Below are 127,661 nucleotides of genomic sequence, written 5' to 3'. Positions count from 1 at the left end.
CTCTGCTCCCACTGAAGTCTTAAAGTAAAGCTCCTGTTCACTACATTTTGGCATTCATTTTGGGGTACTATACTAGAATAGTAGTAGCATTTATTAAAACTATAAAAATGACATGAAAAGCTGACATGATGGAGGAGTGAAATAGGAAGGAACACAATACTCTTTAAACTATCCCCTTTAAACTTAGATATTACATTCTAAAGATGCCATCAGTGCAGATAAAAATGAATCACACCGAGAATTGTGAATCACAACCCCAGTAAAGCGACTGCACTGTAATTAGGTTTTCTTCCTCTTGGCAGACTCACTAAATAACTGTTGAAAGAAACACTAGTGGAATCGAGTGTGCAGGTGTTCAGAGTCCATGCTATCGCAGCACCATAGCTATCCTGACACCATGCAGCAGGATCTGGAGGTCACATAAATAAGTGATATCCACTATGAAATGCAGGTTTTGGTGTGAAATCAGACATTTGTTTGTGGAACTAGCAACAGTTTAAGAGGCCACTGACCCTGAAGCTCTCTCCTACCTATCTTAGCTGAGATATGATAACAGATCATTAGAGCAGTCCTACTGCATTTCAGTGCAAAGTGAACCATGTTTTTTTAGTAGCGCCTCTCAGTCTTTCTAGTACTCTTCAGTGAGAAGTATCCAGCTATTGCATAAGAAAATATTCATTGTGTATATTTACTGTAGCATCAAGAAAGTTAATGTAGATTTTTAGGTTGTATGTAGTGACTTCCAGACATAAGCTGGAAATGAAGGAAGTCAAGAATAGTAATAGATAAAAAATCTACTTAGAAACGGAAATGTGTGTTACATCGTATAATTAGTAGCTAGTTTACATCCAAAGTTGAAGTTTTACACAAATAAGTGGTCAATGTACTGGAAAGAAATCTTAGCTAATTGACCTGAGTTCAGAGACTACTTTTCAAAGGTTTCAGAGGATCTGCAAAGAGGAGCCTCAGCCTAATCACAGGTTCAGTGCCAGAGAAGGGCATCTCAGCACAGAAGCCTTCTTTTATTATCTTATCACCTAATATAAAATCATCTGAATCTATGTAAGATAAACAGGTGTTATATGTATTAAATTACCTTAATCTATATAAAGAAGGTAACTGCAGCCATTATGTTATTCTAAAAATAGTAAACAAGCACATCTCAAACAAGTTGGCTTTCTTAACTCTGGGTGTGAAAAGCCCCAAACCATTATTTACTTTTGAATCTTTTCATTTCCCATGTTTTCTTGCCATCTTTATTTCCTCCTGTCGTGGCTAAAGTAAGAGCTTTTCATCAACATTTTACCAAACTGTTTTCCATATTGTTATCTTAAGCTATTTCTAATGTTAGAAATATATGCATACACAGATGCATCAGAAAATCAATAGAAACTGTCCTGCAACATATAGTTAAAAGCATTTAAACAAAACAGAATATAAGCACAAAACTAGCCAGCTGATCTTCACTGACAGATGGGGTTTCACAAAAACGTTATTTGGAAGGCTGTAACAAAGCCGGTTGATCTGAAATTGAGACCACGTGATCCTTCTTGGGCAGAATTTGCATCCTGCATTCATTCCCCAGGAGATGAACAATGTAGAGCTCTATTAATCATAATAAGGATTGCAATAAATCATAACAAGGATTCTGTCCCAGCGAAGGAATGAAGCAAACTCTGAATCCAGGGCTGAATGCGGAGACAAGTTAATTCATCAGTGAATTGTCAACAAAGAATGTTCCTTAATCTTAATTACTGATAGACCACCATGTCAGAGCCCTGAAACATGTCTGGGTGTTAATACAAAGAGCAAACAAGGTGTCAGGACAGAGTGATGTTCTAATTTCACATCCTGAGGTGATGCTGGCTGTGCACTGGCATGCTTATTGGTTCTCGGACACATTTAGCTCTCAAACAGCTACCCCTTTATGGGCTAGGCTGCCTCAGCTCTGCCTTATCGGCCAACAGCAAAATCCTTCTCTGTCTTCCAGGGAGGACACCTACACATCTCAGGCTGCTAAGGAAATGATATTTTCCAATATTCCTTTGAGAGCAAAGAGGGAGTGCATGAAGCTTCTTGCATCTAGACAAGGTGGTCTGCCCAATTTTGCGAATAGGCACCTGGTGGGGGGTTCAGGTGAATGTAACTGACTGTGATGCTTATTGTTATATGTGAAACAATTGTCTAGATTCCTTTTGTAATAAAGGGGAGAGGAATAGGTGGTTGTAAGATGAAATGCATCTTATCCTCAGATGGATGAACAAAAGAATCATGTCTTAAAAGCACTTATTTCTCTCCATTGATGATAAAAAGCATATGGGTAACTCACATGCAGATATCTGCAGAGATAAACTTCTAAAGTTAAGTGAGATGAACCTCACTTCTGGTTTCTTGAAGACTTTTTGCCTTTGGAAGCAAATACTGGATAGCGTGCTTATGGTTTCAATAGGAAACCACACTACATAGAGCAGTGCTCTCAGAAAAGACAGAGAAATGCAGAGAAATGTCTCTATCTTTCTATTCTTTGCTCTTGGGAAGGTAAGACAATCATTTTTTTCCCTCTCAAGTTCTTCTTAACACCTAATAGAAGTCAAATTCATATATATGCAGATTCTAGTACTTATTATCTAAGTCTGTATTCTTTATGTGACCAAAGTGATACTGGCAGAGTGGGCCTTAAAACTTCTGTAGCTTTGTCTATGTAAAACAGACACTTTTCTGTAGTCCCCAGATATCTATTCCTTACCTATTTTTATCTCCAGTGCATTAAGAAGGTCACTGAAGTATGATGATCTGGAGGCATTTAATCATCGACCAACCTGATATTGCATTTCGGGGTAGTTTTTGTTCAGGTGAGAGTCTCCTTGCTATGTGACTGCTAAATAAATTTTTGCAATATGTAATAAGTTTGTAACATATATTTTTATCTCAAGAGCAAAATCCATGAGTGTTAAGTGCCCAAACTGTCACTGACACCACCTAGCACTAGTTTCTGATCAGACATGCTTTTTTTCCTAAAAGAATTAATGAGTCTAAAACTTCTGTGCTTTCTCCTCAAGATCTTCATCTTAACTAAATGCCTTCTTCATCAGTGAATTGTCAATGTCATTTATTTCTTTGTCTAAATAGTATACCAGAAACTTCTTTATCATTTTGGACTTTTATCTTCAAACATGTTCAAGAGATCTGGGTTGGCTTATCAATTTTTACCATCTACACTTGCCTTTTTGGATATTAAGGGCTGGAAGTTCATATAAAGCAATTATTGTACTTCTTTTAACTTGGGCATTTTTATTTGTACTTCGTACTGTTTTTCTTTCAAACTTTTTTCCTCATAACTGCATTTTTTATTTTTCTGAAGACTGTGACTTGTTCCTTTTTAAGGTGACCTACAAAGAATCTTTTTTAATTGGACTTCTTATACTTTGTCTCTTTCTGGTGTACGAAGATATTCTTTCTTTTTGTTTGTTTATTCACAGCAATTATTTTGTCTTGGCTATTTCAGGAATGTCAGTGCTGGCCTTTTCTGATTTTTCTGGATGCTACTTTGAATTTTTCCAAGGACAGTTATTTTTAGCTCTTACATTGCAGCTGATTGGGTATGGGTGCTGAAAGTTTAATCTCTTATCTCCACAAAGTATAATTACTTGTACCCACCAACCTTGAAACTAGCCCACATTTATATAAATTTTTCAGTGAGAGCAAAATTTGCTAGCTACCTTGTATCTTCCAGAAATGTTCTCCAGACTACTAGCTTCATTAGATATATATCATGACTAAAACTCAGACAGATTTTTTTATCCATATGCATGTGCGTAACATATTCATAAAGTAAAATCTTGCAAAATTCCATTTCCTATTCCATAAAGATGCATGCTATATCTAATTTCTTTAAAAACTTCTCAGATGAGATTTCGCTAACACAGTGTAGTGGTCTAGCTTGCAGTCTCTTATCATAACATTAGTGTTTAAAACTGGTCAAATGAATCATATCTTAAACACCTATTTCTCTTCATTGACTATAAAGAAGACTTCTAGTTCTGTTTGCAATCTGCTTTGTTAGATCAGATGAATCCCACCTCTTGTCTCCATCCTCAGTTTTCCCTTCCTCTATATGTTCTCCTTACCCTATCTAGGTAAGGATGAATGGTTTAAATCGGATCATACAATATGTAATGTACCCCACGGATATTGGCCTCTGCACTGTTAGACATGTCATTCAGCTTGCATATAACCTTGAAAATTTGATGCACAGTTTAGCCAACATAAGTAGATGATATACAGCCTATGCTACAGGGATCCTATAAAATATGTGGCCAGATCATGACTTCTGCCTGCCCTCGGGGAACGAACGCAGCCTGACCTGTGATACACCCGTGTCACCACAATGAAACATTGCCTAAAGGAAAAGATTGCTGCTCCTCGTGTGTCTGATGCTTATGTTTTCCAGAGCTGACTTTACACCCAGTTTTTTGGTGACTATTTGGGCATTTAGGTTAAACAGTTCTTCTCACTCCCCCACCACATTTCTCATCCCTCTCCTCTGTTTTATTACACTGAATAATAAGCTTCTCTAGTCTCCTCTTAGCACAGAGACTCTGTTTCTCTGATCTTTCTTGCAAATGTTCCCTAGACCTTTTCAGTTTCAGTTTCTCTCCCTTGGTGATTCATGACCCAGGACAGTATTCTAGATAAAGCCTTACATGGATTTTCTGCAGTGACATTAATAAGAAATACTGCTGAAATGATATTAATACATAACTAATGCTTAACTTTTCAACAGGAAAGTGGGCATCACTGGTTAAATGTCTAGGACTGCGCCACCCAATGAAATGTCTTGTTCTCCTCAAACCTTGCTCCGTGTTGCCATTTACTGGAATAAATAGCAGTCCTGTGTTAAAATGAAGGAAGCTATGGCTCTAATGCCAGTGAAAAGACGTAGCTGTTGGCTTGTGTCCTCGACTGCTGTGGTAGACAAGCTCATTGACAGAGATAAATGTAAGCTGGCAGTGCTACTGGATCCATATTTTAAGCAAAATTGAAACCTAGCTTCTACGAAGTGCTGATGTGGCTATCTGGAAGGATAAAACATGAAGTGCAGGATCCATCCTCCCCTACTTGCTTTGCTCTATGCTCCACAGGTTGGTATTTCACATCCCAGGAGAAAGAGCTACCTAATGTAGAAGCTAAGCAAATCTTCTGAGTGGAAAAAATAGAGTGGACTAAAACCAACCAAAGTCAAAAGCTCTGTAAAGGACAGTGAGCTTAGGGCGAAAAAGCTGTTTTGAGTTCGAGTCTGACTTGAGACACGGGTTGGGCAATAAACAGCATCAGTCAAACACAATTTCTTAAGGCAATCTAGCTCTTTAGAGTAAATGGAGATAAATAGGAATTTTCAGCATATGATTCATTGGACCTGTTTTAATTTTTCACTTAGACATGAGATTAGTAGTGCTCTAGAAGTGTCTGCCTTTCCACCCATGGTGAAAGGAGTCCGGGGTAATTAGCTTATGTGTGGACATCCATACTGTAGATGTTTCATGCCAATTCGGTTGCTTAAATATGTCTAGCGCTACCTGGGATGCTCTAGGATACCCTGTCTGGCCTACAGTTACAGACCCAGAGGGCTGCATGTTTCCTCTATAGCCTATGTAATACCCGCCAGCCCATGCTAATGTCTTAAATGCTCTAAAGCATCTCATATATCACTAGGCACTTATGTGGTGGGAAATGACTTGATTCCCTAATACACTAGACACTAACTGTAAACTGTTATATTTCAATGTCTTTATCTCAGATCAAATCCCACCACTATACTTGGTCAGGCAAACTTTACCTGTTACTGATGATATTTTGGAGACTGCTGCTTCGGAAGATACAGATATGCTCTGTAAGTCCAAAACAGTGTCATGACCTATAGCTCCTTGCTTGCATGGCCCTAATTGAAAGGAACATATTATTTGTTTATATGTAGGATAATAAATAATATTTATGGCCAAGACTGTGCCTATTTTAATCCTGTCTGTTCTGAGAACAGGTTGATTAGGCAGAATATGATTCATTTTCTAAAATAATTCATTTCTGTTCTGTCGTAGAAAGACATTCATCCATACATCAGGAAGATTTTTAGGGTTTGTCCTACATTTCCAGAAAATCCTGTCTGATCCCAAATAACCATTTGATTGCTAAGTGATGAGAGTTTGTAGATACCATCACCTTCAGTCATGTTTCTGGGTGTTCAGCTATTCTAAAAATTACGCACATGTTGTCTGATGAAGAAAATCCTACTTTATTCCTGTATATGAAATGAAATATCAAGGTAGTCCATATAGGCCAGGCACTATTTCCTATATTTTATCCCTATGCCCATAATATTCATTGAAGGTTTTGCTATATTTCACATATGCCAGGTGTTGCTTATAAATTATGCTTGTAAAATGCTTATAAAAATGCTAATGCTGATATCAAATGCTTTGAATGTGGTAAACATAGGCCACTATTAAACATCACCTATAGGAAAGCCCAACTGAAAAGGTCTGAGGAAGGACGTTGACTGAAGCTTTACATTGAATCAGAGAAGGTGGAGATGTAGGGCTAATGCAGTTGTGGTTCTTCACTATTTTCCAAAGCCAGGATCCCTTTGTGTTGCCTGTTAGGCGATTCTTCAGTATTATGTATTACCTTTAGCTGTATTCAATTTGCTCCCATTCGACCAGTGTCTGACAACAGCAAAAATGTGTTCCCTTAACAGCTTAGCCATTACGGTATCTTCTTGTATTGTCTGCTAGCTGCAGCGTGCTCTATTGCATTGCATGAAAAATAGAGTCTGTCTCTTCTGTGATTAGATAGAGAGGGAAGATGGGTGTTGTATTTTGTCAGAATTTACAGCAGCTGATAGGGGTAAACGAATAAAATATTCTAAGTTAGTGTTTACCTTGTTTTTCCCTTTACTGAATATGGAGCTTGCTTCATACTCTTTTCAGTTATATAATAGACTTAGCCAAATGCACATTTTTCTTTTTTTCTAATCTTGCTTCATCATATTTAGTGAATACTGGAACTTATGACAGTGAATCTAAACCTTACAGCAGAAAGCTCCTTTCTGCATGGGCTGGCAAGGGGAAGGATTTTTCCTGCACTCCCTGCAATGGGTCATTTAAATAAAGGAGGTACAACTGATGACTAGTGTTGACTCTTAAAATAGTTTAAAAGATCATCACTGTCTGAATACTCTATTCTCTGCTGATCTATTTGTGTGCATGAAAGTGGAGAAGTTCTGTAATGGGAGAAATATAAAGCTAAAAAACAGTTGTGAAGGTATTTTTTCCCCAGAGATTTAGCCTTAAATCAATGCATCGGCTTCCTGTTTCTGAGAAAGCTTTGGACCTCTTTCACATGAAAACTGCCAAAGGAAAAGCACCATAGGAAAAAAATGTAAGTCAAATGTTCCTGCTGTCTATTACTAGCTCTGCAAGGCACCAGCCCAATGGAAAAATAACATGGCCTACATTTCCAAAGGAAACTGGTAGTTTGGGTAGCCCTAAATGTCAAAGCAGCTGAGTATCCAAAAATGCAGCTGAATTCTCTTACAATCATTCTCGACACCTCACCATCAAGTCATAAGTGTCTTCCTTTGAAAATGACACCCTTTTTTTCCAAGCCTGCAAAATAGATACTGCTTTGGAAACGTAGGAACTTTGCTGACTTTCAGGAGGGAAAAGATTCCAGTCATGTAATGCAACCGCCCCCCCAAAAAACAGAAAAAAAACAAAAAGCAAAAAACTGAATTCTTCTATAAATGAACCATTAGCTGTCTCCCATGTCTGATTAAGATGTCAGCCTGTCTCTAGTCTGACTTATGTCTCAGTTCAAACCCAACATTACTAAAACAACATTCTTAATCTCCAGTCCTCCCTGTACTTGCGTTCTTCTCTCCTTTTCAATCATTCTGAAAAATAACATCTTCCATGTCAATCAGGATTATCATTGGGCATGATATTTCACCAGGCTTTTCTCTCTAAGACATCACGTCAAGCTGTTTCTAAATCTTGCAGACACTCCCTGAATAAGATGCAGTCTTTCTCATCCATCCGTGCAGTTAAAATGCATCCAGGCTTTGAACATCTGATGCCTCAAGCTTTGATAAACATAGTTTTGATTCATCGTTGTCTATTCAGAATTTGTCTGGAAAGGTCATTTTCCTACTGCATTGTTTTAACAGTATAATCTATTTCTGTGTATATCTTTAGCCACGTTGTGTCTTTTGTGTTGTTGAAGACAAATAAGGGATTTCTCTTGTTTTTCTTGGTCTTAGCTCTCCCTAACTTACCTATCGTCTCTCGCTTAATAGTGAGAGATTGACTTTCCTGCCTCTGCTTGACACATAATACTAACTTGCATTTTTATGTTTTTCCCTTAGTTTGTCCCTAATCCATGGGAGGAGCTCCCCATAAATGACCTTTAGTTACATGTTAGTCTGAGTGTGAATAAAAGTCCAGAAAACCAATGTGATACAAGTCAATGAGTTTACGGCTTAGTACCAGGAAGACTGTGACCAGCCAGTGGCATAGATTATACTACCAAATTCTGGCCTGGTATGTGCCACAGTGTCTGAAAATCTAGAACATTTTAGGACATGATCTCAGACAAATACTTTTTCACCTCGTATATGGCATTGAGTTTAATAGAATGACCCACTCTCTATTTGTTTATGTCAAAAGCAAAAGTAAAAAAAAACCCTAGGGTAACAGGCCTGCAGACTATTCTTTCTTTACAAGTGTTCATGTGGCAGTTTTTAAAGCAGACTCATTAAAAAATCAGAATACACAAGCTGTTGGTCTGATACACAAAGAAAAGTGATATTCAATAATTCTTATATGGACAGTTGTGGTACAAGGCTATTGAAAAAGCCCAGCTGATCCTTTAACATAATTGTGTTTACAATCTAACACTATAAAGATTATCTGCTAATGAGCATAGAAGCTAAAATAATATACCTAAATAGCAGCATCTGCCAATAATTTGCAAGGTCATGTCAGTTTTCTCCTTTAAATTCTTTTTAACTCTCTTCTTTGCTGTGATGTCTATAAAAACTTGATAACATTTGGATTAGTGGGATGCTGCAAACCACTGCCTATTATATCATCTGTTTTTATGACTGTCTTTTTTACTCCCTTATTAGAAATTACCTTTTTTAAAACTTTCAAAAAAGGAATTTTTTCTTCTGTATTTGTACAGTAGCTGTATTGACTACAATAAGAATTAAAAAACGACAGTTGTATATAAACCCAATTACTCAAGCCATTTCCAGGAGTGAACAGCTTTAAAAAAATACTAAAAAAACAGCTAGCTCAGTTCTACTTCTAACATCACAGTAATCTTGTGAGAGTCATCCCCATCATTATTGAAGATAATGACCTTCAAATAAAGGCAAATCTGAAAAAATTTGGAGTCATCCATCTCTGTAAAACTTCAAGGCACACATTTTTAGTTGGATGAGTGTTTACCTCTCATCTTTACTGTACTGATCATTTACTGTTTTATTCCAGCTTGGTTACTCTACAAAATGAAGCTAATGCCATCTAATAATGGTTGGCATAGAATGCTGTGCTGCCTGGACATGTTTACAGGAATTTTACATAAATGAATAAGTAAAGTAATGGTGGCTGTCAGTGCAATATTTATCATTACGTGCTGAATTGCGAGTGTGTGGTTTAGAGGACATAACTTACTAGCGATGAGAATCTGCACAGGTTGCTCTAGGAAATGTCATCTTTTGTGATTTTAGCTTCAGCTGCATCCTAGTGGCTGGCTGTATTAGCTGTAATTTGCTTGTCCTTAAAATAGAAAGAAATTGGGAAAAAAACAACGTCTGCAACCTCATTGCTCTTCAATATTGTGTGATTATGACCCTGAGCTAAAACCGCCCTGGCACGCACCAAGTGAGGATGGTGCCTCTCTGGAGCCCTCCCCTGAGAGAGGTGCAGAAGGACCCTGGTGTCCCTTTGAGCCTCTGTCACATCTGCCAGTGCCATGCAGATGTCTCCGATGCTCTGGGGCATCTCTAATGGTACTATAAACGGACATGTGGGCTGTTGTGTTCAGCTTCTGGGTCAGACCTGTCCGTAGACGCTCATATTTAGGTGTGCTTCTAGACTGGGACATCATACTAGAAGTTCGGACTGTGTTAACAGGCATGAATGACAGGCAGATAGTGGAGACAGTGGAGCGAGTATTCCCTGAAAATGAACCAGCTCCTCCTAGGACACAGGGGATGATCTGGACATGCCTTGATGACTTTTGCATCTAGTTGACTAGACTAAACTAACAGCCTAACTGTTAGACATATAACATTTGGGGAAATGATTCCTGGCTGAAATGAAATAATTGGGAAATGGAACTCATTATTTTTACCTAATAAAATCTGGCTGCCAACACAGAGACAACAGATAGAAGCAGGGGTCATCAGCACTGACAGTGCAAGACCCTATCAGCTGAGCTACAGAAATAGCTCCTAAGTGTCAGTGCGGGGCAGTTTTAATAGCCTGGTGGCTGTGTATAAGGAATATGTTTGCACGTGCTGAAGCCCAACATAGTACATGTGGATTCACTACATATTGTTGAATTTCCCAGGTACTTGCAAATGCCCATGAAGTGGGAATGGGCTTGAAAAGGGATCTTTACATAACTTTAAAAGTCATTCCTGACGGGGCGAGAAGATGAAAAATCAACCTTAAAAGAACTTATTACTGAATCTACATATGTATAATTTGAGTAAGAGAGTGAAACCAACCCTCCAGGTTGTACACCCAGCAAGGGATGACAGAAATTGGTATCTGAACCAAACCCAACCTTTACTAGCAAAGTAAAATGCACTTCAGAGGAAAAATTACTGTCTAAAGTGTAGCCAAATATCCTTTTTTGTTTGTTTGTTTTCAGTCTCCTTGTTTAGTGCTTCATAACTAGAATAAGAAAGGCAGCACCTACCCAGAGTACATGCTTTAAGGACAGGATTCATTTTACTGAACTTCTGCTATCCAGCAGTTAGCCATATAGTTTAAGGTGGTGGTCTCAACTTCTGCAAACAGCTTACCCCCAAGGAAGGATTTATTAAACTCCTAACAGCAACTGAGCTAGAGCTAAACAAAAACCTGCAGCTCCATCTCAATGTACTAAGCTTGAGTTAACGAGTGAAAAACAACGGTGGACTCATGTTAATAGGATTTCCTTCTGTATATTTACAAACAGCGTGGCCTGGCATGTATATGATCCCAATCTTATGGCAGAAGGAAGCTCCTCTGCTGAGTTATCTTTCCAGTTCCCAGCATTCTGTACAGCACCACTGCATTGGAGCCTTATTGCTGAGGCTGAAATTGGCTTAATTAGCAGAATGGATTTGAAGCGAGAAGTGGGGGCATACTTGACATTTTTTAAGTCTTTTTACTAATTAACTCTGAGTTGCCAACCACAGGGACAACAGTCATAGATTCTCAGGCAAAGTCGAGAGAATATTCTGTTGACGCTTGTCCCAAGTTATACCCTATCTCGAGTTACTTCTAAGTTTAGTTCAGGTAGTTAATAAAACAGAGTGGAGTTTTAAAACTTTATTTGAACAGCTTGCTTTGATGAATGAGACTACTACTTCTACCTGCGTAAACTGGAACCGTTCAGGCTGTAGGTCAGTAACACACCAGGTACTGAGATGTTCTCAGCTGGCCTGTGCAATGATACTTACACCTGCTGAGGACTTGTCCCTTTGAACACAACCACAGCCTCTGTTGTCTAGGAGAACTGTAATGACTTGGACTTGGTGAGGCTTTAGTAGACGCTTCCCTGGAAGCAACAGATTTCGCATTGTTGCTTCTTATCTGTGAAGAAGATGGTCACATTTATTAACTTCTGAGCTATTAGGTTTTCAGTTTCAGTTCAGACAAGAAGTGCGCCTGGAGCAGGAGGCAGATTTGTCACAATTCTCAGAGAGAAGAAGAGATGCTGATAACGACAGATTTGTAGGCAGGATCTCTGTAATTTTCCTTGCATGCAAAATGATCAGTTCTGAGTTACTTTGTTTAGCTGAGACATCACATTCAACATGCAAAGCCGATGTTTGATTGCACAGTTTATCACACCCCTGAGTTTAAATCAGGAGTAACACTCCCCTGTGCTTATCATGGCCACTGTGCTGCATATAAAACCTATGTAGGGCCCTCCTCCATGATGTAAAAGAAATCCACGTAAACATGAGCAATCAAGGCGGCAGGCTCAGCTGTGCTACAGCTGTTCGTTAGCTCAAAGCTTATACTCTTTCTTGTATAGACAAGTAATTAATAAGATCTTGTTATGTATCTAGTTAAATACAAAGTGTCTTCACCAGCCTTTCTACTGACCTACCTATGTACCTCCCATATGTTTTATTCTTGAAGGGGCAGCTCTTTTGTGGTCGGCTGTAATTTGCACAGGGTCTACAGCATGCACAACCGTGTACAGCAGTTCTTTTCCACAGTGATTGTATTTTGGTTATGTTTTCCCTCCAGATAACACAGAAAACAGCCTCTTTGAGATGCTCTGAGCACTGTTTGTCCATGGAGAAGTGTAATAATCTCTCCACTTTCCCAATGATCTTTCCGACAGCGGCATTCCTTGTAAACACCTGGATGTTCCACATTATGCAGAGTGCTCTCTGTAAACGGCTGGGATAAATTAGGAGACTCAACTGCTGGAGGAGTAACCTAATCAACATAAAAGGTCACTTTCAAAAGCTTGAACATTACTTCCCAATTAGACCTATGTATGAGAAGAAAGGCAAGAGATTAAATACTGATGATTTTGTTCATTGGCTAGTGATTTTTTTTTCAGGGACACAGTTCCAGTTCCTCTGCAGGCTTCCATGTACAAGACGTATTCGTCCACTGTATATTTTTCTTCCCTTAAGCCAGTAAAATAAACCTCAAAGAAATTTTGAAAAAAGTACCCTGCAGCGGAGACAAACTCAGAGGTGGGTTTCTACATTATTCACATTGTGGGTTGAAATTGCAAAGATAATTGGTTACATTCTGTTTCCAATTACTCCTATTTCTATTCCACTGATATCATTAGGGAATACATAGATGCTGCAGAACAGAATTAAGTTTACAGCTTTTCAAGGTGGAAGGTGATCTGCACTTTCACGTGGCAGTAGGCTGTTGGATAGGAAAGGTTTCTGAATGGGGGGCAGTAAGCAGGATTTAGAGGCAGATTGGTGCACCAAAAATGCCTGAATGTGAGCACAGTGAAAGGCATTTGGTGCAAGGATGTTGGACCACACTGGCAGCAAGTGTCTGCATTCCAGCACAAGGACATTTTCTTTTCCTTACTTCCACAGTAACGTGGCTTTTTTTCCTCTTCTGCTTATAAAAAGTGGTATGACCAAGTATTTCAGTGACCAGAAGAGACTTTCAGGTTGTTTCTTTCCTAATACCTATTTCCGGGCAATGGCAATCATCTATCCAGTGCAGTCTTAGACCTGTTGCTCATCGCTTTTCTATTCTTTTGCCTATTACCTCCAATTCCTGCCTGCTCTCAGCATCATTCATTTGTTCCAAAGAAGAACAGGGTGATAGTTTTCAGTGAATTGTAGACTCCTTGAGCAATGGCTCCAGAACTGTTTGAAAGTCAGGTACTATTTGGAGAACAGCTTTTGACTAAAAACTTTGACATTTTTTTTTAAATTAATTTTTTGTTTTCAAACTGAAGCATATGAAAAAATCAAAATGAAGTTTCTACTCCAACTGGTCACATGAAATGATCTTAAGGAAATGAAATGAAAAAAATGTTGTAAATGTTTTACTTCAGATCTACTTGAACTGAAAATATAGCTTAGTCACAGGCCAATAGCTGAACTGAAAATTCTTTGTTTGCAAGCTCTCATTCTTTGCTAAGACTCTTCATATTTGTTGATTGCTAGGTTTTCTTGCCATAATAACTTCCTCATTGTGCAATTAATTTTACAGCAGAATTCATTTGCACAGTTATTGCTTTGCATTACTCAATAATTAATTCTCTGTGAACTGGTTCATGTTTTTTGTATATTCCCCATATTATTCCTGAATTGTATTCCCTTTGTTAAGGTCACTGCAACAGTCCTCTTCCCAGCCCATTCTTATCTGTCCCTTCCTCATCTCTCTTTTTTTGTGATGTGGTTCTTAGCCCTCCAGCACCCTCCAGTTCTCACTCTTAACAAAGCAAAGACAATTTGTGTTCCTTAGGTCACAGCCAAATGGATCCAGCTGAAAGACACAGAAGAATGGATGGATGAGGCAGGCATGAGCCTTATTGGAGAATGGTTCAAGCTAATACCTGGCTGTCTCTGGGCTTCTTGACAATGGCAGAGTGGCTCCCAGGGAAAGCAGGATGGGCTGAAAATAAGGGTTTGGGAGGTCTGAGGTTAGCGGCTGGGAGGACTTTAGGAGACCTTATGAGATTCCAAAGACTAGGAGTGAGTTAAGGGACTTCAAAGGGCACTTCAAGGTGTCCAGGAGGAGAAAGATGGGATGAGACCACTTAGTGGGCAGAGGAGGGCAATTAGAGGACAATTAGAGGACAATCGGTGGAAGGAAGTCGTTTGTTTTTGTTTATTGCATAGGTGAAGGAGAGGGAAGAAGGAGGGATGGGACCAGATGGAAACTGCTCCTACTGCCAGCAGGAAATGACAACTGTTGCCCCCCCCCCGTAGAGGCTGTGCCCTCATTTCTTCTTCCACTACATCTGCTACATGCCCCCAAACCTCTTCCCTCAGTGGAAGAGCTGAAGCTGAAGAAGAGTAAGAAAATGAGAACCACCGAGTTCAGCAGCTCTGTTCAAACAGCCAAGCCCCTTTTTAATTCCCAGGAGAGGCAAAGTATATATTTTGCCATCCTGTGCCACTAACTACTCTGCGTAAGCCTGGGTAAATGACTGTGAAAAGATAAACTGTGAAATCTCCTTGCTATGGAGGCTTCAGAATAGAGCAAGCTTGGCATGCTCTCACTTCTCCTAGGATGTTCAGCAAATATCCTTTGTTTTCCTGAATCAGAATACTCAAGTCTTTGCCTCATTGTGGTTTTGCTTAAAATTTTGATATTCACAAAGCTTGCATTTGTTTCACAGGATTGTTTGTTTCTCAAGAACAGAATTAAATCTCCTCAATATCTGTTTCTTACCTTCACAAAAAGCAATTATCTACATTGTTACATTGTTTATTAGTTGGTTTTCCTCCATTTGTAATGCTCGATCAATCAAATCAATGGTTGGGCAACAGTTCTGTTTGTTTATTTCTGTGCAACACATTGTACTGATCACTGCTAATAAGCAAATGGCTGCTTTGGTACAAACAAGATTTTTGGAAGTTTTTGCTTTTTGGCTTTGCAAAATTGGATGAACCTCTATACTTGCTTTGGACAGGAGTTGTGCCACAGTTACTTAGAGTAGACTTTTTATACTCCTTAGATGGTTACAGCTAGGTGAGATAGATCCTCCCCATGGTCTTCTACAAGAATTTCTTTAGTGAATTCTCATGTTTACAGGTCTGTAAATTTGCTTTTTGCAAATATTTTCTGTTTCCCCTTCAAACCCAGTTTTTCCATGAAAATTTCCGCCATAAAGTTTGTTTGCTACAACATTCATCTAAATGATATGAATAAAAAAAACCAAAGAGTGATATTAGTTGATTCCTTTGTTCTGTTCAAAGGCCATGATCTGAAGATTCCTGATGACTTTATTTGCCTTTGGATTGAGTTCTGATTGCAAAGCTTGTTTTTTCAGGCATATTTCTGAAGCGGAAGACTGTGTTCGAATCATCAGCTAAGAAGAGATCTGTGTTCCAGGGGAAGACAGTCAGAGATCAATTAAAAGATGATGTCCAGATTCTTTAAGCTTATGGAGAGTTTTTGGGTTAGAGTAGAACTCACATCTTAATATGTCAGGGCTCATCTACCTTAAATAGTCCCTAATATTCCAAATATTAGGTTCCGAGTTGCTCATCTGAAATATTCCCAATAACCGTCATTAGAAAAGTAATATACTCTTTAGGAATTAATCCAAATATTACTGAAATTACTAAGGATTTTAGGTTGAATGCATTGGATCAGAGATGCACGTGATTAATCTGCAATCTAGTCAGCTTGAAATGTGGATACAGTGAGCTCAGGTCTGCCTGTAAAAGATGCTGCAGCATCTTACACATTGTCCTCCATTAGCCCTGCCTCTTATCAACAGGCAGAGGTCAAGCATTTCTACTGCAAACATTTCTACTGCAAACATTCAGCCTCATCCTTTGAATGGCTCTGGAAGGACAGCCTCCTGTCAGTCACAGAGCACCACGAAAGATCTAATCCTTGGCCCTATCAGAGGCACAAAACCTTTGTCACTGAGCTTGCTTAAGCAGGCATCCTGATCAGTGCATTAGGAAGACTCATGATGCTCAGAAAGTCTGTCCTCGCTTATCCGTCATTAAAATAAGGTTTAATATTAACCTTATTTGAATGCATTAGCATACTTATGTTACCATTATTCTTTAATATTTTATCATGATAACACATAGGATGGCTATAAAGGGTGATTGAGTCTCTGTTAGATGGAATTTGCTTGTACAAATACACTCATGCAGGACTCAAGCTTTCTGTCATCCCTGTGAGCATTGGCTATTGTCAATGACATTAAAAAAAAAAGAGTAAAGACAGAGGGCTAGTGGCACATGATTCCTTGCTATGAAAACAGAAATGAAATTTACAGTTCAGGAAAGTTGTGGGGTTTTTTTGTTTTGTTTTTTTTTTTTTTTTTAAGGAAGAAGGTAATGGAAGTTTCACATTTAGAAGTGAAGTGACAATTTCAACTTGAAAATATTACAAGTTACCTAGTAATTTCTTTTGAATTTTCATCTTAGTGCAGAACAAATCCAAATGTGGAAATCTCAGTATTTCCCTCAGGATGGAACCTCATAATTGTAATTTGGTCAAACCACAGGCTCCAAATATGCTATGAACAATTGCTTATTACAAAGACAATGTCCTCTATCAAAGGAAAGGAAAGCTTTTGCATATGGCTAAAGGTCTTACCTCAGGCTCAACAAACTCCATCAGATTTCCAGTTCTCCAGCAGTTCTTGCTTCTTGGTCCTGCAGGGACCTATATTTCTGGTCCACAGTCTCAGCCTATATCCCTGATGAAGGTATCTCCCATTAGCCTACATTATTCTATGTAAGCCAGTAATGGGGTAAATTCCAACCATTAAATTTAGACTTGGCATGCAGTTTTCCAGATATCTCCTAACCATGACGGTTAAAGATGTATATACTGTGCTTTCTTGGCTGTTTCAGAAAGGTATTGCAATGGAGATCAAAACTACAGAACTATTGCACTTGAGAAACTTGTAAATTCTTCAGGTTTAAACTAAGATGTGCAGAGTTTATATGCTCAGCCATCTTTGTCAGCAGAGCTATTAACTTCTGCAATTGCAGCTCCAAAGTTTATTTGCTCCTAAGAAGAAAGGAACCTGTATAGATACCTATTTCTGGAAAGAAGTTTTTTCCTGTAGGGGAAACTCCTAATTTCATCAGGAATACTGAAGCCATGTAAGCTCTTCAAGAGAAATCAATTTTCAACAAAGAATAAAAAATGGATTCCTGTGATAGTCTGTATTAACAGTGATGAAATTTGAATTGTATGTTGATTTTAACACAACCACATATTCCAAAGGAAAAAAAAAATGTTTCCAGTCAAATAATGTTGATCAGCTTTGCTATTAACTACAAAAGTCTATCTTCCTTTTAACTTTTGGATGCCATTCAGATTGCATTGTTCATACTTCTTACCGTTTGAATGCTCTGAATCTGGGAAGAATAGCTAAAGCCTCCAAGAATATCAAAAGATATGGCTTCTTCAGTACTTAAAAAATCCACCTATTTACATGTCACTTTAATTACTTTTCATTTTAATAGCTAGCTTTTTAAGGAAAATTTTTAGAGGATGCAAAGTAACTTTTTGTTCCTTTTGTCAAGACAGGTTTTAGGCAGTGATGTTCTCTTCCTTCAATTGTCTCTCTCCTGTGCTTACCTCTACAAGACAACCTCATATAATTTGTTACAATTATTCTCACCAGTTAGGAATGAAAACTTATCATGGTTTACATTTTTGATTTAAATATCCACATAATTTTGCATCTGATGCTTTTCGACATGTATCGATCTGTAAGTCCCAATGTTAATGCCGTGCTTTCACACCAGAAAGATTTAGAAGAAAGCAGAGATTGGTGGCCTAAAGCTAGGTTGTTTTCTTCCACGCCCTCCTGTACCAGTTGTGTTTTGCACTATGTATTAGGCTCTTTTAATGCACATAATCTTTAATGTCACTGGAAAGTTAAGGAGGATGAAAAGGGAATGTGTTTCAGTGTTGGATGGCAGCCAAAGTTTTGGCAGGTCTGAATCAAGAAAGCTGGAGCAAACTTTTCAGAAATCTCTTTTCTAGATGGATGTTTACAAAAGAAAAAAAAATCATTTTGGATTGCCTCAGGATATTCAAAAATACCACAACTTTCAGAAGTTAATCCTGTCTCCACTGAAATCCATGGCAAAACTCCCACTTTGTTTCAATGTAAACTTTCTAATCAGGGAGGCTTTTGGCTGATGGAATTAATTGCAGATGATCTGTTAATGTGGACAAAGAACAATCAATTAAATGATGAGGGATGGCATAATGTTCTGCAGCCCAATGAAGAAAAAATTCTTAGTCTGATAAAGAAGAAATATCAAGTCAGGCTGAAGGAGTTCTCTGTACAGAGCAGAATTTGCCTCACCCAACCTTAATTCTTTAAAAATCAGGCCTCTACTCTAAGCTCGTCATATCGGCTGGGCTTCAGTTCCAGGTTCAAACATCTAAACGTAGGCATCTGCATGTAGGTGGCTCCATGCAAGTGTCTAAATTGCCATTATGCTCAGTGGAAACCTGGTCGGCGCTGTCAAGCAACCTTCAAAGCGATTCAGTTCATGCTACACTAGATGACATAATGCCATTCCCAGTCACTGGGAGGAAAGTGGTACCACTGGAGGGAAGTTCATCCCATCGACTTTGAGACAAGACAGATCATGCTCCCTGGCGGGTCATTCATCTCTCCACTGACCAGAGAGCCCAGACAAATAAACTGAAATTAGATTCTTGGCTTCTTCATGCAAAATCAAAATATCTTGACACATGAAGGCTTTTCTAAAAGTTCATGGCAGGCTAACGCATCAATCGAATTGATTCCTAATTGTCACAAATGTACTACTTCTCTCCAGTTGTTTCTTGGCAGGTAGAAGATGGTGCTGGGATAACTGCCCAGAGTATAACTTCTGGCTGGAATAAATAATGTGAGAAAATTACTGTCACTGAAATTTTGAGGTCATTAAGATGCTTGAGTTTTCTGTGAAGGAAACATACATGAACATGTGTGATGTCATTGAGCACCATAGCCACGTAGCATTATACTTTTTTTCCAGGAAATGTGGCTTAATCCTGTTCTCATGTTTGCTAATACCAAAGTTTTGAGCATTTTTCTCCCTTGGTATGGGATTTCTTTTGTGTGACATCTGACACCTAAGAATGACTACTTAGTGTGCTTGAGAAGAGAAGCTGGCTGAAAATAGAAGTAACACTGTCTTAAAAATAGGAAAACTATTAAAAATAGGACACTACAGCTTGAGACAGGAATGGTTTTATAAGTAATAGCTATTTGTAAAGCCTTACAAATAAAGCCTTAAAAAGGCAACTCCATGAGTCTGACATTCACAGACTCTTCAATCTCACATGCAGGAAATGAGGGATGTGGTGTAGAAATAGAGTCTATCTGTACATAAAGAACAGATCCTGAGATAAGGAAATAAGCGCACCTTGTCATTTAAAAACCTCATATGATATTTGATATCCCAGGAAGAACTATGCATATTATTCACAACTAGACAAAACTACAAAGGCCTTAGTGCCAACCTGTTCATTTCTTGAGCTGAAGACAGGCAATTCTAAGGTCGTCAAAGAAAAACAGAGGTACTAGAACTAGAAATGATGGGGGCAAGTATGCCAGGGTTACCACCTTAGCAAGTAGGAAGTGACATGAAACTCTAAGGAGAAGAGGCTGTCAAGGTGTCAAACTGAGACCTATAGCCTCTTTACCATGGCTGCATGTCATACACTAGAAATTTAGTCCCTCAGCAGGTAAAGAAGCTTTCCCAATAAAACAAAAAGAATATTGCCTCTGCTTGTAGTGAACATCAATAATCCTAATGGCAGGGATTATGTTCTGGCTGAAGGCTCACCAGGCTGTCTACATATGGATTATGAAGGGTAACAGGAGCAGGAAAGTTAGGCTTCAGGTAAAGCAAAAATACAAGTTGTCAAACTAGAGCGGGAACAGTTTTGCTCAGCTAGATGTCAGAGTGGAATAGGAAGTAGGACTCACTCTAGAGGAACGATGGTGCATTTCATAAAGGAGATTAAGACACATGATTGTAATGCTGCTACAGATTCTCAGCACTGTAAGATTTTGCTTGGCTCTCTAGCTGGGTGATTTAGTTTGTGCATTTTATTGTCTGCAAAAGCCTGTGGTCACCGCTTGTCATGGATTTGTTTTGTTATGATGCCCTACAGTTGATGTGGGAAATCAGTAGTCAGGCTAACACAGTAACACAGAATGGTTCTTATGCACTGGTGGATAGAGGAGCTCCTCTGAAACAATACATGTTTGGGATATTGATAAACTGTTTTTTCTTTCAGGAAGCACGTATTTCTTGATGCATTAGCATGCTGCAAATGGTAGCTTCTCATTGGATTCACAGTTTAGTATGTGGATTTGAAAGATTTTTTTTTTTTTTTTGGCATTGTAAACAATGCAAATACAATGGCAAAATGAACATCATCTTCATTTTGCATTGGGCTAGTTTGGTCAGCAACGGCATGTTATCTTTATTGCACTGATATGCTTAATTATAGGAGACACCCAACTTTCAATTCTGATTGACTCCCTGGCCAATCTTAAAATCTTTTATCTTCATGCAGAAGTAAATTGAGGCAAATTAACTATGGTTTTTTTGATTACATCCTTTTTTAAAAGGATTCTTCATTCCTGGGCACATGCTGAAGGTGATGATCCTGCATAAGATGAATGATACTAGAACAGTGACATTAAGTCACAGAGCCAACTAATACGTTCTTGTGCTTTGTTTGCAAGAATTATTAGCGTCCCCAGGGATGCGGTGATTCTGAAGTGACAGAAGTTTGTCCCAAACTGTTCATGGCACAGTGATGCAGTGTAGCAAGCCTTGCTGCTGTGCAAGGAAGGAAATGGAAGTCTTCTCTCTATCCAGCTGCCAGGACTTTCCCCATCAGCACCCATTCTTCATTACAAGGCTCATCTGAGCGTTGATGAAATAACATCACATGTGTGTTTAATGGCCTGCCCTGCCTCGCTTTGAGCCTTCAGCAGCATAAGGCTGAAAACACCCACAGAACTGTAAATTCAGTACCAGAATTTGCTAAAGAGATAATGTCAGTGCAATACAATGCAATGACAGGATAATGGTTTCCTAACACAATACACTGCCAAAAAGAAGCCAAGCAGTTTATAGATCATAAATGTCAAGATGGAGGTAATGTTTATTTTCAGAGCAACTCAAGTCTATTCTCCTGTCAGACCCTCCTGTTTCAATTTCTTTATTTCCATTTTACTAAATGAATAAGGAACAGTGAGTGATGAAATATCTCCCAGGCCAATCAGAAGCCAGTTCAGCCCAATGGCACTAGCAATGCATTAGCTCACTTCTACATACGTCTTTATTGAGAAGCTGCCTGGCTCTGAACGGCTGATACAACAGGCTAAAGACAAACAGAAATCCCACTGCCTCTTCCAGGAGCTCTTTACCTGCCAGCAAAAAATTTTTCAGTGCTGTTAAACTGTCATCATTTCATGGAAGAGGGAAACGTGTGAAGGAACAAGGAGAAAACCCTTCCCCCCATATTACATCACTGGCGTCTGTATCAGCTTGGCAGAGATGAGCATTAAATGGGTGTTTGGAGCTGGTTTGGAGGGTTATGACCAGAGCCAAATAGACATATATTGATGTGTGTACAATGGCCACTAGTTACTAGAAGGGGATGACAGGTATCTTCATTTATGTCCAGATTTCTAGTAGGTGTGGGTTGAATAAATCCAATACCAGCTCTTATCCTCACATGTATTTCCTCAGATGAGCATTTTGCAGCATTCACTCATCTTTCATTATTATTGTTGTTATTAGGCAGTAAGTAAATGTTGTATGGAATTGAGTGGAAAGAATAATTTCTGCTTGATGGATGGCACAGCCTGGAAGCGAAAGAAATCTTATATATTGCTGCATAAAAAAGGGAGGGCAGAAGGAGATGGTTGTGCTTTTTATTTTTTGCTGCATTTCACAAATAAAATTCAGAGGTCCTGTAGCGGGTGAGATATCATGAAAAGGCCACAATGAAGTGGGTTTTGAGAATGGATCTAAAGGAAAGCAAACAGGAATATCTGGAATGCGTTAAAAAATATGTTTCCAAGGTAAAATACACTGAGAAGGAGACACTGTCATGCAAGTAGAGTGCTATGGAGACATTTGGCCTCAAAAATATTATTTATTTCATGTGCAGCTTTCCATTCACCAACTAAGTGAAGTCAAATGGCCTCCAGAAAAAGCAGCACAATAAAAGAAACTTTTGGCAGCTTTTCTATGAAGGAATGCCAAGGGCACGATGTTACCCCTCAGACTTCCTGCTGGTCCTCCAGTGCCTGCTTTCTTGAGGCTGCTCCACTTTCTCTCAGACAAGTGGCATTGCACTAACGTTTTTACTGTCCTTTCTTTATGACTGAAAGAAAAGCATCCAAGATAAAAAGCCTACACAGAGGAGCGCTCATCTGGAGATGAGTCCTGATCTTCTCTGGACAGCAGACTGGGATTTAAGTCATGTACTGCCTAGGAATGGCTGGATATCCAATGATCAACATGTGAAAAATGTGTTTTGGGGGGAAGATTGATGTGGGGACCAAGGAAAAGCGTCGGCTTGTTGTGATGAAGCTTTGCCAGGAGTATTTTGTGATTGATACATGCAGTACATCGTGTTTGCTGCAAATTGTAATAGTATCTGTTCACAGAGCTGTGTTACATCAACACAGAAGGGGGACAGACTTGCTGAAACATTCCCCAACTTCTGGTCAAAGGGAAACTTTCATGCCCATCCTGACTGGGATTTTCATCCTTACTGCAGTGAGTGGTTTATCTGGTAGAGTGCCTGGGTTATTGGTGGGTGCTGACAACACAGGTAATGCCTATATTCCCTAAGAGTGAGTTCATCTGACCTGACTTCAGCCATCTGAAGGTCAGGCATCTTGTCTGAACTAGCTGTCCAAGCTCCACCAACAGCCCCAGACATGTCCAAGAGCAATTCCATCCCATATTAGCAAAAGGTCTATAAAAAGTCTGAGATGGATCTCCTCATGAAAATTTATTTTAATTGATTATTAAGGGACCTACCTAACTGGATGACACTAGACACATAATTTTTAAATAGCCAATGTGAGGTGAGTGGTATCCCATGCTAAATGAATTTAATGACTTTATACTACATATTATTTCAATGTTGCAATATAAAATACACTGTATATTGAAATCATAGGCAGAATGAATGGATGATTAAATGTTAAAAAACAATTATTTTAGATAAATTGATTTTTAAATTATGTTTTTATTTCAATAATAAATGTCTTTAATATTTAATATGAAATTACGAAAACCTCTGTTAAGCTACTCTGAACAGACTAGAACTTATATATTGAGATATGTAGTTACTGAAATTTATATAAATCATGTAAACTTAAACAATTTCAAGCAGTGCAGAGTTCTTACCAGAGTTATAAAAATGTGAAACTGTTTAACCTGTGAAATGCACTAAACAAGCAACAAGAAATAGGGTTTGTTGAAGAGCTAAACTGATGCTGATGTGGGCAAGCTCTGTCTCAGTGCAGAGTATCTCCTTCTTATTCCACTGTAGAGCTAGCTTGTTTAGGTGCTCTATCTAGTTTGCTCAAAGTTAAGAAATCAATTGGCAATCAAAGAAAGGGGAAAATTCTTTATTCCAACCAGAAAGGATGAGATCTACTATGTTAAAATCTTGGGGGATGTGAGGTTCAGAAGCAATCAGTTCAATCTGTTTGTACAGATAATGGTTTAAGTTCATACAGAATGCAAAATGTTATTAAAAGCTATTCTGGCTCATTGGCTCATTCTAGTATATTTAAGATAATTTTGTTTAACTAATAAAAAGTTATTTTTAAAATGCTTGGTTTCTGTACTTTGGTTGAATTCTGATATCCATGTGAAAGATATTTGGCACATATTATAAGGGGGGAAAATTTAATAAACTGTAGTAAATACAAAATTTGTCATTCACACTTTTTGGACAAAACAGAAATGAAAACAAATCTCAATGTAGTTTATTTTGGGTTATTCTGTGTATTTGCTTAAATAAATGCATACAGATAGAGAATATCCAATATCTGCAAAAGTGTATCCCAGATTTTACCAGTCACTGAAGATGATCAGAACAACATGTATATTATAAATGGGGTTTTCTTTCTTTCCCCGCTTTGGGGGAGAACTACCATCTAGGTTTTCATTTTCGTATGCTGTATTTTATGTTTTCCTGAGGAGACTGAGATTGAAGAAATGTTCTGCCTGATGGCTTCTGAGTTTTGCACCCATATTCCTCCATTCAGAAGAACTTCAAGAGAGGTACTGCTAGGAAACTCACAGCGGGCTCATAAAACCCTTCAGAAATGGAGATTGCACCACTTCTTGGGGCAGTCAGTTCTAGCGTTGTTCATGTTGGAAAACTTTGGTGCAGTATCTAACCATAATCTTCTTGTGGAAGTTTATTACATAGAATTGCTTTCACCAAGGACATGCAGAACACATTTGTTCTTCCTTCTTTTATAGATAATTTGCACATATTTGAAAACCATTATCATGTCTCCTTCATTCTTTGCCTTTGCATATGTATACTGCAAGGAATATTTGCCTAGGGGGAATAATACTGTCTCAGGAGGGAAGTAAACATACAGAGCATGAAGAATGGAGAAACTTGTAGCAGGAAGATTTAGAGTTAGGGAGAAATCTCCTAAGTATCTGGAGAAGGGAAGTGGGAGGAACAGAAACAGAAGGGAAGGGAAGTGATATTCTCAGAGTATCACATCATATTCGTAATGTTGGTCCTAATATGCGAAGCGCTTCAGGATCTTGGCATAGTGTTCCTAAAAGACAATGTAATTTTCTTCTTCTAGCAAGATGGAACAATTCACAGCACAGACAGGCCAACCAGGTCAGCTTATAGCAGAGCTGCTGTGCAATTTGCTAACTCCAATTCTACTACAGGCTCCCTAGCCGCAGGACAGTAACTGGAATCAGCTCAGCAAAGGTTAAAGAGGCAACTAAAGGGTTTCATAGCTACTGACATTTCAGTGGGGCAACTTGATTTCACAGGAAGCAGAACCAGATATATTTAAACAGAGATAAATTTGCTTTTGAAAACTTTTATTTATCTTTAATTGCAATTTAATTAAAAGCCATTGATACCAAATGATGAGGTTTCTGCTCTGGTGGTTACTCAGGCGATCATTTTCATGCTGATGATGACAGAATCTTGAAGTCAAACCCAATAATTAAATTCAGCAAAGAACATCAGAGGAAAAATATTGACTGAAGCATCAATTCATATTTTTCCAGGAACTACAATATCTCACGCACTGCAGTGGAATCTGCTTGTAGTGAAGTCAATCCAATGCATATCTTGGGTAATCACTGTGGCAGAAGTGGGTGCTGATTCCTGAACCTTCCTATTATACAGACTTGATTTGCAAGGGAGAGAGGAAGAAGGTGCTATTGCAATGCTAGAGGTTTCTGCAGCTTCAGGAGAATAAGGACACAGTAATGCTTTGTGTCCTTTTTGGGATTCAAAAAGGGAGATGGTGACATTGCCTGAAGATAGACACCCAGCTTAGTGGTCCTTTCACGGTTTCTTCTGTATGAGTCAGGAAAACAGTCCTTCAAGAAACAATTCAGAGGTGGAACCCTTTTTTGGCCAACAGGTAGAAATTAAACCTCAGAGCAGACCAGCTGTTATAAAACAGCACTAAGGATCTTTCATATGGCATCATGGCCTTGAGTTGTGTCCTCAAAATTAAAACTCCAAGTCTGGACTGCCCTCTACGCTGGCCAAGTCAAAAGTATTTCTGGTTCATCTCTTTGTGTCTTAAACAGCACTGGGATTAATCCATATCAGGATTTAAATCATCATGTAAGTAGAAGGGATACATGACATGTCTTAGTAACATGTTCCATATGATGTTTCTCCATCTTGAGAACTGCCTGAATTCATGTTAAAACATATTCAGATTGTGATGCAGTACGCCACCCATCTTCAAAAATACTTATTAATCCAGATGTCCTCTATTCTGTCTTTAGTCAGTTATTAACTTTATCTGAGTATATACATGTGCATTTATCCTAGGTAAATTACATGCATTTCTTCCAGTCTGTTTTGACTTCTACCCTATTCTCCAGTCCTTTCAGTTTAGTGCCATTTGCAAATCATATTTGCTCATATTCACTGTTTGATCAACCAAGGCATAACCGAAAACATTCAATAATACCTGACCAAAGAGAGGGACCTGAGAAATCTGTCACAATAGCCCATTTGGAAAGTGAATGAATCATATTTACTCTCAGGGGGTCATTTTCTAGCCAATTTTTTACCCACCTTACTATAGTTTTATCAGGAAAATTCACAGAATGAGACAACTTTCATGCCCAAGAGTGTCTAGACATGCATATTCCAAAAGAACAGAATCCAGGAGATGTTCCAAATGGTGGGAAAACTGTTTATGTGTGTCAGTAATAAAAAAAGATGAAGGAGATGTCCTGGAAAAGTGAGCATAACATCAATAATAGAGTTGATAAAGGGAAAAAAAGGCAAAATTAGTACAAGATTAATAAAGAATAAAGAATTAATAGGGACTATAATTAATTAATGCTAGTCAACAAAATTTTATAGAAAATACATCTCATAAAATGAATTCAATTTAAATCTTTGATGATATTCCAAAACTGGTTAATTAAGGTGACATCACAGATGTAATATATTTAGACTTCCGTATGGTGTTTGACTTTTTGCTGCATAACATTTTGATTAAAAAATTAGCTTCACACAATATCAATAAGGCACATGTTAAGGAGATTAAGAACAAGATAAGTCGCAAACCTGAAAAAGGTTTTTGTCCTACCCGTTATACGGCTGACAACGAGGAGGCATGGGAAGGAGTACTGCCAGGGCTTAGCGAGTGAACAATTCTACATGAGCAGTGATGTGTCAGAAAAAAGGCTGTGACCTTGTAAAGAGGAGACTATCAAATAGGGGCAGGGAGGTGAGTCTTTGTTGAAGGACACACTTCCCCCCTCACTGCCACCCCAATGCTTACATGTGATTTTCCTGATGCACCTTGTCCTTAGGAAGGATCCAGTTTGTCCGGCTTGACTGAATAAATAACACCATTTTGGCTTCTATTGAAGCAGTCAAAGCAAGTACCTAAGTTCCCATGCAATCAATGATGACAGATGCCTGGAAGACCTCTAAAGGCCTTTGTCTAATTTAGGTGATTAAGCTCAGGCAGGCAAGGTCGCTCCTCAGAGGCCTCCAGAGGGTCCTGCCTATCTCCTCTGACCACAGAGGGAATTTCAGCTCCTCATCTGGGAGGATTGTTTTATCAGGAATCTGACACGGAGTCAGGCAAACTGGACTGCACTCCATGTGGAGTCGCTTGACCTGCATAAAATATATTTTCTCTACTGACAGGGGATCTGTGTTGCTCATTCATAGGTATTGGCTAAGCAGCCTTTGTTGTTATTAAAACCACTAAATGAGTCCTATGAAACAAAATCCAGATCCCACACATGAAAATCACCTTTACTATATACAGTGCATATACTGTATCAAAAGTTATGAGCATTCAGAAATTGCCATTAAGAGCAACAAATGCCTTGAATTAAATTCAGGTTTTGTGAGGAGTTTGGGCCCTGAAGACCAAATTTCCAGCTAGTGTAATTGGGCATAGAATCACTGATTTACTTGTTTTATGGAGAAGTAATAAGTAACGGTCTCTCCTTTTTCTAACCATATGCTTTTCTTTTCTCTTTACCCATTTCTGAGTTCCAGTCATTCATAATCCACTCTTCTATTTTTCTGTTTTATAGCTATCCCACAGGAGTAATGTGAAACATAATCAATCAGTATTTGTAAAGCACTCTGAGACTATCAGGTGGAAGGAAGTGTATAAATGCAAATTGTTACGATTGCTGTTACGCTATTGCCAAGGGACTTCCAGACAGAATCAGGCCCTGGTATATTCGGAGATACACAGATCTAGTCACTCTTTCTGAAAGCAGCCAGAAGGTGAAATTTAAGGAAGCAATAGGAAAACAGAAGTGTAATGAAATATAGGAAAGGCTGGTTCAGGGATTGTGTTACCAGTTTAAGACTGAATCCTTTGCTCTGCCATAGATTTTAGCCCAGTTTTGCTTCCGCCACTGACTAAGGTACCTACAGATGTAGGTAATTACCCTGGGTTTTCTATATTGGTCTACATTGTTTGTACTGGGAAAAGACTGGTGCTTTCAAAAGATCATTCAGGTCACTTAAGACTTCAAGAGCCCTCCAGAGATGCCCCCCTCTTCTAATTCACTAGGAGGGAAACCTGTGGTCTCCATGTGCCTTGCTTAGGCACTGCAATTAGGTGAGTCAAGTAACATGGGAAGACACCAGGCCTAGCTGTGTGGTGTTTTATGCTTTGAATTTAAAGTAAACATATTTTGTTCTGATTTAATTCAAGGCAGTTACCTCGAATCCTAGTCTCCTGGGATCCTGATCACGCTAGGTTTATCTGTGGCCAATGAAGAGAGAGATCTTGCAAGGGTAGTTTAATCACCCCATCCATCTGGTGGGCCTACACTTACCTTTAGATGATTCAGTTAAGCAAATAAAATTGGGGACATGAATCTGAACCTTATTTATTTGTAAAATGGAAATAGATAAGACCTTCTCACCTGGTAAGGGTGGTAGTGAAGATATATTTTTTATGCGGTTCTTAGATATTGCAGGACTTCTTGTGTGTATGCTGAAAGGCTTGCAGTATTCATAATAGTGTTAGTATGTCATCTCTTGGTAAAGTTCTTTGACAATTCTTATAGTAAGACTCTGTCTTCAGCTGCTCCAAGCTTTGTTATACTTTAGTCATTTGGACTGAAATTTTCCGTGACAGATATTTGTTCCAGGCAGAATCTTCTCAGAAAATTTGTGTCAAAATGTTTTCAGAGAACTTCTGCATCACTCAGTGCTTGTAAAAAACAGTGCCCAACTAATGAGCAAGTGCCCAAACTTTTTTTTTTTATTTCTTACTGCTCATTAAATATTGCTAAGCCTCTCACACTGCATACTTCTCAAATGCTTTTTAAGGGCCAGAGTGATTAACTTTCCCAGGAGTATTAATGTCCAAAGGAGACAATGATATTGTGAATAATAAGAAGGTAGTTTCAGAAGATCCTCTGAGATTAGAGATGAGGTCGTCTCCACTTTACGGGGAACCCAACACATGTAAGGAAAGGTCTAAAACATCCGCTAGTGGTAGCATCCCTGTAGCTCACCTGAGTTGGCAGCAAAAGTACAGAAAGTAATTGCATGCAGACAGCATGTCTGCACTGAGCCCTTGGAGCCGGGAGGATGGAGTGAGGATACAAATATGGGGAGACGTAGGGGCAACAGGGGTGGCTGGTCATAGGAAGAGCCTTAGTTCATCCCTTGTCTTAGCTCCTATGTCACGCTTTCTGTAAGGCTATTATACCACAGTATAGCACGTTGGAGGTGGAAGGTGGATGTAATTCAACTTATTTTAGAAGTTCATAATGTAGTACTGCATCTTTCTGGGTTCCTTTTATACTCAATGTATCTGATGCATTTTTTATGGTGCAATTCATGTGAGCTTTATTAGACATCCGCTGTAGAAAAAATAGATCTCATATGATGAGATAAATTATGCCCCAAGTGTTTCTCTCCATTGACTATAAGGTAGACCCAGACAACTGTTTCAGATGCAGGCATCTGTATTTGATTAGGCAAATCCCATCCTATAATCACCTCTGTTAATAAACTGAATAGTGCCAGGGAACATTCCCAAGCACTGGAATGCACTTATCTATATCTTTCAATTTTTAGAATGATTCTTGGAGTAATTTTGGCCCAGGCCATGTAGTACTTTCCCAAACAAATCCTGAGCATGGTTCAGGATTCAGCACCAGTCAGGGACCATTCTGAATTGGCAGTTTGGATGCAGCTACCCTATTCTGGAGACCAAGATAGTTTAACACTATAGAAACAGCCAGGCTGTGCCAGCTGGCCCCAAGGCTAGAAAATGGGCTCTGGCACTGCTTGGTTTACTAGTACAGTCATATCCATAGCATAACTTCAATTTTAACTGTGGCTGGGAGTGTTCAGCACTTCAACAAAATACACCTGATGTTCCCAAGTTGATAGAACACTTAAAGCCCCACTGGATTTAAGCCATCTGAGTAGGCTCACGTAGGACCTCTGGTAGAGGCAGGGCTAGAACCAGGATCCCTCCAAGCAGGATTCAGTTGTTTCTCATTGCCATAGCCTCCCTCATTCCCATTTTTTTTTTTTGAATTCTGCATCATTGTATAAAAGGCAGAAAGAAAGAAGCTGGACTTAGACATTTTGGCTGGATTCATGACCATATAGCTTTGTTCTTCATGAAACATGTGCTACTGGTCCCCTACTACAGTATCTTAAGGCAATGCAGCTTTTGGGAGTAATAAAGGGCTTTATCTTGACACTCTTTCCTTAGGTAATGAATTCATTAGTCTTCATGCTCCTTTTCCCCCATTGTTGAAAATACTGTACTCTTCATGTCACTAAACAGCCAGCAACATCACCAGAAGTGCCTGAGGAGAATGTTTTATAAAGGTGATCTCTTCTACAAGACCTGTAGCATTGTGTTTTCATTTTGAACTCACTTTTGTAAATACAGAATAACACTGCTGTCCTGCACCTTTCTCTGAATTGGGCTAAATAACAACATTACCCTCAATTAACAATGGAGAAGTCAAATAATTCAAGGAAAGTCAGAACCAGGATCAATACCTTTTACTTTCTTACTGGAACTCCTATAGTTAGGACTCTCTCTTCCAGCTTCCTTTGGATCTGAAGCATTGAAAATACATTACAGTAGTATTACACGGTTGGCTTGAAAGCCCACAGGACAGATATAGGTTGTGCATGGAGCCCTTAAGAAGAACAACAGAGCAGGTAGACTTCACAGTTCCACAGATTTCATTCTAAAGATGAGTTGTAGCAGAAACCTTTGTTTTCAAAGTGGTAAGTACTTTTCCAAATAGACAGGGACATGAAAATAAAGACATATGGTGACTGAAGAAATGAATATTCATTGTTAGCCTTTTATGATAATAGGAAGCACAGTAACAAGAGTTGAAAAGATGTATACTAATTTTTGCAAAAGTGATAAGGAGGAGCACACCTGGGAACCTGTTTGTTTGATTTTTTTTTTCTTCCATCTGAGGTAGCTTCCTCAATCATTTCCATTTTCTCTAGCTGAATCAATATTTTCTCTCTTACAAAAGAAAACAAAACCACAACTTAACCTCCCCACCCACACAAAACATATTACTTAGCAGTTTTTACTGCCTGCTGCTCCCAGCTATCTTTGCAAGCTGTGTTCTTTTAGCATTTAATTCGTCAGTCCTCTCAAGAAATATATTATATTAACATTATGCATCTTATGATGCTCTTGTTTGTCACAGATCTTGCAGCTTCTTGTTAACACTGGAGACTTTTATCAGGTAGCAGTGCGAATTAGCTATAGCTGCTTAGAAAACAGCAAATATATTTTTGCAACTAAAAAAAGCTCAACAGGAGCAAAAACTATTTATGTCTTTCTAAAAAAGATTCCAAGAAATCCTCAATTTTTGGTGAAAAAATGAACATTAAATAATGAAAAAAAACATATTTTAAACCCTCTCCCAAAAGCTTGCTTTTTGAATTAATAGTTTTTGCTTTTCAAAATTAAAACACTGTTTTTTGCAAGAAAGAGAAACAATCCAGTGAATGTAGAATGAAATAATAGTTTTATGCAGAACTTTCTTCAATACTTGTTTTTCATACGTGAAAACATTGTCTAATTTTATTCAACAAACATTCACTATTTTAAAGCCCTGGCCCAGAAGTCTTTACTTATTTGAGTAGGCTGTTACTCATTTTAGCAGCTTCACCAACTGCTGTGTAGATACTTAAGGAAATAAGACCCAGTTGGAGGAATAAAACTTTTATAATAAGGATGAGCATTTGAAAATATATGTAAAGGATATGGCACTCACTTCCTCCTATACAAGAGTTTCAAAGACTATTAAGTACCTACTCCTGTAATTTCCACTACTCCCTTCTATGTCTTTACTGATGTGCCTGACTCTTCAGGCTTTTCATTAACCTCAGGTGTTTCTGTATAAGATCTCCAAAGTCTTTGGGTTGTGTTTTCCCTGTACTGCTAGAGCTGACAAACCCTGAAAAAGACATGAGGTACCTTAATGTTTCATACCCTCTCTTTCTGCAAATGGCAGGGTTTTCTCCACTGTTTTCAGAACTACCACATACCACAAGACCAAAAGAACAAACTCAACCACTGTAACCACAGCTTTTATCCTGGAGCGTTGTCCAAACTTTTACGTCCTTTCTTCAGTGCCCTCATCCTCTCGTATCGTGCATAGGCCACCTTTGACGCACTCTTCCCACTCCTGCCCTCCCTGCCCAGCTCCCGTCTACTGCAGGCCCTGCAGTTTGAGGGAGTTTGGAACTTAATGGTGAATTGCTAAGAACCGATTTCCTCTTAAAATACACATTTCTAAAATTAAATCCACAGCTAAACTAGAGTTTTTCCCCACTCTACTTTGAAGGAGAAAAGCATTTAAGCATTTGGACACAAACTGTAACATGCCAATTGGTCTCAAGTCTGTTTTATTTACTCTAGCATCCATAGCCTCTGTGGCTATTCTAAATCATTCCTCTGGTTCTTCACTGTTTAAAGTCTTTTAGTATCCTTAATTGTTATTATATCCACCCAGCTATTAAACCACAATAACTTAAAATCACTATGTCAATAGGACTGTTTGTAGCTTTACTTACTTGTGAATAAATGTATGGCAATCTGGCTCTCAGGCATCAGACTCTACCTTCTTCAGTACCTAATCAGTGCACCTATGCCAATCCCTCCAGCCTCTTGATAGATGATGTAAATAAAAATTATCTGCAGATTTTCTGCATCTCATGGACATGCTAACACTCAGATTCCTTTTTTCCCAACATTGTCCCCTTTTTGGAAGCAAGCATCTCAGATTATTTTCTGTGCTTTAGTCCATGCTTTAACAGTGCCATATCTGAATGCTTCACCCCTCTATCCTGATAGATAGAAATTGTCCAAGGCTCAGAGAAGCTCAAGACAAAAATCGGCCTTGCTCCTTTGGGGTACCTTATTTAGAGAGGCCTATTCCCAGGGTGGTCCAGATTCCGTGTGCTGAGCTCCTGATCTCTTCTTGTGGTCAGCAGGAAGATCTGGCCAACTGCTGAGCATTTGCTCAAATCATTGCTGAGCAATGATCAGCTCTGTGGAGAGCGTACTGGGCAAGGCCATGGCAACCAAGAGGTGCGACTACAGATTTCTCCCTCCCATACCAGGCACCACCACCATATAAGCCACAGAGGCAATGAGTAACAAGTACCCCAGGGCTCTGGGCAGAGCTTCTTATGCTGAAGACCACAATGCTAAGATTTCAGTGGTGGTAGCACCCATAGCTTAGGTACGGTGGTAAATGCTGTCAGAGGCTATTATAAGCCTGCTTGTGTAGTAATGAGGAATCAGGTTCTGATTTTTCCCTCAAGGTCTCACTCATGTGTGTAAGTACAAAGGCTCGATAAAGCCTTTACATTTAGACTTTATTCACTGGGAGCACTCAACCAGTGGCACAAATGCATCATAAAATAGACAAAGAGCTGTAATTTGTACCAATGGAGCTTAGCATTTGCTGAGGTTGTTGAGGCAGATTTCCATCATGGGCAATGCTTTAAGCCAAGCAAGTGGGAGACTGACAGGGTCTTTTGTACAGAATTTCCCACCTTCAACCATTTCTTCTTACTCTCTGTAGGAATATCAGCCCACATTTGCAAGTGCCTCCAGATCTGGATATCTAGGCCACTAAATAAAAACAGCTTGAATTTGAAAGGCATGATATGCTTGCAGCATTCATTCAAATATCTAAAAATTAAGTCAGTTTTACCAAGGCGGTTGTGAATCTTGGCCACTGATTTTAATCAGGTAGGTTTCCAAACCAATGCTTCCTGCCTCCCTATTGCATCCCCTAGAGGAAGTTCACGTTTCCCTGCTTCCCTCAGGAATTTGATGGCCTCTGGCTCCCAATCTGTACCACTGGCTCTATGACCAAACACAAGCCCTTCAGAGCTCTCAGAGATGAGCTCTTTTTGTGTATGTCCTGCCCATCCAAACAGAAGGGAGGGTGGAAGGCAGTCAGAGTGAAAGAGATTGCTGAATAAACTGTTTTTCTCCAAAACACTGATAATTGCCTCAAGCTGAGCACAGCCACTGCTAGTCTAGGCTTGGAGCAGGCAGAGTCTGCTAACTGACAGTCTCAACCTCCCCAGTTTCCAGTCTCCTTCCTTCTGTTTCAGTAAAGGTTTCTTACAGAAGAACCTTGCTCTCTCAGGCTTTGCAGTGTCCTTGCACCAGTCCCAAAATAAAACAATTTTTGCTTGACAAAATTAGCTAAAACATAGCAGGAATTTGGTAGAGGGGGAAGCATCAAGCAGAAATCTACGTTTTTTTTTTTTTTTCTTTTTTTTTTACTATTTTAATTATACTGCTGTGACTTAGACTTATGAGCTAAGTAGAAAGCTCCTGCAAAGCAATCCTGCCTTTTCTCTCACCTGTCCTGCAAGGGGCTGTCAGGACTGCTGGGGCTGGACCTGCTGTCCCATGCACTCCTGGCTGAAGCTCCTGGAAAAGCAGAGCTTCGTGCCTGGAGAGTTGGTGCACAGCTGTCCTGCTGCAAATACATGCATTTCTCTGCTGCTTTCCTCCCGTCCTGGGAGCTGCAGAATTTCTCTGCTCTTATGTAATGGGCTGCCGGTGGCTTTCCTTGGAAAATCTCTTTCCCAGCTGGAGGGTGATAGGAGCCTGGTCCTACCCTTGTCGGGCTGCTGTTCGTGAAGCTGCAGGCGGGCTGGGGGGCGAGAGCTGCTACTCTTTCCGACAGCAGAAGAGAGTAGTTGGGCAGTGAACTCCCTGTTCTCCCCCTTCCCTCAGCCTCTCCCGGAGCCGCTCTCCCCTTCTTGGGAGCAGGGGGCAGCTCTGGCTGGATGACCCCAGGCTGCAGACGGGGGAGAGGGGGGAGATGTCCTTCTCCGCTGGCTGCGCGGGCGCTTTGCCCGGGAGGGTGCTTCCCCCGGCGCAGCGGGGGTGCAGCAGCGGGGGTGGCGGGCGGAGGGACGGGGAGCGGAGCCGGCAAAGCGCCCAAGAAAGTAGCGGGGCGCAGCCCGGCTCCGGCAGCCGGGAAGCAGCGGCGGCGCCGGGCGGGGGAGCCCGCTGCGGCCGCGGCCGGGGACGGGGGAGAGGTGCCGGGGGTGGGGAGGGGGGTGCACGGGGGGGGTCGGCAGATGCTGAAATGCAGCATCATCCTCCGCCCCCCCCCCCCGGCAGCCCCCCCGTGCGGGGGTCGGGGAGGGGGGAGAAAGGGAAGCGGCGGTGCTTTGCAGGGGGAAGGGGGTCCCCGCTGCCGGCACGGCCGGGAGAAGCCCGCGGCGACACCCCAGGGCGGCGGTGGCCTCCCGCGGGGCTGGGCTGGGCGGAGCGGGCGCGGAGCGGGCGCGGAGCGGGCGCGGCGGCGGGCGCGGAGCGGGGCGGCCGCGGGCACTGCAGAGCCGGCGGCGCTGCCGGTGCAACGCCCGAAGCTCGCCGCCGAGAGGGGGGCACCCGGGCGGGGGGGCGATGCTGCTTGGCTGGAGGTGGGGGAGAAAAAAAAGAAAAAAGAGCGGAAAAAAAAGAAGCAAGGACCCCCCCCCCCGGTCCTTGCCACCCCCGACACACACACACGCACACACACACACACACCATTGATCAATATTTGGCCGTCTTGCTGCAACTTGCTGCAGTCTTTTAAAGGAGTAGTAGAGGGAGAGAGGGAGAGAGAAAGGGGAACTGACAGGAAGGGGTAAGGAGCTACACATGTCACATGTGCTTTCTAAGACGGCCAGGAGCATCTGCAGGCTGGATCTGGTGGAGGATGCTGCGGCAGGTGATACACAGAGGGCTCCAGTCGTTTTTCTACAAGCTGGGCTTATTCGTGAGCAGGCATCCGGTGTTTTTCCTCACTGTGCCCGCAGTCCTGACCATCATCTTCGGCTTCAGCCTGCTCAACCGCTTCCAGCCTGACACTGACCTGGAGAGCCTGGTAGCCCCCAGCCACAGCCTGGCCAAGATCGAGAGGAGCTTAGCCAGCAGCCTTTTCTCCCTCGATCAATCCAAAAGCCAGCTATATTCGGACTTGCACACCCCGGGGAGGTATGGCAGGGTGATTCTCCTCTCCAAACCCGGAGGCAATATTTTGCATCAGGCTGATGTGATCCTGCAGATCCACCGAGCTGTGCTGGAAATGAAGGTGAACTACAAAGGCTATAATTATACTTTTTCCCATCTGTGTGTGTTGAGAAATCAGGATAAGAAATGCGTGCTGGATGATATTATTTCAGTGCTAGAGGATCTGAGGCAGGCTGCCCTCTCCAATAAGACAACAGCCAGGGTGCAAGTGAGCTATCCCAACACTAAATTAAAGGTATGCTCTTACTGCATGCTTTTGCCAATTAAAGAGGCAGCACTTCATTTCTTGTCCTAAACAGCAAAAAGAAATATAATCATATCTATCTCTCTATATATAGATATGTGTGATGTGAGCTTTCCTCGGGAAGCAGCTGAAACTGGTGCCTTGCTTTTGTTCGGTGCGAGGAGGGAGGGTGGGGGGACTGTACGCTGACAAACCCGGAGGAGCAGTGAGTGGAGAACAGCTTTGGGACTGTGAGACCTTGCAATGCCTTGAAGGGTTAATGCCTCATGGAAAAGGGGCAGGAGGTCTGTAACCTGGTGGAGGATTGAAAGCTGGGGTTTCACTAACACCTATTCTGACCCCCCTGCCATAGTAGGGCAATTTGTCTTTAACATGGCCAGAAAAGGCATTCCTCAAATGCACTGTGAGCTCCTGTGTCTCCTTGCCTCTGTGAGTGCTGTAGAAGCAGCAGGCTTGGCCAGGAGCGATTTCAGGTGTCCTGCTGTCTTTTTATTTTTCTTTACCTGCATGCAAAGAAGGGGAAGGGAGGTGGAATTTTTTCTCTCAGTGTGAAAATAATTAGTTCTGCCACTCATGGATGGGCTGGAGTTTTGGGATGGATCCCATCAGGCTTCCAGCAAAGGCGAAACAAGGTAAAAGGTGAAAGAAGTTTCAGTCTTTCCAATTGCAAGAATAAACAGTTCAGTACAAATGATCTCGGGGATGCTTCCCTGGCATGCAAACCCACGCCAGCTTTCCCTCTCATCGGGACCAGTCCAGTTCAGCAGGACTAACCTGCTGTGAGCAAATTAGGTGCAAAGTTTGCAGGCAGCTGGTGGAAGAAGTTTCCACAAATTATAGCAAATCTCCAGCCTCCTCTAAGCATTGCACCAGGAGCAGGTTTTATTTAACCGAGTTTAACAAAATCTGGTGGCACATAGTTAGGCATGGATCAGGTCCTAGGGAAAAGGATATTGTCCTTCTTCTAAGCCAGAGAGGCTCCTAGCAGATACCTGTCCCCTTTTTTGTCAGAGATCCTTGGGGATGAGGGAGGCAGTGTCGCAGCAAGTCCTGGCCAGATCCTGAAGTTATCATTTGTTTTCTACTCCTCAATTACCAGGCAAAAAAACCAAATCCATTCCTCGCCCCAAAAACAGAAACCAAGAAATAGATTGATTTTATTGGCCCTTTTGGTTCAGGAAAAGGGCAGGGTGAGACGCCTGGGATTTGGTCCCATTGCGCTAGATGTTATGGTAATTGCTTTGTGTGGAGTTGTGACTGTTTGGGTTGAGTGCGTGGAACTGCAAAGATGTCCTTGCCGCTACCCGAAAGTCCTGAGCGCGAGGAGTGCTAGGAAATGCAGGGAGTTATCCTGGATTAAATATCCCTGAACACCTTGTGTCTTTCATTTCACTGTGAAGACAGTCCTGCTATTACACAATAAAAGTGTCTTCTTTCCATTTTGGTTACTTTTAAAATCAGGATTAAGCTAATTCAGTGGAGACACTGATAATCTGCAGAAACTTTGTCAGCAATTGGCCTGATAAAGAAATAGTCATTCTGCCTCTCCTAATCCAGATTAATTTCCTTGTGTAGAGAAACCCTAACTGAGCCTGTGAAAATTAGATGGGGTCATCTGCTCTTTGCTTTTTTTCTTTTTTTTTTTCTTTTTTTTAATCCGGACAGTTCATATAGCTTCCCTGGTTTGAAAAGAGAAAATAGAAGTAGCATGGAACGTGTCCCGGATTAGCGTTTTAATGGAATATAAGTGATAGGTAGAAAATTAACACAGAGGAGAATTTTCCTACATCATGAAGTTCTGACCCTGAGGGATGCTGAATCCTGGCACTTCTAAACCCTCATGTAGTTATTGCGGATCATTTTGCAAGTGAAGGAATCTATGCCCTTAAGTATCTACTTTTAAAGTTGGACAGAGCTGGGGACTTTCTACCCACTTCTCAGTAAGGGGAGGTAAAGCAGCCAAAATCTGTGACTGCACTTTAGAGAAAAGCTAACGATTACAATCAGTTTCTGTGAAAAGGGAGTTTTTGGTGTTGCTGAGGAAGCTGGAGTGGAAAAGCATGAGCCACTCCAGAAACACACTTTGGCAGGGCTTTTTCTTTCCCATTTGGTAAGGGCTCATCTGCAGTGCTGTGGTCAACCTGGGCCGGCCTTCAGCGACCGAGCATCCTGAAAGCCTACTCCTCCGGTCTTTCTGGCTCCAGCTGCTGGGAGTAAATTACTTTTGCTCCTTCGCATGGATTAATTTGCTTGGCGAGCTCCTTTCTCCATCACCTCTGTGCCCTTTCTACCAAGGTGGCAGTGTTAGGAAACTGTGGGTGAACATCTCTTGATCTCCTTCAAGCCATGGCCAGGATCCCGGTTTGAGCTGGGCTTCTGGGCGTATTTGCTGCCTCCCCTCTCTGCACCTCTGAGCAGGGGCTGCGGAAACCCAGGCCTCTGCCGCTTGCACTGATGTTGTCAGGCTGTGTTTAGACAGAAATACCTTGGATGCTGTACCTGCAAGGGAGCAATCTCTTTGGCAGTTATTATGAGAGGGTTTTTTATTTCTTTTAACTTGAATCATGAAAGGAAAAACCAGTTACAGCTGGACCTAATGGGAATGCAAAACAGAGGGCTAAACCTGGCTACCTTTATTCAGTATGGAGCAAAGCTCATCACACTTATTAGTCCATGTCCCTGGGATCTTTCTCAGCTAAACTTCCCTGCAGCCACAAGGACTCACCAGGGTCTTCCAGGTTCACTCACATTCTCAAAGGCCATGTTGCTTAGTTAATACTCATAGATTTTGCCATGTCTTGTTTTCTAATAATGGCCTCAGATTGAATAAAATTCTTCCAAGAACAATAGAGTGGGTTTGCAAACTGGGAAGGTGTCCCAGATGTGCTTAGTCTGCAGCTGACCTGGGGCAAGTGTCAACCTGTACTTGTCTGAGACCCAAAATGACAATCTCAAACCATTCTGGCCCCTCTCTGAGAGTTGTAAAAGCTTCTTGTAGTTTTTTTTTTTTTTCCTTTTTTCCCCTCAAGTGCTGTGAGTCACTCACACTTTGTCCTTCTTCTTGCCTCCTGCTGGAGCCCAAATTTATTAGATTAGCTCAGGCCAGCTGAAGGCTGACTGTAAGTGAACTCTTGCCAGATCTTGCATGGGAGCTCTGTGCGAGCAGTACGAGCAGGTTTCAGCAGACTGCTCTGGTGGTGAAACAGCTGTTTTGGGGGCTGCAAAATCTAATGAAACTGCTTGGATTTTCCTGGGAAAATCTGTCTGTGAAGGGTAATGATCATTTAATTGTTACTTGCTGTAGTACTGGAACAGCTTACAGTCTTGGATATATCTATCTTCACAAGCCCTCTGTCATTAGGGAAGTCCTGTTCTATCCATTTGACAGTGGAGGAGCGAGGTACCTCCACAGTGCAGTCTGCAGCATAGTTTCAGATATCTCAGAAGGGTTTGTTTCTGCTGTGGCAATGGAGTGGCCACCACAGGCTAGTTTATTCTGAGAGGCCAGGTAAACCAAGCTGTACAGACACGCCTGCTCCCATTGCTTTCGGGACCCTGGCGAGCTTGTTTATGGTTATTGTTATGCTACGCTGCAGTCTGCAGCCCAGCCAGAGGCGTGACTTGCCCAAGGTCACACCGATAGACTGTGGCAGAGCAGGAAACCAGAGCTGGTTGTGTGGAGTCTTGGAGGGAGTCTTTTCCTTAAGTCCTGGAGCAAGATTGCTTGTGCTTTCCCCAGCCCGGGCAACATAGCAATATTCTTGTACTTGAAGTCTGGATTGTGCCCTAATCCCAAAGATGGGGTAAGTCTACACTGAGCACTGACCCTCAATCATCAAACTGTTAAATTGCAAGTGTGGTCCCTGGCAGAAATTTTGTCAGCGGGCAGTCTTCCAGGATATTGGCATGGCTTGGGAGCTAGCATGCATCAGGGTCCAATCCCAGTACATCGACTCTGTTTTGGGGATAAAAGAGTGCATCTGCATGGATATGTTGTGCCCTTGCCCTCAGGGCCAGAGTATGGTCCGTGGTACATTTTATTTACTAGTATAGACAGAATTATTGATTACAGTGGGATTACTTGGTGTATTCTGTCAGATACGAGGAAGGAGATAGATTGTTTTTTGACCCTGATTTGTTGGTAACCCCAGCAAATTTCCTGTCATTTTCAGTAAAATAAAACACTAAAAACACGGCCCTAACCTGGAGAAAAATACAAGCTCACAAGTATTTTTTTCTTCTGTTTCACCTTTACTGTTTCTTTTCATGTTTATTTCCTAGTTTTTCTGAGAAAAGATGATAACTTAGAATTTCTTACCTATCTGAGATCAGAATGAATGTGGCAACTGCTGGTTAAAAGGAGCCTTTGTAAGCGGATTTTTTTTTTTTTTAATAATGCCTCCAATTAATTAAATACCAGTCATTTATGAACACTAGGCTAAACGGCAGCCAATAAAACAGACATCTCTATTACCACAATTGTGATAAGCACATCAGCTGAATATTGAATGCTTTATTGCTTAAGTAGAAAAGTTACTTGCATGCATTTAGCATCTCGAAACCTACAATTGCAGATTCACTACTGGCCAGATTCTCAATTGTTCTCATGCGAACAGCTGTACTTTTAAATGAGTCTTGCTCCATTTGCATTCAGGGAGTCATTCCTGCTAGTCTAAAATTAGTCCCTCTTTAGATGACTCTGAGGCACCAGCCACTGACATGGGGCAGAGGGTACATAAGCCCCCTTGGACCAGAGTAGGCATGTGCGTATCAGTAATATCCACAAACTGATTGCTCCCTCTGTGAAGCTGGTTCAATGTGTGAGATTACGCTCACTCCAGAGACCAGCTTTTGCTGGGCATATGTCCTCCAGATGCTTCCTCTGAGGCAATGAGGCTCTGCACCGGCTGTGATACCACCGGTCCCAAGCCAAGCCTGTGGCTCAGGATCCTGTGCAATGCTTTGTGGCTGGCAAAAGCCACAAAGCCAAATCATACTTATAAACTGTGATCAGGGAGAGGATCAGGAGAGGAAGGCTGGAGGCAGCAGGTAGTTTTAATTTCAGTCTCTCGGATCAAGACAGGATCGGGCAGGCTGAGCACAGAGCGTGAAAGCAAGGTGGAAAATGTTTGACAGCAAGTAGCTTCTTCTGGCTCACAAGACCCTCTTGTTCTTCAAACTGTGTTTCTGCACTCTCTGAGAGCACTGGAGCAGGGTCCTCTGGTACGTGATATGACAAAATGGGCACTTGGTGTGCCTCCCCTCTGGGCAGGAGTGCCCCCGAGCCCACCCGCCCCAGGGCTGGCAGGGCTGGTGCCTGCAGCAGGTTAGCTCTGTCCTTGCTGGGAGATGTTATTGCAGCTCTTTTTCAAGCTCAGGCTCTTGAGGACGTGGTCAGACAGCCTGCCTGCTCGATGTGGGCAAGAAATGAAGCATTTCCTGGCATGGTTAGGAAAATTCTCCTCTTCTTTCTTTCTTAGCTCTGCTAGACCAGCTGTTAAAACATCCTCCTTGCCTAAAAGGAAGGCCAGACCAGGTCTGACTGGGCCACAGACGCAAAACTGGGCTAACTTGTACCAGGACAAGCTGTCACAAATTAAAGAAACCTCAGAAATACAGCAGAGCCCTATCAAAGCAACAGGGGAATTTGGATTTTAGGGGGCTCTTTTTGCCGTTCCTCAGGGAAACCTGTTACAAACTTAACTTTCCTTACCACTCTGGGGTAAATTCTGTCTTCATCCCACTGGGGCTGTAGATAGTATGTTGTCTGGGTCTATGGCTCATTCCTTTCCCTTTCACAGCTTAGATTAGTGTCCGTGTTGATGTCTGGGAAGAAGAAAATTCTCCATTTGTTCAGGGATTCAGCAATGCAAACCTTGTGTGATACCTCAGTCTCTTACGTGAAGGGCTGACCGCAGATAGGGGCCAAAGCTTTCAAACTCCTTCAGTCCTTTTAAGTAGGGACTACTAATAGGAGCCAATTATATGATGATCTCTCAACCTTATTATTACTGTTCAAACATAGTACACACTATACAGATGCATAAAGAGACAAAGTCTGAGAATTAGACAGCCATGAGACATATTGTAATGCAGACAAGGTAGGATATGGAGGTCACGGCCCCATCTAATGTGGCAGACACTGGTTTTAGCTTCGTCTTTGCCCTTGGCCTTTCAGGTGACCTTAGTCAGGTGCTTCATGCCTTCCCGTCCCAGCTATTCCAGTCTTTACTTTTTGTCAGCTCTTCCTGGGGGCGACGGCCTTTTATGCAGTACCAGGCCTTCTGGAGACCTTGCCATGATGTGAATAATAATAATACAGAAGCAATTGGAAGGTGGTTTGGGTAGAGAGAAAAGGAAGATATAAGTGCAAGCCCCATCAGCTGTAACAACTGCTCATCACTGTGAATCTGGGCTAGATGTCAACCAGTTGCTGAAAGTGGAAAGGTCAGTAACACTTTTCCAACTTCCAACAATAGCTACTCCTCTGTGGACAGAAAAATCTTTTTCATCTCCTTTGCTAAATATTCAGAGTTAAACTCTTAACTTGGTCTTATAATGCTCAGGATGCTAAAAATGCCTGCTTTACTCTGGGTGTGCTCAAACTGCACTTCTGCTCTAACATGACTTCTGCTCTAACATGACTTCTGCTCTAACATGACTTCTCCATCTAAGCTCACCCCCCCGCCCCATCCCATTCCTTTCTTTGCAAATCTCTTCAAAGCCCCTTGCTGTACTGGCTATATAGACTATTGGAGGACTCTGAATTCCTTCTTCTGGACTGGTGAAGGCTGGATTCACAATGGATTGCTGTTCTTGCTGTCTGGTAATTTCAGATCACACCATGCTATCAAAGCAAGAGAATACAATTGATGAACCTTAGTAGAGAAGATGTGTGTAATCTTCATAGCTACAGGAAAAATGTCTTGAGGAGCGGAGCAGAGAGGAGTGGAGAGGAGAGGAGAGAAGATCCTTAAAACAAAATTAGCTGACATTAGCTGATGATCAAGTATGTTGTGTGTGGTAAAAGTGGGAGGAACATTCCAAAGAGAAGATTGGAAAAATAAATGCACCCCCAAAAAAAGTTTGTGTATTCTTTAATGTCCTTTATGCATACATGTGTATGCATGTGTTTCAGGCATATCTTTCTTAATTGGTAAACAAGAAACTGATATAGATGAAGTGTGTGCTGGACATTTTGAAAATACTAATCTTAGAACAATAAACATATTAAACCTTATCGGCTATTAAGAAATAATAGAGCCCGATGCAGAGCTCTGCATGATTATTATTACAGAAGTCGTGGTGAAAAAAACCCACTGTCTGGTTTTATGCGAGAAGTGAACTGAGTTTTTAAGACCTCGATCTTACATTTCTACAGAAAGCCTTTAATTTTTGCAAACCCCACGCATGCTCATGGTGCAAACAGTGAGACACACTGTGTGTGGCTGAGACTCTGGGGCTGAAAAGCAGTTTTAAATAATAGGTAAAAACAAAGTATTTAGCAGCTTAGGAAAGCAGGTAGTGTGAAGGAAAAGAGAGGGGACAGCAACGGGATGGAGAAAGGGCTGGATATAAAATCTTTATACCTCTGTTGCTCACTATATTAGTCCTGATCTTTGTTTTCTTACCTACCATGGTGCAAGGCATGTGTGTAGGGAATAGGTAGAAAAGGGAAGCGCTTGGTAGGTTGGCAGAAGGGCTGTGAAGCAAACTGAGATGGGAGCAAGCAGTGACAGAGCTCCTCAGTACTGCAGAGCTCTGGGAGCTGGGATGTTTCTGAGACAATCACATGCAGGATATCATTGCCCTGACGCCCAGGATTCGTTAGGTGTATGTTAGCCTCACACTTATATTGGCTAGGTCTTTCATGAGCAAGATTGGGAGCTTTGGGTGAAGTGCTTGGAAGACTTTGATGACCCAAAGCAAGTGTGATCTGGGTGGCAAAAGAAGATTTCCAGCTATAAGAAAGTATTATGGAGCTGGCTTAAGGACAAGCTGAGAATTATTTGTCAGTGGGTAACTCTTGTCAGCCACAGAGATTTTGCTGCAGCTTCTTCTCTCCTTAGCTCTGCTCACACCTCGATGGCTAATTCCTAAATGGTCCCAGGTCTTCATGGCTGGCAGCAGCTCTGTGAGATGGCAGCCCGGCTTTTCACAGCCTTGAAATGGCCAGATCAGCCTTTCGCACCGGTATTGCTTTCTGACCCAAAATAGGACTTCACCCAGTACACTCTGCTGGCAAAGTGGCACAGCCCTGAGGGAGCTGATGTGGAGACCACAGGTTGTGAGACCTGCACATTGCTACCTGGTCTACAGTACAGAAGGATTTTGGTTGGATAATGGACTACAACTAAGATGGAAAAAGAGAGTTAGCCCCATAAATTTGTGATGTTTCACAAATATATGCGACGGCAAAAGTGTAGGCATCTCCCAGAATAGTTCTTTAAAAATATGCATTGCCCAGGTGCCAAGGCTGGACTGCTTGCCTGCACTGAGGGCATCTGAGAAGACAAGGGGCACTGCTGTTCGTTTGTCTCATGGCTCTGAAGACAATGCCGCACAGCAGGGATTTAAGTGTAATCTAAACCACCAAATTAAGGTACCTAGTTTGGGATTAAAGATTAAGCTCCCAGTGGGTCAGTCTGCCACTGTTAAATTCCTTGTGCAGTTAGTGGGAGATCTGGGAGGTGCCACTGAACACCTCCACAAGGAAGCCAAGCCCAAATGCCCAACCAATGTCCTCCAGCGATATACGGAACATAAACATCACCTGTAGCACTGGTTCAGTAGGCACCTAAAATTTATGCACAAGTTAGGTGCCTAAGCAAGACAGAAAAGTTGCCCTTGGATGAGACAGAGTCTCACTTTTCTTGCACCTTGTGTAGTTGTTTCCACCAGTGTAAGACAAGTGTTGTCACGCTGATGGGGAAGTGCTAAATTTACCACACACATGGTGTGTTTTGGTATGGGTGTGAACAGCTATGTAAAGTTCACTATGATTCAGAAGTGGCCACAGGCTGTTTTGCTGCTTTTGTGCTAAATCACTTGTCTGTGTTGCATGTAGCGTGGGCCCACAAAACTTCAGCTAGATCATTTTCTATCAGAAGTTACAGTATTCTGAAATCAAAACCTCCCGTAAAACCTTCTATCTTGCCCTTAATTTTGCCTTGGAGGGAGAAAAGAGAATGGCAGGTTCTAATAATGTTTCATTTTGACATGTCCACAAAAATTCTCACATTGTTCTGTAGATTAGAATACAAAAGAAACAAAATCAAAACAAAAATATTGCTTTAAAATAAAATGTTTTCACTTGCTCTGAAATGAAACTATTCTCAGAACTTTTTCCTGTGCAGAATTTCAGAATCTGGGGAAAGAGAGTTCATTCTGATTTAAGATGCAAACAAACTTGGAAATCTTTAAATCTTTTCTGAAATAGATTCTCCATCCACTTCCCAGGCTTCGTAACCAATATCTGGAGGCTGAGTTTGCTGTATGCTGCTCCGGTGTGCAGCAAGAGACATCTCTGTCCTGGCATGACAGGCCGAGTGATCCTTGCATGCAGATTTACAAGCATATTTGGTTTGTAAAACACTGCAGTTCAATACAAAGAAAGATTTTGTTAGCAGTACTTCATTGTGCAACCTGATCTCTTGTTTGAAGGGGCCTGAGACTTAAATACAAATCTCCTTTTCCTAACCATTTTCCATGATTAGCTTTGACCCATTATCTAAATACATTCTCAAATTCAATGCTGAGCAAACACAACACAGAAATAGTCATCCGTGTTTTTCTCCATAGAACTCACATTTGACTTGACTTGTATTTTTGACTCACATTCCACTGAGTGAGATTTGATTCACAGATGAGTACAAAATATCCTCCAGAAGAGACTACACCAAATATACTTTGTAATCCATATGGCAAAGATGCTTCTCTTCAGGAGTATTTGTGTGGTGCGATATTAAAGCTCCACCTGTGGTGTTTCTTTCTTAATTAGTATTAATTTTCCTGTGTCTAACTTATTTTCTATTTGTTGCATAAAAACCACTGATCAACCAGCTGATGCACAACAGATCAGTCATTGCAAATTACATAGAAAGCTGGGACGCCAGCAAAGAAACACGAGCATTTTGAGTATTTACAAATGTCTTTCCAATATATTCTTTCCTCAAGCTTCAAGAATAGCAAAAGTATTAGTTTTTAGGTACATCTCCAAAAATAAAATTCACAAGTCTGATGAACTTAAGAGCTCCCCTGTTCTCCTGAAGTATTTCATGATGTTTTAATTTTGAGGAGAATTTAATTTTAAAGAAAAGGGTTTTTTTTTTCTCCTAAGAGATTAAGGCTTGTATCGTTACAGCTTTTACCATCTTGCCGCTAGTGTAACATTTTGGAGGTGCGACAAGGAGAAGTATGGCATCCTTGAAGATAAAATATGTTACATAAATACCAACTGTACTTGTGTATGTTCAATGGCCTTTTCATCAGAATACTCCACCTCAAAGGGAAAGTTAAAACAGGTCATTTGTCACTGCTTAACAGATCTGAACAATATTCCTTTAGGAATGATTCTGATACTTTTTTGTGGAAAACCCAACCACTCTCTGAAGGAGTAAAAATGACAGGGAAAGGAAAAGGGCAGAATAGAACATGTTTTTCCTTACTTTAGAGCAGCTGAATAAAAGGTAACCAGAGTAAAGAACAGCCCAGAAAAAACTCAAGGAATCAGGAACACCCTTAGACTGCTCTGTCTGTAAGACCAGTTTGAATTGGGTCTTTCCTATTTCGAGGAGAAAACAGTGGACAGAAAGGACAGCACTTCATATGCTGTTTTATGAAGGGATGCTCTAAAGAGTGGGATGGTGATTTTGATGTGGGACAAAGTATTCAAATATTCATATTCTGCTGTGACTCAGATGCTCCTCTCCCTTATACTGGCTTTCCCCTGTAAAGGCATGCTATGGCGCAGCTGGAAAAATTCAGTCCAAGAGGGCAATCGCAAACCTCTTCATCATAACATCGAGAAGTCAGAAATCTGAAAGGTTTATAAGGTCAGTCTAGCCCATTCCTTGGCCAGTGTAGGATTATGAGGAGATCCTAATTGAAAAATTAATTCAGATTGGCTTGGATGGGAAATCAGTCATGTGGGTTGGAAACTGGCTGGAAGACTATAAAGAAAGAATCATGATAAATGATAATGTAACAAGTTTATGGGAGGTATCTTGCAGGGTATCTAGAGAATTTGTGTTAGGTCTGGTCTCATCTAACATCTCTATTAATTATCGGGAAGTGGAATTGAATTGCACAGGAATGAAATTCACAGATAATATTAAACAGGGAGGAGCTGTCAGCACCAGCTGAGTCAGAGAATTTACACAGTCAGAACCGGAGCAGTTAGAAACCTGAGCAGAAAGTAAAACAATTTTCTGAATAGTTTTCTTTAGCTTCTGCTCCCCACAGGGCAATCTAAGGCCCTCCCCATACACCCTTTAGAAACAGATTCCTATTAACTGAGTTTTTCAGATGCTGGATTCAAGATACAATGTTTAAATGATTTGACCAAAGTCAGAGACAAAGTTGATGTTAGAGTTGGGATTTTGCTGCCCCTGCAGATAGGGCACCTTATCCTATTTCCGACTCTGACGCTGCTTTGTGATTATGGACATGTCAAAGCCCTTTATCTTTCCTCTTTTCGGAGCCCACTTTCTGTAGGAAAAGACCACTCCATATCTTGAGTTTGAACAGTGCTTTGGAAGCTTTAAATAACATGTTAAATAATCAGTGGAGCCTTGATAAATTTTGTGTTGCCTTTGTCCTTTTGTTATCTTTCTGAAATGAATTCAGTCTTCTGCTGTAGTTCTGTGTTGATTGGCAGGATTTTAGATGGGCCAGCTTTGAAGCTGTTTTGCCATGTTGTGCTTTCGTGGTAATTTTTCCAGTCTTGTTCACTGGATGGACTGTAGAGGACTGCTTCCCAGGACTTCAAATTCAAACACCCTCACACCCCTAAGGTCGGCAATTAGCTTCATTTTGTCCCTCTTGAATTTTTTTGTTCATTACTGAGATTGTGGTTGTGCTAGAGAAAAATTCTCGTAGGCAGAGTCTTAAAGCTCAGTTGAGCAGAGTAGTTGAAAAGATTCAGCTGGGACAGTTCTGCTGCTTCTCTTCTTCTTGGCAAATATGCACAGCATCAGCACGATTGCCGCAGCGGATGGTGCCTGGTCTGGTCCATGGAGTCAGACCACGACCCTGCCCTGCCACCACGCGTGCACATGTGCCGGGTTGTGGAGGCTCGTACGGAAAGTCAGCGTGGGACAGCTCATCTCAGATACCAAAGATGGGATAAGTTTCTCCTGATTGCAACCTTTTTATGTTAGTCGCCTAATATAAATTAGGTGTAATGTATAGTCAGGGGAGAGAGAAGGGTGCAGCCCCGAAACAATGCGTTCCCTCTATTCTAAGCACCTACAGCAGGAGGGGATGGACTTGTCCCTTGGAGACATCATGGACCACAGAGGGAATGCTTAGCTTGTGCATTTAACTTTCAGCCAGTTAAAATCAGGTGAGAAGAATCCTACCCTGCATTCATTTCAAATCACTGGAAAAAAAAAAATCCACCAATTTTTCCAAAGCAGAGGAATATGCTAAATCTGGTGATCTTTATAGCAGACTTATGTTGGGTAAAATATCTCTGAATGACCTAGGGAATACTCTGCATTTGCACCAAGTTGAGAGAACTCTTATCAGTGTTATTTTATAGGGAAATTCCAGGCTTTTGCTCTGCCTCTCTACCCAACTGCAGTGTTGTCTCTCACCAAATCTCTGACAGGGCTTTCTTTTGAAAATTATCATGAGACAGTTGCAAAAGATCTAAAACATATTCATCTGAATAAGGAATTAGCTTTCACAGGAGGAACTAGAATTAAATGCCATCCTCCTGTAAAATAGATTGCCAGATATTGGCAGTTTATTGCAGTGGGAGACTGAGATTATGCAGATAAATGCTGAGATTCTATCTGGCAATATTTTACTATCTGATTACTCTTTGGCTTATTTCATCAGTATTTTCCCTAAATATTTATTTCTTTGACATCAAAAGGTGGCTAGTTTACCACAAAGTCCCACCATCTGCAACATTTTTGTTTTATATTAATAGGCCAATTCTCCCTGTTTTGCCAGAACAAAAACCTTTCCAAATAGATTATGCTAATATAATTTGCAAAATCACTTTGCACTCCAGGGGACTTTGAAAAGCCTTCTTTTTTTTAACATATATTGCATGAAACTAACTTTAAAATGTCTATTTGGGAAAAATGTTTTGAAGTCTTACAGGGAATTGTCCCAGATAAGTTCAAAAGGCTTTTTTATTATTACTACTATATACAATGAATATACAACATTTCTTCCGAAGTGCTTATACACAGTAACTAAATATTCATCCTTCTTGATATCTTGAACTCATTCTTAAGAATAGCACTACATTAACGTAAATGTAGGAACATATATAACTTAAAATTAAGCATTTAATGAAGTTACTTAAATTAGGGTTTGAGTCATCCCAGGCTTTAGGGGGACTAAGCACCCTAAGTATGAGATTCAGCCCATATAAGATGAAATTTGCCCTCTGGAGGTGCCTCATTTTTCTGTTCTGCCTAAAGGGGGGCCCAATAGTACCAGCATTCCTAATTTGGAAGGCTTAGTTAGGGAGGGTGATTCAGGGCCTCAGAGTCTAAATCCTGGCTTTTCACGTTTATAGTCTAGTTCTGGTTGAGGAGACACATCCCAATCAGAAACTCTGCTTGAAGTTAATAGCAACTGTGTGCTTGCACTAAAGGACAAATACTCAGCTGTGAAATACAGCCACCTTGAGGTTGGAATTATTCAGGTGTGGCAAAGCAGATATCACCACCCCCAGACTACTGGATCTGAGGACAAGAAATAAAGAATCCCTGAGCCAGCTGGCAGCGTGGAGGAGACGCAGTCTTGTCTTCCTTCCTGCTGAGTTTGTGTTCACCCAGATCGGTTCGCCAGTCCAGTTCACCACATGCCACACAACCTGCTGCTCAGGAATGAGAGGGAAGGGACCCTTCTTTTGGCAGCATCAGCAGCTTTTGCTGTCAAATATAGTGATTAAAGGGCCTCCAGCATCAGATGGGAAGATCTCCAGAGCATGGGCAGCTCCTCCAGTTGGGTGTTTGCACAGCACCTCGCACAGTAAAGCCCCGGACCATGCCAGACCTTGGTGGTGATCAGTCTTAGCTGGACCCTCAGCATCTGCTGTGTCTAATGTAGGTCCTCCCAGTCCTCTGCAGCGCAAAAACGCTGGAGCATCAAGACAAATTGCTCCCAGCACACGGAGTGTGATAAGCGGCAATTGTTAACAGCTCTAGCAACCTCTTGACAAAGGTTTTGAGCTGATGCAGAATTTTCAGGTTGTTGCATGCTGTTGTTCAACACTTGCTTATCATCGCTGATCGTGCCGTCTGAGACTTGGCATGAAAGATGCCCACTCCCACGGATTATGGCTGAAGGAATAAAGAAATGCTGGCCCTCAAAATGTCAGCCAACTTCCAGTGGGGGACCTCTCCGTGGTGGGAGACAACGAGCATCCCAGAGTGGAGATAATGCCACAAGCTTTATTTTTTCAAATCAGGCTATTAATAAAAAATAATATATTAGGGAAGCACACATGACACCACATTCAGCATTATGGCCTAGTATGAACAAAAGATTTTATAACAAGGGGTGTGCTTTACAAGGTGATCTTGGGACAGGTTTTGTAAAAATAAAAATAGCTTGCTGATATTCATATTTTGACTGAAAAATCTCTTTGAACTTGCTGAATTCAAAAGTACCTTGGGTGGGAGTGAGCTACCTCATATGCAGATCCAGAATCACAGCATAAGTTATATTTTAGCACATAAATACAGGCCAACTTAAATGCCTCATTCTCACTCCTCCTTTCTGGATTCTGGTCCAATGTTCAGAAAAAAAATTGAAAAGCATCTGAAACTAGACATTTTTTTGGCTCTCTCTGGCTAATCAATGGCCAAACTCATTAAAAACCAGTGTGTGCTAGAAGGAAGGGGGAATGCTTCAGGGTAGAGAAACTACTTCACAATGCCAAGTTTGAGATTAAAAAAAAAAAAAAAAAAAAAAAAAAAAAAAAAAGGAAGACTGATTAATTATCCCCTAAAAAGGAGAAATTTTCAGCTAGAAGTGTTAAGTGTCCTTAATATTAGCTGCTTTGCACGGTACCTTGTTATACTCTTATTGAGTACCATAAAAGTGACAATCCCTAAGTAGGACTTGGGGTAATAGATACAGCAGCAACCAGCATTCAAAGCCAGGGCTTTGTTAAGCTTGCAAACTGCACGAAGCTTGGCTGGAAGTTAGCCTCAAAACCACGCTAGCCCAGAAATCTTACCATATCACACTTGGCTCTGTCTGATTCTCAGTGTTTCCTCTTTTCTTACCTTTGATAAAACATTATCACAACAGTTCAGTACTTTGGCTGCTGGTCCCCAGAGAAATCAGGAAGAGCAGAGATGAGAAAAAAAAATAGAGATGTTTGCCAACATAAAACATAATTTAAAAAGAAAAAAAAATCATTTTCTGTGTCATTATTGAAACTTTAGCTTTACTCCTCACTTTTTGTTCTCTGTTGTTTATTTTTTAACATTTTCTTCAGATGGAGTTATAAAACCACGCAGGTCCATTTCCTTTAGTTTCTGGTTTTATTCCTATTTCTTGTGTATATTGGACTTCAGACAGTGTAGCGAAAATGGTTAGAAGAGGGGCACAGGGGGATGCACACAAAGAGAGAGGGTCTATGGACCTGTCAGTGAAAATTTGTGATCCCTTTTTAGGATCTCCTTTTAGGGACAACTACTCTCTGCCATTCTTGTCCCCCAGACACCCTTTAGTTTCAGTATATGGTGAATTTTTACAGACAGTTTTGTGCCTTTTTGCTTTTTTATTTTTTGATATGGAAAGAAGGCAGAAAAGGAGGTTTTATTTATTTTTAATGTTTTTGGCAGATTTTTTCATGTTAGGAATTAGGTTCTTGTTTAGCTTATAACACTATGGATTTCAGGAAAGCTTTAAGATTAGGACATCACAAAAGATAGAAGGAATTTTGGTGGAATATTGTTATATCTACACCCACGTGGAGAAAGCAATGGCCCTTTTGAAATAAATAATAAAACTTTCTAGGATTTCACTGGGGCCAAGATAGCTTTAGCGTCTTTAATTTTCCTTATTTTTAATGCTTGTTTCATTCAGATTCCTGCAGTTGGGAGAGAGGATTTCTTAATTCAAATTTGGACATGCACGTCCTTTCTTCCCCTCTCCAGCAGCTCATTTCACTCTTTCCTTTGTAAAAGGGCAAGAAAATCCACAATACTCATAAAAACCGCAATGGAGTCTTCCATCCACGTTATGGAAGACACAATGTTGATGTGCCATGCTTTAGACATGTGTGGAGGCAGAAAATTGGGATAGATGGACCATTGGCCTGCTCCGAAGAAGCACTTTTGTGTTCTTATGTTCTCTTCTTTTTTTCCACTCCTTTGAACCTTTTTAGCATTGAGTTTGAGCTGTGAACAAAATAAGAGTTAATACGGAGTATTCTTTAAAATTAAGTATTCATGCTCTAGATTCCTACAGTTTCTTAAATATGAAAGTTGGTAAAGGTGTTCTTTATACACATTCCTGCATAGGTGTACAACTGTATTTTAATATATATATCCAAATACTGGTGTTTTGCACATCTTCCTTGGCCATGTTCTAAATGCTCCTTCCTTAGTGATTCATTCTTACGTTTCTCCTTGGCACAAACAAAGTCCCTTGGAGGAGCAGTAGTTATGCACTCAACTTGAGCTCAACTTTTTTAATTGGACGCGGGTAACTGAATTCTTCCTGGCTAAGCAACTGGCAGAGGGTGCGACGTGGTCCCAGTTTGCATAGCTGGATAGCCATAACTGTGTCCTGCAATGCAGGAGCTTGCATTTCCCCTCCTAAAGCCATGCAGCACTTTCCTGCAAAGGTCTGTAGCAAAGCAGGAAGTAAATACATAAAAATGTGAATTCTGCTCTGCTTGGTAATGTGGAGAAGCATGAAGGTGCTGAGATAGCAAAGCAGTTCTTGGGGAAATCCCAACACCTCAGCTGGTGGTGGGAAAGAAACAGAAGAGGAGAAATGTTGCTCTGAAACAAGGAAAACAGTTACTGCTAGTAATCCCTGCAGCTACTCTGCTCCGTTATCTCTGCTTCAGTGCAGAGCTCCAAATCACGGCTATCCGGAGGGTGCAAATAGTGCAGGGCCACATATGCAAATCTCCAATGATGCGGCTGAGGCTCCTGTGCATGGTGAGAGGAAGCCACAGACCTGTGAACTGAGTCCCTGCATCTTCTCTGAAACAGAGCTCGAGTTATCGGTGCCACCCCTTCCCTCCGCCCAGCCTGCTAACCCCTTTGCACATCAACCTACCACAGCCCAGCGGGGAGCGCTCCGGAGCTGGGACGGGGTTTGGACCCTCCCATGCTCTATCGGTCCCTCCAAACACGGGTCCTGCAATGGGCCCCGGGGTGCAGCGGTGCAGGGGACGCGAACTGGAAGTCTGGGAGCAGATATGCGCTGGCGGGAAGAAATAACACGTGTGCTACTTGCAGTGTGAAGTACAGCTGGTGGGGCTGAAATGCCCCGTCCTGCTGGAGGGTGGGGGTCAGCCGAGGATGGCGAAGCCTGGCTCTGAGTGGCGGGTTTCGGCGGGTGCTGCTGCACTGCCCAGGGCAGCGCTGGGAGGTGGGAAGCAGCGAGGCTGGAGGGGGATGGGAAGGCAGCAGAGCCGGAGCGGAGACTGCAGTGCAGCGCGCTCCCGAGCAGGGCTGTGCCCGGCTGCTCCCGCCTGGCACGGCGGCACAGGGCACCGCGCGGCAGAGCCCGCTCTGCTTCGTGCGAGGGGATGGCAAAGCAACCTGCTCCCGCTTCTTCAGCCCCTGCTCCCACCCTCTCCCAGGTGCTCAGGTTTCCACAGCCAGCTGCAGTGATGACTGCTGCTTTCATTCCCCCTCAGCCCATACTTCCTCCCTTGCTGGCTCCCTCTCTGTTCCCACCTCCAGGCTCCTTAACCCCACTTTTATTTCACTACCACTGCCACCCCCACTTCTTTTGCACCGCTGACCATTTTCTTGCTACATAAATCCCTCCTCAGAGCACACTCCTCATCTGCTTAATTTGTCCATAGCAATGCCTCAGACGTTAATTCATTTGTGAATGGGCAGGGAGATCTCTGTGCTGGTTTGTGGTGATTATTTTTACCGTCATCCTTCATCCTGGGGGATTTAGGGGCTATGGTGCTGGGAAGCAACGTGACTTTTTGCTCGGTGATACCAGTGAAGCAACACTCATGGTGAAAGGCTGTCAGAAGCAGAGGGCTGAGCCCAAGGTGACCACCTCGAGGGCTTGCAATCCTGGACGAGGCAGAACGCAAACTCAAAGGACAATATACAGGCGGGGAGGGAGCCATGGCTCTGTGCCTGTTGGAAATGAGAGGACAGCAGATTTTAAGACCTGACCTGGTAGATTTATATGTGGAAACTCACCCAGGGTTTGAGAGGTCCTGCTGACACAGACCTCCTGTGGAAGGTGACCTGGTGTCACTGAGAGCAACGGTGCTGAGCCACCTGCCACAGGGCCCCCTCTCCCACCTTGCAAACCATCTGGGTCACTCCCTCATCTGCTGGGCACCTGAAACCAGCCTTGTCCTTCACCCTTGCATCCATTGCTCGAGGCCAGGGTGTAGCCACCCATTCTCCTGCCACTATGTGAACTATCAGCAGCAGGAGTTACTTTACTGCTGTGGCTGGGATCCTGCTCCCAGTTGAGGGCACAAGAAGAAAAAAGACAGAGAGGCCAGCAGTCCCCAGGAATCATCTCTCAGTGCTAGAAGTCCTGACTGTACCATCCGTAATCCCCCACCTCCCAATACCCTTCCCCACAGAGGGTACGTGTGTAACCACAGCCAGCATGGATATTGCTCAGCATCTTCAAGGACACCACTGTGTGCTTGGATGCATGGGTGCAGTTTAGGGCAGCCAAAGACAAAACTGTGCTGTGGACTGAACCAGGCAGTAAATCCATTGCTCTTTTCTCAGATAATCTGGGCTGGGATCTGAGATGAATCAAAGAGGTGTTTGACCTTGGAAGTGAAGGAGTCAGTCAAGCAATGAAGAGCTTGAAGGACAAAGAATGCAGAAGGCTCAGAAAGGATATAAAGGTGAAATGTAATCAAGCAGGAAAGCCACGGTGTGGCGCGAGCAGGTCCTGGAGTGAATAGGCTTATCTTGGATTTTCACTCCAAAAGGGATGTGCAGGGCAACACGAATATAGAGGGCTGGCCTTTTCCATTTCCCCCCAGCCTTACCCTCTCAAAAGCCTTCTCTGGACAGAGGTGACCAACTTAAAAACCCTAAGGGAAAATACTGATGGAGCAAAGTAGGGTGGCCCGATCAAGAGTACGGCATGTGCAACACCAGGCATATTAAAGTTTTTCCGCAGGGAACAGTCCTCTAATAGCAGTCACACTTTGCTATTCCACCCTTATGAATACCTTCATAATTTAACTGACTTGGAAGGAATTGATCTGCATTAGGAACATTTCTGTCATTCTGTGTTATTAGTCCTAGAGTATATAAATCTCTCTAAATATACTTCTTGAAATACACTTCTCTTCTTCTGATTTCTTTTCAAATTATCCAACTGAAAACTAGAAATCCAAAGCTGTGAGAGAAAGAAACATGAACCCAGACTCATTAGAAGGACATGCCAGACAGTTCTCTTTGCCTTTTAATTGTTCTGGGTACCTGTTATTTAAAAGGATTTAAAAATCACACTACCAATCCATAATCTCCCCGAGAGGAGGCTCAGGGTCTTTGTGTTTGTTCACCTTCAGGACATACCTGTAATGGGGCCAGCATGGGCTGGTTATTACAATAGAGGTCAGCTAGTTTTGTGTTTGCATCTTGTCACCGAGGGTGGGTTAATCTCTCCTAACTACTTAGCCTGGTGAAAGTTATGGATCAAGTCTGAGCACTCTTGTACCTCTATGGTAAAGGCAGAGAGAAAGTCACTGGCAGAGGGCAAGTCTGCTTTTGACATTTACCTTAGGATGGGATGGATCACCCTCTGGATGTGTCTGCCTCTTTCCAGTGACTATAAAAGCAATTCAGTTGACTAGCTGGTGAACTGAATCTCACCAATGACTAATAGCTGGAGATAACTGAATTGCGTGTTATTGTGCTGCTGTAGCAGAGGCCTAGAGGATTATTTCCTGGATAGCTTCTGATGACCAGTTGCTGAGTGGGCCGGACCACATGGCCATTGCTGCATCTCTATTCCCCATCATCGGAGTTGCAGATTTACCTAGAACTGCCCTTTGTGCTCACTTGCTCTGAACTTTCTAGCCATAGCTGAGCCATACAGAATAGCTGCAGATTTTCCCAGAGTGCCTCAGGACAAACACAGCAAGCAGCATGGTGGGTGTATGAGAGCATCTACATAGCTCTGAGGCAGGAAAACTGCTGCACTGACACAAATCAGTGTTGCTCGCAACCATTTAAAATGGGTGCTTCAGGAATTGTTGGTAATTGGTGGCTGCATAGTATGGATCAACAGATACAAGGTGTCCATGGGTAACTGTACTAGGGACAGAGAGATGAGTTCAGCTGGGGGAAAAAAAAAAGAAAGTTTTCCTCCAAAGCTTTACAGTGAGGCTAAAGGGAGGATGGAGCAACTCAATATTTTAAACTTTAAATGATGTTTCAAAGAAACGGGATTTTTTTTTTTAAACCTTGAAAACTTTAGGTGAACTAAAACAACTCACTTCGTCTTAACCTCTGTCGATTTTAGTGTAATATTCAGTCTGAGGTGCATTTGGTAGAGTAGGGATGTCCTTATCATGGGGAGAAACAACAGCATTGATCTCATTAGAACACTTATCACACAATATATTTCAACAGACATCCCTGATTGCCCTCTGTAGAATATTTTTAAACTATTAAGATAAAACAGAGTTTAACCAGCATTGTATGCTTTATTCTAACGTTTCTATAATGTAGCTTAATAATTATCCATCACTCCAGTTGATAACAGGTGGCAGTTAAAAAACAAAATATAAATAAACTTGCTAAGGACGATCCTGAGAATACACTTGGGATAAGAATGATCTGGATGTTGGGTATCAGGGCTCTGCTGCTCCTTGTCAGGGACCTAAAATAGATGTCAACCCTTTTGTAAGCCCTGGCTTCCACTGCATGGGGTGGTGGGACAGCAGGAGATGACACTGCTTTTACCTCTCCCCAAAACGTAAGTTCTCCAGCATCGCCGTGAGAGGGAAGTCAGCAGATGTTGGTGTCAGTCGGAGCAGGAAGGAGAAGGAGCCCTGCCCATGGCTCACTGCCGGATCACACGGGAGCAGAGGAGGGGTGCGAGCGAGCTGGCACCAACCAGGACCAGGCAGTGCGTTCAGTCGTGATTTCAGCGGTGGTGCTGTAATCATTAGGCAAACAGAGAAGGTCCCACGGTAATTTAATGATAAGGAAGTATTACTAGTACTCCTCCGGGCTGTATTTGCAGAGGATCTATGCCTACTATCACACGAGTAAAGGCTATTTAGCTCAGTAGTAGCAGCAGTTTTTGTTTAGCCTGTAAGATCCTGTGCTCAGCTTTGGAGTAAGCCAAATTTTTATAGCTTTTTAGGATGTTAAGGATACTTAGGGTATTCAAGTGTCCTTTACAGAAAGATTTCTAGCATGAAATACTGCAGATGGTGGTTAAGGGGTTTTCTTCGCATCCATCCTCTCAACATGAGTGATTTTTACTCCAAACAGACAAGGAGCCCTGATTTTCAAACACATGCAAGGCAAGGTCTGCATAAATGCAGATGGCAAAATCCATCATTCTGGAGGAAAAGGAGGACAATGCTTTTGATGTCTGTCACCTCTCACCTCTCTGAGAGTCCTTAGCTCTCCTGCACCTTGATTTCAGAGTCTGAATTTGCCAAACAGCTTTGGGCATCCAGAAAAGGAGAGGGGAGTATGTATAAAACAATTTAATACTCTCCATCAAACAAAGGTTTTTGCTTGGCCCCTGTTTAAGATCAGATATCACGTCCCATCAAGTCGTTTATATTTCATGTCATTTTTAAAGATGCTCAGATTAGGATCGAATTAGCTGCCGTCAGAATGGATGATGGGCCTTTTTGTCCTCTGGGAGAATGGAGATAGTGAAGTGCTAATTAGACAGACAGACAGACAGAAAGAGAGAGAGAGAAAGATGGAAAGACAGAAAGAAAGATGAACAGATGAAGTCTGAGAGTTGAAGTTCAGGCTCCAGCCATGCTAGTGACCTTGGGAAAGACAGTCAGTATCTTCTGTTGTAGATTTCCTGGAGATACAAGGATGTGAAATAGCGTATATCCACTAAGTGTTATTATTACATTATTTTTGGGGTTTGCTTTCCTATGAAAAAGATCAGGGAGTAGGAAAGTATGAAGGCAAAATATGTAAGAGATCTGTTATAGGCAGCATCATGTAGAGGCATACCAGGCATGAGGTGCTAATTGACCTCAGCAAGTGTTTTTTTTCTTTGGGGGAAGTAGGCAGAATGAGAGGATCCTATTCAATACTTATCTTGTCTTCAGGCCTTGTTTTTACAGGTCACTGTGGCCTGATTTGTTCCCCAAACCTTAGGCCTGTCCTGGGACCCCAGCTATTCATGTCTCCTTCTTTTACCAGGGCAGTCCTGGAGGACAGCTGAAAACTTGGGTTGGCTGAATAATTCCCCTAGGTGCCCATCACTGTTAGACATGGAGAAGCAGCTGGGCTCCTAATTCAGAAGTCTCTGTGAAATGCTGAAAGTTAAGCTGGCTATGCTGGGCTTTTGTCTTCCCACACTGCAGTCCCCATCTATAAAGTGGGATAAATGAAAATATTTTTTCACATTTTTCACCTGTCTTTCTCACTGAGGTTGGAAACATTGATCTTTGATCATTGATCAAGCCCTGCCTATCATAACAGGACCTTAATGTCTAGTGGAGCATCTAGGCAAAGCCATTATGTGAGCTGTACTAGAAAATGTCCCCATTTTCCCAGATGCCGTGGTGGCAGGTTCTTGTTTGCATCCTTTAAAAGCAAAAAAAGCAAAACTCCTGTATACATAGGAAACAATCTTCCTTTGGAAGGAAGGGGATGGACAAAATGCCCTCAGAGCAATTCAGCATCTATGATTTTCTTGATTCTGCCTGAAAGCTCTCTATTTTTTTGACATATGAGGAGGATGCCCTACTGTACATCAGTGTAATAAATAGCTGTTATCTTCTGTTTCATGGAAGATACAGCAGAATATGATTTATTTGTGACCATTCTGTTGCCTCCTTTGAAATGTTGCTGTCGTTTGGTGCACCGTTCACAGAGGAAGGCAGATGGCCATCACAAAGTTTCCAGTAACCTTGCAGTGCATGCTGCATAGTGAATCAATGGAGTCTAAATTGCAGCCCGTTGTCTCAGATGGGAGCTGTGCTGCTAAAGTGTCCTGCAGTGGCTGAAAACATGTGAATGTCAACACTGCATATATACTGGGGAAATAAGACATTGCTCCCTAAAATTTCAAAGCAGTGCCAAAGGCAATATTTAACTGTGAAGTTGCCTTTGATACAAACTGGGGCTGCATTGCTCAAGCCTTAATTGCCAGCTTTGAAACGTACTTCTTGCGATTGTGTGTGTTAGGTGTGACCCTCCTTAGAAAACCTAGAAATAATGAGTCAAAATAGGATTCTAACCTGATATGCTAGAGATGAGGATTTTTGGACTCCACCAGCTGCCCCTATGTGCAAGCTGTCTCTGCTTATGTGACATTTGTAATGAGGCTTCAGGTGATTTGAGAAGCTGGCATTAGACTACAAATCAGCTTTTATGTCAGCTTGTGCCAGGATGCCTCGCCAGAAGCCATTATTTCAATGGGAAATAACAATTGGGAATAGGGAAAAAATGAGCTTCTGAAAATCACTTCATCACATTCCCTGGATTGTGGCAGGCTAATGCTGAAAACAATGCGAGTTCTTGCCCTGAAAGCCAGCATAGTTAGAAATTTCTCTGTGGGAGGATTACCTCCTTTACATACCAGAGACAAGACAAGGTGAGTACATAAAACATCTTCAGCACTGTCTCTCAGTTTCTGATATTTATTTGCTCAAAGAGCAGGTATCCCAGAAGACATCTGTTTCACACAGTCTGGTACCTTGCTTTATTGATTTTTCTTAAGAATAGGAATCATTATGAACATAAGGTCTGACCTCCTGCGTAGCACAGGCCCGAGAATTTCAGGTGGTGACCTGCATGACACACAAGTGTTTCTAGAAATGGTTAATGTCGGACATGAAAGAAGTTAAAAGTGTCTCCTCCAACTGTTTCTAGCCTTTTGCAGATGAGTGCTTCGACGTGTGTGTGTAGGACAGTGTCTCCCAAATTCAAGCCGTCAGTCAGGTCATTCCCATAATACCTCTAAACAAAGAGTAATATCTCCTGTGACTCATGCCTGCAAGATGTTTTATATATTAACTGGCTTGAGAATGTTATGCTTTTTTTAAATATAAAAGGAAAGAAATCTGAAAACTTTTAATCCCATTTACAGAAAAAGAGGTGAAGGTCTGTTATTTGGTTTAAAGTGGACATTCAATCCCCAGTTTTAGCATTTTTTGATCAGAGAAATTACTTGTGCCAGGACATTTTTATCCAATCTAATGAGTCTTACTCAGTTTGCACCTGGGGTTTGATGTCCTAACTTGATAGGGGCAGATTGCAATTATTTTAGAGCACTAGAATAACCAATTGCTAAAAAATCTTATCAAACTTTTTTAGAAAACAAGAAAGAAAGCATTTAAACAGGACTGGATATTTCTACAGAAAGTGGTCAGGTCCTGTAAATACATTGGTGCGGATCCTGAATGCATCTGATGTATTCGGTACTGATTTTCGTGGAGTTTACTACTCTGTCCTAGTGTATACTGAAATAAGTGAGACCATAGTAAGGTTTATGTTCTTAAAATATACAGAAAAATCTGAACTAAATTGAGGACTAGAGTAGATTCTTACCTCTTTCCTGTAACAGAAATCCATGGAAGTTCAAATAAACAGTTCACAAAGTCTGATTTTAACTGTATTGTTCTAGAGCCAGAGTAGCTGTATTAAATGCTGTGGATCAATCTATATGTACATCTGTGTATGGAGGTTGGAACTGGTGCCTTATTTTCTGTAAAATCCCTGCTTTTTAAAAAGCAGTTGCAGAGTGCCAGGAAATCACAAATGTTCCATAAATTGATCTTCTTCTCAAATGTTTCATACTTCAGTAACTGGAGATTTGTTGTTTGTCACAGTTAAAATGTGAAAAAGTGAACCTCTCCCGCGGGTGAGGAACTTGCATGCAATATTTCAGTCTCTGAACATCTGGGTCTGCAGTGAGTATCTGGGCAGTCCCTGAACTGCAGCACAGAACTGTAGATGAGTCTATAATGAGTAAGAAACAGAGAGAGGGAACATAGATGCAACCCAAAGCCCACTGAAGTGAATGGCAAGACTCCTATTGACTGCAGTGGCCTTTGTATCATGCTGTTGGCATGTGTCGGAAAGAAGAGTAGAGTCAAACAGTATCACTGTAACATCTTAAGCAAGATAACCACATGCTCATATTTTTACTTTCCCTCCCAGGATGGAAGGAGAAGTTTTATTGGCCACCAGCTCGGAGGGGTCATGGAAGTGCCAAACAGCAAGGACCAGAGAGTCAAATCAGCCAGAGCCATCCAAATCACTTACTACCTCCAAACGTATGGCTCTGTCACCCAGGACCTCATTGGGGAGAAATGGGAGAGTGAATTCTGTAAACTGATGCACAAGATGCAGCTGGATCACCAAGATCTGCAGCTCTACTCCCTAGCGTCCTTTAGCCTCTGGAAGGACTTCCACAAGACCAGTCTCTTGGCCAGGGGCAAGATTTTGGTGAGCCTGATGCTGATTCTCCTGACTGCTACCCTCTCGAGCTCCATGAAGGACTGCCTGCGTAGCAAACCTTTCCTGGGACTCTTGGGAGTACTCACTATCTGTATTTCCAGTGTCACTGCGGCAGGGATATTTTTCATTACTGATGGAAAATATAATTCTACTCTGTTGGGAATCCCTTTCTTCGCTATGGGTAATTATTTATCTTCATAATAATAGGATTAACCGAGCTTAATGACAGGATTGTAAATTACATCCTGGGTTATAAAGTGCAGATTTTACCTTGAGTGAAAGTATAAGTCGTTTTCATCTTGTTAAATTGGTCTGTGCCTTGCCACAAAAAAAAAAAAAAAAAAAAAAAAAAAAAAGGAAAAAGAAAGCAAAATAAAGCAGTAGCAACAATGAAGAGCGAATGACGTTGCTGGAAGCTCGGCCAATGTGAGAGAGGGGCAGTTTTATTGATTTCTGTTACAAGACGAAGGAGAAATTGTTATTGAAAACTAGTCAGCTCAGCATAGAAAATGGATATGTGTTAACCTGACTTTGACAGGAGGCCAGCCAAAAAAATAAGTTAAAACAGGAGGGAGACGAGGAAAGGAAGGAAAGGAAAGGTTTTAGCATTCTTCCTGATGAGGGCTTCTCTTCCGATTCTGCATGAGGGGGAAGAGGGGATTGGTTTGGTGTAAGAATAAGATTGATGGACTTTATCTCAGAGAGGAGATTATAGTGGTGGTGTTTGCAAGGCTGTAAGCAAAGGGGCCTGTCAGTATCTGTAGTGCCTAATCCCTCGGTTTGTGAAGTCTGAGATCAGCTGCAGAGATTTCCTTTGTGTTACACCAGGGAAGGAGAAGGTGCAGCTGAAGAACAAACATAAAATCCAATTCCTTTATCAGGAGAATTGTTTTCACTCTTTTTGTTCTTGTTGCTGTTCCAGCACATTTAACATGTTTGTGTGGTTAATTAGTTTGCTTGGAAGGTATGTTGAAAGGGAAGAGGAAAATGCACCCAAAAAGGCTTGCTGAGGCAGCATTGTTCTGTGAAATCATGTCCATGTTGATCAGAATTTCACTATATCATGAGGCTGAACAGCAGTGATGACCCTCTATGCAAAATCTCTGCAAGGCAGCCCAGACCCAAAAGCTTTCATTCTGGCTTTTTGATGTCTGGAAATCTTATCTTTGGACCCAGCTCTCCACCTCTTTGCAGATAATTTGTTAATCTCCACTCATTTTTGTTGTATCCATGCCCAGTCCTGTGCTACAGCGAGAAATAGCTAAATATACAAATCCACAAACTAGAGTCAAGGTTTGGAGGAGGGTCCTACATTTTTCTTAAAAAACAAAAAGAGACAAAACACAAAATAACACATTTGCTTGTTCCTCATCTCCAGAAAAGTCCTGCAGGCCTGCACATCCCCCAGCCCTCTGCCTTCTATTTTCTTCATTCTTTCTCTGTGCATCCATCTCGTAGGTCCTACACACAGGATGTCTGGAGCAGCTGGCCAAGGTACCTTGGTGGGAAGGAGTTGATGGGCCAAATTCCAGAAGGGAGAGGGAAGAGTGAGGCAAAAGACCTCAGGGAATTGAATGGCTGGTTCAGCCTCATTAATACTAATGTCAGAGCCTCTTATTCAGTCATCTGCACTCTTAAACTGTGAAAATGGTCCCTCATATGGTTTGGCTTCTGCCAGCTCTCAGTCTTTCCTGCCTATCCCAGGCACACATTGGGGGTTAGCTGAGATAATGTGGTTTGGATGCAGCATTTGTTTGGTGAAAAAATGTGGTTTAGCTGTATGAATATGTCCAGACCATGCCTGTTGGCTTCAGGTCCAGAGAACGGACCCTGACACTGCTTTGTTTATCAGCGCAGATTGAGTGCCTGAGGCCCTGGCTAGGTCTCTATACTGCTTTTGTCAAAGAGAGGAAGTCTGAAGGGAAGGCAAGTGTGTCTGGCTCTTAACACATTGTGCACAGCTCCACAGTGAGGTGGGAGACCTTTCCCAGGCTGTTTGCTCACAGGAAGGTGCTGGGAAGGGCAAGCGAAGGACCTCAGCAGGATGGGCAGAGAACGTGCAGTGCTGTGACAGGGATAGTTCCCAACTGAGCAAGGGGTGTAGGCACAGGAGAAAGACTTCTGCATGGCAGGGTGGAGAGAAGGAGGAAGGCAGAGCAAACTCACGCTAGCTGCCAGATTCTGGCAACTTTTACTGCTGGGTTTCAGGAGGCTTGTGTCCAGGAGCAGGACCACGTGGCACTGTCTTGCTTGTGCAGCAAGTTGAAGTAAAAGCAAAAATGCTGAAGTGGCAAATAGCACCTTCCCTCAATTGCTTGTTCCTCTGCTGATGTCCCTTTTCAGATGGCTGTAGAGGTTGATGACCCACACATTTTGCTTTGCAGATCCCAGATTCATCTCTCCCAGAGAGCCCCAAACAGTGCCTGTGCATGAGGTTTATCTTCAGGCAGACCATAAAACATTGTATTCATAGATCCTGAGTGCATCAACTGAAATGGCAGCTGAATTCCTTCAATTTGTTTATAGACTGCTGGCACAAGAAGTAGGCAAGAGTATGAATTTCTGAAAGCAGAGTGACTCAGTTTCCCATTTAGGGTGGTGGAAATGTAGGAGCTGGTTTTCCGGGTAAGCTCACTAGAAAAAGCAATATTTATAACTTCCTATGGTGTTTTGTGCTGTCACTCTTGTCATGGCTACTGCCAACAGCAAAAGAAAAACTTTCTTCAAGGGAGATATTTGCAAGGATTGCGTCCATAACATCATAATGAGCTTGCTTCATGTTAAAAAAAGAAAACACTTAAGTTGCCCTTTACAGACATTTCATCCAAGAATCTCAAATTGATCTGGCAATATCATTAGATGACAGCTTACTATGCCTAGGAACCACTGTTGGTAAATAACAGTGCAACAGCTTTACAGCTTGATAAACTAAAAGACAGGAAGCATGAGTTATCAAAATCATGTTGTATTACATGCTACAAAGTGCCATGCTTTTAGTTCCTTAAATAATAGTGCCAGCTAATGGTGCTTTGGACTGCCTGTGATACACCCATAACCTCACAAAATTGCTCCTTGCGTGGCAGTTTTCTGTAGAGCCTGGTTTACAGTGCAGTGGATTCAACAACTTAGATGTAATCCTAAGAAATCTCAGCGGTGTCTCAAGCAGAGATTGCCTGGAGCTGATGGGCACTACCAGAGAACAGGGCCTGCCAGCCTTTCTGCTGCTTCCAGATATTAATTTTCTGATATTAGATTTTACTGTCACGTTTCTCTCCCTACCTGTTCCTCCTGTATTGCCTATTAATTACACTTAAGCAGGCCTGATCCAGGAAAGGCTCCCCTGGGCTTCCACAGAGTTGGATCCACTGAAGCCCTCAAGGCTGCTAACTCTGGGGAGCTCTATACACCCTGTGGTCCATGTTGCACCTGGGCCCTTTGCTGCTAGCAGGCCCTCGTAAGCCAATAATAAAGCCAAACAATAATTACATAGATATAAATGAAAAAGTCTGCAGAGTAGAGTTTCCCAGGATCACAGATGCCAGATTTACAAATCAGCCTTCCAAAGCTGAATGATAGAGATTCAATAAAAAGAAAGCAGACAACCACACGAGTAACAGCCACAAAGTGCATGCAAGTGCAGTGCCACCCAGGACGCACAGGCAATCTTAATTCTGGCAGCTCCTAACTTTGGACCATCACAGTCTGACATTTGCAAAATGTCCATTTAAGATAGATAGATACATATATATACACATATATATATATTAAATACGCAGTTTCTTCTGAATTTCTTTTTTTAATGGAAGGAGGAAAAGGAAATTCCATGATGTTCATCTGCACTTGTCCTTTATCCTGCACAGGAGGATATTGCCATTGGAAAGACAGGAATACTTGTACAAATTACATATTAGGTACATAATTCCTGTTTGGTAAAGGGCTCCCGTGGGTTTCAATAGGTGTTAGATGCCTATAAAGAAATGAAATGTTTAATATTTTTGCAAATTTGGACTTAATGAACAACACATTAATTATATACGGTAGTCCGCAGTTAGGGAATGGTCTGCTGGGATAAAGCACTGGCGCTCAGGAATTCTGGGGGAAAAGCCTTGGCTACGACTGGCTCTTTCTGTTCTTTATTCTTGAAGGGGAGAAACTTTAGCCTCAAGTTAGGCACGAGGACAGTGGTGGAAAATCCTCCTTGGCCAGACACCCTCAAACTCCCTCTTCTAAAACAGCTGCCTCTGGAAACCCAGTTTCCCCGGCACAATGTCCACTGCTGCCTTTTTGGAATCAGTGAGGACCATCGCCTAGAAAGGTCCCTGGCTGGCTGCCAGGATCTCCAGCAAACAGGAGGAGGTGCAGACTTTTAGCTGTTTATATTATAGTCAAACGGCTAAAGGAACTGTGCTGAGCTAAAGAAAAGGTGCTTCTTTAGTTTCATGGCTTCCTCCTTCTGGAATCAAAGTCCTTCTGGAAGTAATGGAGGGGTATGAGCTTTTTAAAATAATGTTAGAATGCTTTTTGTGATGGGAAGTGATATGCAATTTAAATCTATGCATTAGCATCAGTACCCTTCCACTAAAAGGGCACTAATGAAAAATGCAGTTTAATACATGGAGTTACAATAGGATCTAGATATTTGTTTGTTTTTCTTCTTTTTAAAGTCATGTTTTATTAATTGATGTGTGAAATCAGAATTTGCGAAAGTTTTACCTTGTATCTAATGATGACTCCTCTTCTGGGACAGTTACTAACTGCAGTTTCTTCTGCAAGTTTGACACCAGCAGCGCTATCCCAGCTAGAAGTGTTTTAGATAAGAGACAGAGAGTCAAATCATTGGGTCCCTGATTTGTTCTGGACCTGAGAAATGTACTTGGTTAGGTGTTCACATTGCCTTTTGTGTTTGGATTCACAATACAGTTTCAAAGGCATGTTATGTACATAACATAATTATGATTTCCCATGTCTAATCATCACTAATTTATATAACCAGAAGGTTAACTACATAATTGAGATATTATTGCTCCCATGATTTGCTTTTTAATGCTCAGGAACCAGACTGATATCGTCAGAGAGATGGTGATTTAACTCATCTGAGGATCTGACTGTATATTTTTAAAATGCAGGTATATTAATTAAGTAATTTAATACCATAATTATTCTTGACCAGTCAATGAAGTATTTCATTATAGAGATTAGTGGAAATTTTAGGCCAAAAATGTAACTACAATGTAATTAGACTGCAGTCATGCTTTTTGTATGATAAAGTATATTTATTTCTTAGAAGGCTGGATTAACAGTAACTGCATGTAAGAAATATTTCCTGCTCTTTGTAAGTCCAGTCTATGAAGACTGTAAGAACTTCATGGGAGAGGTTATTTCTCATTCATCATTTCAATAACATTAAGCTCCTTGGGTACCCCACAACACACTGTAATATTATGACTGCTGCTATCACCAATAATACTGTTAGTAACAGTGTTATAGAGGTGCAAAATCTTTAGGAAGCAATAGACTGTTCTCAGCAGCAACCACATGCCTGATGTGAGAGTGCAAAATGGATGGCAAAGATTTTACCTCTGGTGCAGGCTTTTTTTTGTTAAGATTCTTGGTTATTCCTTCCGCCGACTCAGTTTTTCAGATGGAAGGAGGAGGCAAAACAAAAGCAGACAAGACTCCAGGCAGCTATCATTATTTCAGACTATTTCAGTCATCTAACTGCTTTCAGATGACAACTCCGGCAGTTGTTGAAATAATGGCAGGTGACCACCTCTAAGTAAATTTGGGATATCCTATTATCATTAGCAGTAATGTCAGGGGAAATTACAGGAAAAAAAAAATGTCCTAGTACAGATGACAAAAGTATTGTTTTTTAAATCTCAGAAGACAAATTTGAGGGCTAAAGTGCATGCTAGTGCTAGCTCAGATGTACTCGAAGTATCACAGCATTCCTAACCTTTGCTTCAAGTAGTGGACTTTCTGATTACAGCTGCAACTTAGAAATCATGTTTCAAGAGGAAACTGTGACTTTGTTTTGTCGTTTGATGCAGCAGTAAAGCAAATCCCATATGCATTTCATGTTATATGATCATCTCCTAGCTGTTTGAGCTGCAGTGGAATGACACCTTAGAACGAAGAGACCTGTTGACATAAAAACCCCACAACTCCATGCCTTAGGAATACAGTGAATCCGTTTTGTATATTGTAGTAATTCATGTCCCCTTCTACTTAGCAGATCATTAAGGAATTGGAAATACCTTGTCCTAAATTAGAAAATGTCCATTCTTGACTCTTACAGTAGGAAATGGGAATAACAAAAAAAAGGAGGGGGGAAGCAGGGAAAAAAAACTTCAAAAGGTGTAAAAATGAAAAAAACGACCTATTTGAATGGGCAGATAACAAAGATAGTTTGTATGAATGGAGTTAAACATTCTCCACATTTATAATTTCCCTATGACCTGGTATACTCTCTAGCTGTGCTATTTCCAGTTCCAGAGTTAGGGGGCTTTTTTCCATTTCCATAGGAAAGAATGATCCCCCAGAAGATCGGGTTTTTTTTCTGGGGTTTGTGTAGAAGAGCAGAAGTCTGTCTGTGATGCTCTGCTACACTCATACCATGCAGCCGGGCCCTGCGGCTGCATCTTGGAGCTGTCGTGGTTAGAGAGAGAGGCCACTCATACCCTCATACGGAGGAGAGGAGAGATGAGGGTATTGCACGGGTCCTTTGGGCTTTCCCATCCCCCCTGCAGAAAGGCAAGGAACTGCACAGCCTGCCTCAGGCCCAAGAGCAGGGTTTATATCACCTGATTGCAGCTGTCCCAAATGTTTTTGCCTCAGCTGAAGTGATATAACCTCAGTTTTCCTTCTTAATCAAAAATAGGCATCTCCAAAGCCATTTGGACCATCATTGAGGGCATATTTAGGATGCGCTGAGCTAGTCTCTGCAGGCACCTATCTCTCTCCATAAAAGCTCCAAAAGAGGAGCCTAGAATGACAGCTTAGATTTTAACAACTAAAGTTAGATACATAAACTATACATATATACCATATACACATAAACTGACTTGACATAGAGATTGCAGACTAGCTCTTCTCCTCTGGAGCCTAAAGAGAAAGTTCCTTTTCCTCTTACCAACTCAGGGGTCCTCAGCACAGTTACTCCACCCCAGAATGTGGATCTGCAGGTCTCTTGCTCAGTGATTCGGAGGCCCAGCTCAGGCCAAAGCATTTGTCCTTGGACCATCGCCCAAGCATGCAGCACAGATACCAGTTTGCAGCATGCTCTGAGATCCCCCATAATGACAGAGGAAATACAAAAGATTTTGGCTGGGTTTGTTGTTTGATAATGGCCAGCTAAACTCTTCTTCCTACTGACTCCAGTGAGAATTGAATTAACCCCTTTGTCCAAGGTGAGGTCTCCAAATGCAGATTTTTTTTTTTTTTTTTAATTAAAACAGCTTCCTCAGCTCTCCATCTGCAACTAACAGATTGGTAGCTATCATTTGAGCTGCTTCCAATTTACTATGAGCATTTCTGCAAGTCCTTTGAAAAAGTGAGTCTGATTAAGGAAGAATGCATGTTTCCAGTTAAAAAGTCAAAAGCTAAAAGGCACAGTTTTCTTTTACACTTGAAAATATATTTAATACTCTTAATCAATAAACACATTCTTTGCAGAAAGTAAAGTGTATTTCCTGTTCAAATATCTTACACAATTGTCTGAACTCCTCTCATTTTCATTTTTCTTCCCTTTCATGGCAATGCTCATTCCTATGACTGGGTTATTTAAGGTTCTTTATTGGATACACCTTTTCTGTGTGTTGATCTCATTTAGCAGGAGTTTCGTTCCTTGTACTTAGTATGTATCAATGCACATCACATTTACATTTGGCTCATTTGGGCTGGAAAGGAGCTGCATCATGGCAGAAATGATTTAGCTCTACGTATATCATTCCTAATAGGGCAATGTCAAATCCAGCCTTGAATAGCACCATTGCTGGCAATTCCATAACCTGCCTTGACAGCTTGTTCAAGTGCTTAAATGGCCATACATTTATAAAGATATTTCTTAATATTTTCCTTGCTGCAGCTTATGTCTATAACTTCAGAGTCTGTCTGGCCTGACTTCGGAGTGTAATTTTTTACAGTATCTCTTTATGTATTTGCAGATACTTTTAGGATATTTTATATGTAGGGCTGTGCATACCTCATCTTGGATATCATTTCCTACCAGATCTTTTTCCTCAGATGTTTTACTCTAGTTCATACTTTTTTGTGAACTCCACACAGATGGGTAGATGGAGGGTGGCTCGTAACTTCTGGTCTCAGCTGGAGCACTGCAGATCTGCAGCTAAGAACAGATGTGGGGTGGGCTGAGCCCTGGAAGGGTATGTCCTCTGCTCTTTGGTGTGTGGAGGAAAGTTGCTGTCTTGCACTGTCTTTGTTCTCATGCTGGGAAGGAGAGGTGGGCTCTGCTACCTGAGCGAGCAAAGAATGAATGATCCTGCATCTGTCAACCACACAGTCTGCTCTTCTTAGCTACTTTGTTCTTGCACAGGGAAATCCAAAGTTGCGCCTCTGTTTTTTTCAATGAAAACAAAAGGCAGCAAATGCACTTTCTCTTGGAATATATTTTATGCACAATTAGCCTGTGGAATTCACTGGTGCAAGATATGTTTGTGGCCACAGATTTAATCTAATTCAGAAAAGGTTGCAGTTTTTGAGTTATTTGGAATCCAATTGCAACACTAAAACCTAATATTAAGGAAGAAGTATAAAACTTAATGACCATGTTCGCAAGCCCAGCTCAAAAATGGACACAAAGAAATTTCACTTGTGGAGTTGTCTCATTGTAGCCCTCTTTCAGTTTGATAATTTACCCCTAAACAACCAGGAACAGGATACAGAACTTAATGAACCATTTGCCAAATGTTATAAATCGATATTTATCTACTATATTCCACTGCAATGGCAAAAACTGTGCACAGTATTAAAAGCTTAAAAAGTCTATTTCAAAAACAAAACCAACTAAAAAGACTTTACTGGATAGCCTATCTTTTATATGGTCTCCTTTTTACAACCAATAATCAGTCGCAGTTTTAATAATTCAGTTTTATTCTTCCATTTCCAGTCCTTTCTTTCTCCTCGTTTCTTTCTCATGAAGTAACTTCTAGTCTCTGGTGGGATAAATGCCGCAGTAGCATACTGCATGCTGAAGCCACACTAGCTCCAGCCTCATTGCTCATCATCCATGAGTGGCTGCAAATAACAGCAGCAACTTGTGTTATTCAGCAGGTATCCTCCATATCACTGGCATAACTTTGTGTTACTGGCGTTCAGACAGAGGTATACTCAGATATTGCAGCTGTGACTTTCTACGCAGTAATCGTGCTGGATGTGGTGAACCATGCATTTGATGATTCATCCACACTCGGCTAATTGTGAGATGAGAAAGGACGTGCTATTCTGGATGCCCAAAGAGGTGGTGAGAGTTGTACCAGTGAAAGGTGTAGGCGTGGGGCTGCAAGTAGCACCACCAACCGAACGAGTTGAAAACCTCAGGCCTTTGCAGCTTTGGGTCACTAAAGATGCTCTTTAATTTTCGTTCTGCACGGTTGGATATACTGTCCTCAGAGCCTTGGCTGAATTCCAGCGTGGATAATTGCACTGCTCTCTTTTTCAAATTCCCCCTGCTGTGCTGGTTAGATACAGTATTCGTAAGCGCTGCCTGGCTCAGGATACTATGCAGGTGGTGCTTGGTTAAGCAGCTGCTGGTTTTTACCCAGAGACGGCTGTATTTCACTGGTGAATGAAATCACCACGTTACATGGTTAGACAATCTCTAAATCACTCTGTGTACCTTGAGAATGCAACCATGTCCTGGCATGTGGTCTTTGCATTTTCCTGCCGTGATCTGTGTTATTTCAGCAATAGAGAATGCTATGATCACGCTCTCCTTTTAAAATTGAAGGAAGATTTTTGGATTTTGTATTTTTGAAATCCAAGCATTTTCTAACAGTCTGTTATGACACTTAGACCTGCCTAACCTAGACTTTGTGATTCATATTCGAATGCAAATCAGCAATAGAGATTTTAAATGCTGTAGCTTTTTCTGGCATTATGGATTCAACTGCCATCGATATGCCTATAGAGAGAACTACTTTGCTAGCTTGGCATTATACCAATTACTACTAGTAGTACAAAATGATAATTTTGCATATTTTACATGAATTCAGAAAGTGCAGGTATAATTAACTAGAGGGAGCATTTGCATTGGTTTATAAAGAGATGGAGTGGGAGATTACTGCACACACTATGAGACCCTAACAAGTGAAATCTTGTGTTTCTTTTTTTTTTTTTTTTAGTTGATATTTTTACTGTTACTGTTAAGAAATTACCATTCTCAAGGGAGGATACAGAGCTGCAGAAGATGAAGGCAAAGAGGTGTTGTGCATACTGAGTGCAGAGCACTGGAAACTCTTGTCCTTCTGCAATAATTTTTGAGACAGTCTGGCACAAAGTTTTTTGTTAAGGCAATTTAAAGCTTCTGAACCTAGACTGAGAGCCCTGAAAACAAAAAAGCTGTTTGTGCTCAGAGTAGATACCACATTGAAAGGAAACTATGTGAACAACAAAATCAAACCTCTTCTAAATGCTCATTCTTCTCCTGGGAGCAGCTGAAAGAAAGACCACCTCACACGAGAGATGTTAACCCACTACTGAAAGCATTACCAAAGAGTGTTATACTGAGGCTGTACAAAAGCTGAGTATATTAGGCAAAAAGTGCAAAAATCCCTCAGCTCACACTGCCAGTGAACTCCGAGGCACCACTTGCAGGAGAGGGAGCTGCTGGACTACTCCAGTCCTTGGCTCTCTGCAAGGGTTACGGCTCAGTGCCTTTTGTGAAGGTAATTGGTTGTGTGAGCTTTCAACATCTCTCCCATCAGAGCTAAGAAACAATGAGAGTTTTATCATGCAGCTATCCTGCTTTTAAACCAATAACCTTGGCTGGATATTGAGGGACCAAAGGCTTTGCAAATCTTAGATAGAAATGTTCTACCTCTTTCTTGGATCATTTGAAGTCAAATTCTGAACACTGCAGCTAATGAAGCACACTCCAGAAGAGCTCTTACGTGCATTTTGACCTCTAATATACTTACTTTTTCCCTAAAGGGAAAGTAATAGAATCTAATTACGGTCTAATTCAAAAAAAATGTAGGAAGAAATTGTGACTGAAATCTCTTCTGCTCTGCTCACAATTTTTGAAACTGCTCAGGAGGTATATAAGTTATTGGTGGCCAAGGACAGACAGACAAACATGGATGAATGCACAAACATATAACATGGTGTAAAACAACACAAAAATCTTAATTCCTTTTTCTAATATTTAAGAAAAAAGAAAAAGAAAAAACCATATATGTGGTAAACAGTCATGATTCAGCTTTCACAACAATGAAATGATTAAACCACATCCACTTGAGAGTTTTGTTCACAAGTTAATTCTGGAAAAAGATATTTTGTCAGCATTAAATTGCAAAGATATTTTCAGTGCTTCAGGAGACCTTGGCTTGTCTTTTGTGACCTCTTCTACCCAACCCTCTCATGACTGTGTACCATTTCCCTGGGGACCTGACATTGTATTGCAAAACACACACCAACAGTGCATTCCTTATGAAACTTCATTTGTTAGCTATTGATAACCTTTCCTTGGAGTTTATTCAATGTTTCTTTGAGAAGATAGAGGTATCTTTAGTTTCCTTAGTACGCGATATATTTATTGTCTTTTACAGGAACAGGTTGCAAGGCTTTTTTACCCTTAGAAAGGATTATCTGACCTGGCATTGGCATGGAAAAGCAAAAGCATTATAAAAACTGTTGAAAAGTAGAGAGTCTTTTTACCTGCATATCAGGTTCTTCCATGACTTTTCCCTTAATAATGTGTGTAATGGGGTCACTGATCCACTGATCACTTGAATAGGCAAGTGGAGAACATAGTTCATGCTGAAGTTCCCTTATTAGCAAGGTTAAGCTGAAGTCATCAGGAATGGTCTTTTTTTTCTCTTTTTTTTTCTTTCTTTTTTCACATAGAGAAGACTCAATTTAACTTTATGTGACAAAATAAAGATGACATGTTTCAGGATGATATGTTTTAGCCCAAGAGCTCTGTACTGAGTTCAGTATGTGGACTAATGGATGAAAATTCAATAAAAGAACTGAAAGGAAGTTCTAGGTCATTGAACCCAGCTTCTTGTGACTGCAAAGTCAGGATTTTAAGATTTCTTAACCTTGAACCTGAGTGAGGGAGTATTGTCTCAGCTAACTTTAATCTTCTAAAATTTGGGCATCTATTCTAAACTTCAGGGTGATTTCTCCTGTCGTAAGTGTAAAGAAGCTAAGAATGACTCTACAAGATCAGGCCAAGGCTTCATCAAATTGAATATCCTATCTCTAGCAATTGTCGATAACAGATGCCTTGGAAAGAAGAGCAGGAAAGGGCAAGTGTACAGTGACTCAGGAAACCTAAGATGATGTCTATGTTGTTAGCAGCTCTCAATAGATTTTTCTTTTGGGATTCTGTCCAGCTGCTTTTTTTGCTATGTAAACTTGTAGCATCCCCAACACTCCTAGAAATTCCACAGCTTAACTCCATGTTGCGTGAAGAGTTACCTCTTTGGGTTTGTCTTAACTCCATTGCCTGTTACTTTCACTGATGACCTTGGCTTTTGTGTTGGAAGAGATAGCAAAGAGTTCTTCCCTATAGATCTTCTCCATATCATTCATGATTTTATAATCCTTTCCTCCATCAGGCTTGTGAGGTCCTGTCAGTTTAAATCTCTCTCATATGAAGCCATTCCATATGGCTTTGATCATACTAGATTCCTTGGCTCTACTAATTTTTAATGAAATCTGGAACACAAATTCTCCCAAAACTCTTTGAAAATCCAAACCCACATATTTGGAGGAGTCCCAGGATCATAAAGGAAAAATGCTAGCATGCAGACTTTACAGTTTAGGGAAAGATAAAGCTGCTCAGAGGCATAGCACCCAGGTCATGTGCAAGTCTTGGTATCCAACAGTGTACAGAGAAATATCTACTTCTCTCTTTGAGTTCCTCAAAAGAAAGCAAATACACAGTTCCTGGAACAATAGATAAACTGGCACTGGAGTCTAGAAATGTGGCTGGAACCTAAACAATTATAGTCAACCTAAGACTTAGGCACCAGTAGCTAGGCAGCCAAAAGTATCATGGAGCATTAGCACCAGCTAATTGCTCAAGTCTTTCCAAGGGCCTGACTGGATTTTGTAGCCCCTGATGAACCTCTATAGTCAGTAAATCCAAACTGACCCTTGTCTTCAGTATCTGGATTAGCATAAAGTTATTGAGAACTATCTGAGCCTTATCTACACATCTAGATTGCCAAGGGACAACTGACAATTAAAATTATTTCTTTATCATATTGAGACTCTTCTGAAGTATTTATGGTTTTATGTTTCACAGAGTCTTCAGAGAACTGGGGATCTAGATTTCATCAAAAGCCAGCAAAGCTAGACAGTTATTTCTCATAAATTCCTTTGGACAGAGATTTTCAAAAGTGTGTTTAGTCCAAATGTGTGAAGCTTCTTCCTTTCCCAGGAAAAAAAAGGGGGGATAACTATTTCCAATTTTCACAGTTTTCAGATTTTTTACTTTGAACTCTAATACATTTTTCCTCCTTTTTTTCCACTGGGAAAAGGGGAAGAAAGACAAAATGGAAGAAAAAAATCAGGGCATGAGATGAAGAATGAAAAACTTCTAGAAGTTCCATTTCCTTTTAAATGGCAAACTTGGGGGAAAAAAAGTTGCTTTAGTAGGTAAAAGTTTTAAATAAAAAAAAATCAAGCATCTTTATGACTTAAAATCTTAACATTAAAATGATGCCAACAAATGTTTTAACACCCAAGGTCAAATGTTTATCTGGGAAACAATCAGTAAATATGATGCTGTAAGACAGTACTTAAAACGGTGCAATAGTTATTTCCATGGTAGCATGGGAAATAGGCTTTATCAGATAAACCTGTTCATTTTTTTAATGAATCCACAAGTTTACACAAGAAAAGAAACTATACTGTTTTAGTATATTCAGCTAATGATAATTTGATTTACTCCTGCACAGCATTTTGATACATGCATGTATCTGTATTACATTAAATCACTATAGCTTACATTAAATGTAATCATGAAATATTAATTTGTAATTGTGGACTCTTCCCCCCAGGAAGACACTATGAATCAGGGCAAAAGGAGTTTCTTCTACGGTATTCAACATCTTTCCTCATATTCTGGAGGGGAAAAAAAATCAATGCCATTAAAATTCTCAGATAATGCAAAGTTTGGCAGATAAAAATAACGAGAATGCAACCCCAGCACATCATCAGGCAGGCTCATTTGATCAACATGTGCTTTATCACAGTTAAGTGCTAGATTATGCTTCTAGAAACAAAGAATGTATTCACATTTGCCAGATGAGAAATTGTATCCCAAAAAGCAATAATAATGAGATCACAGTAGATAATGTATTGAATATGAGCCCAAAATGTGCTACTGTTGTTAACATGGGGTATCGCAAATGCATAGTAAAGAAAGGATAGGAAGGTGACATTAGTTCTGTGAACAGCATGAGTAAGATAATAACAAGATAATAAATAATTGGCATTTGGAATGGGATTCACACGACCAAATGTAGATGTCAGCAATGTGGTATCTATATCTCAGCTGGTCTCAATAGACTCCTTTACAGTTAATGGTGAGAAGCTGAAATTTCTGCAGCACTGATGAGCTTTTTCTAGAATAAATATAAAAAATAGACTGGAAAAATGCTTTTACAAAAAAAAATAAAAATAAAAAAAAAACCCTAAACCCTGAACTGAAGAATTCCTTTCATTTAAGAGAAGATTAGAAATTAAATTAACTGCAGCAGGTGACAAGAGTCCTATACAGGTGTTACACTCTGAATCTTGTTTATGGGCAAAGAGGAAATACATCTTATGTATAAAGCCGAGAATTTATTGTTAGCGTAATGGTCAGTTAGAGAACTTGGTGTCACAGCTAAACCAAGTAAAACAAAGCCTCAGTCAGGTCAAGAAAAGTTCAGGCAGAGGAAGTCTGACAAGGCTCAGTCCCGAGGCCTTGCAAACTCAGTACCAGGCTCATAGCCAAATACCATATTAAAGGGCTGTAAGGCTGCCTGGGAAAGAGATTTCTGATAGCAAGCAGCCGCCTAATCTAGGTGAAGATGACAACATGATCCAGTGGTCAGAAGCTGGAGTTGGACTAGTTCATACCAGAATTAAGGTGCAATTCTTTTGCAGTGAAAGCAATTAAGCACTGGGATGATGGGATGATTTATCAGGGCTTGGTGCAATCTGTAAGACTAGGAGCTTTCAAACCAAGACTGGATTTTTTAGACTACAGGCTATAGCTCAAAAAGGAGTGATGCTTTTGATGAAGAGGTTATAGGATATATCGACTTGGCCTGTTATAATTGTTTCCCCTACTCTTAAAATCTATGAAGTTTCTGCTATGGAGGAACAAATATTCTGTCTTCCATCTGTGTGACAAATCAGGCAAATACCTTTGCTTATGTTCATCCTAAATTTTCCTCTTAACTTTATCCCACTATTGCTATTTTATGCCCCACTTTAGGGAACTTAGGATAATTGTGTCTACACACCAAGCTCATATAACTATTCTTAGAGACTATTATTATGTTTTTGTTTATATGTTATGCCTTATTTTGAAAGACTTTGCTAATAAAAAGCATTGTTATTTAAGCCTATCACCTTACAACCAACACACCAAAAGTCCACTGCTCATTTCTAGAAGCTTTCTTTTTAGTGCAGTCATTTTGATAAGTGCCCCAGATCCACTGACCTGTCTGATATCCACAGAGGTTTTTAAATTGTTTTGCTTCATATTATCTAGCACATTTCTAATTTGTGGTCCCTTCAGAGCATCTGGTGAAGTTTTCTAGACTTACATGTCTCATATTACTCATATAGGTCTAACGGGAGTTAAAAATACTGGAAAGCTATCATTGTTCATATGGCTCACTGAATTTTGATAATCTATTTTGCTTGAACTCATATGGTGGTAGGACTGTGTAAGATGTTACATCACAGAGATTTTCTCAAATCAAGACGTACCATATCTGCTATATTAGTTTTTGTTTTCTAATTACTCCCAAAGATACATTGGTCTTAACAGCATTTCTCTTTCATACACCCACATGCAGTTTACTACTTTGTGGCTAGCATGGAGTCCCGACAGAGAGCCAGTGAAATGCTCATATGTCAATTAAACTACGTGTTGTCTCCCAGCAGAGATTAATTTCACCTAGTTCCCTTATCTGATACTTTTTAAGGATATTCCCCTTTAATATTTATCCTGCCTTTTGTCTAGTCATGAAATATTTATCTTGCCTTTTGTCTAGTCATGAAAGGTAGTTTCAGTGGTTAGTAATTGCTGGATTCTATCTCTTAAGATCAACATCATGATTAGTTCTTCGCCTCCTTGGTTTTTTGACACCCCTTTTTTCATGTCTTTCCAATAGGAACTGGCAGAAATTCAGTGATGCTCGTCGCAACCATAATTCCCTTCAGATTGGTATAGTATTTTAGCTATGAAATGCAGGGAAGAAGTCATGGTAAGAGCTAAAATGTAAGCTCTTCCTGATCTGAATTGTAGTGCTCGCTTCTTAATACGCTCCTTGGTTTTGTGATAATCAGGCTCTGGATTGCACAACAGTGTAAAGCCCATATCCGCCAACTCAGATTGTAGCACAGAGCAGAAATAGACCACTTTAAGTTTTCTCTGCTCATAGCTATCCCTTTCTGGCTTTCTTCTGGTAACTTGCACTCCTCAAATCACTGCTGGACACTTCATTTCCAGTATAACAAAACAATATATTAAAACTATATTCAAATCACTTGGGAACCTAGCATCTTCTGGAGATCAGGGTTGCTTTCAGGCAATCTATATTTATAATTACTAGCAGAAGGCATCAATTTTGAATAGAATTAGAAATAAAATGATTCTACTGCTTTTTTTTTCATTTTTGTCCCCATTATGGACATATTGCTTGCTACTGACCATACCTAAGCATCTGGCCACACCATTTACCTGCTGCCTTGGATTCATCTTATTAAACACTTCTCTTCCACTCTGTTTTCGCCTCCTATACACTTGGCTTCTTGCACTCCATGTGCATCATCAATTGTTCTTCCTTTATCCTTTCTTTCCATAACCTTATATGTCCTTGTGTCTGTAGCATCAGACCACGGTCTTTATGGTTTCTCTGTTTTTAGTTTTAGTGTTTGATTTCTGCTCTTACAGCAAGCATATGCTGTATGTCCATGAGCTTCCTCTAGCTACTTTGCAAATCTCTGCTTTGGTTGCTAAAGAATTCAGGCTAACAAAGCTTCCCCACTCCCCCTCATTCTTATAGGCAACATCCCTGTAAATCCCTCTGTGCCAGCACTCTCGTACAGAAATGCTGCATGCGCCGATAATCTCCAGATGAGGTGACATTGTCGAATCATAATCCATAGTCCCCTTGCGCCTCTTCGCATTTGCTAGTTCTGTTCTTTAAACAGTCCAACACAGTAATCTTCCAAACAACATCGAAGGCCGCAGCTTCTCTGCATGGAGCAGCAGGGGGATCCAAGCAGCAGGTATAACTAGAAGGGGAAATTTGCTTCCCCTCCATCTCAGTCGCTCTGAGATATGTGCTGCCTCCTCGCCCAGGCACTGGGTGTAGCAGCTCCCCGCGCTAGTCCCCAGGACCTGGAGAAGCACAGTGCTGCTGTGGGGCTGGCAGTGGGACACTGCCACGGACCACCGAAGGGCCTGGCTGGTTAGAGAGGACTCAGCTTACAACTGTTCCTACATCATCTGACATTATCTCTTTGTCCTTGGACAAAGGACTACAGTTGGTTAAATGACCTTGACTACCATGTTTATCTGTGCTTTACTTGGATTTCGATGGGTGAAATTTTGCCATGGGCTACAGAAGCAGTGTTGCTAATTGCCTAAGTGGTGTCTACCTATGCTACTTCAGACAGAGTCTGGCCCCTCAATTTTACTTGCCTCTCAGCCCCCCTATTCTCCCATGACAGGTAGTCAAATGCCTGTGGCACAGACCTCCATTGACTGGAGCGAGCTCTGAGGAGCTCCAGGTTCTGCAGCTTTCCTCTGCAGTAGGACACTGTCCCTGCCCTTTCCGCCCTGTAATGCCTGGGTCAGGAAGGGCTTGCTGGTTTGGTCCTGATGTGAGCAGAGAAATACATCATGAAAAAGGAGAGCTTCTTGAACCAGTTACTTTGGATGCTTGCCTAAGAGGTATTTGTATTTTTCTGCGAGAAAAAATATATTATTGGTTTTATACAGAGACATAATGTGTGTTATTTGTCAGAGAAGGGGCTTCGCTACTTGACTCTCCATGAATCTTCCCCCCCTTCCCAAAACCCTTTTCAATAAATCAATGCGGAAATGACAGAAATCAAACCCTTCTCTCCCTCCCTCCCTGTCAGGACTGAATTTACAGTATAGTCTATCAAAGTCAGTGGAATTGCCTCTGAAATTAATTTGGCTGGAATTTCTTGCAACAGATGTGCTGTTGGCTTCTGCTTTTATTATGCCTGTGCTAGTCGCATGGTGAGGCACCAGCTTAGAAAGGGCCCCGTTGTGTGAGACTCATTCCAGCACAGGCCCTGAAGACCCTACAACACAAATACACTGGAGAGACAGGGGGATTGGAAAAGAGAAGGATTTGACCAATGTCACAAAGCTAACCTGGGTTTCAAAATTTAATGCAGCCCTTCTGTGTCTTATGTGCATGGTCTATTTGTTGGACCACACCATCCATCTGCTCTAAAAGAAGGGTGGGAGTGGCCATGGAGGAGGCCAGATGTCTGCTTGGGAATGTGGCAAGGGCTTCCCAGCCATGTGAAAAGAGAAAAGAACAACTCACTATAATGTTTTCTGATTTGATGCCTGTGATTAAAATACTTTAGCTCTCTACCAAGTGTTTATTTCTGATAGGTGCAACCGAACTCGCTTAGAACAAGGCCACCAGCACTTTGGCTAAGGAGGCTCTTCCTGCAGAGGTGGAAGTGCATTGCACCACTGAGGTATAGCAGCTCGCTCCATGTTTTGGCCACAAGCAGCCACCAAAACCCTGTCAGGAGGACTCACAATCATGCTAATGCTTTATATGTATATGCTATACACTCTGGGACCTCCATTCAAATGCAAATTAGCATTTAAAGATGATGGGAAAAGAAGGTGGCATGCTTACCTGTTGATCTGCACCCAAACATGTCCACCCAAAGAGTTACAAGCAAGTAAGAATAACCATATCCTCTTAGGAAAGCCATAATGATGTTGGGGAAGGTCAGAGATTTACTGGAAATACCTCTGACATACTAGAAGTTGGCTGATAAGGATGAAAGAGGAAAACTCTAATGCTCAATGAAAAGAAAAATGAATAAAAGTATCAGCTATGGTGCCGGCAGAATTGCTACAGGCGTCAGCTTCACCAGCGAAGTAGCAGCAGCAATAGAAAATAATAATAATAATCCCTAGCTGATATCAGCACCAGTCTGTTCAAGTATCTAGCTAAAGTCACAGCATAATTAACCTTGACTGGGATATGTGATCAGCAATGTCCTGAGGAGACAGCACGGAAAGAATATATACTTACACACGTGAGTAGGGAAATTGTATAAAAATCTTATCAGTATTTTTGTGTTATGGCATTTCACAGCTAAATGTGAGAGTTTATAGGAATGAGGTATATTAAAAGTGAGAGGTACAGCCTAAGCATCAGTCTGTTTGCAAGAGAAATGGTACATAACTCTTTCACATCTCTGAAGTAAGTGCATCCAGAGTCACAAGCAGGATGAGGCTCAGCTACATAATTTCATGGTTACCAGAATCCGATTGATTTGTTGTATTCCTCCTTGATACACAGTGCTTTCACACAAGAAAAGAAGACACTACCTCCCCAGAAAACACCAGCAGGCAGCTTGACACAGCTGTTGCTTGGCTGTGCAGTTATTTCAGGAGAAGCCCCACACCTTTTCTCTAACGGGCTGCAGCACCCTGCTTGCAAGACTTGTGATAAGGCTTTATCCTGCTTCCTCAGGCACTGCAATGTATTTAGGTAAGCAAAAGCTCTAACTTCCCACTTAAATACAGATTAATTAAAACCAGATTTTCTCCTTTAAAAAAGTTTGATTTAATAGGTAGGAAGGTTAAACCTTGGAAAATTACTGACCACACATTTTTTTGGTCTGAGAACCAAGCTTGGAATAGAACAAGCAACGGTAAGCAGCTTTATGCTCCTCTGCCAATAACACCTTCTTGCATGAAAAGGGAACATTCATCCAGTATGGAGAAAATGTGGGGAGAAATAATCTAGATGAAAGGCTGTCCTTGGATCAGAGAGGTCTGCTGGCAAAGAGACTCAGGCTGAGGTATAGGTGAGGGGGAAAAAAAGAAAAAGAAAGCAAAAAACACCCCAAAAGAAACAACCAGACATTCTGAATCTTTTGCTGACTGGTGAAGTTTTAATGACTAAAGTTTCTTCTTTGTGTTAGTTAAAATATTTTTATTGCTTTCCTATATGGTGAATTTCTACTCTGAAGGAAGAAAAGGCATAAGCTTTTTATTCTCAGAAACAGCTACTATAATTACACTGTAGTTATGATGAGATGATAGCATAGATATATTGCAGTTAACTTTGAGATACTTTTCATACCCATTTTTCACAGAACTGACAGTTCATCTACATGATGGAGTTATTGATTTCCTTCTCTATTTATTTCATGCTTAATAAGCACAGTTTGTGGCACAGAACTAGTAACAGAAGTGTTTCAGTCTAAAATATAATTATACAGAAACAACTTCACAACTGCAGCATAATTGAAATGCTATTACCTTCTAAAAACAGTTGCTGTATAATGAAGTGTACAACTGCGAATGTATAATTGGTAACTTTTGAAGTGATCAGATACTATAGTGGCAAACCTGGCAGGAGAAGGAAGACAGATATTTAAAAAATATTAGTGAGTTTTCCCTTGACATATTGGTTCCACAGAAGGGCGTATTCTCAAAAGCTGCAATTCATTCATCCTTATTTGTTTTAAACAGAACATTCATAACTACAGATTAATCTACAGTTTATGACCTCTTTGCTTACCTGAGTACTTCAATATAATCTCAACTTCAACTTTCTGCTCTTTGAACATACTCTTAAATCCAGTACCACTAGAAACAAAGAGAGAATCTGACCTGTGAATCAAATTGTCAGTCTAATAATTAATGAATTACAATAGCAGCATTGCTGTCTATTTTGAGCCAAATGAAATAAAGAGGCTAGGGGGATTCTTCAATAATAACAAACATGGAACTCTAATTCCTTTTTATGCTCTGTGATCACATACAAAAGACCTAATAAAAATAATTGCATTCGATGTCCTATTTTTGGAGAAATGCATAGCTACTATTTAGGAGACTCTTATTGCTCTGATTTATCTATTAATGAAGCAAAACCTAGTTAATTACCTAATTTGCATGATATTTTGCATCCACACAGATGCTGGTATGAGTGTTGGGGAGAAGTTTTGCATCAATACATTTTTATTAAGGTAATGAAATCGACTGGGCTGACTCTGCGGATGAAGCCATTGGGTGCTTCTCTCCTATTGGACCGAAAATTTGTAAATCAAGGCATGAATCAAATAAACTTATGATCCAGGAAAGGCAGGAACTTTACCCCTCCACTGCCAAAAGCCTGCTACTGTACTGGAGCCGAAAATTGGTAACCTAATTGTGGTCCCAAATTATTTTCCTGTGGCCTTGAGTGCAGGCAGTGAAGAGGATATTGTAACTTCCTATCTCTCACCTCCTTTTATTTTATTTTTTCCCCCTGGCTCCAGTGCACTACTGCTCTGTGACAGGATCTGACCTCCCCACAGCAGCCAGCTGGAGCTGGCTCAGCGACACCAGGGCAGAAAGTGGAGGGTCTGTAGCTGCCCTCCCACCTCCATCATCTCTTACGTGGCATCTTCTGTGCCCAGCTCCGTGGTGTTGCTTCCCACTGTCTTTCTCTGACACTTCTCTGTCCCCTTGTGTTGGGGGGCTTTTTCTCTACCCACCTATCCTCCCCTCCCTTCATGCATGCTTGACATCTCTGCACCTCCTGTGTCTGTCAGAGGAGAGCCAAGGCATAACTCTCTCCAGAAAGAAAACTTATACAGTTTTCCCTGAGGTCTTCTCAAGTCCTGTGCAGCAGCGGGTATGATTTGCCATGTAAAGATGTCTTGAAAATAATGTGTCTTCTCTAACATTAGCCATTTACAAGTTAGGCATCCAGCCTAAGATTATTGCCTAGGCTGGACCCGCAGTCAACAGAGCGAGCCCTGCCTCCAGGGAGTGTTTCTTCCCATCCTGAGGTAGGAGCTGAAAAAGCTTTGAATCCCCTCTTCGATGTTCTTCTCCCTCTCTGTTGACAAGAGAGGGAGCCAAGAGAGAGTACAAGTAATTCAGATTAGACACAAAACTCTACATGGCGAAATTTAGGAAAGATTAATTTCATCCTTTGGGTCTTTTGAAAAACTCCCATATGCTCTCTGCAAGCACAAAGAAAGCATCATTAAATGCAAAAGCTCATGAAACAAACTAGGTCTTAAAATACAAACATCTGCAATTGCAGAAATGCAGGGAATTGGCAGGAAAGAGCTCTTTAAAGAACAGTCCGCAGTCTTCCGATCTGTGCTGCTTCAAGTAACAGCTACAATATACGATCCATTTAATACTGAAAAGAGGGCAGATTCTCATCAGCAGAGATAAATTAGTAGTTCTGGAGACTCAGCTACAACATAAAAGTAACAACCAGCTAAAAAAAATATCGTCCTAATTACACTGGGTCATATATTGAAATATGGTAATTTGAGGGCTGAGTCACCAACAGCGCTGAGCAAAAGTTTCTGCTATAAAACAAAATTGGTGAAGTCATGTTTTCAGTTTTAAAAACTTCAATACCAATGGAAGCTGGTAGAAATTCTATTAACTTCAGTGGGCTTTTGCATCAATATACCAATAATTCAAGGGAACATCTCTGTTTATGAAAGTATTTAATATGGACATTAAATATGACATAAGCAAAACACTCCTAAAGAAGAAAGTGTTCAGCACATACTTAATTACTGTGATGAATTAAGGCCTTTAGGGTGACACCAGAGGACAAGAGAACCATGAAATGGTCTTTCTCATGAAAAGCGGTTATAGCATGCTAAGGATATGCCTGAACTCCTCACGCTGACTTGTTTCTATGGTCGGTGGGGACAAGCAGGCAGCTCCAAGGGACAGCCATCCCACGCCAGTGTCTCAGGAGGACACAGGGAATCTGCTACTCATCTGCTGCGGAGGAACAGCCTTCCCTGTGTTTCGACATCTCTCCTGGAGGGAGCAGTGAGGGCAGAGGAATTTCACTTCCATGGCCCAGTGTTTGTGATGACATTCATGCTCCAGCTGTGTAACCATGCTTTCTTTGGATGAAGACATCATCCTCCCTTGATGTTTTAATCTGTGCTTCTTTTCTGGCTTTTTACTCTAGTAATTACTGCAAGGAGTGTGGGCTAGGTAGTCTGGTATGTACCAGGCCATTGTTCATCTGTGATTTCTTTAAGAATAATGTGAGATTTCTATAGCTTTCATGCTTGTGAGATATCCTTTCATGCCATGTGCCATATACCCAATGGCGCATAATTCACAGGAGTTTCACTGAAAAATGTATCAGCTCTTTTGGTTTGCCTAATATTGTGTAAGGGAGGACAAATACCATCTGATAACATAAAAAGGAAGCAGGATGTTAAAACTCTCAATGCAGTTCTGAGGGTAATCACCACCTTTCCTTGTTTTTTAAATGCTTCCTTGAGATCCATCTGATAATTGTCTGCAGGTACTTTTCAGATTTTGATCTGAATTGCTTAATGGCCAGCAAAATAATGAAATAGGGTTAGATCATGAAGAAGAGAAAAATAAAACTCTTAAAAGATTTCAGTATTATCATAATACAGAACTGGAATCCAAAATTCTGCAGCAATATTTGCATACTCTCCTTCCCATTTTAAATTCTGATGCTCTTGATGAATGACATAAACATTTCCAGCCTGATTAGGCTAAAATTTCCAGCTTGAAGTGGCAGAGCTAGCATAAATCAGACACATTCTGATGAAGTTTAGGATGAACTGAGCTCTGGCTGTTTTGCCCAAGCTTTTTTCCCTGACCATTACTTTCAACCCTGGGCAATGTCCTGATGGAACCCATTGCTTCATACAGCACATGCTCACAGACACAAGTACATGTATCAGCACTGTTCCACATCTGAACCAGGGCAGCACCTCTACCAAGTATTGGTGGGTTCAGTTCTGTACCACAATGCTGGAAAGTTACCCAGAAAAAAGCAGGTAGCAGAAAAAAACTTCAGCTCTAAAATTGAATGGGCAATATGCTTGTGACTGAAGGCAATTTCTGTCATAAAATAGGCACATAGGAAAAAATACAAAAAGTTCATCCATTAAATCTCTTCTCCCCTCTCCCGTCTTCCTTAAGCATCTTTCACTGGCATTTTAAATTCACTGTAAAAGTCACCACCGGGAATAATAGTCCAGGCATCCCTGAACTTAAGCTCTGCTTGAGAGCAAAATGATGTGATTCCTCTCTAATTGCCATAAATTTAACACACTTAGTGCAGCTAGATGTGAAAAAATTAAACTCCCTAATCAGGCTGGCATACAGTTACTCTATCCAATGAGATGGGAAAATGATCTTGGAATAGCAGTAAGCTTATAAATATATGTTTGTATTTGTGAGGATAAAACAAAATATTCTGTATCATTTGTGAGAGCCTTGCCATTCTTCTGCAGCTGAATCTGAGATCTGACAAACAAACATGGTCTCTGCGCTGATAAGACCAAGTGGATTCCACAACCTCAGCAGATTAGTGCTGCAGGTCTCCTGATACAGCAATGGCGCACACTCCACACCAAGGAGGTGGGAGAGGATTATTTTAGGTTTGCTGAGAGTCAGGGTTTTTGTAAAGGTGCTACTGTCACACTGCTTTGGTGTCTGTGTTAGGAAGAGATACCATAATGATCCTTTCTTCATGAGAAGCAGGAAAAGTGGCTGACACTGGCAGTTTCCAAGCAAAATTCTTTATAGGACAGAATGACAAAAGAGACTATTGTGATTGTGTAGTGTGACCTCCTTCACAGGACAATAGGAACCCTTGCATTTCTTGAACAACTGAATAAAGCAAGAAAAGAATGAAAGATGTTGCTCTCATCCTCATTGTGGTGTTAATTACCTTAACTCCACTGAATCCAGGATGGGCCCTAGATTCTTGGCACCTTGAGAAAATCACAGGTAGAGGCTTTTCAAAGTGGGTAGCCAAAAGTGAGTGAAAACATCTGAAAAGGTAGGTTGTAATCATCTTATTCTCCAAACCCATTGTGCTGGGTCAGGCAGAAGGACAACAAGCAATAGACAGGGAGTAGCTGGGAAGGAAGATAACCACAGGGAATAAATTCACTCATGAGGAGGGCAAAGGAGAGCAGAGCAGCCCCTGACAGTGGGTACAATTCCCAGGGGGTTGTCACTAATAAGGAAACCTGGTTCTTGCAAGGAAAAAAATGCAGAAGGAACTTGCATAAAGAAGACGAGAATGAGGCCATAGAAAAGGAGAAGGGAAGTTGTTAAAGACTGGCCATGATGCTTGAATAGATAGAGACGGAAGCATCTAGTAGAGAGATGAAGGGGATGACAGCAGGGAATAAACACTCCAAGCTCGTCAACCAGTTCATAGACTTTGGTAACAAGTTGCTTAAACAAAAGCACAACTGTCATCATCGTTTCTGGATGTTTCCCCACTTCCAGGTTCTGTTGCTGTGAGCATCTGTCCTGTGGTTCTTAGGCCATGGGGGAACATCTATGGCTGGAAAGTGTTTCAAGGCCTGATGGCAGTGACGTGCGTGGCTCTGGCTGGCTAAAAGCACCACAGCAGTATCATAATATCATAGCCTTTGCCAAGAAGTGTTTTTCTCCTTTCTGTCATAAGTTTGTTTCTCATTCATTCCTTCTTAAATTGCATTGCATCGGGCTCCATTAATGATTGGACAGTCCTTATTCACACAGAAAAGTACCTCTTAAAACAAATGCTCTGTTATAGCACAAGCGGTTAATTCACCAGGGTAAAGTTGGTATGACCAGGTGCTGCTCTTTCCATGGTGAACATACTTTTCAGATACTTACTTTTCTATTCACTTTGCCTCATACTTTATCATTTTCAAAGCATACTACAAAACCTTGCTTTTTGAAGACAGAAAGTTGCTGTGAACTACCTCTGAAACAGACCTCTTTCCTCAGCCCACAGTTAATTCCTGGAAACCAGTTATATCACCTTTTTGACACTTTCCTTGGAGACACCCTGAGGCTCATGCTCCTCTCACCTAACTTAGACACTTAGCTGATGTGTCTAATTTAGATATATGCTCACCTAGGGCTCCCTCCATAGCCAAAGGGAAAGAGGCATCTCCAGCACGTTTCTGATCTTATGAACCTGTGTCTCTTCAGGAATTATAAGAAAGTCTAGGATAAACAACAGCTAGTGTAGGTACCTCTTAGTTGCCTAAAATTAGGTGGGATGAAGCCAGGCTTCAGCATCTAAAAATGAGTATCACATTACATGTGGAAAGTGTATAGAGGAACACTGTACCTTCCCCATCCATTAGGCTACTGGTAACCCGAACTAGATGGGCCTTTTTTGGAACTGTGCAATACCAAAAACATCTTCTCACTCTGATCTTTTTCAGCATTGTCATGGCTTGGGTTTCACCATGCAAATTTGTTCTGTTCTATGTGTATTTGGTTCTTTTTTTCTATTTCTGTACCGTGTGTATTTGATTCTTTTTTCCTCTTTGTTATCAGCTTACCATTTTCATCAAAAATATTTCTCTTGATTTCTGCTGTCTGTCAAAATAGTTCTGTGGAGTTTTGCTGATGGAGTTTTTGAGACAGTCAAAGCAGGCTAGGAGAAAAGAGGTTGAAAATAGACAGATGAACTCCTTTGTAAAGAGGCAGAGCCCCCACCGCTCTTTGTAAAATCAAGAACTCTGATTCCTCAGTGTCTCCAAAACTCTAATTTTTCAGTTGTTGAATTACTGAATCATGTGTACAACTGTGGTCAATGCAGCTGGAACCAGAAAGACTAAAGCATGAGAGCAAAAAAAAAAGCTTTACAGTAGACTTTTTTGTGATAGTTGCATCCAGGATCATTCACCACCACTAGGGAATATTCCGTGATTTATCACTTTAATATATTTCTTTGTTGCTAGTTTGTGCCAAAAAGAAAAAGTCTATGAATCAGATATTTGGCTGATGTGAACAGGAATATCTCCATTTAAAGCTGTAGGATCATGTTTTCTAACAGCTTGTGGTGAATACAGTGCTATTTACTGCTAGTGGGAGAATAAATAAATGCAATGAAATAATGTATTTATTTATGGAATAGTGAACACCTGTGGCCCTGAAAGAGCCGTACTTACAGAAAAATGTTTTCCTTAATGTAAAATAATACAAGCCTTTGAATATCATACAATCAAATATCAATATTAGTAACAAGACAACCTTTTGTGCAGTTGCGAATATCTGCTTTCTGCTATATCTGCTTTTTTGCATTTATACCTCACTGGATGCTTTGAGGGGGTCAAGCAAAAAATTCACTTTTTTGGATTGGGAAGTAGGAGGGGAGAAGTATATTGTATTAGTAACCATATTATTTCAGTTGGCTTCACAAGGGAAATTATCTTCTATCTATCTTTTTAGTACAAGTGAAAACTCATCTTATTTATATATATTAATAATTGAAAAAAGGTTAAGAAAGCTGTTCTGTAAAATAAAAACTTACTTAACACTTTCTTTAAACTTCAAGGTATTGATGTGCCTCCTAAGAAAAACACAGACGCATAAATTTATGTCGTTATAATTTTATAACGGAAGTCTCTGGCAGGTGGCATATATTAACGAGGTTGAAAAATCCCTATGGGTTCAAAAGTAGAACATGGAGCATAATAAACATTTCATAAGCAAGCTAAATCCAATATATTTAAACAACAAAAGAAGAAATTCTTCCAGTAGCCAACCTATATACTGAATGATTTTATTCTCAGGAGTCTTTAAAATAAAACAAATCCCAAACATTTTAAATGTGCTTGAAAATCATTTTTGGTCTCCTCTAAGATGTTTCTCATAAATGTTTTACCTCTCGTTTCCACCATAAGTGTGCTTGTAGAATTCTGTAGAGACTTAGAAAAAGTGGCAGTGTATTTATATTTCCTAAGGGCTATGACAAAAAAAAAAAAAAAAAAAAAAAAAAAAAAAAAAAACCTCCAAAAAACAGAAAACCTCTCCCTTAATTTCCTTCAGGACAGCAAATTCAGCTGTGACCTAGCTTTATCCCTGGTGCAACTTCTCTGATGACTAGAGATCTACTTGAAAAAAATGAAGCTGAACCAATGGAGCTAGATCCTGCTGTCATATATACAGGAGTAAATCCAAAGCAATTTAAGTGATTTCAGCAGATGTACTTAGGTTTAAAGAAGTATAATTAAGATGACAATTCAGAAAAGCATTTAAGCACAGACATAACTCCATCTCTGCTCATGTTTAACTTTAGATATGTGTTTAAATCCAATCACTTAAGCACATGCTTAAGTGCTTTCTTGAATGGGGATGGTTTCCTGAATCACAGCCTAGAGTCTAAACTGATGTTCACATTTTATGAGGTGCAGTATATTTAGTTAATGTCACACTTCATAGGCAATTGAAATGGGAAACGTAAAGTGGCAGTGATTCTTTAGAACCACCTCACTGTTTATTGTGCAAACATTACTTGTTGCTCTGTAGTTAAGGCTATGTTGACTTGTTTTTCTACTCAGAATTTTTTTTTCCAGAGGTTTAGTTACTTCATCATTATGTTTTGAACTTTTAGTCCTCACAGTCCCGTGGATTATGGCAAGGAAAATCAGGTGATATCTGCTATATGACAATTAATGTATGTGGAATTTCAATCTACCTTGGAATACCTTGTCAAGTCAAAAATTTTAACTACTGAATGTCACTTCTGTTCCCCATCCAAAAACTTAAAAAGCACTCTCTTGGAATACATGTTACCTATTTCTTTTTTCTCAGCTTCTGAGAGTTATGATTTATTATATTTAAAAATTCAGACCTCACCTACACATTGGTCTTCATAAAGACTATTTTGAAAAGGTTAATTTCTTTAAAGAGATCAGTCATTACAGAGGAGAGGATACGGATTTTGATAGAAAACTCTCTATATCCGGCATATTATGTAACACAATGAAGTCTTTGGATAATATTTTAAAATAAATATGACATAGTTATTACTGTCAAATTGTTTTTTAATATTCCTCAGTGGAGAGAAAGAGGCACCTGTCTTCGATACCTAGAGCATCTCCTTTCTCTTTCCAGTGACCACAGAGGTGATCACTTTGGATTAGGTTCCTTCCTTCCCATTGAGCTGGGACTGTTCAGCCTAGAGAAGAGAAGACTGAGGGGAGATCTTCTCAATGTGTACAAGTATCTGAAGGGAGTGTGTAGAGAGGATGGGGCCAGACTCTTCTCAGTGATGCCCAGCGATAGGACAAGAGGCAACGGGCACAAACTGAAACACAGGAAGTTCTGTCTGAACATGAGGAAAAACTTCTTTACTGTGAGGATGATCAAGCACTGGAACAGGTTGCCCAGACAGGTGGTAGAGTCTCCTTCCTTAGGGATATTCAAAAGCCATCTAGACATGGTCCTGGGCAACATGCTCTAGGTGACCCTGTTTGAACAGGGGGCTGGACTAGAAGATTTCCAGAGGTCCCCTCCAACCTCAAACATTCTGTGATTCTGTGATAGGGAAGATGACTCCAATCCACCCTTGGCATTGATAACGTTGTCTTGGCTGTGGACTGGTCCACAGCCAGCCATACTGCAGTAGAGTCACCTCCATTTCCACTCTTCTAGACACTCTCAGATCGCAAGCCTGTACCTGAAGAAGCACGACATAAATTCACGCTCCATTATGACATTTTTACAAGGATGTTTTGGAGATTTGCATTTGTTTCCTCACCTTTTCTTTCTAGAACACAGTTGATCAGAAAATCATCTGTTAAAAGAGTTCTCAGCTAAAGAAATTCTGTATGAAAAGCACATGCTTTATCCTCAAGGAAATGCCTGTTTGACAAAAACAAAAGAAAACCATTGACTCTGCTTTTCAGCAAATACTCATTTTTAACCAAAGAACACCACATTTTGACTTCTACACATCTTTTGATCTTGAGGTATCTAAAAGTGGTCACAAGTTCCAGTTACCTGAAACCAGAAACAGCGCAAAAACAGAAAGACATCAACTGAAAAACAACAAAAAGGAACTCCTTTACAGAAAATAACTTGTTTTTCTCACTGACTCTGAAATCCTGAATCATTGTTTTCTTCTTTTAGCCATAGCTTCTTGAAACACTCAACAATCTTCATCTGAATGAGATTTGCTGATGATTTTTGGAAGTGCTTCTATTCTGTTCACCTACATCTGTTTAGCTGTCTTAAATAGGAAAAGAAACTGGGCTGATATTTCTTCATGCTTCAGGCTTTTTGTGTTCTCTAAGCCTTCCTAATTCTGAACTGACAGCATTACTGGTACCATTACCACAGCTCTGCAGCTGAATACTCTTTGCTATTTCTGTTTAGACTAATGCTATGGAAGATAACTCCTTCCTTTCCCAGCATTTGAAACTCTTCATGCTCTTTATAGACTATAAAGGACCTATGCTAATGCATTTTTAATCCTGATAGATGTCTCTGGACAATATTTTAGTGACATATATTTATTGCCAAATGACTTTTCAAACATAACTGTCCATTGTTAAAAATGATATCTTATGGTAATTTGAGCTCTTTCTGAATTTAGGACACTTCACTGTACAACAGTGTAATCTCATCAGAAAGAAAAGGGAATTGAAGTAGTATGCTGCTCTAGTTTCAAAATTACACCTTCTTTTCTTATTCAAATTGCACTTTTTTGTCCCATACAACTTGTTTTGTTTTGCTGAAGAAACACACAATAAAAGAAAAAGATGCTTAAGCCCCCCAGATATGTTTTTCAAATCCCTTTTTTTAAAGCTTGTAGTATATTTGGCTAACCCAATATCTAAAAGAGAAATACCTTTAGGATTACATAGCCTCTCTGTTATGAATATTTTGGAAATCAGATCCAACTACAGTGGGAAAAGGGAAAAACATAAAGGAACTTTGCCTGCCTCACATGACAGCATGCATACAGCATACTGTAACATGGCATTAGTAGGACATCTTATTCCATCTCTCCCTTTCTCAGACTTCAACCTCTACTGTAAATTTGTGACCTTTGTGATTTGAACTCATGTTAAAGCACACAAACATGAGGAGATGCTGTACACTTGTCTTTATGCTGAGCTACAGGATTAGATCAAAGCAAACACTTGCAGAAAATACAAAAAACAACATTCTGTCATATCTCTTATCTCATCTTGGTAAAGATAGGAAGGAGAAAATAGAAAAGAAAAATATTCTTTGATCTTTTTTCCTGTGGTTACAAATCAAGCTAAGCCCAAGTTTGCTGAACTAAACTTTTCCATCTATTTTTACTCTTTTCATTCTTCCTGTTGTGTGCAGGACTCTGTCAATGTTTGCTGACCTCATAGAAACTTCTTGCTGAATATTGATTGAAAAACTTGGCTTACAGACATTTTAATTAGGATGGATGCAATTTTTATTGTAAGGTATACAAAGCTTATAAAAAAAATCACCTTGGGAGATTGTCATATTGCACCAAGAACTTATTCTTGCACCTTTTTCTATTCTTTCTCAGAACATATTGCAGTAAGAAACTTCTCTATGGAAGCTGAAGGGCAAGATCCAGGAAAAAGCAGGAGGAGGAGAAGGAGGAAATTCTTTTTTGACTTTTGAGGAAAAAGGCCTAATGCATTAATTTTCCCTGTGATCCCACTGACTGCTGAAGAGCTGCACTGGTAGAAAAAAGCAAGTTGCCCAGGGGAACATTGAAAAATGAGTGGAAGGGCCAAAAAAACATCACTCATGGAACCTGATACCTGCTAAAGCCAGTGAGAGTGGCTTCCAAACAGCATTCAGCCAATCCTCATAGAGCAGGGAGCCTTTGGGTCATTCCAGTTTTTTGGAAACAAAAGATCTAGGTCTTGTCTCCTCTCTTGTTTAATATGGCACACAACAGAGCATGGGAAGATAAAAACCAATCAAACCCACTTACTTGCATTCCCTACCTGACAACCATTGTCATCAATAAAATTTTCTTCTCTTTTTATCTACTTCTGCCCTTGGCACTTTGTGTAGTCATTGTCATATATTCATCTTCATTATTCCCCTCTTCCTATTAGATTGAGGCAAGGAGGTTACCTAAGTCCCTCTTCAACATCAGGTCCCTCACGGTAGCCCTGATAAGGAAGCTAAAAATCCTAGGGGGTTCTCTGGGAAGAAGACTCCTACCTCAGTGAATGTTTCCTGATGGCCAGGCAATCCCATCCCTTGCCCTTGCTCCAGGTCCAGAGAGTTTCTTTCAGGCCTGGGACTGAAAAGGTTCCAGTACTTTTAATGCTAAACTAATTAGTTTAGCTGGAATATATGACATGTAAAATGGAAAGTTTCACCTGACAGGGAGAGGACTTTATATGTGGTTCTGCTATAGGGAAGAACCTGCTGTTGGAGAACTAGAGAGAGGTTGTGGGGTTGTCCAATAGCAGGAGGGTGAAGAATGCAGGAGCTGTGGAAGTGGGGCTGGAAAATCAGCTCTCTGCCCATCCAGCTTAATCTGTACTTGTGCACACAAACATGAAAAACCCATCCCGACACAGCAAAGTGCATGGGTGGGGTTAACCCTTATTCTGAATGAAAAAACAAGGCATTCATGAAGTCTCCTTACAAATTCCTATGCCAGCTTCTCCTTACTGGGATTTGTTCTGAGACCTACTGCCTCTATTGGCCCTCCCTTCTTCATTTTAGTCTCTCCTTTAGTTTGCTGGTGGTTGTCAACAGTTCTTCATGGATTTTATTATAAGGTCCTATTTCTAAACACAGAAGATAAAGTTTCTGTATCCCACTGCTTGTCCAGGTCTGAGGAATGATGCCCATAATCACCAACACTTTCTGAGGAGATTTTTCCTGCCATCAAAACGCTAACTTCACTGAACCTATCAATGATATGGCACTTGATGGGCCCTCCCATACTCCTCTAGTCCCTTCAAGCCTTTGTCAGCTAGCTGTTCACTGTCAGGCCATGACATTTGCAGTGGAGAGACACTGGAGGAGAATCAGGACCAGCAGGGAAGGAGAAAAAAAAATGAGAGAATCGGAAACTGAACCAGAGGAAGTGAAGTCAGGTATTAGATGAGATTTGCATGAAACCTTACATTTTAAAGGGTTTTAAAATACACCTGACAACTTTATCCTTTGCAGAAACCTCCAGCCTCTTTATAGAAGAGTTCACTTGAGTTTTGAGTTCTGTCAGGGGAACCTCTCTAAGCTTGCAAAGCTGTTCACTGTTTACTCATCCAGCAATATGCAAGCAAAACACAGGAATAAAAGAAACATCTTTTCTAGGCCTTCAAGTCAGAGAAAAGGTGTCACTTGATCCAGGAAAGATAATGTGATAGAAGCCCAGCTCCTCAAAATTATTTAGATGTCTCATCCCACTGATATCTGTGAGGGTTAAGTTCCTAAGCTCCTCTGAGGATTTACAAAAGGTCAGAAGATTTTTTTATTCATAGGACTTTGCGAGAATTCAATTACTGGGAGGAAATGTAGCACAGACTTACTGAATGGTGCTAATTACTTGTTCTGACAATTTGAACAAGCAATTGAACTGAGACAGTTTGGGAGTTTCTGTTGACTAACAGGGGAGAAATAATCAAGAGCTTAGAGGCAAAGAATGAGTGTTTATTAATACATAATTGAATTTACTGCACTAAGAAGATGTTTATTAGTATTTTATTGCTCTCTGGTCTTTATCTACCAAAAAAGACAATTTGGAAAGACTTTAGAATTGGTAGGCAGACTCTGAAACATAAAATTATTAAGACAGTAAAAAGTTAAAGGGAAAATCCTAAAGGAAAACAGATAAGATGTACAGTGATTATAATTTCTAAGCAAAATATAAACTAGAGGAACAAGAAAGAAATAAGGTAACTAGATGAAGAACTATTAAAAAAATGAAAACCAAAAATGAATTACACAGGAGAAAACATTTGTTATCACAGACAGCCAGAATGACAACAGATTCACCTTCAGCATGTTTTAATTGATTTAATTCCTTTGCTTTCAGTCCTATGATACAAACTAACTCTTGCTGAGCAGTGAACACTTTGTAAAGACCAAATTAGAAGGTGGAATTGAAATCCTGAAATTCACAAGTTTACTAAGCCAAAAGAAATAAAGGGTGAGATTCATCTCTCATGATTTTAGCTATCCACAGTATAGCTGTCTGAGGTAGTTCCCTGAGCTAGTCACTGCAGGCTGCCTTTATAGTCAGTGGTATGAAATATGCACTTTTAGGTCATGATTCATCTGACCTATTTTCAAGGCCTCCTTAAACTGAAATGAATTGTGCCCTAAAAACATTATTCTTTCATTGACTATAAAGAGTTAGCTCAGAGCTGTTCAGACAAACCCCACTCTAAATGTTTTGAAAATGCATAAAATTCCAAGGCAAAAAATAAGGTCTGTTTGATCCTAAGTTGAATCTATATAGTAAGGAAGAAAAACAACCACTTGTTGCTTAGACTCTCATTCTCATAAGCATTTATGCTCCTAATATCTTTTGTAAGTGATGACTATATCCATACCACTTATCAAGGCAGTGCCACTATTTGTTCTTTGGCCCTGAAGCCACCTGGTGTTATCTGACAATATCCACATGTTTAAATTCTTTTAGTCTTCAAAACAGAGCAGCCATATCCAAATTACCTATTGGGAATGGTTCCTGGCTCATGGTGAATCCTAAACTGTGTCTGGGAACTATTTGTGAAAATGCTACTTGGTCCAGGCCAAACCTGTGCCAGGGACCTAACAATTGGCAATATAAAAAATAGATTTCCAGTGCCTATTCCGGGGCACAGTTTAGTGTACTAATGTAGAGGTACCCATTGAAAATTAGGTTACAATACAGCTTTAAGAATTTCGGCTTCTGCACCTGGACCACGGTTCAGTAGAGACAGTGGCAAAAAACATTCTTCAGTGAGTGTTGGATCCAGTTCATAGTTATCTTGTCTCCATTTTCCATAAAATATAAAAAGATACCTAGAAGCTAGGAAAGAAGGTGATAATATAGTGAAAATGAATAACAAGTGATGATAAAGTGGAATATATGCTGGGTGACCTAAGAGTATACGAATTTATGAGATATGATCAATGGGAAAGACTATTGAACTGATCACTCTGGAAAATAAGTGAAATTAGAGGAAACCAGAAGAGAAAACAAATGCAGCATTTCTTTTCAACCACTTTATATAATGACATTGAGCAATCCCAGCAATGTAGAGTTGAGCTTACAGCTTATCTTCTAAGGGGATTCCCACATGTTTCCCAAAGAGTAAACCTGAAAGAGTCAAGAAATAGATAAATTGAAATCCTGAAATTCACAAGTTTACTAAGCCAAAAGAAATAAAGGGTGAGATTCATCTCTCATGATTTTAGCTATCCACAGTATAGCTGTTGCATAAAGTTGCACATTGGTAGGTGAGTAGTGAGTGGGCTCAGTCGGGCAATTGATAGGTCCTGACAACTCATATTGGTATCAGTGAGAACAGGTGAAATAACAACAGCTATAACACTAACAAAATATCTAGATGAGAGAATCTTTCTGAAAATACTAGCTTTCAGAGAGAGTGCTGGGTGGTCAAAAGCCAGCATGGGCTCCTGAGGTAAAACAAACAAGACCTGGATGGTTACTACCAGCCTCTCCCTAATATCACCATAAGTTTTAGTGGTACAGAAGGACTACAGCACAAAGCAAGCTTCACTTATGGAAGAATGCTGTTTCAGCAAAAATGATATTTTAAAATGAAAATTCCTAGAAGAAAAAAAATTATATAGGCAATAGTAAATTTTTACATGTGTTGTGCAGTAGGAGTTGATTTAGTTGACTAAACACAGATGTCTACTGCGGCCTGATACATGTTAAGGGACATTATTTTAGGGGAGCTATGGTAAAACCGTGCTTTTCTTGAATCACAGGTAGAAGCCTACGAGGCTATCTGTCCTATGACATCTTTAATGACATGGGATGCCTATGCAGGGCCACCTGAACCAAGCCCAGGCTTTCTTGGCTCCCATTATATCAATGGAGGTCAAATATGGGATTCAGACACTTAAACATAGGCCTCTTGTGCTATTTAAGATACTTTAGGATGTTCTATCTGGCCTCAGGTGCTAAACTGAACGGACATGAAGAGGCCCTGTGTCCCTCTGCCCGACCTTTGTGGATGTGTAGGATGCATCTCAAATGTCAACAGATGCCTATATTTAGGCAACTTGATTTCATCACTACTGAATACAGTAGAGTCTGGAGAGCTTTTCAACTGAGCAGATCTGGATGTCTACTTCAGGTTGTGCTGAATATTTTTCTAGATTTCACTACCTCTTCATTACCCATGGTTTCACTGACCATCACAAGACCTTTAATACTTAACTCACAGGTACATATCTACAAAGATAGTAGATATCTAAATTTAAGTATCTGAATCTGGATATGAACCCCTTCCTTTCCTATGGGCATCTGAATCAACAGATTTCTGAATCAACAAATAAATTCCACTTTCAGGACTCAGTTCAATTTTCTGAGCTTATGAGTCCTGTCAGTCATGTGTGGCTATCTGGAATACCCGAGGCACTAGACATCTATATTTAGGACACTGAATCACAGTATCACTGAATCACAGAATCAAGTCTCCAGTGGTTTTTGGCAACCAAATGTTGTCAGGTAAGATAAATGTCCCCAAGCCAGCAGATCCTAATGAAATTTACTCTCAAATGTTCAAAGAACTACCTGAAATTATCTTGTAAGCTATAGCAATTCTTTCCTTAGAACTTGTGGAGGACAGGGCAGGTCCCAGAGGACTGGAGAAGGGCAAGCATAATGCTTATCTTTACACAGCAGCAAAACTAGAAAATCCAGAAACTTATAGAACAGGCAACCTAACTGTGAAAGTCACAAAAGCTAGGGAAAAAGATTGTTAAACAATCACTTTGCAAACACTTGTAAAATAATGAGGTGATAAGAAACAGCTAACGTATTTGTCAAGAACAGGTCACATCCAACCAATCTGATATCCTTCCCTGACAACAGCTATTCCAGGGAGAAACAGGGAGCAGTAAAAGCAATTTGCCTTTTTAAACTTTTAAAGTTTAAAGTTTCTCCACGCTTCCTCAAACGACATTCACATAGATTAAATAGGAGAGATTTGACCTAGATTAACCTGTCACATTAGTATGTAAGGTGGGCAAACAGCTTGTTGAAAAAAGAAAATGATACTCAAAGAATAGCTATCAGTAATTTGTCATCACATCAAGAGGAAACATTGGGAGAGAGTCCTAGAAGGGTTCTTCTGTGGTCAATATTTTAATGATTTGCCACATGGACCAGAGAGTGTTCATATACACTCTCAAAGTGGATGGCAATTTAGGTAAAGTAGCAAGCAGTTTGGATTCCTCACCAGTCAGGAGCCTCTTGAAGTTATGATGGTGAAATACAGTTTATGAGAGAAACAATTTGGTACTAATCCTTGTTTTGGGCCATTACACAGAGTTGGATTTCATCCAGTGGAAGAAACCCAAAGTTTAATGTGAAAAAGGCATATAAAGTGATTTCTTTTAATGGTTGTTGCATTTATTTTCATTTTCTCATAAATAATGCATGCCAGATCATTAGTTTCCCTTCATGTGCTTTTTATGTCTTGCATGTGGCAAATGCCTCTGTTTAATGTGTGGTACATTTCCTGGGAAACATTACATTGCTAATTGACACTGTACAGTAATTTTCATACCTTGGCAAAATTGATATGAGGCACTTAGTGCCAGAATTTATGATTGAAGTATTGTCATCCTGAGAAATTGTTCTCATCCTTGAGGGATTCCCCCTTCCTAAATCACCGTTTTGCATTTGTTTCTACCATGGTCATTATTTGTCTTTTAATCACAGTCTGTATTGATGCTATTAGCCTGATTCTTCCAGCACTTACACCGGTACTCAAAATGTGATTTGTTTAAATGCAAAAACTTTTAAACTACACTGATGTGAAAGAGAGATGGCTCTCTGAATGACAGAAACCATACTAAATTCAAAAGCCCTTTTAAATCAAAAAGAAGGGCCTTCAATCTTCAGTAGTAAAATGATTTATGAAGGTCCAAAGAAACTCCTCAGGGTTTAATATGAAAAGTATTGACTAATATTTTAGAAAGCCCAAGGCTTCAATCTTAACTCTTTTCTGCTAAGGATGTTATAAGGTAAATGTCTACACTGTTTAACTATTTTCTGCCCCAGGACTATCATGGTGGAATTTTCAGAATGGTCTGTTAATCATAATATTTCCTTACAGGAAACCTGCACTGAATTGTAAGTAGGCATCTAGTAAAGAATTCAGCAGTTAAAAAGATGTGTAAATACAAAATAATGGGCTGCAGTTTGGTGTATTCAGTTTCCTCAGTCTTTAGATTCTCAAGACTTTCTCAGGTTTTAGTTTAAAACGGTTTTCAGAAAGATCAGTAAGGTACATTTGTGAAGTGGAGCGTTAAGTCAAATTTCGTAAGTGTCTGGGGGAAAATTGACAAATCTTTAGGTGCCTATACATGCAGACAGGCTCTTAATGTGATTTTCAAAAATGCCTTTGAGATAGATGGTGAAAGGACTTAGATGTTCATCAGTCACTTTGGATGTCTGCATGCATGTTTAGTTGCCTTTTTAATGCTATGAATGTTATGCTACAATCTCCGTGTTATCTCACCTAAGCTTAAGAGTCTGAAAATTAGATTTCTAGACTCCCTCAACAGTCCCTCAATGTGAGGCAGGTGCCCACAGAAAACAATCCATCCCACCTGTCTTAAGATGCGAAGAATCAGTCTTTTTCTAAAGAAGAAGCTCAGGTGCCTAACTTGGACTTAAAAACTTTGAAAAGCAAGTGAGAAATATCAGGGCCCACCATGTACAATCTTGCAGAGAAAGCAGCTGGAGGTGGGAACCGAGGAAACACCTGGCTGACTGTCTCCCAGTTTACTTAATTATGGACGGAAAAATGAGTGTGAACAAACTAGGCATACAAGATGTCAGGGTGGGCCCATGTTTATTCAGGCATCTAAAATTTAGATGAAAGTCAGTATCTGGTGAAGGAGTTCTCCAGCAGAGAAATGTCCAGGTTCTTGTTACAGTCCTGTAAATAGGTGAGTGTCTTTGAAGTTCTCCAGAAAGAGAATCTATCAACTTAAATTTAAGTGCCTATGAATTTTCTATAGGATATCTGCTTCATGGATTTGGAGAAAAAAAAGAAAAAAAAAAAAAAAAGACAGGTTCAAAGTAGTAAGTAGTAAGTCCGAAAGACCTGGATCTAACTCTCCATCTTTTTCTTGCCAAAACACTAAAAAAAAAAAGTATTTGACATAAAATACTCAATTCAGCTGCAATCGAAGCACTTCTTCAGACTCTTGGAGGGAAAAAAAGAAAAAAGAAAAAAAGGAAAGGAAAAAGCTGTATTAACAAATGATGAAAAGTATCCCCTTCCTGGGAGCAGTTCAATGGAAAGAGCACCAGTACTCGCTCTGCAAGATCCGGGGTTAATTCCCTTGTCTGTCTGAGAGCATCTTTCACAGTCCAGCGTGATCTCTGAATAGCAGCGCAATAAGAGTACTGAGGGTAAGACATCACCTACCTAGGCACGTTTATCTGCCCTGACAATATTTATTGAATGGGTGATTGAATTGTCACTGGATTCAATTCCAGCTGAGTAACATAACCACCAAGAAAACAATAATTCTGTGTTTTCTCGCTTTGTCTCATCTCACTTGATTTACTCATCTGAAAGGTCAGCACCTACCCTAAGCTGTGCCTGCAGCCAAAGGAAGGACAGACTCCTCCGGGGACAGCTCATGAAACCTGGGTCAGGCAGTTTCCTTAGGGAAAGGTGCTGAGGAGCACCTAACTTCTGGATAACAGTTGATGAAAGAGCAAATCTCTCCCTTAGCCACTCATAAAACATGTGATAGAAGTGAAGGGATTAAAAAAGCACATTACAGCTGTTATGCTCAAAATCTTGTTTATGGGGAAAGAGGAAACATGCCGTATAAATAAAGACAAGAATTTATTGTTAGTATAGTGGATATCTGAACAGCCTAACCCAAGAATCATTATTAATCCAGATGTAATTACTACAGAAAGAGAAAGAATATGTCTAGGCAGAAAATGTTTCAGTAATAGTACAGCAGTAAATAGTTATACACGCACTGCTTGTTTTCTAGCCTTTTCCTCATCTTCTGCTCATCCTTCCCCTGCTTCTCTGGGTCCTAAGGTTGGCAGTTTCGTTTTGGTGGTGATGGTGAGGGGATGATATAGCCAGTGGTCAGCATCTGGAGCCCTTCACCAGGAGAAGGATGATATTCATGCTGCTGGTTTCTTCTTCCCCCTCTAGAACCCACTTGGAATCATTTTTGTATGTTTGCTATGGCGCTTTTACGCCTTGCTTTTCTCCTTTGGTCTGCAGCTCCATGTTGCATCCACCTTTACTCTATATGGTGGCTTTTACGTATATTAGATACATTTCTTTGTTCTTTTTGTTATCTCTGAAACTGGGTTGGTCCAGTTCCAGCTCTGCATTGCTTTAACTGACCATGGCTGAACTGTTTATAGCCTTGGGGCCAGGCTGTGTCCCATCTCTTACCACCCCGTGCCTGTACTCCTCCTTGCTGCATCCTCTGTCTCCACTTCTTAAGGCCCCTGCTGTCATACTGGCCCTCTGTTTCCCCATTCTGCATCATTATGTTGCAGTCATAAATATCTCATTCTACGTAGAATAACTGCTTGTTACAGCTAGTTGTGTAAAACTATGGCTATACTACACAGAGTTAAATGAAAGTAAAACAGTTTAGCCACAGACACATGGTCAGTTAGAGAAACTGGTTTCACTATGAAACCAAGTAAAACAAAGCTGCAGGCAGGTCAAGCAAAGTTCAGGCAGAGGAAGCCAGACAAACCTCGGTCCTAAGGTCTTGTAAACTCAGCACAAAGCTTATGGCTTGTTACTAGCAATGGCAATATTATATTTCAGGGCTGCATGGTTACACAGCTTACCCAGTAAGAATAACACCCCTAGGAGGTTGTTCCTTCTGACCATGATTTTGAACTAGGAAGTTAACTAAAGTCGCCTCTCTCTTCGTGAGAGCTGTAATCCCCTGAGTACAAAGCACCGTGATGCCTAGAAACTCTGAGTAGACGAAAGGTGGAAACTGAGAAACAAAGTTTTGGATAACATATCATGTGTGGCATTGATACAAAACTCAATTTGTAAGTATTCAAGAGGTATTTTTAGTGAATTCTCCTTGGGTATAGGAGTTGCAAGGTTTTCTCCAGCCTTTTAAATTTTGGGGGCAGCAGAAAAGTCATTTAAACTAGAGTAAATGGTCTGAGAGAAGGAGAAAACAATATTGTAAGTTCAGGGAAGTCTTTAGAGGAGAGATATACTCCATTTACTACTCACATTTTTAAAGCCAACTTCTAAAAACAGGGGAAGAAAGAACTACGTTTTTTTACAGAAAACATTGGTAGTGTACATCTGTACTGTATATACTCCTAGCGAACCAAAAAAAAAAAAAAATCTTTATGGTACAAGACACCAAACTCAGAGTGAAATACTATGAGTATGATTCAGTCATATACCTGAAAGAATAAGGGTAGAAAAAAATTCATGCTAAGATTCCTCTTTGTTCCAAATCTATTCTCAAATAAGCCTAAAGCAGTTCTGTTAGCACTCTTACAGATGCTAAATATTTACAAACAAGGATACAGTACAAAGAACTTCCCTGTAATTACCAGAAAATAAGAAGTGGGTGGGAAGGATTACTGAGAAATGATGTGATACTTAAGAGCAATAAAATTGCTAAGTATGACTATGATAAAAATGTTTAGCTGCTAGCTCCATTTTGAATAGCTGCATCCTGAAGGAGACATTCAAACTGAACTGCGCTTGTGCAGTTTAGAGCACTCTAAGGTCTTCCTCAGTGGACAGCATTCATGGGGTAAAGTACTGTGTGAACAAGTTCCTCAGCTAGCACATCTGAAGCAATAGTCAAAACAAGACACTTACATCAAATAACTTCCAAAACCTGTATTTTATAGTTTATGTGCTCCACCTTTGTATCCCAAGAAGTTAAAACTTCTCCTTCCTATGAAGAAAATGTGATTTCCATCTGAAGTTTGTCTTCTCTTAAGGACAGCTCAGGATAAATGGACCAGCTCTAAGCATTATGCTTTTGCAGCCAAAAATGGGGGGTCGCAGAGCAAGTGCTGCCACCTATAGCAAGGCTGGGCTTGTTTCCAGCTGCGCTGTGAACATCACTGCGGTGGGCATCCCAAGTGCCGAAAGAAATGGGCAGATGCCATTGAATGCCCTTCTACCCATGAGTAGATGCTGGAGAATCAGCTTACACATGCAAGAACAAATCTGTCTGTCAAAGGCAATTGAGAAAGGTCTCTTGATCACCTATGCAAAAGTTCTTCTCCGTGCATATAAATAAATACTTAAGATGGATTTGAGACAGGGAAAGAGAAAAGAAAAAGATATAAAAAGGCCAAATGGGAATGGTGGAGCATTTTCTTTTCTGTGCTACTCAGTTCATGCATGAAAACCCAGGAAATAGGCAAAGAAGAGATAAATGGGTACATCCTGCCTTAATCTGGGCCGCTGACAAGTCTGCATGGACATACTTCCTCCTGCTCCACTCTTTCAGAAGTAATAAAATCTTCCATCATCACCCTGGTAGTGCCAAAGGCAAAAAAGTTTTGTACAGAATGGGTTACAGAAAAAATTAATTGATGACAGGCTTCTTGGCAGCTTGCAACCATAACATTTGTATGATGTGCTGACGCAATAGTTTTATTCCCTGCTAATCAGATATTGCTCTCTTTACTATGCAAAGGCATCTCTTCTAGCTATTGTTGGCAGGGAAGTGGCAGACCTCCTAACAGTAATAACTCTAGTCCACAACTTTATGTTCATATTAGTACATATTTTGTAAGGTCTCAGAATACTCCCCAGAAACAATCCCAGCATGTAACGGCCAAAATCTGACAATCTGCCTGACCACTTCATGGAGTGGAAATCCAGCTCTGCCAGGCTCCCCCCGGCTTGACGACAAATCATTACCTCGCCAAATGGACCAGCTCCTAAGAGACAACCTAGACTTTTACTTATATAAGCTTGGACTCGTCCCAGCTGATGTAACTGAGTTGTCCACATTTGAAACTCTATCTTCTCAAGCTCTCTTCTTTCTACCTCCAAATTGTCAGGACAGCTCCACACCCTCCCACTGTGCTCCTAACCCTTCTCATGTCCCACCTTGCCCAATACTTTCTACTCTCCATCTACTTCAACAGTACGCCAAAGTCTTCCCTGGTCCCTTATGCCCTGCTACTAAAATACCCCCAGCTCCTTCCTATTTACCTTACATTTCTCTTCATACCATCAGCTCAGCCATCTTCTTGTTTCTCATAAACACAGTGTTCCCAGAAATGTCATGTTTCCATTCATTCTCCAGGTCTCCTGCAAAGGCAGCTGAGGAGGTCATCTCCAGCAATAGCTGGTCCCCATGTACTTCCTCATGCTGGCAACAGCAGGAGTGGCTGCAGGGGCAAAACTAGCCCCGTGTTGCACTCCAGCAGGTCTAATGGGACCTCTTTTCAATCATTCATCCACAGAATATCTCACAAATGTTTTGATGTCAAACCTGTCTTCAGTCCAGACGTCTCTCCATCTCCTCCCGTGTTGTAGTGAATCATCTAGAGCAGATGTTGTAGTGGTTTCAGAGAAACACCTGGCTAGTATGGGCATGCTGGCTGGCCAGGAGGCATAACTGGGCAGGATAAATAAGAGGAATGCTCCCTCCCTGCCTTGCCCCGAAAGGAGGCACTGAGGAAACCCACAGCCTCTAACCAGTGCCTGATTCTTGTGAGACTCATAGAAAACTATCATCTCTGACAGCTCTCCCTGGAGCTAAATTCAACTGAAGTTGGCCAACAGGCTCAAGCTATTAGCTGGGGCACTGGCAGGCAAAAGAGTAGATTTCCAAAGATACCAGGCAAAAACTCCAGCTTGAAAGCAAGAATTGAGTCTGCCAAGGTAATCATGGAAGATGGCTGTGGGGAAAAAAAGATGTAAAGTGAAGTATGTGATTGAGAATAGTACTGAACAAAGGTAATAAACACTTTATATGGGTTCTGTGAGCCATTACCGACTGAAATCATAGCAGCTGAGGTGAAGTTGTTTGGTTTGCTACTTAACCAACATTCAGGGGGGAAAACAGATACATTAAAGGAGGGAGACCTCTTCCACTTCACGGGCAAATTTTAAGACAGTAAAGAGTAAGACAGTAAGTCTCTAATTAGAAAAAAGATCCTTTAGGGAATGCATAACTCCAATTTACTGGAATTTATCCAGATGCAAGAGACATGCTCCCAAATCCGTTGTGCCCAGAAAAAGGTTCGATACAGTGAGAGTTTTTGTAGCGGAATTCATCACAAAATTGGATTTAAATGGCTAAGACTGGGAAAGAGGAAGAAAAGAGGAAAAAAGACTAATATCTGTAACCTTTTTCTGCTCTCTTAATACTCTGGAGTCAGACTTTGGGGGCTTTCCTTGTGAACTATGAGTGTTGGAAATTTCCTTTTGCTCAGCTGAGAGTCAGGATTCTGGCACAGCCACAGGAGACCACAAACAGGAGCTGTTGGAAGAATCCCTAGTGCCACTGCAAATCCTGAGAAAACTGTCAGAGGTAGCAATAATCTGGTACTATACCAGCACAACTCCATTTATAGTGAGAGCAAGACTACACGAAACTTTCGCTTTCCCATTTAGAGGTAAAATGTATTTAATACTAACGCTACATATATAGGAATAAGATTACATCTAAAAAGAGGTTGCAAGATGTAGATTATATAGCATTATTTTTATGGGTAAACATTTGTCCTAGGAACTTACTCCTCTTGAAAAATACACCTTGGAAGACAGAACACACGTCTTACAGGCTACAGCTAATACTGCTATTACAAAATGAATATTAATATTCCTGACTGCTATGTTTTTAACTTTTGGCCTAGTGTTCTGGTTTGCATTTAGCAGCCTTATGAATGAAAAGACCATTATAACACTCACTTACCAGCCTGAGAGGTAGAATGAATCTGTACAAATTTCTGGCTCAGTCTTATAATGATAACTCATGACAGCATCTGAAATCACTTTTAGTTCTTTAAAACTGAAGGGAAACAGTAATTTCCAATGTCATAGTCTGGATGAATGAGCAACATTCTCAGAATCAATTGTCTAAAATAAACTGATATATAGTTTCCTGTAGGAGGCAAACAATCTTAAAATCTCTTTTTAAAACAAAACAGAACTTTACATTCTGTCCCACGTTTAAATTGCGGTGATTTATATATATAGTTTGTTCATTTTATATTTATTGTTATTTGCCTTTCTGAGTAAATTCAATGCACCGAAAGCACATTGCTAAGTGCTCTTCATAAAGCTTTGCTGACATAAAAGTAATGTAAAGAGAAGCACGTTGGGAGATCAGTGATTCATAGAGAATAGTTAGTACCTTGCTTCTTGTACAGATTATCATTTTTCTTCTTCTGATCTTAGCAAGCTCTTTGGCTAACACACTAGAAAACTTTTTTCCAGCTTTTTTTAACTTTCTAACTTATACCTATCAAGCAATTAAATGTGGTCTGTAGTCTGGCCTTGGGTTATCTCTGTTTTACTTCCATTGCAATGACTGGCACTGCCAAAATTTTCAAAGAGCACTAAAAGCAGATAGATTGAAGCAGTTGGATATAGTAGTTTTCTCATTCCTCCTTTTTCTTTCACAACACTGGGCTTGCTATAAGGCTTAATCTCCTGCTTATCAGTCTCTTTAGAGAGGAGATCAGCTGAATCAGCGTGTCAGGTCCCCTATTTCTTTTACTGTGCAAAACTCTGCTTTTTCTTAATGGTCAGAGCAATAAATGAATACAAGTACAAAGTAAGGACGGAGTCACAGACTCAGAATATCTGAGGGTTCAAGTCCTAAAGCCTGCACTGGAGATGTGCTATTGTGCCAGCTACCCTATAAAATAAGGCAATCCATCTCCATCCCACCAGTGCAGCTGTAAATACTTTCAATAAGTGTAGCCATCCCTATAAAAGAAAGATAAACTGAATTAGTAAATTATGCTTTCTCCCCGCTGCACAAAGGGATTAAGATGCCTCACCCATATTTATGGGTATAAATATTAAAGCTAGGTATCTCAACAGCACCAAGGAACTTCAGCATGGATGTAGTTCTTGTGCAGGTGTAGCGGCAGAACATCATCACGCTTTGGCTAAAGCCTCTATCAAAAAGTCGAATAGAGCCAGGCATGTGACTGTCTATACTGTTAAAATGTTAGCATGCTCTCTGACATGTTTTTGGGTGGTCCCTGGCACTTTCCCAAGTAATTTCCAGGCACAAATTAGGGTTTGGATGTTGGCATTCTGTTCTGGAGGCTAAGGGTGTATAATAGCTTAGTGATGGATTAGACTGAACAAGCTGGATTTAGTGACAGAGAATGAACCCTAGAACGATTTAGTTAGTGTGGATGTAGATTAGGAATCTTGAACAAACCCTGTAGAGACCTATGCACAGCAATAAATTAATCAGAGAAATCATTCCTTCTCCAGTCCTCTTCTCACCCTTTTCTTCCTTAATTATTAGGAAAACACACATTCAAATTAATTCACGTTCAAAACTATTCACATCTGAAATTACGAATATTCAAACTAATAATCTGGAAAGGGTGGACTGTTAAGCTGACTGGCCCACTGCTCCTGGTATCCCTAGCAAAAAGGACCCCCCTGAAAATAGAGACATGTCTCATATTATTTCAAGGCTGCACTGAGTGTTGCTGGAGTACTGATTAAGCAAAAAACTTAATTATACTCTGCTGGGCACGCTGCTAGAAGTCAGGTTTCAGATATATTAATGAGCTGCTACATGTTCCTAACTGAAAAAGGATTATTTTTAAGGCTTGCAGAAGCTAGCACACTCATATTTTTAATGCCATCATTAGGCATATCAAATGTCTGTGGGAGATTTGCCATGAGAAGGCTCACTGGGTTTTATGAGAAGCAACCTGAAGATGAGGCCATGCACCACAAAACTGGGAAAGATCTTGTCAGTCTGATTTCAGCTCTGCATGGGGACATCTGGCCGGGGACTTGAGGGATGAATCAGAACCATGAGGGGAAGGAGGCTTTTGCTGGTGGGAGCCTTGCCTCTTGAAAAGGCTGAAAAGTGGTAAGAGAAGGGGTCTAGGGCTTGCAGAAAAAGCAGGACCCTGCCTCTTCAAAATTGTGAAAGCAAAATGTATTAACAGATATCTACTGGTTAAGTGTTTCACTTTTTCTGTGTGTTGGTCTAACACCCAAGATATGAATCCCAAAAGTATGACGAATGCATTGACTGACACCAGGCTTTGAGCATGTTAAGTGAAATGAAAGCTCTGTGTTACACAAGAACATCAAGGCCTGTTCATCTCTAAGTGAGCACTGATGGATCCTGGTGATATTTTTAAGCTTAAGTTTCTGTTTTGCCTCAGTTTCACTCTCAAAATTAGGGTAGTATCCATAACAATCTCACAGAGGTCATGATATTCATTAATGTATATAGTGCATGTGGGAATGGATGCAGGCACCACCATGTCAGCCCACAGCAACTGAATCTTTTTATATTCAGTGCAGTGTTCAAGTAGTGAAGGTAAATAGCACACACTGAATGGGGCAAGTATTCATATAAATTCAAAGACAGGCTTCTAAGTGGTGTTAAGACTAGTCAGTAAGGTCAAAAATTCAAAGAGAACAGGCCAGAATCAAGGGTAGGAAGAGTTGCACAGCTTTAATTCATTCTTCATGGGCACATGGATTTTAATGTGGTCAGTCCCGTGAATATACATAGGGACATAAAAGCATTCATACTGATTCAGGCCAAATGGTTTTATCTAGCTCAGCATCCTATCTCTGATGGTAGTCCATAGCGAATGCTTAAAAATGCGTCTATCAGCAGAGCAAGCATAAAGTCACTCTTTCCCAGAATACTCCCCAGACTCCAGTGCTTCCTGGCTAACTAGCTTCCAGGGCCAGACATGTTGTCTTTGACTTTAATGACCCCTCCATGCAGTTTTCCTCCATGAATTTATGCAAGTATTCTTATCTTCCTGAACCACCCATATGACATAGCATTAGAGCTTTTAAAACAATCTTGATATGTGCCTAGCTGAGAGTCACAGAGCAGCCAGTGTAGCATCCATATGTTGTGGTTATAGTTTTCCAATACAGCTGCATAGTGAGACATAATCGGTAGGATTTTATTCCAGTCATTTAGATGAGTCATTTCTTCTCTCATTGCTTTTCACCCTTTGTCAAGCGATGCAGAGACTAAACTTTTATGTCCAGAAGTGGTCTCTTGCCCATGCAAAGGCATGCGGAGGACCAGTATAACAGTCTAGCAGCCTTCCTCCATCCACCACTGCCTGCATAGCTGATGCTTTGATGGCATTTGTGTAGTCCACAGATCCTGGATCTGTAAGCCATGACCCATAGGGTAGATTTATAGGGACAAGCTGGGAGTATCTGAGAGGGCTGTTGTGCCTCCACAGAGCTACTGCCAGAGCAGCACAAACTGCATATCGCAATCCAGGGCAGCAGCCCTGCTGCTGCATCATCTGCTTGGCAGCTGCCTCTGTCCTGCAGCTGAACACAGCTCGCATTGGAGGAGGCTTCCCCGTGCGAATTAACCTGCTGGTGGGTCTACCCGAGCCAGAGCTGCAGTGCTCCCGCGGGGAGCGCAAAGCCAGGCCCTGCAGTGCACCTCTCGCCTGGCTTTTGAAAGCTGTCTTGGTCTTGGCAACAGCAGCAGATCAGCCTCTCTCCATATCCTTGTGCAATGCAGAACTCGGATGTGGCTTTTGGGGAAGGGGAAAGGGAAATTTACTTCCTCCTGTAAGAGCTGCTGAGTCTGTGCTCTGTATTTTCTTCACACCCAGCAAACAGAAGCAAAAGGCTAACATTGCCTCCTCGCGCTGCCTTTTCATCCCTCCTCTGAAGCAAATAAATGTCAGCAAATCCTGCACTAACAGTGTTGTTAAAAATATCACCCTGTCAGCAGATGGGTTCTTTCACTTCAGCGTGGAGCACTCTCTCCATTGCAGAAAAGGTGTGTTTTTGCATCAAGATAAGTAGTTTTGGTGGAAACCTCAGTGGCCGAGAGGAGTGCAGGTGTTCTGCACCACGGCGTCACTAGCCGGAATAATTTCTGAATTTGTCTGCATTAACTATTGTGATAAAAGTTATTCCTGCTTTTCTCAGCTAGAAGCTGACCCTGGTGTACCAGTCTCAGATGAGCTATTGCAGCCAAGACGCAGTACTCACGCTCTTTAATATATTACAAAACCAACAAATCAAGCTAACCACAGGACCAGATCTCCAGCCAATGTAAACAGAGAGCGCTCCATTAGCCTTCAGGGAAATATGACACGTATCCTCTATCAGTCTGCCTATATCCCTTGCAAAGGGAGATAAATCCCTAAAAAGCTCTGTCTAGGCCAGCTTCCAACTGTTCAAGCAAAGGGACAGTAGTGCCCTGATAGCGCCCAGTTTCGCTAGGGAAAGAAGAGGTGATTCTTTTTTCTGGTTATTCCCTCTTCCCTTCTGGCATCTTGCAGATCAGAAATTTTAGATTATACAAATGCGTCTCATCAGTGAAAGGTAAAAATTTTCCCCTTTCACAATTGTATCACATCACGGAAAATGTTATACATGTATCATGGGTAGCCACAGAAACGTGTCCCATTATTTTAAACGCATGTGCCATCTTCATTTTCTCAAACATACAAATGCACTGGTCATTTTTCAGACATTCATTCACACTTTATATTTGCTGCTCCAACTCTTTTTAATCATTTTATTGCTTTTCCTTGAAGAGCACACAGCTGCTCTCTCTATGCCAAAAAGTAGCAAAAAGCCAAACTTGCTGTTTCTGTAATGATCCAAGTTTAGGGTGTTTTTTCTGGATAGAAGAATGCATATTAGACCAAAACACTTTCATTTTTTGAGACTCACTGGCATCTTCCTGATCTAATTTTCTTTCAGATGTTATTAGTCAGATATCATGCTCATAAACAAAACTTATTGTGAACAGTGTCACAAATCCATCCTGTATTTTTACAATAAATGAATAAATAATTAATTCATTAATAGCTTTATTTAAATTAGTTCCCTTGTCTTCTATATGTCACTTAAATCCCTATCAACGGATGGCAATTTCCTCTTGTTTACATTGTTCATTAAAATGCTTAGATGAGAAAAAGAAAAAAGCATTTTAATTCGTTACTAAGCACAGCAGAAAGCTAAGTGGGATTCCAAGTTTATATACAATTTGCAAACACTATATATTAGCTCAAATGTAAATCACACATAACAAGCTGTGCAGTTTAAAGATTAATCACGTCTATTGATATGATTTCTGTGTTTAGCTCTGTTTCAGTGCATGGGCTGGGGGTGAGGCTTGCTACTAAATATTTCAGATCTTTCTAGCAAGAAAAAGATGACCTTCTAGGCATGAAAGCTTGTAAAATCTGACCTTAAAATGAACTATGGGAAACTAACCTTGAATACAAAGTGATGTTGCTATGGTTCAGCTAGAAACACATTTGCTTCTGGACTAGCAGGTCTTTGGCGCATCTCCAATGCTAAACCCCAGGCTTCTACCTAGTGCTGCTGGTGGTGTAGCTCTAGACAGGCCTTGTCAATAAGAAAGATCCATAAATAAGATTCAAAATCAAAATGCCAAATTCATGTTAGCATTAATTACTCTGAATGCAAATCAAATCAAGGTCCTGTTACGCTGGTCTCCATGCAGATAGGGTAACAGTGTTTGCCTTGGAGCATTTGCGATATGAGAAACAGAAACCGATGCAGGACTGAGGATGGGGAGAAGAGCTGTGACATGTAAGTAAATGATCACCATGCACTTTAGCCCAGTTGTCCTTGTTGCATGCTCACATCTGGGTTTCTTTATTATTTTGAGGTGTGAAGGAAAAGAGAGTGAAAGGGGCTGGTGAGGACTGTGCAGCTGGTTAGCTGAAGGGAGCATTAAAAGAAAAAATACCAAAAGAGCAAGTGAACCACCATTTTTCATCTGTGTTCTCAAAACAGCAGATCAGTGTTAATGTAACTTACAGACTGGCATTCTTTAGGATCTTGGAAAACAAATTAACAGAGGGACTCCACTATGACTGGTATTTCATTACATCACTTTCTTGTTCTACAAGTATATGTTTCTGTATAGGCTTTCTTCTGCCATTGGAGGATTTCAGAAATCAGGATGGAGACAGAGGATAGGATTAATCTCGTGTAATTTTAGCAGTCTAAAAGTCAGGCTATCTGGACTAGCCTAGTTATTTCAGCTCCCTTTTTAAGCAATGGAAAGAGAGAAGCATTTTCAGTGGGAGAGTCATGTAAAAGCATAACCTTAAGCTAAAGCAGTCAGTCTCCCGCTGTAGTGACTGCAGAGAGATCCACAGCTCTGGCTGTGGTTAAGGAGTTTGCAGTCATTTTATGGGAGCCGTGTTAGGCTGATACTGAGCTGTGAAGTGCCAATATACAGCAAACACAAGACAGAACTAATATTTGCCTCTTACCTCGTTGCTTTTCAGCCTCAGACACTGACAGGGTTGCTATCAGTCAGGCTCCACTGAAATGCCCACGAGGAGACTGACTCTTTTATGTTTTGGTCTCATCAGCAATTCTCAGAATTATTTAAAAGGCTTTTGGAAGTGCTTATGCAAACAGAAGAAAAGGCAATCAGTCGAAGCACACATGAAGGCATCAGTCATAGTCTGTATGTTTATCAGAAGTGCCCCATCACGCACCTTAGGATTACAGCTGTTGTTTTCTTAACGGGGTTCGCATTGCACCAGGGCTACACTACCACCGAGGAGCCGGGAGGCACTGATATGTTCAGGCCTGCCATGTGGTCCTAGGCTGGCAGAAATACTGTTAAGGAAATAGGAATATCTATTAGGCATAACAGACCTCATTTATGATATTACCAATGGCTTCAAGTCCTTTTGCTACGTTTGCCCAAAGTGCTAAAATCTAGCAATGCCAACACCCTTGCACGGCACTGGAGATTTCCCTGGAGGTCCTTGTCGCTAAAGATGTGCAGTTCAGCAGGCTGAGGTTTCATTGCACTACATTAAGCACTCCTGCTATAGAGCCTGGCTCTGTAAATTAGCCAATTTATTATGATGCGGATTTGTGGTTTAAAAGAGCAATTCTACCCTGCATATTTTTAAGATGGAAAGGCACAGCAGGGTGTAAACTATTCTGTCAGCATGTCTATATAAATCCAGTTAGCTCAAATGGGAAAATTCACACCTGCCACGGCATCACAAGGAGAATGTGTCTAGAAACGATTTAATTTCTCTGTTTAGATGTTCTTTGTATACAGCTTTGAAATAATCACAAAATGTCATGTCTCCAGTGTGATACAGAATCATATGGTCAGTCAAAACAAAATTTCTCCAGGAGATTCATCAGTTGACCTTTACAAGTGTGTTCCTCATATCTGTTGCTCTAAGCTAAGTGATATTCACAAGATGTAAAAATTATAATATCATTGATAATCCCTGTGGTTCAAGGAATCACTTCCACTGGGACAACACTAGCAAGCAGAAGACATTGCTTCCACAGTTGTACCCTCTACTCCTAAAATCTGAACCATCCCAGGCATCTTAAGGTTGGATGAGAGTCTGCTCCACATCTTGTATTAAGATTGTAGGGAGAGACTGAACCACTAACCACTGTGAGAGTGATTTAGTCCCTCACCTGCATGATCAGACCCCCTTAATTACAAAAGTTACCACTAACACAGAACAACAGCTAAGATAAAAGTAAATAAAGAAGATATTTACAGCAATCCAGTTGTGTGAACAATCAAATTACAATCATTTTAGAGGTATATAGAGAGAAATAAGATGAAAGCCATGCTTTTAGTACCTATATTTTAGATTTGCTACAAGAAGTAGTCTTTCTTATCTTTGATCAACTTTCTGGCCAAGGTCCACTTCTTGCCCAAATACATTGTCCTAAGATATATGTCTGTGGAAGAAGATCCAGATTAAGGTACACATATATCCTCATATATCCTCATATATCCTGTTGCCTGAAGTCCCACTAAGCTTCAAATCTTCCTTTCCTTGTGCACCAAGGATTCCAGGGATTTATTGACTCTTCATATGGCAGTAGTTTAAACTTCCTTTCTACTGCTTCTTCCCTGCTGAAATGTGGATGGTCTTTGGCCATGGAAGATACAATCAGCTCCTGTCCAGACAGTCAAGAAAGTCTTTTAGCAAGTGTTCTGATATTTGGCTAAACTATATAAAAATCATTAACCTTCATGGCAGAGGGAGGGTCAATGCTTGTGAAGAGGTTTTCGAGTACTTAAATTTACATTGCACGTAAATCTGCAATGTCATTGCCAAACTTTACACCTGAAAATTAATACAATGGATGTGAGAAGTTGATTGATGGAGAATAGACATGACAGAAAGAAACCAGTTTGGTATGATGATGGGTTAAAGAGCATAGCTTTTGACTTCAGCTTTAAGAGATACTATAAAAGCTGGTATTTCACTATACTACTAGCGAGTGTTTTCCCACCATCTCCTACAGGAAACTTTCTTCAAATAAGTTTCATTTTCTAGTAAAATTATAGCTTTTTACATGGATGCAAATAAAATGAGGTCTGTTCCTTGCCCAGCTGAGTACCTTAATTAACAATTACCACTGTCTGTGTGACTGTGATGAATTTACTTAATCTCTTTGTGCTTTAGTTTCCTGAATGTGAGTGGGAGTAGTAACATTAGTGATTAGGCAGAAGAGCAAATGAATCCTACATTGCTGAAATAGAAAGTTTCTCCTCTTTAAAAAAAGGGATTGTGTGAGCCTAAACTATCTAAAATGACATATTTTCAAATCAATAGGCTTGGATAAGTTCATATTTTCATAAAGTTCAGGGCCAGAAGAGAATATTAGATCACTTAACCTCACCTCCCAAATATGACAGGCTGTTAAGTCTCACTTGGATGGACGATACTGGCTCAAAACATTTAGTTAGTGAATAGGTCATGTCAATATGCTGCTAATGGCCATGGCCCCTGCTAGTATGGAGATTGATTAGCTAAAATATGCTCAGATGTTCCAGGAGATGAATTGGACCCTCTAGTGCTCAGGAAGAAAAAATTTCCACGTGCCCTGTTCATCTATTCCTGAGGGAAAAAATCATGACTCCCCACCCCCTCCTCAGAGAGCTATCGCTTGTTATGCTAGATGAAATAATGGAAAGGTCATTTCCTATAAACTAGCAGCATAGAATTTTAAACTAAAAATGTACTTAGTGCCCACCACTCTGATTTCAAAGAAAGCAGTCTTTGCCCTCTGTATATATGGCAAGATTACATGTGTGATTGTTAATGAAAACTGAATATAATTCTTGGATTTCCTGGGGCAGTTGAGTAAAACTCTGTTTGGGCACTTAACTTTAACGGCATTTTCCTATGATTAAAAGCCCCATGATTTTGTCCTGTTATTGAAAGCCCTATTACAGTACCCATTTCAGTTTTGGTTTGAAATATAGCCAAGACAACATGGATTTCTATAGTTATCACTTATATAGGCAAACTCTCCTCCTTATGCCTTGACCCAAAAAAGCACATAATGTCATGCTGGACCTCCTTCCTAGAAGGTTTACAGAAGCTGGCAATATCCAGCCCCTCCTCCAAAAGTACCTGGTGGCTTCTGACAGCAACTGGGGCCTTGATACCAAGTTGGATGATAAATTCAGATGAAATTCCAAGCCCAAAGAGTTTACAGGTTACAGCAAAAGCAACCGATAAATGCTGAACAGGCAGGCTTCTTTTAAGACAGTATCAAAGGTAGGCTGGTTTTCAGGCTTAAGTAATGTTGGTGGTCAAAGTTAGGTAGGACTATACAAATGCAGAGGTGAGGGAAACCTCAGGAATCAAAATAGAGTCCATCTCACAGCACTGTCAGGACATACATAGACCTCCATTGACTTTTATTAGCCTAACCTGTTTTTTTAAGCTTGCAATGAAGAAGACTTTACAACCTCCTTAGACAGTCTGTTCCAGTGTTTAATGATCCTTAGAGGAAGAAAGATTTGTTTTTCTCATATATGACCTAAATCTTTCTTTCTGCAAATGAAGCCAATGACTTCTTGTCCTCCTCCCAGTGGACATGGGGAATAATTGATTGCTGTCCTCTTCATAACAACCTTTTTCAAATTGAAGGACTGTTATCGAGTCTCCATCAGCATTCTAGCGTGTAGGGAAAAAAATAAATAAATAAACAGAATAGAACAATTCATTCAGCTTTTCTTTGCATTTTTCATGTTTTGCAACAAAGATACTGTTTGTCATTTTTATTCCCCAAGGAATTCATCCCATTTTTCCCCACATCTTTTTTAAAATTGCATGCCCCAGCTCAAAACAATACTCCAGCTTATGCCTCCATAATACCAGAATAAGCACAATTATTACCTCCAAAATCTTACATGTTTACCTGTAATTCAGGCTAAGATAAGCTTTATATGTTTCAACAAAAGCATATTTGGGGCATATTCCCTTTGCAATTCACCATAGCCCCTAAATAAGCTGTCTTGCTTCTTTCTCAAATGTTAGTGCTTAATAGGTATTTCTTCCGTTTGATTTCCCAAAACAAAGCTTATCACTTTGCATTTGTCTGCATTAAATTTAATCTTATTGTTTTCTGACTATCTCTCCAAGTTTACATTCTAATCTTGCTCTACACTGGGTTTGCATACCTCCCCCATTCAGCCTTTTGCAAAAATTCTGCATGTATCCAAATCATTAGTTGAAAATATTAAATAGAACGAGGCCCCAGATGGACCTCTGACATGATCTCTCTTGAAACGTCCTCCCCAATTTGAAAAATCATTGCCAACAACTTTGTACTTGCATTCTTTCAACTAGTTGAATACATATTTCCTATTTTTTTTCTCTGGACAGTATTCTCTTAGTTTGCTTGTGAGAATGCCAAGTACAGTAGTATAAAAAAACTTGCTAAGTCTGGTAAAAAGATATTAATATCCTTAGCAAAATAGATATCTTCCTCCCTTTTCCCATTATGCCAGCTACTTTTCAAAGAAAGAAATTAGGCTGAACTGATATAATTTGTTTTCGATAAATCTATTTTGGCTTTTTCTGATCACGTTCTTATCCTCTCAGTGACTATAAGTTAGTTTACTATTGCTTATTCTATTACCTTTTAAGATAAAAAATATGCTGATGGGCCTTAAGTTCTATAGCTCTTTCACTGTCTCCTTTTTGAAGATAGATACTATGCTTTCCCTCTCCATTCTTCTTGGATCATCCCATTTACATGTATTCTCTAAGGTAACTGCTAATAGTTTGGAGATTGCTTTGGCTCTGTTTTTTATTTGATTAATTTTTCCAAACTCTTCCAGCATGAATAAATTTAACTGAATTAAGTGGTCTTTAATCTGTTATTTCACTCAGAGAGGTTATGGAATCTCCATCCTCAGAGATATTCAAAACCCGGCTGGGCATGGTCCTGGGCAACCTGATCTAGCTGACCCTGCTTGAGCAGGGCGATTGGACCAGGTGATCTCCAGAGGTCCCTTCCAATCCCAATTCACAGAATTCTGCAATTCTGTAATTCTTCTGGTCTCTATACCTATCCTCTTAAAACTTACTTTAAATATGTGCTCATAACTAATCTTTTTTTTGAAGATTGAAACAGAAAAAGCATTACATATTTCCGTCTTCTCTGCAGCCTCCCTTATTTACTCTCCTATAAATAATGGACTTAAACTGTCTGTCTTCTCTCTTCTTTAGTAGTCATAGGTTGTTGCTTGTCTGACAAATACAAGATTGCTGTATTTCGTTCATGTCATGTTAGTACTAGGGAGACTTGGCAGTTTTGACCCGGAGTGAAGGAACCTGTGAACCTCCTTGAACTGCCCAATGAACTTAATGCTACTGTCAATTTTGGTAGTGATATTAGCAATGAAATTGAAGGAATAGAATTTCACAGAGTGACTCTGGTGTCTGAATCATTGGGAATGTCAGAAAAATACTAACTTCTGTCCAATGCAGACAAAAGAGTTTTTTTTCCTTTGTGGGGAAGGGGAATGGACCTGCTCATCTGGAGAAAAGAACAGATACTGACTGAAAAACTTGATAACATAGTGATGATGTGGTAAAATCAGTGAAGAAAAGATTTTGGGGGGCCATGTAGAATCTTTAGTGATAATGTAGCCACTCCATCAAATATGCATTTGGTAAAAGCAGAAGTTTTGCACATGTATGCACAGGCAGGATGTTGGATTTCACAGGATCTGGACCCCTTTGTTGCTGTTGTGCCTTCTAGCTGTGCTTTGTGATCTGAAAATGAGAAGCAGAGCTTCGTTCACCTGTCTTACAAAACTAAGCTGATGTCCCCACTGAGCAATGAGAAGGCAATGCCTGGGAGAGCAAATTTTCAGGGCTCTACTAACATATGACTTTTGCCATAATACTAAATGTACTGTTGAAAATGTTCCTTGTTTTAAATGTAAATGAAAATTCCACTGCTTTGCATAAAAAGGTAGGAGGTCCCTTCCCTCTTAAAAGCATTCTCAAATCCCTGAAATCTCTGTATTGAATGTCATCACCAGATCTCCCAGCGGGAGAGAAAGACTGCACCGTACTCCCCATTTCCCAGTTTTGTGTGATACAGAAGAAGTTATCTGGAAAGGGGGGACAATTAGAAAGTTTACATTTGTGAAATAATAAGAAAAGCACTGCCAGGTTTCATCCTCAAAGAGGAATGCAATGTTTTATTTCTTAAGATATTACTCATTCCATTAGAAAAAAAATCTACGGTGTAATAATACTATTTTAATCTTCAGTTTTAACACAGGTTAATGCATACACATTAGTGTATACTCCTGGGTAGTCTTTGTATACACGTTTCAGAAGGAAGAACCTTTTTATTAGTCAATATATACCTACCTTAAGATTAAATGCACTCAGGCACAAATTGCTGAGAACTTGATTAACTACAATTTAAAACTGAGTAAGAATAAAAGCATGGTATAGATGCAAGAGTGAACATAACCTCACAGGCTGGCAGAGGAGTGAGATTATGTAATAAGCAGAGAAAAAGTCGATACTACTATAAATTGTTGATAGAGCTGGTAGAGCATTTCTTCACCTAAGGCCTGTTTGGAAAGTGCCCATTCATCATAACTCAAACTGTGTGAAAAGACTTGCTCTGACAATTTTCTGATTTAAAAACATCAAAGTGATCCACTCTATCTATTTTAACATCTCCAAATTGTTGGGGGTTTTTTATTTGGTTTTATGATTCATTTTTACCTCTGTTTCCTAACAAGAAGCTCCCACAATTATATGGATTTGAAAAGGGTTCAGATAAATTCATGAAGGTCCATCAGTGTCTCCAAACATGATGTTGCAAATGCAGCCGCTGATATTTGGCAGGTTTTTCACTACTGACTGCCAAAATCTCAGAGGCTAAACTGGGAAAGAATGACTCTATAAGTGCCCTGCTTCCAATACCCTTTTCTTAAAAATCTATCCGTATTCTTTGTCAGGTCAACTAGACAGAAGTAGAGCAACCCTTGGTTTGACCCAATGTTCCTTCAGTTTTGTTGTTGAAGGGAGAAGAGAGATTGGAGAAGAAAGACATTTTAAGAAACTGTTCCAGACCCTAAATAATTGTTCCCAATGTGCTATCTGCAGACTACAGTTTCCCTAAGTCCTAGATGGCAGGAGATCACCTGGAGAGTGGGGGGAAGCTCAGCATGATCACTCTGCCCTCCGTGGGAGAGGCTGGTCGAGAAGGGGAGACAGGAGGAATGCCACCTGCTATCAGAGCACAAATATGATGCTACTGCCCATCTCCCTCAGACTTCCTCACAAGAGAAGAAAAAAAGAAAAGAGAGCAAGAGAGAGAGAAAGAAAGAAGGGGGGTGCCTAAAGCTGGAAGAGAAGGGGCAAGGGATACTGGGAGCTGGGTGGGAAAGGAAAAGGTGTTGCAGCCATACATGTGTGATATTAACAAGTTTCAAGAGGTACAATCAGATTCTAGAGGGACCTTCAGCAGAAACATCTGGAAAAGAATGATCTGGAATCAGCTAGTAGATGGAAAGGGGATGAGCACAGATATCTGAGGAAAAGCAGTAGTAAACACAGCATGATTACCATTAAATTAAACAGAGCCAGGACATGGGCACTGGAACAGATTTGTCTTACACATGACCAGCCACCATGGTCCACACTCTGGAGAGTATTTACATGCTTGCTTTAAATATAAGATAAATTTGCACCAAGTCATTGGATTCTGTAACTCTGCTCAGACTAAGGATACCGTTTTTCTGCTAGACAGTCTAAATGTGACAGTGTGCCAGAAGGCCATGCCCTGGGAATTTGAACTGACTCACCCTAAACTTACCAAGAAATCCAAGGTCCCTCCCAAAGCAAGATGCTGATTCATAAGACGGAAACATTTCCACTTTGCTAACTGCAAGATTTCTGTAACATTGTGTGTTTATCTTTCACTGGAGATGCTGATTTGCAGTAAAACAGGTAGCATTCACAGAACTTGACAGCTTATGCTGTAATTTTCCTTGTCTAGAATGGCTGTCAGGAGTCTGCTTTGGGCAGCTTAAGTGGCTGTATGAATCTAAACACTTTAAATCAAAAGAGAAACTCAACAGACTTTTTGTTCACTATTACACACTTCGTTATTTGCAAATCTCCTGCTGTCATATTTTGGTTTAGTTACAAGAATATTACCTCCTGCTTTGCTGCATGTAATTCTGTTGTTACACAAACTGAATGCATACACAGAGATGGAGGAGCTGTTTCTAACGCTTCCTCTGCCCAGTAGTGTATCTCCTTACATTGTCCAAAATTTTGTCAGGGCTTGATCCAAAATGCAGAAAACTGAATAGGAGTCTTTCCACTCATATCATTGAGTTTTGGATGAGACTGCTGTTGTGAGAGCTTAAAAAGCAGAAGATTGAGAACTGACAATTGGTTCTGAACTGGTAGGAGTGAGAGTTAGAGGGTTCATCCTTCCTGAGGGATCATGCTGAGGTTAAGGCTGCCAACCTTTGCATGTTGGCTAATGTTAAGGAAGCCCCAGCCAGAGTAGCTATGTTGTAACTTAAGACTGTGGTAAGAGACAGTGGGAGAACTTTGGCAGCTATCTGGCCCCTGAGTTTATCAAAAATTTTTCATCATTTCAGAATAAAAAAAATATGACTTTATGGTGAAAACAGTCTATATGATATCAGACTCATCCTCCCTCCATTTCTGAGGCATCTTGCCTGCATTCCTGTATTTTCTTTTCCATAGAGGAAACCTGTGTCCTGCTCAGGTTGACACAGAGTGTGAGGGTGACAGTCACCCCACCAAGACAATCACACCTGATAGTCAATGAGGAAGAAGTTAACATTCACCTCCTCCTAAAGTAGGGACCTACATTTGGTCAAAATCTCTAGAAGCCTTTTTATTTTCCCCTCCATTGAGGATAAGGGGAGCCTATGATGACTGCTTCAGATACACACATGTAAACATATAGACATCCAGGAAGTGATTCAGATCTCCTCCATATGTAATACTATCTGAGACACCCTAGGACATCCAAGATAACAGCTCAGGGATGACAGATATGACACAAGGCCCGCAGGAGACCCATGCTGTCCTGGAGAGACAGAAAGGCAAATACTTTTGGCTATGTTTTGTTTAATATTAATTTTTATTTTTCCCCAAAAATGAAATTCTCTGCAGGGATATAAAAGAATATATATATTCTAAGTATAAATTACACCTATGTATGTATGTGTGTGTACATATATACATATATATATATATATACACACAATGAATAATTGTTTTACTAGTTAAACTTTTTCGAGTAATCTTAGCTTTAACTTTATAGTTCTGTCCCAAAACTTAATAGCTGTAGAATTCCTGGATTCTGACAGTGATGGGTAAATCTATATAAAGCTTCAATTTAAAATAAAAGATCATACCCCTAAAATACTTTTTAGGATGGAACACAAAGTAAGAACCTTTCCTGGAGCACTGATCACCTCTGACTCTTTTCCGAATGTCCTCCCGCTGAGGGAATTCCACCTCACGAGGAGGAGCCTTTGATAGCTGAGAGAGAGAAAGAGACAGAGAGACATGATCACGAAGAAAGCAAAAGTTTTCCAGACAATTAATGTGGTCTAATGATGTAGCAAATATTGTATTCTTCATCATCATCACCATCATGTCAGGTAGGGACAAGTAGGGAATCTTGCAGACAACAACTGAGGCTTTCCAATTTCACACAGTAGGTAGAGAACCATTATACAAGGTGTTCTGGTTATGTAGATTTAATAACAGTACATTTTTTTTCCTTTGTTCATTACCAAGAACCAAGGTATCCATGTCTTGCTCACACCTACTCACTTCTCAGGTAACACTATTAATTTATACTCTGGAAGAAATGTTGCTTCTTGCATTAATAAGTATGTCAAAATGAATCCCTTAAACCTTGAAAGATGCAGTAGGCTGCCACAAGGAATTTCAAGAATGAACCCCAAACTTAAGCTGAACTTAATATCCTGCTTTGTTATAAATAGGCGGTTCATTTGGGAATTAATTCAATGGCTATTAAAATCAATGAGTATCTTTTCAAAGTGTATTTCATCACTCAGGACAGGGATGCTGAACATGGAGAATCTCAGAATATCAGGCCATTTATTTAAGCACCTGCACATGAATTCTGGTATCTAGCTTTAGACAGACATATGTGAGCATTGTGCTTTCATTTAACTAGTGAGAAAATCATAACAAAATTTAGTTGACAAAATTTTTTAACTGCTGCAGGATGAAAAAATGTGCCCCCTGTTATATATACACATATATATTTTTTTGTTTTACCATTTCAGGTCATGGAACCAAAGGAGTGTTTGAACTTCTTTCAGGATGGCGTCGAACCAGAGAGAATCTGCCATTCAAGGATAGAGTAGCAGATGCCTACTCGGATGTCATGGTCTCCTATACAATGACAAGCTCCTTGTACTTCATAGCCTTTGGCATGGGTGCCAGCCCTTTCACCAACATTGAAGCTGTAAAAGTCTTTTGCCAGAATATGTGTGTCTCCATTCTGTTGAATTACTTCTATATCTTCTCCTTCTTTGGCTCCTGCCTGGTCTTCGCTGGCCAGTTGGAGCAGAACCGTTATCACAGCATCTTCTGCTGTAAAATCCCTTCAGCAGAATACCTGGACCGGAAGCCTGTGTGGTTCCAGACTATGATGAATGATGGCCATCATCATACTTCTCATCATGAGACCAACCCGTACCAGCATCACTTTATCCAGCACTTTCTCCGAGAGCATTACAATGAGTGGATTACCAACATCTATGTCAAGCCATTTGTGGTGATACTGTATCTCATCTATGCCTCTTTCTCCTTTATGGGGTGCTTACAGATTAATGATGGAGCCAACATTATCAACCTTCTTGCCAGTGAGTCTCCTAGTGTCTCCTATGCCGTCATCCAGCAAAAGTATTTCAGCAACTACAGCCCAGTGATAGGATTCTACATTTATGAACCTCTGGAGTACTGGAATGGCACTGTGCAAGAAGACCTAAAAACACTGAGCCGGGGGTTCAATACAGTATCCTGGATTGAACAGTATTACCAGTACCTTCGAGTGGGTAATATTACTGCAACCAACAAAAGTGACTTTATCAGCATCCTCCAGAACTCCTTTTTAAAAAAGCCAGAATTCCAGCACTTCAAAAATGACATCATTTTCTCCAAGGCTGGAGATGAGAACAACATAATTGCTTCTCGCTTGTACCTGGTGGCCAGGACTAGTGAAAACACACAGAGGGAGGCGGTGCAATTGTTGGAGAAGTTAAGGCCCCTCTCTCTTATACAGAGCATCAAGTTCATTGTGTTCAATCCTACCTTTGTCTTCATGGACCACTATGGTTTATCAGTAACTATGCCTGTCCTGATTTCTGGTTTTGGCATCCTGCTGATGTTAATACTGACCTTTTTCCTGGTTATCCATCCTCTGGGAAATTTCTGGTTAATTCTCAGTGTCACCTCAGTAGAGCTGGGTGTCCTTGGCTTGATGACCTTATGGAATGTAGACATGGATTGCATTTCTATACTGTGCCTTATCTACACTTTGAATTTTGCCATAGATCACTGTGCACCCCTGCTTTATACATTTGTACTAGCTACGGAGCACACCCGAACTCAGTGTATAAAGAACTCCCTCCAAGAGCATGGGACAGCCATTTTGCAAAATGTTACTTCTTTTCTTATTGGGTTGGTCCCCCTTCTCTTTGTGCCTTCAAACTTGACCTTCACACTGTTCAAATGCTTGCTGCTTGCCGGCAGTTGCACACTTCTACACTGTTTTGTTATTTTGCCCGTCTTTCTAACCTTTTTCCCACCTTCCAAAAAGCACCACAAGAAAAAGAAACGGGCCAAAAGGAAGGAACGAGAAGAGATCGAATGCATAGAGATTCAGGAGAATCCTGATCATGTGACAGCAGTCTGAAACGCTTAGAAAAAAAATAATATATTCTCTTTTTAAAAAGCGTTGCACAGAGATGCAGGGAAAATAGAGCAAAGATCTCAGCTGCTTGTGCTGGCCAGGTCTGACAAGGCAAAGGAAGATCAAGAAGGGGTATTCATGACACATCAAGGTGCAAACTTTTTTTAACAAAAATAATGAAAGTAAAAATAATATCAAATGTTTCCTTTGAATCCTCATTCTCCACTAAGGAAGAGTCTGTTGGCCACTAAGCGTTCCTGAATCTCAGACTGTAGCTCTAATGAGAATTGCTTGATCTGTCACATGTAAGACAAGCAGGGGTGAAAAAAGAGTTACCATTAAGATATTACTAGGGAAAAAGGCAGAATAGTTTGATAAAGTTGTCCACAGAACATTTCAACTGAGAAAAGGGAACT

At 40.6% G+C, this 127,661-nt stretch overlaps 1 protein-coding gene across 1 annotated transcript; it reads left to right on the top strand.

Moving 5' to 3' along the window:
• The first annotated feature begins 36,427 nt into the window (after positions 1–36,427).
• On the top strand, positions 36,428–127,410 carry PTCHD4 (patched domain containing 4). Its single transcript, XM_026108692.2, has 3 exons — positions 36,428–37,027; positions 62,803–63,283; positions 125,615–127,410. The coding sequence occupies exons 1-3, from the start codon at positions 36,428–36,430 to the stop codon at positions 127,246–127,248; spliced, it is 2,715 nt and encodes a 904-aa protein (XP_025964477.2). The 3' UTR covers positions 127,249–127,410.
• The last annotated feature ends 251 nt before the right edge of the window (positions 127,411–127,661 follow it).

Source organism: Dromaius novaehollandiae, chromosome 3, assembly GCF_036370855.1.
Source record: "Dromaius novaehollandiae isolate bDroNov1 chromosome 3, bDroNov1.hap1, whole genome shotgun sequence".
Classification (NCBI taxonomy): Eukaryota; Metazoa; Chordata; class Aves; order Casuariiformes; family Dromaiidae; genus Dromaius; species Dromaius novaehollandiae.
The sequence above is the reverse complement of the archived record's forward strand: the minus strand, read 5'-3'. Positions and strand labels throughout refer to the sequence as shown.

Bases quoted from the DNA above. Each gene is read 5' to 3' on its own strand.
- PTCHD4 (XM_026108692.2), top strand. From the start codon at position 36,428: ATGTGCTTTCTAAGACGGCCAGGAGCATCTGCAGGCTGGATCTGGTGG. The intron at 37,028-62,802 runs GTATGCTCTTAC...TTTCCCTCCCAG, and splicing joins ATCCCAACACTAAATTAAAG to GATGGAAGGAGAAGTTTTAT. The intron at 63,284-125,614 runs GTAATTATTTAT...TTACCATTTCAG, and splicing joins AATCCCTTTCTTCGCTATGG to GTCATGGAACCAAAGGAGTG.